The 113,308-nt window shown below is 41.6% G+C and overlaps 3 protein-coding genes across 4 annotated transcripts; 2 read left to right on the top strand and 1 right to left on the bottom strand.

The window, feature by feature from the left end:
• Positions 1 to 25,734: 25,734 nt before the first annotated feature.
• tbx3a (T-box transcription factor 3a) lies at positions 25,735 to 33,067 on the top strand. 2 transcript variants are annotated; one of them, XM_068574136.1, is made up of 7 exons: positions 25,735 to 26,431; positions 27,563 to 27,845; positions 28,355 to 28,501; positions 29,477 to 29,553; positions 30,105 to 30,262; positions 30,656 to 31,302; positions 32,359 to 33,067. In XM_068574136.1, the coding sequence occupies exons 1-7, from the start codon at positions 26,040 to 26,042 to the stop codon at positions 32,785 to 32,787; spliced, it is 2,133 nt and encodes a 710-aa protein (XP_068430237.1). In that variant the 5' UTR covers positions 25,735 to 26,039; the 3' UTR covers positions 32,788 to 33,067. The 2 variants fall into 2 exon arrangements, with proteins under 2 accessions (XP_068430237.1, XP_068430238.1); XM_068574137.1 differs by having other exon boundaries at positions 27,563 to 27,830.
• A 19,014-nt stretch (positions 33,068 to 52,081) lies between these two features.
• tbx5a (T-box transcription factor 5a) lies at positions 52,082 to 67,612 on the top strand. The gene is made up of 8 exons (XM_068574502.1): positions 52,082 to 52,225; positions 52,981 to 53,075; positions 54,383 to 54,502; positions 55,342 to 55,489; positions 61,417 to 61,569; positions 64,666 to 64,757; positions 66,186 to 66,418; positions 67,020 to 67,612. The coding sequence occupies exons 1-8, from the start codon at positions 52,082 to 52,084 to the stop codon at positions 67,610 to 67,612; spliced, it is 1,578 nt and encodes a 525-aa protein (XP_068430603.1).
• A 30,876-nt stretch (positions 67,613 to 98,488) lies between these two features.
• ddx54 (DEAD (Asp-Glu-Ala-Asp) box polypeptide 54) lies at positions 98,489 to 105,595 on the bottom strand. Its single transcript, XM_068574742.1, has 20 exons — positions 105,326 to 105,595; positions 104,689 to 104,803; positions 104,495 to 104,565; positions 104,216 to 104,404; positions 104,003 to 104,052; positions 103,853 to 103,894; positions 103,659 to 103,754; positions 103,440 to 103,561; positions 103,248 to 103,309; positions 102,928 to 103,059; positions 102,584 to 102,794; positions 102,366 to 102,497; positions 102,038 to 102,259; positions 101,872 to 101,945; positions 101,563 to 101,772; positions 101,066 to 101,223; positions 100,863 to 100,976; positions 100,643 to 100,753; positions 100,412 to 100,546; positions 98,489 to 99,914 (listed from the first exon to the last, which is right to left on the bottom strand). Exons 1-20 carry the CDS (start codon positions 105,434 to 105,436, stop codon positions 99,638 to 99,640), a joined length of 2,634 nt encoding a protein of 877 aa, XP_068430843.1. The 5' UTR covers positions 105,437 to 105,595; the 3' UTR covers positions 98,489 to 99,637.
• Positions 105,596 to 113,308: the final 7,713 nt, after the last annotated feature.

Here is a 113,308-nt window from a genome sequence, read left to right on the forward strand (position 1 = left end):
ACAAATGTTTTTAGAATTCCTCTCGACAACATGAGCAGTGCAGGATCAGAGGTCAGAAGTGATGCGATTCTAATTTCTAATTAAATCTCCGTGTGGAAAAGTGATCTGCCGGTGACCATATAGGCTACCATTGACAAGGGCTCAGCTACCACGGCTTCACACGTAAAACGATAATCCCCCCCACCTTAATACCACACCACCCCATGACTCCAGCCACCTTGGGTTCCCTGGCTGCACCCCAAGGGAAACACTATATAAATGTCAATGTACACCGAGGCGGCTACTGAAGGAGTCACAGACATCATGCGAGAGAGCAAGAAGCACATGTGGTTCAACAGGAGCTTTTTTTTCACTCTGGTGGTGGTTTCTGAAAATGCAACAGTGATTTAGAGTCAGATCTTCTTACATAGCAGTGGACCTGAGCTTCAGGGATATGTAACTGAAACTCTGTTGGGTTGGCAAAATGTGCACACCCAATCTCTGCTGGGTGCGCATGCACCCATACACATGTCGGGGAATGATTACAGAAGGCACAACAGAATACAAAGAAATCTTAACTCGAACCCGATGCTGTGTACTGTTCAGGTATCTACAACCCATTCCACATTAGCATTTGTGGCAATAAGCACAGCAACATATCCAATATGCATGTCAAATTTTCTCTCTCTAATCAAATAGAAAGCCTGTGAAGTAAATATCTATTTTCTTACAGCCTGGCTGTTTACAACATGAGGGAGCGGCTATATAAACAGTGTGTGGCGAATGAAGAATTTATTTTAACGTATCGGCCTGACCAGCATATGCTAGATATAGGAAACCCATAGCGTCAGTGGCTCCATATTGGCTGCAGAGGTCAAAGGCTAGGGAAGGTCAAAGTGTCATCCTCCTTTCTCATCATGAAGTGCATTAACATCTTCTCCCCGTCCCGTCTTATCCAGATGGCTGACCAGGCCACAGGACAGATGCCCCATTTTAAAATATCTAAGGGATCCAAAACGCACCATCGAGAATAAATATGGCTCCATCTTTAGGACATCATATTTCAAAGGAATATGGATATGGTTACGGGTGGATATAGGGTGCAGAAGTAAAGGCTGTTTTAAGCTTGCCTTAATTGATTCTTGGTCCAATTGTGACAGCTTGCTCCATTCAGTTTGTGTTTTAACCAATAAACTTTTAATTCACTGAAAGTATTCGGAAAAAAAGAGGCAACGGGTTTTCGTGTTGATTCGAGATTATCTGTCATCGTTAGATGATTACGTGGATACCTAGTCAAACATAATAAACATCTCACATTTTAGAAACAAGTCAAAATAAATGTGACGGGTTTTTTCAAAGAATAAACCAAGAACATAAAATTCAAGATCATTACAAAGCGAGCCCATGCTGATACTGCCCCCCTGTTGAAATCTGCAGACTAATTAGGCCATGTTGTTGCTATTGGCAGTAGACCATGATCCCTGTTCAGAAAAAGGCAGGACCTTACCTGGAGGAAGTGACCTCACTTGTGTGCCTAAGTAATTCAATGCAGGGTCTTGGAGTGCTGCATGCATGGCATTCTGCCAGTTTTTGCACATGTGTGTCCTACAACTTCCAAACCCTCATGATTATTGTTGTGGAGAAGTTGACCAATTGGTAGCTACAAACTGCAAGAAAATAAATGTAAAGATATCTAAAAGCAAGTCCATCATCCAAACTCATCACTCAGTGTACCTCTTCAACCAATGAGCACAGCTTATGAAGTGACGACCCCACCTCTCAGTGCTGTTATTCTAACGGCACCAAAACTCTTCCAGGCATGCTCGCTGTCAAATGAATGAAGCCTCTCCAAGCCAAATAGATCAAGGCACCCTGTCTGGAGCTTTGGGTTGGCCCCCATGCGGCTTCTTAGACATTCACACACGTTTATGTTTGCAGAGAGCAACAGTGACTCATACACACATCCAAGTGCACACACAAACATGGACTGCACACTAGCCTGCCCGGAGACCTCTGACTTGAACCTGCTGCTCTCACTCAGCGATACATAAATCACCGGGCTCTCAGCAGCACTGCTGGCCCTCAGTGCCATGCTGAACTTGACTCCACGGGAATAAAAGTCTGTAACTGGATACAAAACTAATCCAGGCAGAGACAATTGCTGGCATACAGAGGTCCTAGAGGTGCTGATACACCCCGCCCCCACACACACACCCGCCCCCCACCCTGTGACGATATGCCATCTCTGTTATGAGACCTCTGACCTTCTGCACTCCGGCTTGCTGGGTGCTACTGGTCAGAGAACAGAGAGGCAGTGAGAATGAGTGAAGACATGAGGGAATGGCGGTGATGAAAACGTAACCTGTCAAGTCAGCCTCATGTTTTCTCCACCATCTGTTTCTCTGAATATGCCTCCACCCAACCCTCCCTCTGTCAGGTATAATTGATAAGTTACAGAGCTAAAATTCACTCTTTGTAGCTTTCTTTCTCTCTCTCACTTTCATATCGTTGTGTTTTTATGCTACTTTGAACCTCTCCTCTGCTATATTTTAGAGACAGACATTCTACGTTTTATTACTATATATTTTCTATATATGATCATCTTCTAACATATGCAACATGTTCTCATTACAACCTGGCTGTCACATGTTGATACTGTCAGACCCCTTGATAACGCTTTCTAACGCACAGAGGAGCAGACTGCGCTCTTGTAAACTTCTGATTCACTTTGTGAATTTAAACAAAAACAAAACTGGTTAGTTAGGTTTTAGGAAACAGATCATAGTTGGATATAGAATAACTACGTAAAGTCAAACGTAGACAGTGTAAGTATGTAAAACATGTGCCGAACACTACAAACGAAATTTCAAAAAATGAAAAACAACGTCATCACACTCCTGGTGCCTTTTCTCTGAGCATCTAATAATGACGGACACAAAGCGCTGATATTTGAGCCTTGGGATTTAAAATGACACATAATAATTTAGTATATATTAAATGACCTAAATAGTCTATCAGTTATCACGATTATTAAAGGAAATCACATAGATAACTGCTGCAATATCTAAAGCATATGCACCTGAAACTAAAAAGGTCAACTTCAATGCACTTCAATGTTCATTCTAGTGAGATTTATAAAAGATAAGTGTGTTTCTGGTTTCTGGGACACTGAAATACAGAGTTGATCATTCTGGAAGGAGTTGCCTAATGTGTTCATCAAATGTGTCCATTTCATAAACACAGTTTCTTAGTATCCTATTGTTGCCGTGTTGGTCTAGTTAAGCTGTTAACAAGCCAGCACAGCAAAGTCCTAATAACGCCCTGCTGTAAATAATTCAACAGCATTTCCTGTAATGTGGCAACCTCCCGCACCACTCCCCAACCGTCTAAATGCGCTCCTGCAGCACACGCAGGCCTCCATCCAAGCCCCCAATCACAGCTACAGGCCTGCCACCAGCTCCTAGTAATACAGGAATGCCTCTGTACTCTTCTCTCCTGATAGAGTGGCCACTGTGATAACATCAGGCACCAGTGCCTGCACAGCCACAGGGCTCCGAGACACACTTTTACGACTTAAGTATCTGGGACTGATATCTGCAGCCATCAGCTCAGTACACCCTCATCAAATACTACCACAGACATTCTCCCTCTGTCTCACAAACACACACCAACACATGCCTGCGAACGTGCATGTGTACACACAACCTTACGCTACATACCTCCCGTCAGTCATTGCACACACACACACACACACACACACACACACACACACACACACACACACACACACACACACACACACACACACACACACACAACTTCTATATTCTGTGGACCAAATTTAGTCTTCGGTCAACTCGTAATCAATTAGCCACAAACTGCGAGTTTAGCGCATTAGCTAAAGTTAACCACTCAGACATAACTTAAATGTAATAATCAACTTGATGCTAACTAATGCCTGTCATGCTAAACCAAATGCTAAACAAACCCAGTAACCCTAACTCAAAGATAGCTTTATGAAAAAATAGAACTAAACACTTGGCCCTCACACAACGTATAAAAGCAGGCACAAGAGGATCAGTCTAAATCAAGCAGACTTCAAACGCAGTGCCGTATCACTGGGAGACAGAGGAAAACAGCAGGGTTCCTCCTGATAACGCCGACTTCTTAACAATGTCCACCTGATTGGGAGTCATGCTCACTGTGTTTAAACAACTTTTATCGTACGTAGCACAACCAGTACCATTGTGTTTGTATTTCATTGCAGTAAAAATTCATTCAGAGTTACCTGTATGGATCTATTCAACTTTAAGTTCAGGAAGAAGTATTCTGCTGTATTACAATGTACCTTTTGGGGGAGATCTTTGTGCTCAGACATTCTGAACTCCAGATTTTCTTACTATCTTTTTCAAGATCTTCAGTGTCATGGTCTTCAACAGCAAACACAAAGCAACAGCTCGGTGATGAGGAGATACATCAACAATGCATTATCCCGATGGCTGAGCCTTTTTTAGGTACACACACACTTGGTTGATGTTGCACGCAGGATGGGATTTCCAGATGCATTCAAAAGGGGCCAAAGATTTAGGTCCGAATCTGGAGATTGATGGTTTGATTTGGGGAAAACTGACTTCATACAAACATCTGCCGTTAGACAAGTCTCCGTTGTGAAAACTTCACCTCAAGTTCTGACAAGTTTTTTGCATTAAAACAAACTTTGCAGTTCGCAATTTGGATAAAAAAAACAACAAAAAGTTCTTTCTCATAAACTAAGCGTCAGCTACTACAACTTGTCTTGTAAAACTGATGCATCAAGTTAATGAAAAATAAAAGCACCACCTTCAATGCTGTCAGTATGGAGTGACACCGCAGATACCCTTTACTCCTCTTTGACCTAAAAAAAAAAAAAAGGCAGTGTGTGCCTATTTGACGGACAGCACCACTTCACTCTTTCACATTGATGGTCAGTCACACAAACAAAAAGACGGATGAGATGAGTTTCTCAGGGGAGTGAGGATAATAAAATCAGGGTGTCTGTGTGTCCTGAGTGGGGGCCATATTTGATGCTCTAACAGAATGAAGGTCTTTGCGGACCCGGCCTGGCAGTCTTTTAGCTAAAGCAAGCAGATTTCTTTGAAGCCTGGCCACCTTGGCTGAAGAGCCATTACTCCCGGGGTTTTCTATACATTAACCATGCTAGAGCAGCACAAGTGCATTACAGGCTGCCGCCCCAGAAGGGCCCAATTGTACTCCCTCTTGTTAAATATTACCCCAACAGAGCTTTTGATTTTATTGTCATTTTTTTTCTCCCCATAGCGCTTATCCTCCTCTCCTCCCCCGATCAGATTAGGATCGATTGCTTCATGGCAGAGCTGGCCCAGACATGAGGACCAGAACAACGCTACAGCGCGATTGTGCTCCTCAGGCCCCGCCTTGGAGACTATTCAGGCGACTAAATAGAATGATTTGCCCTTAGATGTCAAATTTCCTCCGAGACAAGGATGTCAATACCAATTAGATTGTCTGCAGTTGCCTTAGTTACGCCGGCCTGCCCCCCAGCGCCACCACCGCCACCGCCACCGCCACCCAAGCCTCTTTTCCTCTGAAGATACACTTGCTCTCTTTTAACATCTCACTCACATCTCTCTTTTTTTGTAGGCAGAGTGGTAGTCTCGGCACCAAGCCTTTAGCCTCAAATCAGTTTTATGGCTGGCGCTGTGCAGACATTAGGCTAACTCCATTAGCCTCTCTGAAGGAGATGGCCTGAGGGGATACTAAGGGGCCAAGATGTGACTGGGCAGGGGTGTGTGTGTGTCTGTGTGTGTGTGTGCATGCTGAAAGGGTGAAGGGGGTAACATTGTCTTACAGAGTCTTTTGGCATCTCCTTAAAGGTCACTGTCTGCTGGTCCGAGGAGGCAGAAGCCCACTGGAGCACGAACATAAACAAGAAAGAGAAGTGGGCAGAAAATGGATTAATGAACAAATGTAATTAGGAGAAAGGGAAGATGGAGAGAGTGGGAGAGAGGACTCTGTCTCCACTTAGTATCGTGGCTCCTGCAGGCGCTTAAGTGCTAACATGACAAACAGATGTGGCCACGGCTGGCCAGACATAGGGCTGCACACACAAACACACCTACACATACACAAATGCACATACTGTCGTTCCGTCGCTGTCTCTTTCTCAGCTTCCTTAAACTGGACAGTAAGATCACTGTGCACAAGATGCAAAACAAATGTGGCTTATATCCAAATATTGTAGACAAGCCCAAACGCAACATGACAACAATGTGTGCACAAGAAGCAGCAGCAGAGGAAAGGTTAATGAACTGCTGCAGAGGAGACAAGACAAATTCCTTAAAGATACCTTAGGAACTAACTTTCTGTTTTGGAAAAATAACACAGCCTCATCTCTGTGAGCTTATAACAGGAATAAGCAGTCAAAGCAACAAGTTGCTGTAAGTTTTCAAGGTAAAAAATAGCTGTCAGAATTTATGAACGGACAATCACCAATAGATTCAGAAACAGATGCTTTACGCTATAATATACGGCTATACACCTGAACCTGCGACCTCATATTTTTCAGCCTTTGATCCATCACGTCCCTCCAGTGATCAGAGCTGTGTGCTCTTTACTCAGCTGTCCACCACTTATAGCGTATGTGTCACCTTGTCTGGACTTCAACATTAAACTGCTGTCGGTGTGAAGAGCATAAAGGGCATATTGCTTCAACTGACATGCATTCAGAGCAAAGTTTTCTCACAGCGATACTTAGAATAAATATTTGTGTTAAGGACCACAATGTATAACTTCCTTCTGTCTATTTTACAGCATTGTTACAGGAACATGAAACCTTATACTTTCTCTGACAGGTTTCAATTACTATCTAAAAGACACCATTAACTACTGCAATTGGCGAAATCAATACCTTCCCAGAAAGCATCCAAATCAGCATAAGATGTAATCAGGTCGGTTTTCAGTTCTCTGCCGGTATGGTTAACCATAAACACAAGGGGAATTTCCTGAGAGCATCATATTTTACGATGATCTGAAAATGAAATTCTATTAACTTGAAGCACTAGTTGAAATGTTTGATATAAAGAAAGAAAAAAAAAGACCATTTGTAATGCAACCCAGTGCTACGCACATTCTTTCCCTCCGTTTCATGTCAAAGGCCCTCTGTGCACAACAGCAGACACTAATGTGAGCCATGACCAGGGCTGGGAAGCTCCTTCTCGGGCGCACAACTCTAAAAAATTTTGAAAAAAAAATCAATTCAGCAGTGCGGAATGGAAACAGGACTTGCATTTTGAAGTTGGTTTAACCTTGCAGTGACACCTATTGCAGATGCTTTGAAATGGTTGAGAGGAATAGTTTCCGCATGGTGGGATCTGTAATTAGGCGGTACATCTGCACCAGCAGCAGCACCCCAGCATCCCCTCAACCTCCAAACCTGGCATGCTCTGAGCTCGCCGCTGGTTGGCAGCCAACACAAACAGTTCCCACTGCATAAATGTGAATAATTTTGTCGGATGAATTTTAACCGAGCAATTAGATGGATTTCAACTGATGATTTCAAGAGCGCTGCGCATTTGACTTCCTGATTGATAAGAGAAAGGACAGATCAAGGGAGACGCAGATACAAGCGACAGGACATGTTGAGCGAAGAGCAGAGACAAAGAAGGATAAACAGAGAGAACGATGAAAGAAAGAAGGGGAGGAGAGATAGTGACAGCCATGAGACAGAAATTTACAACCAGATCATCAATTAACCACTCCAATCACAATGGATCAAGCCATTAAATGTGCATTTCTTCTAAACGACCTCCTGGCTGACAACGACGACAGATCACGAGCTAGTATTGATGGCCGTTGGAACACTATGCAGTCCCAAAGTCTGAGAAGTTCACTGTTTGTCAGTTAATTCGGCACATGCGGTCAGGAACAAAACAAATGTCTGCCCTCTCAACTTACGTCTCATTAAATGCAATCCAGTTATTTCAAGCTGCAAGACTAATGTCTTGCGCTCTCAGGTTGGCATGTTTACCTTGCCCTCGTTTTTCTTGTGCTGAATAAGCACAGAATGTGACCATTAAATATATTGCTGATGGAGAGACAAGGGGATGGAGACATCAATATTAAAGTGAACTGGGGTTACTGCCGGCTGTTCGGCTATCCCCGAGTGACGTCATCTCCAAGTCAGATAACGAATCTATCATGAATTTAAACACACGGTTTAAGTTATGACTGAACAATTTTTTCTCTGACTTAATGTTTCACTTGCATATCAGAAATCCACTACTGCTCTGTGAGATCAAATGTTGTGATTTTAATTGTTCAACATAATAAAAACCTCTTCCCCAGTATCATTGCAAACAGCCTCTGTCTCGTGAAAAAAAGCATGTTGAACAAAAAAGGGCCCGAGGACATGGCATACTCTATAAAATCCTACTTTCAGCACCTCTGAAATTAGACCTAAAGTCGCCCCAGAGGGGCTGTTGGACGCCATTGACCAGGTTCTGCCCTCCGCTTGCTCATGACTGACGTCCCCGCCGCTTTGAAGTCCCTCGCCACAACAACACCAGCACCACTTCCTATCCTAGAAAGACCAAGTGTGAGTTGCCTCTATTCGAGCGCCAGAAGAAAAACAGGTTTGAGGGAGGAAAGAGGACCCACAACACTCAAAATAATCCAGATGTTTGCATGCCATGTTAACATGTGGAGACATGCGCTTGCCGTGGCGCTGCATTAATGCCGGTAGAGATCCATCTGGGGGGGGCTGATAGGCAATGGGGAAGTTGTGACAGGCCGTGGCACATACACACACTCACCCGGTCACATGTGCTAGCAATAAGTTAGCCTCGCTGCCACTCTGGTTCTGGGCTGAAGGCTCCGCTGCCGAGACTGGAATATTTCTCATTATAGGAAGAAAAAGAAGAAAACGTCTGAGAGAGAAATCGCATGCTGCTGTTTGGGTTAAGTCGAGGAACTTCTGCTAAATCATTCGGCAACAGAGATTTCTTTTATTCTGCTGAAATAAACAGATGTTAAACTTGGAAAACATTTATAGTTTGCACATAAGATGTTGTAGCTGGATGTGTGACGTACCATGTTATATATATGAATATGTTTTACTTCACTTCATGACAATACACAATTCAGCATTGATCGTTTCAGAGGAGAAAAAAACTTGAACTGGAGGATTACACTAAGTATCATCTTAAAGTCTGTTGATTGTTTTGTTTTGTAATAATTTATGCTATTGTTTAATACATGTATTGTTTCATTCCAAGGACAACATTTGAATAAATAACATTAATTAAAATACAGTAGAACAAATAAAACACACTTGTTGTAGTATAGCTGGTATGAATTTGTACAGTATATGTATTCTAGTCTTATTCAGAGACATTTCGTTGGTACTGTGTGTTATCAAGTATTATTACCACGATGTTCATGATTGACAATCTTCTTTCATTTTTTTTTCTAATGAAGTACTTCCAGATAAATATGTAAGTTATTCATATATCTTTAAAATTGTCTGCCTATTAAATCCTAATGCAACATCTATGGACTGTAATTATGCTATTTAAAATGTATTATTCTATTTGGCCAAAAGGTGCAGAAAAAGTGAATTATTAAATATTTAGCCACCAATTAAAGACTTAGTTGTGCATTGTCAGCATTATTTGTCAACTAACAACTGACTTCCTCGGCGGCATGGATAAAGTCTACTTTCCTAGCTTCATGCTTGCCCGTCTGTCTGACTCACTCTTCTTTGTTAGACTTGTTATTTTAAGAAGAGGATTAGTCACTCTGGTTTTGCATTGGCTGAACGCGTTTGTGTGTTTTGATCACATTACAGTATAAACATCAGGACGTTTCAGAAACACTAAGGAGTGATCAGTAAGATACGTTGTTCTGTGACTCACAACACGTCTCCGTCATGGAAATATACTTCCTTGTCATTCAGTAAAGCATGCAGAACACATAAAGCCGTTTACAATTTCAACTGAAAAGTACATTTCGTCAACGGTGAAGTAGTAACACTTCAAAATATTAGCGTTTCAAAAGGAAAGAAGAAAGAAGCGTGCGATAAGCGGAGGAGCAAAGAGAGAGGCGGGGGGTGTAAATGTAAAGATTGCATGGAATGCTCTTGCATGACCTGTAAATGAACCCCTAAACCCCACTACCCACCTGACAAAATCTGTTCTTTGCACTGACACATAACCGCAGAGAGCTCGCAGCCCGCATGCAGGAATGCAATGTTAAGATCACAATTGCTTCTCTATAGTCTTGAGAAATTCATATTTCCATCCCTGGAGAGGCTGCGGAAATATTATACAATCCAATAATTGAGTATCTTTAAACACTCGAGATCCCATATCATCCTGCTGTCCATGATTGTTTTGGGGCACAGCGGGATTAGTTGCAACCATGATACTCAAAGCGTTCACGAAGGTCTCAGAGGGGACATGTTTCAGAAGAGGGGTTCTTATTTTAGAAAATGAAATATGACTCATTAGGGTGACCAAAATTACTCTTTTACGATATTGCTCGTTTTTCTGTTTCCCATTCCTCGTTAGTACTTAATGATCCGAACACACCGCCTGAAAATACGTTTTGGGAGAGTCTCACGACGTGAAGTGTAACACCTCTCTGGTATGCAACACTACTGGCTTTCGGATCTCTCCTCAGCTGTCATCAGTGACACGCTTCGCGTTGAAACTGTTACTGAACTGACGTAACGATAGCCACGGTTGCACGGTTGCACGGTTCGAATGCTATTTAAGCAGCCTAATGCCCTGTTTGTTTTCCAATGTTCTCTCCCAGTGGTGCTCTCAATCCACTGAGGGTGTGTTGAGTGCTGTGATTGGTGTGTTTTTGTCTGTGTGTGTGTGTTCAGAGACACTCCCTCTCCTAAGCTGGGCAGGTCTTTTTCTATGTGTGTGTGTGTGTGCGTGCGTGTGTGTCTCCCTCCTTCATTCAGTCACTCACTTTCCCTCACTCGTTCTTTTCTTTCCCGTTTTACTTCCCCTCATAATGTCTGCTTGTTTCCTCCTCCTTTCTTCTCCCTCTCTCCTCCCACAGGGGCTGTATGCATTCCTGCCAGGAGGGGCGGAGGTGTCTGTGATCCGGGCTCGATAAGGACCAGGCCTCCCCTCCCAATGCTATACCCTCCCTCGTGTTCACCCTCACCCTCACCCCCTCCCTGGGAAAATGGATGCACCCTCCTCCCTGGCAGGGCACCGGCTCCCCTTTGAGTGTGCTGCCAGCCGTGGCAGCGGAGACTTAACGCGATTTGTTTGTCTGCCGCTGCGTGTTTGCACCAAACTTCAGCGCCAACCCCCATTACTTCTTCCGTGGATCCAGGGGGCCCGGTTAGCTCGGTACGGATCTGGCGTGAGGCTCCTGGAGGCCGGGGGCGGAAGGTTAAAGGGGTGTTAAAGAGGGTGAGGTAGGAAGGTGGGGGGACGTAGGGAGAGATCAGGGTCAGAATGAGTTTGGAATATGATCCATGGGCTGGAAACATTCAACGTTTCTTCAAAATACGCCGCTGTGGGCTGAACGTAGCATATGTGAGAGATAACAGGAAAACATTCACACACACACACACACACACACACACACACACACACACACACACACACAGCTATTTCACTAATCACTCAGTTCCCATTCTTCCTTTTTTTCCTGGTATTTTGTAATTGGCTTGCTTCCTGGTGCAGTGGCGGACAGCAGGCACAGCAGCGGCTGCCCAGTCGGCCCATTGATCTTTCATCAGCCCATAGAGTTAAGGCTGAAGGCATGAGGGAGAGGCTGGAGAGGCAGCCCCTCTTTTTATGGCAGCCCGCTGGAGCCTGCCTAGGATTGTTCCCTGTTTCCTCAGATTGTTTTTCATTTAGGGTGCAGCGCTGTGCCGCTCGGAGGAGGTGAGGTTAAGTGTGGCACACGTTTAGGAGAGCACATACCGGCTACGAGCTAGATAGCGCGGATGCAGCACGGGCTAGTTTGATCAAAACATTTTAGTTTCTCTGTGTGAGTGTTTGGGTTTTTGGCTTTATGAGTTTATGGGGTGTATCTGGATATTTCTCCCTGTTCCAAAGCATGGATTAAATGACTTATAGGAAGGCAGCTGATCTGGAGCCTAATAAGTAATTAGGGTAAACACATATGAATGTGTATTTTAGAGTGGGAGGATTTCGTGCTTAAAACTCGGGCAGTGAACTCGGATAACAAACAGGAGCTGCGTTAATTTAGTGGAGGAGATACATTAAACTGTTGCACTTGATAATATTTCTCCATAGACTCCCAGACTATTAATCAAAACCATTTTACATTAAGAAGAAAGGAGCAAGAGCTCTTAACGCAAATCAAATTTCACTTAAGGGGCTAAAATTACCTTCATTAATTTGCATGAAAGCCAGGGCAGTGGTCAAGACATCCATGTGATATCCAATCAGAGGGTCTGATCAGTGTGTGGGTGTGGTCCCTTGTATCCCCGACAGTATTCCATTGATCTGAGCTCCGGCGCTGAGCTGAAGCAGTGAAGCAGCAGGCCCTGAACTTGGTCATCTAACTGATATATGATATTAGGATCCTTCTTCGAGGCAGCTCCAAGGGGATCTGGTCAGAGAGAGAGAGCGAGAGAGAGAGCAGAAACAGACTTCAGATCAGCAGATCAATTTTCACTGGACCTTGAATATTTCATGTGCGGAGCCTTGCAGCATATACACAGATGGGCTAAATAACTGGCTGACAACCATGTCCAGTCACACACACACACACACGATCATACACTTGATTGTGCTTGCTTACAAATACACACACACACACACACACAGCCTGATCACACTGGAAATTGCTTTACTAATTTGTACAAAAATAAAAGGTCATGTTTTCCCCCTGGCCTGAACATACCAAATGGAGTAGACAACGTTGGCTCTTTACCGCTCAAACGGAGCAATAAATAATGACCCTCATCGTGAGGCCTTAACATTATGGGTTATGCTACAAAAGAATGTTTGGAGTGTATGACAAGTACATTTACGTGAGAAGATGTTGCACACACACACACACACACACACACACGTTTCACCGTGAGGAACGGGTTAGGGGAATCATGTCTGGATCATGTTTCTAGTCCCAGCGAACATGTGGTCGATGTGAGGCTGTGATACTAACTCAGCTCTGGTCCGAGCAGTGGACACAGAGGACGACACGCTCAAACAGACCGTTCAGACGCACAGTTGAGTCATACTTTTGCTCCTAATGGAAATGTGATCATTTGCATATTTTTGGGCAGTCTGCTGATCTTTGATGTTTTGACATGCAATTCCCACTAAATGGTGAAAGATTGTAAAACGTCGGAACATAAATATCCGATGATTTCAAAGAAAAACTTCAATTATGCCGTGTGTAAAATGGACAGTAAATCTAAGCGGAGTATCAGCGGCAACAGTGCAACGGGACCACTCGCTCTGGCAGCTATAACCCACACCTGACCCCTAAACCTTCACCCACAGAAAGGATGTTGTTTCACCGACTGTCTTCAAATACTTTCCTCTCGGAAAGACATCGGTGAAACCAGAGCTTGTCAGGCCCTGTATTTGTTTATTAAGTACGCTCTTGGACTGGCTTACTCCCAAGATGGCTGTAACTGAGAGATTTGTTCATGTAGACATTAGGGCTGGCTATCAGTGGTGAATTATTTATTGAAAAAAATCTTCTCTTCCTTGACGGATGAGGGAATATGTAGGGCTGCTCACAGACTCCACAGTACATTAGAGGAACGGTGAAAACACTGGTAGGTGTCCACTGAATTCATGCGTTTAGAAAACAATTGACAAAATCTCTATTTCTGGAAAATGATTTTAAGAATACTAATAGTATTTCTATACTAAGCCGTGACCTTGAGCACAATGTAACCGCCAATACATCTGCCGCAGCACACCCGTTTAGCATTTGAATAGGGAAAATAATCGGATTTAAAACTATTTTCATGGCTAATATATTGAAATTAAGTTAACTCTATAGGTCCCGTGCTGTGCCTTCCCAAACAGCTCCTAATGCCTTAACTCTTACATGTGTCCTGCCTGTCAGTGCACCCTCAGATGCCTGAATGGTGTATTTGTATAAATGCTATCTTCTAGAAGAATTACGATCAACTTCAGTGAACATATTCCCACTTACAGGAACGGCAAGGACTCAAGCAGTGGTTGCAAAATATGTGCTGATACCACAGGACCCAGGTTTTGGGCAATGATAGAATAAAATACAACGAACAAAAGGACACAAGTCACACTAAATCAGACAACTATACAAATTCACTTACCATGGACAGTTTTCCTGCCAGATTTAAATCACAATGATTTGTTCTCATCATAATAAATCACATTCAGTCATTCCCTCTGCACGCTTTATTATGTTAGTTTTTGTAGTCTGCAGCAGTGAAAGAGAGAGAGACAGGCAGCGGGGCCTGGCTATTGTCATTCAATGGCCGGGCCATTTTGGAAATCACCGCTCTTGATTTGCTCCCTCTCTGTATTCCCTTATGGCTGCACTAGATGGAAGGCTTCCTTTTATAATTCTCCAAGTTGCACATTCGCCACAGAACCGCCTCCCCATCCTTCTCAGAATAACATACACATGTCAAAGACTGAGTCGAATGTTTGAATGAGCCGATGATAGAAGTAAAAAAAAAAAAAAAATGATGAGGGAGCGTTAACTTTCAGTAGAATCTGCAACAACAGGATGCAGCTATATTGATAAAACTATTCAACCCTCATTCAAAATTTCACAACAAAACACTAGTTGGGCTTTCTCTGTGTAATTTACCGCTAGAGATGTCTATATATTGGTTAAAGATAAAAGCTGCTCCATTACCAGAGGGGACTAATAATTGTGATCTATGCCTGCTCACTCAGCAAATAATCAATCATGCTTATTTAGTGTGTTTAAACTGGGATTTTGCTTTAAACAAACCAATGTCATACACATTGAAGAGAACCCTTTAAGCCAATATGATATAATATATAATGTGCGGGTGAGATCTGAAATAAACTATTTTGTGGGATTTAATGTTATTACAATGACATATGGGGGCTTTTAAACTTCAGACCTAATTTGAATGAACTCACTCTGGCCCCGTGAGCCAGGCTCATCTAAACACTCTCGCATTGTCCCACGAAGAGCCACTAAAACGGGGTCCATGACCCATTTTTTCTCGAGTCCCTGCAAATTTCCAGAATATATAGAATGAGAAAAACGTTTCTGCTGTCAGTGAGTCAGCATCCTCACTGACAAAAAGCTCAGAGATCAGAGAGAAGAAGAGTGCAGCGCACAGCAGACGAACAGATTAGCAACACAAGACAACAAGGAAAGCTAAACCCAGGAGACATTCATGGAGGAGCTCAGACGCTGACAGCCGGGTGACTTGAGTAATTGCAGCGTTGATTTAGAACAACGAGCATGTTCAGACTTTAATTTGCAGAAATTTGCAGGCAAGTTCTCCACACTGCTGCGATCACACCACGGGTGATTATTCTCATCAATATGGCATGAAATTTACTCACAGGGAGAGAGAGAAGGAGAGAGGGAGAGTTGTGTGCAGGTTAAGATGTTTTTCTCATTGGTGTCCTGCTGATTATTTATCCACATGTTTTTTTTTCTCCATTTCAACACTTGAATGAAAGCTTATTATCTGGCATCACACTGTTATACTTTAACTGTAATAATATGTAGAAAAAGAAGGAGGTCCTTGTGAACCCAAAGTGTAACCTGTGGAAACCTATAGCCTTCGATAACAGTTGTTACCTGCATGTGAACAACCAGCAGGTGACGTGACACGCGTGATAAAGGAGAAAGTAAAGACGTATCAATCTTGTGACCCAGCACAGAGAATGCTGGAAGACAGGGCTGAAAATTGAGTTCTTCAGGCTGATTACCAAAGGCCTAATGCACTCATGACACAGTGTGTGCTCTAATGTGATGAATGTGTTTCAAAAGGACTCAGAGGTTGGAGAGCAAAATTATACAAGCGCCTTACTTCAGGAAAGAGTATCTTAAGGTTATTTCAACATGTTGTAACACTCACATGAGCGTAGTCAGTTATGAGAAGGAACACTGCAACAGGTAAAACAGAGGTCAAAAGAAGTCGGTATAGTATATGAGTGTATTTATGATGTCGGTCATGAAGAGGGGTCACATTTATGTGACATGTTAGATATTTCCAATTAAATATCCGAGCTCAAGCTGCATCCCTAAATAGATTAAGATAGATTAAACAAGCTGTCATGTTGAGTCTTCTGAGGGGAGCTCTGTGGAGACTCTTCATCTCGGGACCAATGTCCCCTCAGCAGCCTCCCAAGAGGCTGCGACATCAAACGGTCGCCAGTATTTACCGGGAAGCGACCAGAGCAAGTGTGCGTATAAATGGCTGAAGGAAAAAAAAAAAAAAAAAAGGATGACCAAGCAGCGTCTCGCCCTCGCTTGCTGCAACACGTGGCGGCTGGACGCGTCTTGCCTTTAGTGTGCAGGGTTCGTGCGCCAGGCGCCGAGCAGAGTAATCTGTTTACAGTGTGCGCGTTGATGGTCATTTTTTATGATGTTGTTTAATCCACGGTGGAAGAGAGGGGGTGAGGGGGGGGGGGGGCAGCAGAGCTCCAGACAAGCTGGCTCCAGTGGCCATCTCTGTAGGCTATAGGCTTCTCTATTTGAGCAGAGAGACAGGTGTAAATCTTCGCTGCGATCTTTACTCTGCACTCTCTGCGACACTCACCTGGAGGTAAATAAATGGTTTATGGCCGAGTAAATGAACCACCACTCTGGTTGTGTGTGCTCGCGCACAGAAAGAGAGAAAACAAGCCCCAGGCCTGCGGATGTCATTGTCGTGCAGTGGGAGAAGACAATATACTTGTGAACGGAATAAGACATGATTTAGATGAGAAATTTGACTATTAAAGCAACATGTTTAATAATGATGGAATTGATTCGAAGGTTATGTTTAATGAAAATATTCATGTAAAAGCTTGTCTCCAGAATTAAAAAAAATAGAGACGCTTTCATTTAAAAACTTTTTTGTTGCACTCATATGCATATCTATAGCCAAGAGTTGTACACTTTAATTGAATGTTATTTATAATAATGTATAATAATAATAATGTGTTAATTAAATATATGGGGCATTTAGAATATAAATATTTGTCTGTGTCGGAGGTGTTTGAAACTGTGAAAACTTGCGCGTTCAATTAATGTAAATGTTTTTTTGACATTGTCATGCGGCAGCACACGTCACGCAAAGTGTGTGCATGTGAGTGCGCAAAGTGTGTGCGTGTGTTTGCAGAGAGAGAGAGAGAGTTGCGCGGCTATTATACCAAAGTTCTGCAAAGTAGGTCTGTGCCACTTTTGATTAGGGGCTGTTCCCCAAAGATGGTTGCAGACATGAGATAATGAGGTCCTGTGATAACGCGGGTCTCCTTTAAGTTTTTCCCATGAATCGAGACTGTCGCCAGTCCACAAAACGACACTGTGCATCGGCACCACGCTACTCACTTCTCATTTGTCGAGCACAAAAGCTGATCCACCCCAAATCCGGGGGCCGGGAGCAAATCATATAATGTTCAGCCGTATTCACTTCTCCACTAATTAACTGGAATCCCACCTTATTCTTAAATACAGTGACCAATTAAACCGCCATGTATGCCAAAGGTCTCAGGGGCCACCGCCGGTCGCCAGGAACATTTGTGAAGGTCTGCGGCTTCACTATAGGCAATGGATCTTATTAGGTGGGTGACCTCGGCGAGGAAAGGTTACAGACTTTTTCACTGCCCTCGGTTGGAAAACTAAGATGTTTCCTAATCGGATTTTAATTGGTTGGTTGGGTGGTTGGTGCTTGTGTCCTCACGGTGAGCGCAGTGGGGTGTTTGTATTTCTGAGCGGATCCACACACGTGAAAACATGCTGAAAGATTGAGTGATTCTATCTAAATACAATCTGGAGGTTTTTAATAAATGTTTGTATCAACATGTGTGGCTTCATGTCCGAAATCAAATCAACAGGTGTCGGCACCTATTGGAGTTTATTCTTCACTTTGCTAGATCAACATCATTTTTAGGCTACTTCACATGGCCAGAAACCCCTCTTATAGCCTCTTTGTTCTACTTCCCTTGTTACAACAGGCTAAAATAACTTCAGTTCAACACTCACATATTTCATATAGGTTACTTTTTTCTTCTTTTTTTTTTACAAACGTTGCACAGATTCCGCCTCTCCCGTGTTTAGTCGAGGTTTCTCTAGAATCCATACGTTGAGCCAACCAGGTTCAGCTTACGTTCAAATACTCCCCCTCATTACCCCAAAAAACGTCTTTATGCAAAACATATGTACGGACTTCAATAAATGAAAGCACAGCTCCTAACCGCATCCTACTTATTTTGATTTTCATGTGGTTTTCGTGTATTGTCCAACTTAGTAAATACGGCCAGTCTCATATTTCACATGTCACAAGTCTCTGGCGACTTGCAATTTGAACATGAAAAAGAAGCCGAGGCAAACAGCTAGTAAAAGAAAAAGACAAAAAGGTGGCTCCGAAACGGCCTGACTTGCTTCACATTAAACTCATAATAGATCAAAAGAAAGAAAGGGCTGTTTTACTCCACGTCGGCGGATATAGCTCCATGCACACTATACGACGGTAAACTAGTGTTTTAGACCATTAGGTGAACTTTATTTATTTAAAGCTTTTCAATTCTTATATCCCATACAAGCTGCTGTCAGTACACGCGCGCATTCATCCAGATAAAGCTGCTGACGCACAGCATCGTGCACCAAAAAGCAAAGCGACAACTTAACTTGTCTTCAGTAGGAACAAATATAGAAAAATCATGAAAAAAAATCTGTGGAGGAATTACATCTGAAAATGTTTTTTACAGAGTTTCAAATTAAAACGTAAATAGTTGGCATATAACAAAACGTATAAGAAACAGTTTTACGCAGGAGAAATACCGCATTTATTAACATTAATCTATAAGTAGGTCATGAATATATATATATATTTTAAATCATATATTAATGTTCGGATTGAGTAAACAATTATCTGATAAAGTAAAAGACAACATATCTGAGCAACTTAACACAAGGCTGCATAAGAGGAGTTGCATATACGCAAACATTTTACGAGGCGTCATGGCTTCAGCGGTGAACACAGGGAACAGAGGGATCCATCCATCGCACAGAAAAGCATGTGGGAGATTCAATCGACCGCACTCAACTTTGCCGCCGCTTGAGTCTGCCGCACAGACTTCAAATTGTTGTTCTCGCTCCTGACCAAACCGTTAATTCACCCAGAAACGGGAGGTCAAGTTTCAGCAGGAGCAGGGGGGGAAGTAGCCTGCAACTCAGGGAACGTTTGTGTCAGAGCGCAACGCTTTCTCCTCACAAAGAGCCCTGATCTCTCCAGCGAGACATCAGAAACATGTAACACCTGTTGCTTTATTTTATAAGTGTCCTCGAAATAGTTGCCGAGTCGAACGCAACAGGTAAGTGAGACATTTCCAAATGCAACAATTCCCTCAAAAGGTGTCTAACAAAAGTAGTTTAACTTCCAGAAATCTGACAACAAATACCACAATTGCCATTTTGGAATCAACCTATATTTTTGACTGGAATATAAAACATGCTTACTTATATTTAAGAGTGAACATCTACATTCCAAACTGGATTTCTCAGTAAATGAAACGTGACAACAGATTTACATGGGAAGTAGAATTTCAGGGTTCTCTAAAAATATTGACAACTGTCTGAAATTATTATTTACCTTTTACTAAACTTCTGTTGAAGTTTCAGCACTTAATTGCAAGGTGACAAAATATACTGGTTATGGTGTTAATTCTTCAGTTGCTGCTTCACCTGAACAGGGTAAAACAAACAAGTGGGCTCGAGCTGCAGCGAAATCCTCACTGAAAAGGCTGGATTATGGGCTCAGGCCTGCACACAGCACCTGTGGGGAGTGGCTGCAGAATCGTTCCCAAAATAACCCAGAAAACTCCTGCCAGCAGGTTTGCAACAAGGTTGAACAGGAAAAAAAAGAGGACAGACCACCTGAGGGCCGAATCCAGGAAGACTTGCCTTACCTTGAGGGGAACTGACACCTATGTGAGTTTTTACAAGGTCATTTAGAGATGGGGTACTGCAGTTTATGTAGCATAACTGTGCAGCAAAATTCCTTAACTGCTTTTAAGGAGCTCCCTTGAAGCCACAGTCCCAGCTTTGGTGCATGTGAGCACGAGTACGATGCCTAAAACCCTTCCCATTTCCTATTGAAGGTCTATCATAGTACTTACCAGGGATTTACTTTAAAGATCGCTATTGCACTTGATCCATTTACCTCAATCTCCATGCTCGTAACAAAATGTCTGATTGTGGGGCAGAAAGACATAAAAGACATGTACTCAACCGTCCCGTCGCTGGAAATCAGTGCTGGTTTCTTTTACCCAGCCTTTCAGACAGCATGGCACTTGCTTTTCCGCCTATGGTTTTCCATTTCAAAGCCCCATGTCTCCATGTAAATACCAAAACACAGTAATCCAATCTGACCCCATTGCAAATTTTCCAGAAACTATCGGGGGGTTGTGGGGTTGACATGAGCCACACACTTATCCCACTTAACCTCCAGAGGGAAGCCACCCTAACCCCTCACAGCACAAGATTCCCTTGGCGGAGGAATGCTCTGCTTTATACCACTCTCCTCTTAAAAGCACTGGGTCGTGAGGTTGGACTCGATGGTGAAACCTTAACAACTTCGTGAGACTGCAAAGCCAAAGCAGCTCAAAGCCGATGCCGATGGTGGGGAAGCTAAACGGACCGCAGATATCCACATCGGGGCACCTCCCTGCCCGCTGCACGGCACAGAATCAAATCCTTTTTGGATTCAAACCCCAAATTGTCTCGAACCGATGCCTCTCGCGAACATAGCGGGGACACACTTAACCCGCGCTGACTTGATGACAAATAACCTGAGAATGTGTCTGTTTCCCATCCGCCATTGTTTGCATCTAAGCATGTAAAACTGGTTTCGATATGGTTCTCAGAACATAAAGCGAACGATGCTTATCTCCCATGTTGCCGAGCGGCGGCGGGTAAGGCAAGCTAAGGATTTCTTGACACATGGTCCACATCTGAGGCATTTATACCGCGAGCGTCGTGATCACACAGCTTGTAGCTGCAGAGAAAGCCTGACGGCTGTTTATGGGGTTGAGCAGACAAATCTCCTGCATTATGCTCTACAGGTGGTGCATGCCACTGGACTGGTTTGCAGTAACAGAGCTGCATACAATGTACCTTGCAGCTGCTCAGTCCATACTCTATTCTACAGCTCCAGGTGATAATGAGCTCGTTTTACGTGAATACGAACCATTAAGCAAGCGTTTAGTGGGCTTCTGGTCAGACAATGTAATGCAAACTTCTTTATGAACAAAACACATATGCGACGTGATTTGTGACCCAAATATACCTCAATGCATGTAGCCTTCGTATTTACAACGAGCAGAAGCTTTTTAGTTATAATCCAGAAATAACTCATGATGATGTGTATAATTTCAAAATATCTTGTGAACTGTGGCACAGATTTGACTTGGTGTCAATCAATGTGTGACCAAGTTATTTAAACTCTGTGAGGTCTTTCAGTTGTTAAAAGAGATTAATATGGCCTTGTTACCATCCATAGTGCCGTATATAATGGATCCAACGAAAGCAAAACATGTATTTCTTCACTTTTCAGGTGCTTCTCTGGTAGTAATGGGAAAGTCACTTTTGATGAACAATCCAGCACATTGCCATTTCCCTTGTCAATCTGTGTTGCTAACAATAAGCACATCCCCTAATAAACTAAAATAGTTTTTCATCAATAAATGTGTGTGTAATTCTGGAAAGTGCGTTTTACAATCTGTGCCTTTTTCGGGCAATATGGATGGCCTCAATGGATCAATTTTAGCCCCACATAAATGTTAAATTTATAGGTAAATGGTTTGCATTCAGAAAGTCATTACTTTGTCAATTGAACGTCTCCCCCTCCACTTTGTGTCGGGATGTCTATAATGAAGTTTGGAGTCATTATAGTAGTTGAATATACTAATCTTGTGATGTTTCCTTTCCCTATCATGTTGTGTTAGGGCTGACGACTCTCACCGGACAATCTCCTCCATTCAGGAGCGGTGCCACCAAGTCTGTCCTTGCTTATCATTAACAATCTGCAAATAAACAGGACAGCATACATTACATCACTTGCAGCTCCATGATCAATTCCAAGAATGCCTTTGAAGCTTTGCTTAATGAACCTACACAGTGTAGCTGTTGTGTGAAGTGGGGGCAGCGAGGCTTCGTAACCCATGACCTTAATGCAGTTTTTCTTCATTGATAATATTGGGAGGTTAGCAAAGGGGGTAAATAGTAAGACTATTCAATAAAACCACAGCGGAGTTGAAATGAACTGCACAGAATCACGTGAAAAGGGGCTGCTTTTCCACTTAAACGCTGACATCTTAGAGCACATTCTTTGAGGATAACTAATAGTGAGGAGAGTACTGCGTGACGCTTTTATATCAGACAAAACACAAGCTGGAGTGCCAGAAATCACGACCCACGTGGAACGAGCCTGTCCAGTCAAATATAGTGCGCCTTTTGATTTTGATAAGCATAATTTCTGTATATGTATAAAAAGAGAAGCGCTGACAAAGTTGGCTTCATCAATCAGTAGTGTCAGCTCAGACCTTTTTATGGCCTCTTGGAGTCCCTGAGAGCCCTAACCCTGTAAAAGTTTATATAGTGTATTGACTATTCTCTACTTGCTTAGCTAATGAAGCCAGCTTGGCCACAGACACTGAAAGGCGGCCGCCGTGTCAACACTGCTTCCTATTTGATGACACCTGCCACTAAATTGAAATGTGCTGCTAATGGGGGTGAGTGTTTAAAGAAGAATAAGCCTCAGTAATTGACACAGGCCTGACCTCACGCACACAAAGAAAAGGTTGGAAGGTCCCACGTAGGCTGGTAAAAAAAAAAAAAGCAGTATATCTTCGCAGCATGTAAAGGTTTAGCCACCATGGCGTTCGCTCCACTGTTAGATGGCTATTCAGTGGGATGCTGCTGTGACTTATCAACAGCTATCGTATTTGTTTCCTCCAGCAAATCAATAACACGCAACACATAAGCCGAATATCCTTGTGCATCTCCCCTGGGCAATATGCATGCAGACCACTCCAATTTACACATGTGCACACACACACACACACACACACACACACACACACACACACACACACACACACATATATATATATATATATATATATATATATATATATATATATATATATATATATATATATATATATATATATACACGGACACACACACACACACACATAGGTGTTCTATAGACAACGCATTCTAGCTAAATCTATTATGGAGAGAGCTCTGTGACAGGTAAACATCTGCTCCAGTGACCAAAACAAGCATTAAGACTTGCATGCATGAGCAGTGCTGAATGGCGTTGATGCCGTCAGGGGGTCCCAGTATGAGGCATTTACTGACCATTACAAGCTCCGAACTTCAAAACAATATTAAGGCTTCCATTTTCCTAACAAGCAGGGTGCAACACGTATAGCCTTCATTGCAACCTTTTTAATGTTTAAAATATCTTCAGAATAAATACCACTTTACAGATGCATTGACATTTGTAGACAACTGGTGCAAAACATTAAACGGAGCACGACGTCAGGCCCGTGCAGCTTGTCGTGTGAGGATTCGCTCTGCATGGTCCCCCCTCAAGGACTTTGAGATCACCCACCGCTTTGGTCCCCGTCTGGATTCATGGAGACAGACAATTGACTGAGAATTGATGGTCAATGTTTGTCCAAAGCTGCTGACTGGCCACAGCATTCTAGTTTACTTGTGAATTTGTGGTTAAATGGTATTTTAGGGAGCACTAGAGCGTGGCTTGGCGCATCTCGTCGACGCCTTGCAATGAGCCACTTTCTGTTTATCCAATAGTGAGTCACAGCAGGTAATATTAATTCTAACATAATTATGCTATTTGCTTCATTGTTAGGGTGTGGGACAATAGAGCGCTGTATTATAATGCACAGAGCCAAAAGCCTTTGCTCAGATGTAATTGCGAATTGTATTACCCGATGACACGTGCAGCAGCCTGAGCAAGTGTCGAAACAGGAACTCAAATGGAATTGTTTCCGAGAGACAGTTGTGCTGGGAAAATGTGCTATATTTAACAACAGAATTGATTGGTATGACTCAAAACAGAGACGTTTTGATACCAGAAGGGACAAAACACCAGCACCAGTGAACGCATCGTTGTTGGCTCTGCTGCTCCGCTTGTGTGTGCGCAAGATGATGATGTGGAATTATGCTCTTCTTATAAATTATTATAAAACACCACTTCAAAGTCAAAATTTAAATATCAGCTAAAGGCAATTTGACACTCATCAAATAGGCTTCTTGAGCTCCCCGTGTTTCATCCATGTTGAGCTAAATACATTTTTGTTTTAAAACACGCAGACGCATAACTCTTCACTCACATGGACTCAAATACAAATTGAGAAAGAAAAGTTAAACGTTGAACTAATAACAATATACTAGAAAATAATAAATGAAATTTACATCTACATGAAGTTGAACAAAGACAAATAAACCAGGTTAAATATTTCAACGACTGGACGTGTTAGCGACAGCATAACCATCTTATAAACATTATCATCCCGTCACCCGCTCATATTTTCCTGAGCTGATTTCAAAGGAGGATGTTGCAGGAAATGTTGGCTGCTCGGCGGTTAAATCTCTGGAAACGCACCAAACCGCGAGTTAAATGATGTTAAACTTGAATAAATACATGTATAAATGAATACGATCGTGCTCGCGATATTCAAAGCGCAAGAATGCCGCCGTGTTGCGGGACGGAGGAGGAAGTCAACAGCCCGAGCGGAGCGTCACATCTCGCCGACACAGCGAGCCGGTGGCCCGGCTTGTCTCGGCGTCTCTCTCCCCCTCGCTGGGTCTCACCGACCGACCGATAGCGCAACTTCTGTAACGATGTTGACATATTCACACAACACTGACTGGGGCGGCAGGGTGGTGTTTCACGGCAAAGCCCTTTTGAGTTTCCAAACACCTTTTTATAAGTCCGAAGTCTGTCCCCTCCACCCGAGCTGTTAAAACCACGCCCACGCTGCCACACAATTGGTCCGAAAGCGTCAAAGAGCCAATCAAACGCCGCGCTGCTCCTCGTAACATGCAACACATCCATACAGTATGAAGCCCAATGGGCCACAGAGGCGCTAGGAAAATCACGGAGCTGGGACCTTACCACCTCTCTCTCTCTCTCTCTCTGGCCGTCAGCGGACTCCTTTCTCTGCACACGTCTTTCTCTGAAATGTGTGTGTGCGCGAAAGAGAGAGGAGGAATAAAGTGTGTGTGCGCGCGTGAGGGTGCATGTCCGGAGCAAGTAAAGGCAGGGGGATTATTCGGCGCTATCGAAATATTTCAACACGTCGCCCTCGCTGCAGGACTGAAGCCAATAAGAAGGAACGCATTTTAACAGGAATGCCGATATTGTAAACAGCAGCAGAAGAAGAAAGAATGCACTGCAGTCAATTAAGTGACTCACCCAAGTTGCTTTAATTCGCCTAATGTCCGCGAGCCAGCGAGACACAGAAAGGTGTCCGATGCGCCTCAACCTCTGAAGAAAATCGGTCTCGCAGCACTTTTTTTTCAGAATTATGGAGAACATTTTTACATTTCTCTCTCCAGACTTTTGATCACAACGCAACAAAAGACTATAGAGACTCCGCGACCATCTGCGAAAAAAAATAAGTGGGCGCTTATTTCTGCAGAGCTGAAGCAGGAGTTTCCAAGGCTTTCCAACTTCAGATTCATTTTTTCCTCTTTTTATTTTGTAATTGAACGCAGGCTTCACTGTTGGTGAAAAAAACAACAACAAAAAAACAAATTGCCTCACATCAAACCAGTCGTCTACCGTTGTTGCCTGCACTTGGATGAACTTCCTGATGAGAGATCCAGTCGTACAGGGATCAAGTATGGCATATCATCCGTTTTTATCTCACCGGGGTCCGGAATTTGCCATGAGTGCAATGCTGGGTCACCAGCCTCCTTTCTTCCCGGCTCTGGCTCTCCCTCACGGCGGCTCGCTGTCTCTGCCGGGCGGCCTGGGGAAGCCGATCATGGACCAGCTGATGGGAGCCACGGAGACCGGGCTCCACTTCTCCTCGCTGGGCCACCAGGCTGTGGCCGCCCACCTCAGGCCTATGAAGACTCTGGAGCCCGAGGAAGAGGTGGAAGACGACCCTAAAGTTCACCTGGAAGCCAAGGAGCTTTGGGAACTCTTCCACAAGAGAGGCACCGAGATGGTGATCACAAAATCCGGAAGGTGATACTGATTTTCTTGTTTGTGTGTGTGTGTGTGTGTGTGTGTGTGTGTGTGTGTGTGTGTGTGTGTGTGTGTGTGTGTGTGTGTGTGTTTATCCCCCAAGAAATAATACATTATCTGATATGCAGACACCTGTTGTGTTTATTGATAACTCACGATGGAGGGATTTGTTATTTTACATAGATACATTAATAAATGTATAGACATTTATACATATATCGCTCCAGTTCCTTTGCATATTTCATGAAAAGCTCTCAAGTCTTTGTCTAATGTGTATCAATCAAACTTGAAATGCAACATGACTGTTTCACAATATGTCTTATTACACGATCATGTGTTTGCTCTAATCTATAATAACATGACGCAAAAAATAAACCCTTGCGTACATATTCATTTTAGCTTGACAGAAATACGAAGGCAAATCTGCCTGATCCTGTGTGTGTGTCCACACACACACCAGGTAACTGATAAACCAAACGTGTGTACAAACACGTATGTAACGCTGGCAAATCAGAAGTTAGCTCTAAAATGATTTTGTAAAATAAAAAAGGCCTATTGCTGTATTATTAACATCAAGCCTTCAATTCGCTTAAAATGCACTGATCTTTACATATTCTCTTTTAAACATTTGGATTGCTTGTTATCCTATTGTTCATTTTAAAGGCCCGTTTGTCAAAACTTTGTAGTGACCGATTGTTGCACTGAAATGTGGAGCTCTGACTGAATTAGTATCGTCATCATCACAGTGGTAGTATACAAAGATGGCTGCTGTAGACGGTGTGTCTGAAGGCCTTTCGAGACATTAAAATGCGAGACAGCACTAAAACAGCGTTGACGTGATGTCCTCACCCTTATTAGAAATATAGCAGAAGAAGAAGACGTTTGTCTACTCGACTTCTTCCTCGCGGGACACTTTTTCGGCTGATTTCTCTCAAGCAGATAAATTAAAAACAGGCTGCATCACCAAACTTTTCAAACTTGATGCGACACCATTTTAAAGATTAAATCGTATATTATGTCAATACATATGTATATACATGTGTATATAATTTAAATTGTTGTATATTTTAAGCATATATTTCTATATTTGCCACGACACCAGTGCTTATCATGTGTTCTCCTTTGTCGCAGGCGGATGTTCCCCCCGTTCAAAGTGAGGTGCACTGGTCTGGACAAAAAGGCCAAATATATTCTCCTCATGGATATTGTTGCAGCTGACGACTGTAGATACAAATTTCATAACTCCCGTTGGATGGTGGCTGGGAAGGCCGACCCCGAAATGCCAAAGAGGATGTACATTCACCCGGACAGTCCGGCTACTGGGGAACAGTGGATGTCAAAAGTCGTCAATTTTCACAAACTCAAGTTGACAAATAACATCTCCGACAAGCACGGATTTGTAAGTTCAACTAATGTATGTCATTTTTTTCTATTTACCAACTTACCCTTTTAATAACAAAATGTATAATTGTTTGAATGTGTTATTATATTTGATGCAAGTCATACGTTTGAGGAGTATTATTCTGTGGAAGATATGACCAAGATAGCACGTCTTTACAAAAATACAACAATATTTAAAGAAAATTGCTACATCATTATCTTGACATAATATGATTCTTAATTATTATCAATACAATTATTGCTAAAGATAATTTAATATATATGCTGGGCATCCTTGCCTATTTTACCAGCTTGATTGCACTGATTCAATATTACACCATACATTATTTATATTGAGGTTGTTTTTTTTACGTATTTACAATTATTTAATAACAGTTTTATTTTCACAATTAAATTCCTCAAAAGGTACATGGCTTCTGATTTCAAATAAGAGCATTTTGACAAAGTGATGTAATGTAATGTGAACATATATTGTGCTCGAGTAACTCCAATAGTGCGATCTTTTGTGATTGTGTGTTGCAGACCATACTTAACTCGATGCACAAATATCAGCCTCGATTTCACATCGTGAGGGCCAACGACATCCTCAAACTCCCGTACAGTACCTTCAGGACTTACGTTTTTCCCGAAACGGATTTCATTGCCGTGACTGCTTATCAAAATGACAAGGTAAGCACAATTATTGCTCACAGGCTCATGGTTGTACCTGAATATTTGCTCAAATGCAGCGTGTGTGTGTGTGTGTGTGTGTGTGTGTCAGCCGCGCTTTCCTCCCATGTCTTTCATGCCATGCACCATTTTGTTGTCATGAAATATGAAAGACGTCATATCTGCTTGAGCCTGTGAGAGTGGAGTATCGCAGTGGGGGTCGGGGGGTGATGTTGCGGGTATAAGTGGCATATTCACCAGCCTGTGGTGGGAAGGTAATACTTCTGAGGAATGTTACAGTTCTTCCTTTTATTTAATCACGTGGAAGGGATTTGGCATAGACCCATGCATGCTCTCGCTCTCTCTCTCTCTCTCATTCTCTCGCTCTCTCTCTCTCTCTCTGCGTGCGTGCGAGCGTGCGCGCGTGTGTGTAAAACTAAAAGGGTTGGGGGTTGAGAAATGAGAAAAGAAGAGGGGCAACACTGTGCGGTTGATTGGAGAAAAAGAAAGCAAGGGGCGCGTTTGGTTGTGTCAGACTGTGCTGCATGGTGACATTTTATTCTCCGGGAGACATAAAAATAATGAAAATCATCTCCTCAACTCTTTGATATTGTTGGGAAACCATGGCACCCGTACCCTTCCCCCCCTTCCCTCCCTCCCTCCCATGTGCAGTGGTAACAGGGCCGGAAGTACTGTGGTTGTAAACTTTTTCAATACACAAAAAATCAGCATGTTTCACTCATGGAAAAACGTGCCAATGTGAGAACTCGTGTACATGCTTCTGTACATGCTGTATTAGCATTTTGGTTTTATGTGTGTTTTATGTGTAAAAATTAAAAAAATAATAATGTTACCAACTAGCAGGAACTATAAGCCTTCACCTGCAATTATAAAAAAAAGATTAAAAAATAAAATAAGACTCATTTAGTGAGTTAACCATAAGGAAAATAAATTCCAGTCGTTATTATTTACGCATATTTTGTTTTATTATTACAGATAACCCAGCTGAAAATTGACCATAATCCATTTGCTAAAGGATTTCGTGACACGGGCAATGGAAGACGTGAAAAGAGGTAAGAAAAGTGCATTGCAGAGGAAAAAAACACACACTTGTGATGTCTTTAGACATACACACGGAGACAGGCAGTGATCTCGGGGGATTAAGCTCGCGTCAAAGCTTCCTTATTAACCCTCAGGGAGTTGGTCTCTTCACACTTTCTACTGAAAAAGCTTAAGATGCTAGTGCACTATAATTCCTATACAATAGTTATTTATAATACACATTTTATAGAAACTTTACTAGGGCTGTGTTAGATGCAGTTGCTTTCATTACTTCACTTGACAATAATTAGTTTTGCAATTGTGAACGTGACCCAAAACGTTATATCTTGTATTCAGATTGTGCTCGCAGGGAAATTGGGAAGAGTGACGTGACGAGATCAATAGATATATTAGCTCAGTTACTATAGCAATCACACTGTAATGGATCTCATACACCTCCGCATAGGTGAGTCGCTCTCACAGTCAGAGGGTGTTCAGTTTGAACACGCTGCCACACCACTCACCGTGCTGCCGATGTGCTTTCTGACCCGAGAGATGGAATAACCCGGATACTTGTGCACAGGAAACAGCTGGCTCTGCAATCCATGCGTTCATACGAGGAGCAGCAGAAGAAGGAGAACGGGGCTTCAGACGACTCCTCTGGAGAGCAGGCTTCCTTTAAGTGCTTCGGCCAGGCCTCGTCCCCTGCCGTGTCTACCGCGGGCCCCCCACACATGAAAGGTGAGCTGACAGACCCCACAAGGCCATGCAGTCACAGCTCCGATCACAAGTGCTGCGTAAAGTCGTAAAAATTCTATTGTGGCGAGTATTTTTTTTTACAAGGTAATGTGTTGAAGAAGAGTCAACTTTAGGAAGTGAAACATGCAGCGACTGTCTCGTTGAGATTAACAGTAGAGCGTGAATATTCTCACTAATGGATGCGACCATTATCTGTCGAGCAAGATGTCAGAAACCAGATGGAAATAGTGTTGGAAACAATGGGGACTTTCCTACAGATGTGTTAAACAAATTCTACTATTGTGGGTCTATCACGTATTCCACCTGTGGGAGCCAGAAACAACATGGCTGATAACGAGAGACACAGGCAACTGATTCTTCCTCCTCCTTTGACAGATTTCTGCGACAGCGACGAGGACAGCGACGATGAGAGCAAAGATGGACACGTCAAAGATGGCCCGGACTCTAGCAAGATTTCCACGACTACCAAGGACGGGAAGGAGCACGAGGCCAGCCCGGCAAAGGGCCACCACCTCAATAACACTGACTCCACCAGCAGGACCCGCGACAGCGGTCCCAGGACGGAGAAGAGCCAGGCGGACTCCCGGCAGAGCCCCGTCACCGTCATCTCCAGCACCACCCGCTCTGGAGAAGACCTCCGGAGCCCAAGTCGGGACCAACCCAAAACGGACGAGTGCAGCAGGTCAATAAGCAAAGACAGTTTCATGCCTTTGACTGTTCAGACTGACAGCCCGCACATAGGCCACGGACACATGCCTAACTTTGGATTTCCAACGGGCCTAACAGGACAGCAGTTTTTCAATCACCTCGGGAATGCGCATCCGTTTCTCTTGCACCCGAGTCAGTTCAACATGGGCGGTGCGTTCTCAAACATGGCTGCGGGCATGGGGCCACTATTGGCAGCCGTGTCCTCGGGAGGGGTGAGCGCCATGGACACGAATGGTATGGCATCACCCTCGCAAAGTTTGACGGGAGCGCCAGGTCTGCCCTTTCATCTGCAGCAACATGTCTTGGCATCACAGGTAAAACCTGTTTTCTTGGGCCTCGGCCGATTCTGCACCTCTTGTGAACCACACGTAGTAATGCAGGACGGACTGCCACCGCACTATGCCAGATATTTAAATATCTCCATTGCCCTCGTCACCATGCCGATGCGGGCGTTTTTAATCACTGTGAGAGAGAACGAGAGAGTACAGACGTGCGTGCGTGTGTGTTTATTTTAGTTTTACTGCCAAAGGGGCTAATATTCAAAGCGAGGCAACTGCAATGGCTGACTAATCTATGAGAAACTCACCTTTCGGTGTTCTCTTGGCATTCTTGTTCTTGATATCAACCAGTAAAAAGTGGATTTGAAAGACAGAGAGCATATCGCATCAACTAGAAGTGTTAGGTAATCCTCAATGATCTCTTTAAAGCAACAATGCTGAGCATTACAACGAGAAATGTGATACCTTTTCAGACAGCATGTGTCATTTTATTGTCTACGTGTTATAGGTGCAACTCCTCGTGCTTGATTTCCGCAACAGACGATATGAGTCATTTTTATTTGCATAAAACATCCCTGAGCACCAAAGCTGTTTACTTGCTGAGCGTTGAAGCTTTGCTGCACATTTGTGTTGTTATGACTGAACGTGTGAAAGCCTGGGTGAATGAAATGCATTGAACACAGACGGATTTATAGAGTAACTCAAGTTATGCCGTCCATAAGCTAGGTGTCAGACAGCGTTATTAGCGGTGTAATAATCCAATACCAACACGAAAGCAAGCAGCAGGGCAGCGAAAGTAAAGCTGCTCACTTAGAATCACCATTTCATCCACGACATTAATCCAGATTAATACATTTCCTCTGGTGTATTTTTTTTTAATGTATGCTTATCTTTATGTGTGTTGTGGGAGCCTATACACGTTGTGCCGTTATGATGCACAGCATAGTGTGTGTGTGTGCGTGCGTGCGTGTGTGTGTGTGTGTGTGTGTGTGTGTGTGTGTGTGTGTGTGTGTGTGTGTGTGTGTGTGTGTGTGTGTGTGTGTGTGTGTGTGTCCCTGTCGCTCACACTCAGCCTCTCCCGTCTCTCCACAGGGCCTCGCCATGTCTCCGTTCGGCAGTCTCTTCCCTTACCCGTACACGTACATGGCGGCAGCAGCCGCGGCCTCCTCCGCAGCCGCCGCCTCCTCCTCGGTGCACCGGCACCCGTTCCTGAACGCGGTGCGGCCCCGGCTCCGGTACAGCCCGTACTCTCTGCCCATGACGGTGCCGGACAGCACCTTGCTCACCACCGCGATGCCCCCCATGGCCGGAGCGGAGCTGAAGGGGGACGGCGGGGTGCCGGCCAGCCCCGTGTCCGGCGGTGTCTCCCTGGATTCCACGTCGGAGGCGAACAGCCACTCGTCCGCCATGTCCCCAAAAACTTGCACGGAGAAAGACGCCGCCAGCGAGCTGCAGAGCATCCAGCGGCTGGTCAGCGGGCTCGACTCGAATCAGGACAGGCCACGGAGCGGGTCCCCCTAGGTTCACTCTGCTTTTTTTCCTCCTTTTTTTTTTTTTCCTCCTTTTTTTTTTTAAACACACCACCTGCTTCTCGTCCCTTTGTTGTCATGAAAAGTGAAAACGCGTTGACGGTGATGAAGACATTAACAGACACCCTCGTAGATTCGTGCAGGTTTTAAAAAACAAAAAGCTTAATAAAAAAAAAAACACGAACTGTTGGACGTTTTAGTTTCTGAAATGCACTTTGGTTAACACGCATCTGATATGTATATTTTTCTTCTTTTTTTCTTTTTTTTTTTTTGTTAAATTAAATAACACTTTTATCCTGTCAATTGAATACCGTCCAAGTATTGAAACTGAAAAGTTGGCATGGGTGTGACTTGCAGATTTAGGAGAAGTTGCTGCTGTGTCCTGTCTCTTAACTTTATTGTACACGAGGAGAAATGTGTTTTGATATGCACTCTGAATTGATTACTTATTTGAATTCACTACCGTTTAACCTACCTTATAAAGACTGCTGTATTTTGTTGTACACTATTAATTAATCGATTGGCCAAACGTTGCATGCCCCTTAGATCTCCCAAATGAATGTTATTTTTAACACTAAAAATTGAAAGGAAAACATGAAAAAATATTCTGTTTTGAATATAATTAACATTCAAATTAACACACTCCCTTTGCTTAATTTTTTTCATAATTGGGTGATCAATTTTAATACAATATATTTTTCTTCAAGCCTTTTTTTAAATTCAGAACTGGCCTATTGACATGACTGGTGCCCCGGGATAAGCTATGGCCCAAGCATGCAGAATTTACCCCAAAAGTCCAACAGGCAAAGGGAAGCAGAAATTTAAACATAAAAAATAACGGTAGTATTGATTAAAAAGGTGTACATAGGGATATATAAAATATTTATGTAATTATTTCATATTGTTATTGCGTGTAAATACAACGGAGTAGTTTGTTTCTAGGGATCTGTTCTTAATTTATTGTTGATATACCTGTGTAAAGATAGTTTGTGGGCTATTATCCCTTTGTTGCCATCTGCATTTATACCCCTCTTAAAATATGGACTTTACTCCTCCCAAATATCCATTAAGGTAGTTATTCACACTAATGTGCCATTGTATTTTCATTTGTTGTCCCCGTGTGTGAAGTGCTACTGTTTAAAAATGGATGAAAACGACAACGCACTGCACCAATGGCTTGGGAAAAAAAACTATTCTTAAAAAAAAGAAAAGCGTCGTTGAAGTGTGATAAAAGTGGACAATTTTTTTCTGTTATTAAAATACTTTGCGAACCTGATCGTACAAGTGCCGCATAATCGAAAATATGAAGGTTTCTTTTGTGTTTCTCAATGGGTTATGTTGTATTAGAGTTATGTCTAGTTTACAACATCGACATCGTGTTCTTGAAAGTTTCAATAAAATATTGAAATGCCCTTTCTTAGTGTGTGTCCCTCGCTTTAATTCGTCTCAGACGAGAATTACAGAAATGTTCACCTTTGCACATTTAAAAGCTCATTAACGAGAACAATGCACGAGACATCGTTGTAATATGTTTTCTCAAATGCTGTCACCGTGTTTCCACTCTGCTTTGGGAGGCCCGCTTCCTCCACTTCAGTGTACTCCATGTTCAAAAAGTCCAGATAAGAAGCAAAGACCCTCAGCTCCACGGTCATACCTGAGATTCCTACCTGGACAAGGGGCCGCGAACTATGATTTACTCGATTTTAATGGTCTCCTCGCAGAGCATTTCACTTACAGTACAAGTATCGTGGTGATTGAAAGGTATACATAAAAAAGATAAGCCTATTTGGAATGTGTTCCTGAAAATAAATTACATTAAAAAAGCAATTTGGCCAACGTGAGTAGTTTGCTGAGTGAGGTTTATCGTTAGTACCCCTCGTTCCCTGAACGCATCGCTTATGCTGCTTTAAATATTCTGTAGTGTGACGTCAGGAGAGGACTCAAATGGATCTGACATGTCTGATGGGCCTGCGTCGACGTGTTGCTGTGGGCCCGAGTGAAAGACTATGAAATCCCTTGATGACCCTCTATATTGCACCTCGTGTCATGAGTTTATCAACACCATATCTGTATTTGTATATCGTCTGGTTAATGTGTAGCGAGCCCGGCGCTAGTGAAATGGGTGCAAACGTGACACAAGCTGTCTCAATTGGTCTGTCTTATTGCTCACCTGGCGCCCTGGATGAGCGTATCTTCCATTTTATTGCACGGAAGGCGACAATGCGTCTGTAATCAAACCAAGACACGACGCCCCCAAGCGGCTCTAAGGTCTGCTGTGTTTACCCGCGCAGCACAGGACGGGTCCTGGGTGAGAACTATCCGAGAGGTCACTGATAAAGACTATCTGACCTGGTCACGCGACTATTGCAAATGCATTTAATTTATGTGCGGTGAAAACTAGAATGAAAAGGTGCGTAATTATCTGTTCCACACGACTTGAGGATAAACAACTCGAGAGATTTTAAACATGTAAACATCTAAACATAAAGTCCAGAAACATATTTTATGTGAAGTTAGTGGCTGGTTGACATGTCTGGGCCCAATAAGTTAGATATTAGTTTAAGGAGTTAAGTGAAAGAAGAAGAAACTGATTCAGTCATTCAAAACAAAATGAAGCGTTCAGACTCGTGTGTCTCAAACATGTTCATGTGTCTTTTTATTGTGGCATCATACTGGAAGGAAGTGTCTCCTGCGCCAGACTTCACTCAGGAGGCTCGACGTTTCATGTTGGACCAACAGGTTGCTTTCACTCACTTCACGGGTCATTAGCGCCATCTAGCGGCGCTGAGTCCAGTCAAGTTTATTTGTGTAGCACATTTCAACAACAAGGCGAAGGAGGCGAAGAGCTTCACATGAAACTATTACAAGCATCAAGACATAATGCAGAAGAAAACAAGGTTTAAACACAATTAAAAATATGCATTAAAACATTAAGGACAGTCAAAAAATGAGAAGTATACTGCTGCGTCTCTTTTCTAAACTTCTCTTTCCACAGTGTGACCGGTTTCAGTTATTTAAAATGAATTACATGTATTCATCATGAAATCAATTCTGCTGATTTACTGAATATCATTTTGAAATTGTTGTGGGTAAATAAAGGGAACTTCACACACAACAAATACTGTGCAGGTCACCGATTCTCCAAAAAGGTTCATTATCCCAAAAAAGGAAAACTGTCATATGCATATATTCAAAGCATTGGTTAAATCTATAAATAAATATAGTTCAACACATGAAGAAAAGAGAAAGAATGACAATAGAACCCCCCCCCCCCCAAAAAAAAATTGAGAATAAACCTCAAATTATAAACACCTGTTTAAATGTAAATGAAATTCAAAAAGAGTTTACACATTGTTGAACATGCAGACAACTTGTACTGACTTCACCCAGACGGATAGTCAATAACCCTGATTAAGTTATTAAGTCTAATCTCTGCCTTGATGGCAGGTACACGTACATCAGGTACACATACATCAGGTACACGTACATCAAGTACACGGACATCAGGTACATGTATCAGGTACACGTGGGCTGTTAGAGAGCACACATGACAATCTTTAGTCTATTCTGAAATAACTTTATGTAACGAACAAACAGAACAAAACAGAATGTAAGCGAGTGAAGTCGACTCGTGTTTCGTGGTAAATTGTGCATCTAGATGTTTTCTGCTTTATCAAGTTGCATTCCACAAATGTGTTTCAACATGATCTTTGATTTTTGATGCTGCTGAGTGGATCATAAATTACATACAGTGTTCTAGGTGTGTCTATACGTTGGAATGGGAGACGTTGGCTCTTTGCTTTTGATATTGGCTGTGAGTTGTAGATGAACATTTAGATTAGCTCTGCCTCATGTTGTTGGCCATGCATCACATCTGATATCTCTTTATTGTGTCTCCGCTTTGATAATTAATTAATGAATGAATTGAATGTTTAAGGTTTTCAAGACAAAGATTGTAAATCCTCTGAGACACTTTCAGATCAAAACCTTTAAAACATGGAGACAAAAGTCTGATTTGCTTTTGAACAAACAGGAATGTCTCAAGGTTCTTTATTAATATAGTGACTTTCACCAGACACACACAGTTATTGTAACAATTTGTAATATTCAGTACGATGAATGTGTAGCATAAATGTTTGTAACACATATTCATTTTTAAAAAAAAGCTGGTATACTAAGTGTAAGTCAATTCACCAAGGTTGTATTCAAAGCAGTTGAAGAGTGAATGAATCAATAACAAAAGGAACACACAGTGTAACTGCTGGCTAAGACGGTTGAGAGCCAAAACAGTTTATAGCTTTTGCATCTTTCCATTCTTTGATGCCAATTATGGCATTATGTATTTATATGTTGTGAATAATAACGTTGTACAGTCATGTGGTGTAAAGAGGAATCTGTTAGCAATGTATTGTTCTCAATATAATACATGTTGGCAAGATAGGGCATGTTTCTGATATTCCTGCTAGACACAACGGTAAAAACAACCTTACATGCGTTTATGAGCTCGTGATTGAAAGTGACTGAAAGCAGATATTTAAATTTTGAAAAATGGCCGACAGAATTTGATGTGCCGTCATTTCACAGAATATTTTCTGTCCGTTTCCCTGTGATATGACATAGTTTTCATTTATATGTAATCATTAATGGGTTTTCTATTTCAAAGTTGTTTGAGGCTAACGTGAATTCCTGTCATTGCCTCGGCAGCTCTCTCTTATCTGAAGCGACAGCGCCCTCTAGTGTTCAAAGAGTATTACTACAGAAACACGTTTTTTTCGGAGCTGGTAATTATTTGGAAACAAGGTCAGATGATTAATTGTCTGTCACTGTGTGACAGAAGCAGTGGGTGTGTTCTGGCTCATTTGTCTTTTTTTCACATAGTTTAAAGTTTAAAGTTCAAAGACGTGTTGAGGGGGTTTAGGTGCTCTGAAATGTAACTGAGAGACGCATTTTAACAGTTGATGTTATCCAAAATAATAATACAATTACTACATAACACTCACTAATGATTAATATATGCATGCAGGCCACTCTCAAGATATTCTTTATTAAACAGCAAGGGTTTGACTATTGTGAAAAATCTGTTTGAAAATGTGCAAACATATTTACTGACAACAAATTGAGTTCACATTTCTGCTACTGTTTTGACATCAACAAAATGTCACGTTACATATTTTTGTAAGTATATATATATATATATATATATATATATATATATATATATATATATATATATATATATATATATATATATATATATATATATACATAAAAGTTACAGAGTAAACATAAAACTATAAAGTATGGAAAATACAATACTATAAAACAGCAGAGCAGAACAAATTCAATTTAACAAAATTTTATAATAAAGAAAATGCAAAGTATACACAGTATATATAAATTGTATATACAGTTAAATATGAATACATATAGTGAAATATAAGTATGAAATAAGTAAAAGTCCAGTCCATAGTTTAACTAACATGTTATAAACATTTACAAAGAGTATATTATTTCTGGAATGCCCAAAACATGAAAAGTGGAAAAGTACAACCGAAGCATCAAAGATGTACAGGATGTGTCCGTGTTACGCAAGGTGTCGCCTGAAGAAAAGAGAAGAAGCCGGGTTGTCAGGACTGAAACATCAAACAGAAAGGTGATAATGAGGCTTAAGGGTTTCAAAGACGCTGTGGAATGAAACTATAATTTCTCCATGTGTGATTGTTTGTTTTACAGCAACAAGCCCAGGAGGAAGAAACAATACTTCTGTGGAGCGAGAAGGTGCAGTTTAGAATATCACTTCCGAGGATGAGGTTACATTGTTCAGAGGCGTTTGCAGCTCACCGACATGTCTACCTGTCAGTCAGTGAATTTCTCTCCATTACCGTTTGTGTCAGCTCTAATTCACAAAGCCCCGCCCCGGAGCTGTCGAGGTGTGTACTGGCTTGCTCCAGGACATGATAGTGCAAGAGCCTGTTGTTGAATCTGCTGTTCACATCACATTATAAAACGTAGTGGCAACATGTTCTTATCTTAGCTTATCTTTGATGTGACCCATCAAAAAAAAAAAAATCTAAATTGGAGTTAGATGCAATGTTATCTGTTTATAGTCTGTCCACAGATTCACTCAAATGCTTTCAGCCTTTCATGATGGCACCTCGCAGGTTTCAGCTCCCTCCGATTCACAAAAACACTTTCCAGTTTTCTGATGTTGCCTCTTACAGCAATCTAAGGATTAAACACATATATGAATTAGACAAAGAATTAAGAACACCTAATCCTTCAGTTTACGAAAACATATCAATAAAATATATAGAAATATTCAGTAAAAGCCTGAGAATAAAAACAGGCAGCTTGTCTTTGAAAAAGCAATATGGCCACTTACTGTGACTATACAAAGGGGCCATGTATTGTTTTGATGTGCAAGTTCTAAAATGTGAACATATAAACACAGACATGTGTCCAGACAAACAGACCAGACGGTAATGAAATCTGAACAAACTCATAGCTACAAAAAGCATGACTTTACATGGTGATTATGAGAAGATGCGTTTGATTATCATATCGGGAGTTTTCTAAACCTCAAACCGTTCTCTGATCACTTTAGTGGCTTCAGTGCAATCTGACATATTAGCAAATTGAGATGGTGAAACAAAATAGGCAATACCACAAGACAATAAGACATTAAATTAATGGATGTTTTTATATTTTTTGTTAATACTACATATGGTAGTTACCTCTGATAACGCCCTCCTAACACAGAGCGGCAGGACAGCATTATCCCTCAGGTTAACACTGTTAGCATGTTAGCTGCTAGCCAAAGGCCGAACCATCTATGTGGAGAGCTGTGTGACGATAATCAAAGGATAGGCTCTGAATGTCATATGTTTCAACTCTGAGAATAGCATATTCTCCTTATTCATTTCAATAACATTTTCAACAATGTAGCACATAGCGTACCTGACATTTGCAGACCCTAAAATATAACCAGATGTATAAGAAAAGCAGGCCACATGTGTGGTATATCGTGTGAGTCATGATGCATTGTTTGCACATGCGAACCCACTGCTTCTCCGTTGTCTTCTACTAAATGGGTTCTTTACATGCTCTTCACTCATTCAAGTTTCTTAAATAGCAGCCCAAGTCTAGCCGCAGAATCCCTCCTTCTAAGAGAGCACGTTTAATCTCTACCATCAGCTGGAAGTTTAAATGAGCTGTGGGGAATAGGAGAAGACAGCCATCTTTCTCTTCACAGACCTAATAGTCTCCACCATCAGCAGCACTTCATACACAACCACGGGCTGGCAGATTAGAAGGACAGCTCACCACAAACACAGACAGACGCACGCACCAGCACACTGGTGAATTCAAGTCACATGCATGTGCTTTTATTTAAAGTATATTTGTGGAAATGCAAAAATTGTTATATATACAAATGCATTCACACATGATGACCTTCCTGGGGCAATGCAGCAACCCACCCACACGCACGCAAACACACTTCTTTTCAGTCGGGATGTATGACAGCAGCTTTGGTCGCACCACAGCCACTCTGTTTGGAACTTGATATCACTTTTCCAGGTTCTCCTTTTTCCTCAAAGAGCTTTCTGGTTGCTTTATCCACATCCGTCATCCATGAACAGCTCCAAGTGGAGGACATGGTAAAGGTCCACATCCTCTGCAGGCAGCAAAATCAAAACTTACGCAGAGTATCTCTTTGTTAGAACACAGGTGGAGCCCTCTATGGGAACTCTTCTGTCAGTGCAGCAGTGCAGTGAATCTGGAGAGACAATCCTGGACTCACACACACTCACTGGTTGTGTGTGTGTACCAAGCAACAAATCAAACAACCATTGGAGGCAGAGAGGCTCACTAGTCATGCAACCAGGCCAGGAAGACCCAGGACACACTGGAGGGATTATATCTCCCAGCTGGCCGGGGAACGCCTCGGGATCCCCCAGAATGAGCTGGAAAATGTTGCGGGTGAGAGGGAAGCCTGGGTCGGGGCCCGCTTGGCCTGCTGCCACCGCGACCCGACCCCGGATAAGAGGCTGATAATGGATGGATGGATGACCAGGAAGAGGTTTCTGATCGTTCCACTGGAGAGAAAAAATCATCCTGACACCTACTGAGACTATTACCGCAAACTATTATGCAAAATGACCACAGAGGGACACAAAATGACAGACGCAGTATGACCACAAGATGCAAAACATCTACAACAAGACGCAAAATGAACACAAAGAGATACAGAACCTCAAAGAGATGCACATCAACACAAAGAGGCAAACAACTCAGACATCTGGTTGTCTTGCTCCTATGCAGCAGGCGTGGTGGGGGCTTTTGCACATCTGTACCCAGGGGCCCATTGTCTCGTGATCTGCCCGTGAGCACTTTGGTGGGTTTGAGAACCAGCAGTCTCACCCCATGACATGTAGAGATGAAGTGTAAACCACTGTAACCTCACACTCTGCGAGTACTGTTTCACCAAGGATGGCTGCAGGGCGTAACAACACTGGAAGCTACATCACAGGGAAATATATAATTCATATAACTGTATATAACTTAACACCATGCAGGAGCAAAACATAGTTTATTGCATATTTTGTAGAAACAGTATGCAGGTGCATACTGTTTATACAAAACTTGTGAAACCCTTTTAAACTTCTTAAAAGACCAAAAGCAGAAAAAGATAATCCCAATTGTACCCATATTCAAACCACAGTATCTGTCTAATGTCCAAGAAGGTGCACTGAAGATTTGCAAATATTGCAAAATGCTGCATATTTACTGAATAATTCATCCACGCTCACGGTTTTTCTCAAGATATTCTAAGTAAAACACCAATGAATGAGTAAACTGTTCATTTGTCAAAGCAGATCAGACAGCACTGGTTGGCAGCAAGTGGCTCTTTTGTTGAGTCTGTGACGGACAACAAAACCCTTCAAGTTCTTTTGAATGGCCACTGTGTGTGTTTACATGTTAACCAAAATGAGCTGAAGCCAAGCTGTGAGCCATCAGTGCAAATAGGGAGACGCTGATTGGACATACCGGAGGACACGTGGTCCAGCTCCCCACCCAGCTCAAGTAAAGCAGCGAGCCCCCAATCAATGGTACACAGTATATGTTGCAGCCTGAGTTCCCGATGCCACAACACCATCAAAACACAATCCTCCTCATGTCCAATTCAAGCCAGCTGCTGCCCCGAAAATCAGACCATTGTTTGTATTGTATGTGATGCAGGTTTGTTAACCAGAGCAGTGTCTTCACTTAGAAGCAGAATTACTGCATCTAAGTGAAGACATTGTTCGGCATCCTAAAGTGCACACAACAACTATGAAGGAATGTAATGAAGGAAGACAATGAGCAAAGCTTGTCGTGAAACATGCAACAACAGCCTTCAGGAAGAAGACTGTGTCCCAAAGTTCAAAACCAACCGCTTGAAGCTTGTGTTTGTTCTAACCTCCATCAAGCTGCTGCACTCTGATACATCTGAGAGCGATGTGCAATAAATACACAAGCACTTTAGCACTTTACTCCGCCGTGTTGTCAATGTCAAATGTCTCTTGCTGTATGTGTGACCCTTGACTGCGTGTCTAGCACATGCCTTTGTGTCTCTGCACAACAGTCTCTCTGTGCAGACCGGCTTCCTTACAGCTTCCTTGGTTTGGTCTTCTGCGAAAAACATGTTGGCTGTTTTCCAGGAGAAAATGTGCTAGTGGTTTCCATTCAGCATTCAAAAAGAATATCTGGCTTGCATGTTGAACATATTGAGAGAACTCTCCTCAAAGTGGGAAGTAATAGCTATTATCTTGTAGAAACATTCATTCACTATTGTCTCTTCTTGGTCCACAATCAGTCACATGCATCCACTGCCAACGCTGACTGAGCTTTTTAGTAAAAGAAAATATAGTTCCTCCATACTTTGACATTTTATAAATAGAAACTGCAGTGTCAATCAAATGCACATGGGTTTTAACATTACAGACACAGCATAATTGTGTATTTTATATGTATTTAAACATCTTAAGCTCATCCAATGCTGCTAATATCAAAATCCTCTTCTTGCGGTCCAACACGGGTTTGTCCCAAAGTAAAGCAGATCTGAGCAGCAAGATATTTTTCTGTGACTACTACATTATTTTGACATTTAATATGTGTGCATAAACAATTTGATTTTGAACTTAATCAGCCCAACTCTGTCTCAGGCTTTATACTTATACACGCCAGTTATTCTGACCAGAGGATGCCCCACGTCAACACTCGGCCTCAGAAAGTTAACCCATTGTAAACTTTTATAACCCAAAGCTCCTCCTCCGACAGGAAAAATCACGTGCTAAATCAAATAAGGCACAAAAGTTCCTTTCAACATAAACATCGTAATTTCACAGCAAACAAATCTCAGTGAACAACTTGTCAAACAGGTTAAACAGGTTTTGAGCTTCTTCTTTGAGGTTTAAGGCTTCATTCTAGCTGCATTACTGCCATCTTGTGGCGATATTCCCCTCCAGTATTCTGCTCGGCCCTCGAGCCGCTCATTCCAGAACAACACTATGAAGGTAGAGTTGTGTCTTTAGTAAAAAAACAAATATCTTGTTTGTATTTATGTTTGTATTTCTTGCACAATGGATCCGTCCAATTCATTTGTCCATTTTCCGGTAGTGAAATCTTTATATTGTTGTGTTCCATGTTTACCTGGTTCTGAATATAAATGTCTTCCCCTCCTGTCTTGCTACTCTCGATTAGTTTTCTCTTGTATCTTTAAATGTAATGTTCACGTCGACATTGTTTCTGAGCTTTCTCATTCTCCAGCATGCCTCCAGGATTATATCATTGTCTCGCCTGTTAATTGTGGAAGGCATCAAGCTTCAGGTATGAGGTCAAGAACTAGTTGCAATACTTCAAAATATATTGAGAAATGCATCACAAGAAACTGACTTTCTCAGTTTTCAGAAAAGTTTCTCAAGGTTTATGATTGAGATGCTTAACCCATTCAGAAAGAAGTTTCTCTCCCGTTAAGTTACATGTATAATGTTGTACAATACTATTAAATTGCTTACTTGGATTGTTCATTTGTATTTTATAACCTCCTACTAATTCATTAATAAGTTCTACATCTCACTGTAGAAGAGACTGGATCATTAATTTAAATCAAATACATACATATAAATAGACTAAATTGTTATTTATTAATGAGTATCAAACCAGTAAAGACACATTAAACTAGTACAGTATGTTTTTAAATGTAATACAAGACAGTATTGTATTTTATAGGACCAGGTTTAACACAGTTTCCCCCGAGGCGTAAGATAAACAGATGCAGTTTCTTCTCCGCTTCAGATCTTCACAGAGTTTATAAGCGCTTGGCTTTTATCTTCAGTGTGTTTCATCACTTTTATAAACTTGTATGGATTCAGGGCTGTTCCTGGACATACTAAAGACTCCAATGAGGTAAAGGAAATACCTAATTCATAATTTCTGGACTTGACAGAGTCATAATTTCTGCATTGGAACATGTCAGAGTTGAAGGTGCTTTGACCTCACCGAAGTGAGACATGATGGCCCGCAGGCCCCCGGGGTCTGTGAACGTGGCCATCGCTGGAGCAGACCACACCACATGATTCCCATGGTCATTACCTCAGCTGCGTAGGTGGCTACATGGCCGTCTGCGTCTGTGAGTCAGTGTCAATGTGTCCGTGTATGTTTGTGCTCTGAGAGATTATGATGTTCCTTCTCTTTTATGGATATACCATCCAACAAGGTGTCTTTTTTGATTGCATGGTATGATTAATACAGTATATATTACACATCATGTTTGAGGATTTAGTTACACCTACACAACCACGGCACAGCATCTGCCCTTGAACTTTTTTATTTGTTTATTTGGATTGATATTAGATGTTAAAAGCCTATATTCCTGCACAAGGAAAAAAATACAATGTGACGTGATTATGTAAATTAAACAAAAGAGAAAATAATATGACATACATTATGCACATTAACACACATAAAAGCCCATAAAACATGTGAATAATTACAATAAAAGATGCAATGCTAGTCTGTAATATAATTAGCACTCCTGCAGCATAAAGATAACTTTAGTGCACAAATACAACACCGTATATCAGCACGCTTCAACATTTCAAACCATTTTTGCCAGGTGGTTTGCAACTCTAAACTCACTAAACAGCTGAAGTAAAATATGCACATGACATATTAAGTAAACTTTAATTAATGCTCATGCAATTCCAATCATTTGTTAATTGTTTGGTACTTAAAGCGAACCTCTCTGACGGGACACATTTCATTAAAAGTGTCACTAGAGGGCAGCAGAGGACATGCTATACAGTATCATACACAACCTCATATACATGAGCTGCACCTAACTGAATCACCAATATGTCAAGATGAACTAGATCCAGATGTGCTCCAAGTGTATTAATTTGAACAGCATTAATCAACAATATTCAAAAAATATGAACCTCTTATATCACTGTCATTTTCATGAATAATGAATCCAGATACCTCTGTTCCTCATGCCTGCACAGCTCCACCAAGACCTGTTGGGGGAGGAGGAGGACTGTGAGGTAGGAAACCGGGTGGGGGTGTGTGAGTGTGTGTGTGTGTGTGTGTAGGGGGGGGGGGCGTTCATCAGGAAGTTGGAATGTGGGTCCCTGTGTGTGATGTGATTGTTAGCAGAAACGTGTCAGAGCCGAGCCCACCGCCACCAACCCACCACCACCACCACCACCAAGCCTGAGCCCGCAGCCCTGCTCCGGTTGTGAAAGTAGAGCTCCCTACGGCTACATGCATGTGTGTGTGTGCATGTGTGTGTGTGCGTGTGTGTGTGTGTGTGTGTGTGCACGCGATAGACCTCTTAGCCCTGCACTGCTATGGAGGCCCAGATACCTTATCGTTGCCTTTTCTAGTGGAACAAGGGTAAACTCACTCACGAGGTCGAGGGTGAGGAGGGAGGGGTAAAAAGACTCAGGGGGCAGACCACAGGCCCATGTGTGGCCATGCAGGGCGAAACTCGACGGGATTAGGAGCCAGTTTATAACTCTCCATCTTTTATGAATATGGTGGTGCGGAGTGGGAGTGTTCATGCTCCTCACCAACAAGTGACGCATCAATCAGTAGACATATGAAGTTCCAGTCATCACAACCTGCCGTTGCACTATTGTTTCTCTGCTTTTTGACACAATGCTCACTTGTGTGCCTCTGGTCGTTGAGGCTAAACTGTGTTTCCAATACAAAACTATATGCCAATTTGGGATTTTGTGGAAATTGGCTGGTAGTTTGGATACATTTTAGATGGAGGGGGTTGGACTTTAAAGATGCAGTCTCAAGCTGAGAATTCATGAGCTGCACAAGACTGGCTCACAATATTCCTTTGCTTATGTTTGAGAAATTGGTCATAAAATCCCCTCTGTTTAAACCTTTAATACGGTAGGGTGTGAATGCAATTACTGTAAGCAGGAATTAATGTATTTAGAAGAAGAGATATCAAATTCATACTTATTCTGTCAAACTGGGTGACTCCTTAGTGCCACCTGGAAGAGATCGAGAGCCTGAAAAATGCAGTCTCTGCAGCTTTTGTTTTCCTCTTCTCTCTCCCTCTCTCGTCTTCTCTGGTTCAGCTCCTGAGAGCCAAACTGTGGATGGGTTTTTAGCCACAAACCTCACAGCTGGTCTTTGGTGCAGAGCATCTGGGCAAGCTCCCCACCCTGATCCAGGATCCTGGCTGGACTGGTGGTTAGCCACACCAGCGCTTTCACCTGCCTGTCTGCTGAAGCCTCACCAGACTTTAAGCCGCTCTAAACAAGCGGTAACATCAGACCACACACTCAATAGTACTGGACAGCCAGGAGGTAGGGAGTATTATGTATTTAACCCCTACGTGTGTGCGTGTGTGTGTGTGTGTGTGTGTGTGTGTGTGTGTGTGTGTGTGTGTGTGTGTGTGTGTGTGTGTGTGTGCATAAAATTCATTAGAAAGCTGCTCCCATGGTTGTTTTCTTGTAATCCTGCGTTCGGCTTTTTATTCATATTCACTTTTCACCTGATGCTTCAACCGAATACAGCACACCATTCCACACTATTTTCTGGCACCTTGACATTTGCACCTGGATGAGTGGGATTTGTAGTTCTTCGGGAGGAACGCTTCGTGCCACACAGTGTGCTTTTATTAAGATATGACTTTCAATGGGCTTCACACACTGTTTGCATTGTGGTTTGATTTGGATTGCTGCAGACTTACTGCAAGAGCAGCGGTGAGCAGAGTTAAGATGCACCGGTCAGCATATGTTGCTTTCTGACTTCTGTGGTTGATGCATTGTATGTCTTCCAGGCTACAATTAGATTTTATGTTTCTGAGTAAATACTAATTAGAAAGCATGGTCACGCAACCTTATTTTTTTTTGAGTGAGGACAGGTTTTATGTACTTTACAGTGTGCATAAAAAGGTTCTTTCAGAGGCTGAGTACATTATATGAAGGATTTCATTTAGCTGTTTTAAGTAGGGATAAAGTTATCTACAGATAGGGGTTTCTCTGTCCTTCGGTTTTAGCACTTTCATCATTTTGCTGTCCAATGGCAGGTCAACTTATTTTCACTTTTGTTTTTTTACTGAACTGAAGCTGCAAAAGATGTTTGCCCCACTAAGCTGCAGATTTAGTGATAACACTAATACAATTACATTAACTGCAAATGCATGTTTTTATTTTTTTGAAATCTCAGTCAGTGTGATTCACTGGAATGTTTAAATGTGTGCATTGTGTGCAGTATTTAAAAAGTGTATGTCGATACAATTTTATTTTCCATGTGACGCATGGACCTCTTTGTGCAGCAGTTGTTTATTCTTCCTTTGTAATTGTATTTTATGTCGCTGTAATTACATTCACACATATTGTTTTAGTTAGCATTACAGCTAATTTGTTTACTTATTTACAAAGTATCAAATTGTCTCTGGCTTTTCTCCTTTTTTCAATTAATTTCGATTGTTTAATTGATAATCAATGTTTTTATGTGCTTTAAAGAGAATGATATCAAAAGGCTATTTAGTTTAAAACTAGTTTGGGATTTTTTTAAACATTTTAATTGCACAGCCTATAGATTTGTATTATGTTAATAATGTGCCTTTCTTTTGAAATAAAGTTGGCATGTCGTTACTGGCGCAGCTGAACTTTAACCCATGAGGCCGAACGTTTTCAAACCGATTGTGTAATTTAGGTTTTCATCTTTTTTATTATTGTTATTATTATTATTATTATTATTATTATTATTATTATTATTATTATTATTATTATTATTATTGTGTCGCCCGACGATGCAACTCAGTGTGCTATTACACTTTTAAAGAAATACATTTTACAGTTGTGTTTGTTCATGCAATCTACACAACACAACATCGGCTCATGGCCAGAAATAGTTTTCACCAAACGTTTCATCCATGGCCGCACGTGTCTTTGGTGAGACACGATTAAACTCTCGAAATGTGTTGGTTTTAGTGGACAAAATTATTATATAAATGTACTTGTTTTGCTTCACTGTTTTTTGCTCTGTTTTGTGTGTGTGTTTTATTTAGATTCCATTTGTGTGACGCATCATTAACGCGTCTCTTGCTCAGGCTGTTAGTTCATCACACTGTGACGCTTTCAAGCTGCACCTCGAGTCCACGTCATCTGTTTGTGAGGGAGAATGATCAAAACGTTGCGTTTAGAGTTGTTAAACCATTGTTTTTTCCCCTTTAACTTCCTCATTAGGCCTTCAATCAATTCCCACGTGGTTCTTTCCTCTTAAATGAAGAGTTTCACATTTAAGTCTCTTCACAGTTTTTTTTATAAAAGCCAGTGAGCATGACTTTTTTTTGTTGTATTTGGCGCTTCCAACTAAACCTCGTGTTTATATCTCTGATCCATCAGTGTGCATGGCAGTGAGGCGACATGGCTCAAACGGGACCATGAACACATCTGTTTACGTATCGATGTGCAGCCTCTGGGCTATTTTATGAAGACGTGTTATTGAAAATCAATTTGGATTCATAGTAAGGTGTTATGAACTTTTTAGAAAAGGTTTCGACTATTATATTGACTTTTCAACACCTGACACGTGATCCTAGTATCTCGTTTACATTTAAATATTGACAAAAACTGTGTGCCTGTTTTTAATTGTTGGTGTGCCAGCTATGTTTTTTCTTTCGCCCCTCTGTTTTTATATTTCATATAAATGCATGTATTTCATTTGGAAATAAATTACCAAAACGTGTTTTTTTTTCTTGGCAATTTGCATGAAATGACGCTGAAATGTAAAATAAATTGAAGCAACAATCTTGAGCCAATTTGTTGGCATTTTCTTTGTCGTATTTGCACTGTAAAGCAATCAGTGCAATAGCAGCATTCTGCAAAGCCTTCGGTAATTGTGTTGATACAGTAATGGAGAAGCATGCATTCACAAGTGCTGCAGGGCTCTGTGTGGAGCTGTGAGTGTGTGTGTGTGTAATGGAGAAAAGAAAAGTACTTACAAACTCGGCAAAACATTTAAAACGTTGTAAAATGTTACGTGAGAAAGATTTCAGGGCCTCTAACTTCTTCTTTCAGCCCCTTCACTTAATGTGTTTTTGACAAGAGGTTTCAACATTTGTCAGAGATTTAAACTTCAGAAGGAATTGCCCAGATATCCACATTTTGAGGAACTGTATCTGCAGTATTTCTATTTGTTGTGTTAAGTTTTTCTCGCTTTTCCAGGAGCATGTTGTTGGATAATACGACACGTTAACAGCTTACATCCTCGTTGCAAGATACTCAGTCATAGTTTTAAATGTTTTCAAATATTTTTTAGTCGAAAAATAAATATTCGAACTTGTACCCCTTGCTTTCAACACCAGGCTCACTCCAGCGACATCATTAATCCGCGTTTCAGTCCGAACCGTCTCCAGAAGTGTGTTACTATTGACAGCTCGCTGATGGACAAACTTCCCCCTCGTGCTGCGTCTCTATATCACACACAATGATCGGGAAATGGACTCTAATGGACACGTGCGTAATGAGATAACAACCTAAAATGCAAATGAGACATTTTACGCGCATGCACACTGCAAGAAATGTCCACTTTAGCCGTGTTGTCACTGTGCTCCTGTCTTTCTCTAAACGCACATGCCGCGTATTGGCTGTGGTGTTGTTTCCAGAGAAACACAATTAAGCCCCATAGATTGAAGTTACAGTTCAATAACACCACATATATAAATTAATAAATTAAATAACTACCAAGGCGGAAGTCTTATTCTACTTTTTGTTGAAATGTGACTGTGTGTTTCAGTATTTCTGCACTGTCTCTATAACTTAAAGTAAATACGATGCAAACGCAGCTCCGCACGTTTTGTTTTGTGAACTTTGCATGTCAGAACTCCTGTGTGCAGACTAAACCTGTGTGAAGCCACAGGCCCAAATATAACCTACACGGACTGACCCATGCGCGGGTGTGTGTATTTTTTTTCTTCCTGTAGAGACAAATATATCCAATTCCAATCTATTTGTGTCTTTACTCTCTCGTGGAAGCTTTTCTGTGCGGGGAAAATGACATTCATTGTATTTCTCCTACATTCAGACTTATTCATACCATTCAGAAACAAACTACTTGAGCACACGTTGCTTATAGTGTTAATTACACACACCGACATCATTAGATGGAAAACGTATGGCTGATTAATCAATGCATCGTTAATGATTCATGACCGGCCATAAACGGAGACAACTTGTTGTCCTCCAATATCTGATGATGCATCTGTCAAATTTAGATATGCTTAATAAAGCACATCGTCTGGAGGCGGTGACAGAAGAAGAGGAGGCTGCGCGTAATGGCGCATGAGGAGTAAATATCAAATGGATTCCTTCTCCCAGACTGGGATTATGAGGAGGTTTAGAAGAGAGACTGGGGTGAGGGCCCGGGAGGAATTATAATTTGGTGTATAAACCAATGCTATTGCTGCGCAGCCGGCTCCCCCATCACCCTCCACCCCCCCTTGAACTACGTCGCGGACTGCGCTTCCGCTTCGCACGGTTGGTCAGTGATGCGCAGTGGAGGGTTGGAGAGGGAGCGCGCACGAGAGAGAAAGAGAGCGAGAAGGGAGGGGGGGAGGCGTAGAATTGACAAGGCAGAGGCTGAGAGAGAGAGAGAGAAGGGGAGAAGGAGGGGACGGACCTGCTCCTCTGGGACTCGGCTACAGCGTACTGCTAGGTGCTACCACCGGGCTCGGCTCACTAAACGGTCCTCAGCTGTAAAATGCACAATTAGGCGCCGAGCAGCCGCCGTGTAGCTGTCAGCGGAGGACGTCCACGGCCACCGCTACCACTTGAAGCAAATCTGGACTAACTGGAGGAGGAGGGGGAGAAAAAAAAAGAAGGATTCATGGAGATTCTGTGCAGCTTTATCGAGAAAAACGCCCGGATTATCTGATTTGGGACGCAGCGTTGAAGATAGCGAAGACGCAGACGGTTTCTCTGTCGTGCCTCCGCCGTGTCCGACTGTAGCCCGCGACGTGTTTGGTTTTAGGTAAGCTGATCCCGCTCTGATCCGGCTCCGTGTTCATTGTTGTTGCGGATAGGATAGACTACTCTATTCTCTTTGCAGAGGCGACACCGTCTGAGTGTTTTTATCGGCTAGGATGTGTTCCGGACACCACTGTGCCGATACAACAAGAAGGTGCAGGTCTTTTGTTTGAGGAACATGAATAGGAAATAGTGCTTCCTAAAGGAGAAGAGGTCCTGGGGATACTTCAATGTGCAACCTTATTCTTCCCTAAAATAAGTCAGGCATCACAGGTTTAATATAAGGAATAATATATATATCGTGGACTTCCAAAGTGTTCTTGATTGTGAATAATATCTTCACTTGCCCAAATTATTTGTGACAAGCATCTTAATTTAGAAAATTCAAACCTTCAGCCTATGTAAAAAAAAATGCAATAAAGGTTCAATTAACTTGATTTTACTCTGAGTAAACTTTAGTTCAGTTTGAAATCAAGTTTGTATGTTAATGAGTTGTGTTCTCCTTCCTTTTAACTCGGTGCTGGTGTTTAATGCTGTACAGTTATTAGCTGTGTTGCACACGGCGCTTTCGAAAATTACTAACTTTTATAGTCACATACAGAGACATATAAAAGTTTATCCTTGTCTGTCTGTGAATATAAACGTATCTGAATCACTTTAACAATGTTAAGGATGAGATCCAGTCCCACACACTGACAGCTCTGTTTGGGTCTTACAGCTGGGACAGCAGTTTTCGGAGCTCCGGTCATGGCGGACCAAGAGGAGACTTTTGCCCTTGAAAACTCTCCTGGTGGTTCGGATTCAAGGGAATTACAGTCCGATAATAAATCAGAGAAACCGAACGGGACCTCAAGCAAATCCCCATCATCTCAGACAACTTACATCCAGCAGGTCAGTGTCCGTCAGTCTGAAGGCCTCACAGCTCACTGCTTCAGGCTGCTGCACTCACGTTCACTGTGGAATAACACATTGTTAGAATAATGGAGACATAGCCGTTGGAACTAGTATTATGTGGGTAGTTGTGGGTGTTGAAATATACATGAAATGTTAAAGAGGACTGTCTGTTGTTGGGAATGTTTTTTTTCTAAGATAATTTATATCGACAAATGCAACTTTTATTTAGTCTGACTTATACTCGTTACCTCACTGTTGCTCAGAGAAACTGATTGTAGAACATTTATTTGAGGAGTGAAACATCAAACAAATTTCAAAGCAATTTTGCTTTGTTTTCAGACAATATTTACTGATTCAAATGAGACTCTGCTGATTCATTCTGCAGGAGAAAGCGTTAATCGTCAGGCTCTATAACTCTGGCCTTATTATACTGTGTAGTTTAGTTGTGTATGCTAAAGGCCCAACAGCTTTAAGACACAGCATGCAAGAATCTCAAACTACTACACAAGGGTTACATTGTCAGTACTGCATTATATATGTTGTTTTTGCATGCTCCTTGAATTGTAAAATGTATATTTTACAGACATTAAGAATTTAGCCATAAGCAACTGAAAACAGATGTTTTTGAAAACATGCTATTTGACCAACTCAGAAGGCCTCAAACCATGTTAGACACATCTGTGTGAAATGGAAGTGGGCCTGTGATAGAAATGCCGTGAGCACGTTGGACACTAACGTGCTTTATTTTGAAGGGAATGGAGGGAATTAAAGTCTACCTGCACGAGAGGGAACTCTGGGTAAAGTTTGACGAGGTGGGGACGGAGATGATCATCACCAAAGCTGGACGGTAAGAGAACAATGTCAAAATATGTATCATTATCATGGCACACTAAACCACGACAAGGGAGACTGCATCACTATTTGATGATAATTCTACCCACGTAATTAGATTGCTGTATGAATATAGGCCCGGAATTTACCTCCTCCTTTCGCCGGCTTCCGGCATGGCTGGAATTTTTCTTGCGTGGGGAGATTGGAAATATACACTGTGAGGAACCACAGAGAAAACACCGAGCATCTGGTGGACGCTTTAGCGCTCTGCGACACCGCCATACAGTTTAGTCTGGGTGGCCCTGCTGGGGAATTGCAATATATCGAGCAATCCGACTGAGAGCGCAACCGGACAAAAGTGTCCACGGAATAAATTCCTGCTGAGTCTGATGTCTTTAATTGCAGACAAATAAACTAATGCAATGCCACATTCTTGCAACACTGTCCCTGTGTTTGTGTGCGTGTGATTGCACGCAGACCATTCGTGCGTGACAACAGCATGTCCCGCGGATTGTACATGTGTCTCGCAGTTGCCCTCAGACAGCATCCAGTGGAAACGTGCATATATGTATGATGGCCGCTGGTGTCTGCTCCTGTCAACGTGCCCGCTGGCTCACATGGGTGTAGCTATTATAAATGATGAATATTTATAGTGAAACACGGCTACGTTTCATTGTGCTGTCCGGGTCGAGCAGAAGAGAGTTGTTTTCGCAGAGCTGCATAAAGTCTCCATTATATTCCCGTCAGTCATTTCTCTCGTGTTTTTGGCGTGAAATGATATTACGCAGCAGCTGCCCTTCGTCCCCAGCCCTTCCCTTTGACTCACGTTATGTGTGTTTTCTACAATATGACAGCTACCAAATATCCAGATGATTTACTAAACGGATCTAACCAGAAAAAAACGTGAAATCTGGCCCACAGTGAAAAGGTTTTTTTTTATTTTTATAACGGGCAGGTCCCTCTCAGACCCAACGCCCTGCCCTGAGAGGAGCTGTTACCTCTCCAAAACCAAATGTAGCCATTTAATTGACTTTTCAAACCATCTCGCGTGAGCTGACTGTATGTATTATAATTTACTTTGCAAATTGTAATAATAAAAAAATGTCATAACCTTTATTCTGAAAAACACATTTTCATTCACAAGTTTGTGATGAATGCCTGTCTGCGCCAAATGTTTGAAAATGTCGCAACTTTTTTCCTCTAGAAATCTTGAAAACACAGCACACAGCAGTTTATTTCTGACTGCATGTTGCCTTCTTTTTTTCACGGTTTGGCAGAGTTTCCTTCCATATCTCGACATAAACCGTGCGTTGTCCTTTACAGGCGAATGTTCCCCAGCTTCAAAGTGAAGGTCACAGGATTAAACCCCAAAACTAAATATATTCTCCTGATGGATGTTGTTCCTGCGGACGACCATCGGTACAAATTCGCCGACAACAAATGGTATGTCAAGTAGAACTTCATTTTAAATGTACTTCAGAGTTGTAGTTGTTGGGTGGTTGCAGCTTCTCTGGAGTTTATTCCAACAGGAAATGTTATATCGCTGTCCTGATGAAAGAGAATCGGAAGTGAACATAATAATTTCCTTGAATTATGAATTGTGTATTTTCTAATGCTTGCCAAAAAAAAGTCAGCAGAGAGAAATGTTGAATGAATGTTAATGACTTTGTGTCTTTGCTGTACCTGTGCGCTGCAGCACGGCTGTATCCACAGGGTTATTTGTTTCGATCTCTCAGGAATGCCTTGTTTGGGTCAGCGCCTTTTTAACGAGGGGATCCTTCTAATCACGTGCCAATACTGCCGATAATGACCTGTCCAAACCGAGCCCCGGGTCTTGATCTGACGATGTTTTAAAACATTGTGTGCCAGCTTTAATTTGACCTCTGGCCATCCAGCACTAACTTCCCAAAGTACCATACTTATCATTTTGGTTATTTAACTTAAATGAGTCATTGGCTATAAATGCGATGTTTCGACCAGGAGGTAAACGGCCTCGTGCCCTCGGCGTTTCAGGCAAGCGAGAGAGCGGACGTGAAGCAACTTTCTGCTTAGCGACTACGTCCTAATTGGTCGTTTTATTTTCTTATTTTTATTTGTGAGTCTATTTCAAATACAATTTGGATATCCTCCGGCATAATTTCAACATGTTGATAGTGAAATAATGTCAGATTACAATGTTACGCTGAAGACTACTGGCACTGCCTCCGCGCCTGCAGGCTTGTTGCGGCTGCACGTGCTGCCAGTCCGAGGTGTGACGGTGTGACTGTGTTGCTTTGGTTCAGGTCTGTGACCGGGAAGGCAGAGCCCGCCATGCCCGGCAGGCTCTACGTCCACCCGGACTCTCCCGCCACGGGGGCGCACTGGATGAGGCAGCTCGTCTCCTTCCAGAAGCTGAAGCTCACCAACAACCACCTGGACCCGTTCGGACACGTAGGTGCCTATCATGCATACTATTTAACCGCAGGGATGTGAACTATCATCACCTGCTGCTGCTGCTGGTCAAAGGGCTGTGTTGCCCAGTGGCACTTCAGCAGGAAGGAGTGTCACTAAAACGTTTACTCATCTTTATTGTTAGGACTGGTTTCCACTGATGAGTTTCAAGTTATTGTTGTTTTACGTGTTTAATATGCATTTGTATGAAGAGCTGAGTGTCTGAAATAGGACAACATGTACAGTGTGCAACTGTTTCTGAAGAATTAATTTAGTATCATTACTACAAATAGTATCAATATATTTATATTATAATAATCATTATTATTATTACCAGTAATTTATATATCAATGTTAATATTTATATTATATTAATAGTATATGTTAGATCATTATCTGGAGGTTGTACGCTTTAGTTTTAGTTTTAAAGTGTTCAGGTGTTTTGGTTGAGCCTATATTTTAATTATAATCTATGTTCACAACATTAGTAGATTAAATGTAATTTTCATTGCACAGAGTACAACAAAATGAAATTCAATTAGTGGGCCTTGGAGTTTAAAGGTTATGATTTGATAGTGATTAAAGATACATGGCCCCCTCTACTTGCTTGTAAAACAGTGATTTTCAGGCTCCACTGCAAGGCTGAGTTTAGATCTGTGTAAATCGAACAGACCGAAGTCCCTCCAGCACCATGCAGCTCTATGACGTCACTGACGGGGATTTTGGGGTTTTTCCTTTCTTGTACATTTTTCTCTTTTTGCTCTTTCAAATGTTCATTTTTCAAACCTCCTCTATCCTTAAAATAATTCTGTCTTTGAGATGCACATGGCCAAAGATAGAAGGTAGACGTTTGCTCACAATGTAACCACAGAGGAATTTGTTTGTGGAAGTTCTTCGAAACTATAGCTTTGCAAAGTAAAAATGAAAAACAGCTAAACAACTAAAAGAGTCAGGGAAAAAGAATAACAAAAAAAAGACTGACTATCTATATATTCCATAAGTGTATTCTTGCGCTTATTTATTCATTGAAAACTAAATTAAGTTGAGTTAAAAGAACAATACAAGAGATCAGCTGCAAGAACAACTAAAACAAATGTTTTATTACATTTCAAAAACTATAAATATATACAATTGTATCCTTTCAAAATAATTCACTGTTATAATGATTGAGTCTCTGATGTTGAGAGAAAACAGACATTTCTGATCTCGGTTCTGGGCCCATGCTGCCAATGCAGAACATCATTTCACTTCAGACTATTTGTTGATAACATATTTGGTTCCAGACTCCTTTTTGGTAATTTTCATTGCATATCTATTACAGCACATCCTCCAAGCATTAAAGTTATAGACCTCCTGGCAGTCATCTTAAGTAAAGGGGAACAGTTTGGCATTTTTTTTAGGGAAAAGGAAAGAGGCATGGCACCCCCACCCACCCTCCGCCTCCCCCACCCCCACCAGTTAGGGACTGTATGGTACCCATTTCCTAACTTAAACTCCTCATTATTCTGCACTCGCTATCTCGCCCCAGGCTTTTGAGATTCTGTCTTGAACAAACATCACTTACTTAATCAACAAATGGGCCGGTTGGCGTCAGGTTTTCATAAAATGTTCAGTTGACGGGCACACTGAGGCCAATTTAGATGTCTTGTTGTAGAAACAGAACAGTCACACAATTAGCTCTGTTGCTAATAGGCCCAGTCCTTAAGGGAAAAAACACTTATGAGGTTTGAGAAATGAACATCAATAGCTATTCTGGTTTTTAGGAGGTTGGTTAAATGATGTGGAAAAATACGAGAAATGCAATCAAGTTAAAAAATGATTAGCAGTCAATCTTGATAAGAGTTGTTAAACAGAATATGTTTTAAACCTAAAGAGGCAGCGGTGTATTCATGTTGCTTTTCTTAAATATGATGTTAAGAAGCAACACTGTGCAGTCTGATGTTAGTGATGATGTTTAATTTATTCCAATCACCAGTCCTGAGATTGACAGTTACATCGCTGCAGGTATCAGGTTGATGATTCATCTAAAAGGAGACTGCATATGTATTCCTACACACACACACACACACACACACATGGGCCACTATCTATCCACATGGCCCCTAAAGTGGGCGCTGCCTTGCCAAAGCCCAGCTGGTGAAGTGAAATCGGAGCTGAGTTGGAATGTAAGCAGTGTTGTGCGTTTTGGGTTAAAGTACATTTTTGATTGGCTGCAGTGGTTCCTGGCTCACCTTCTTTCGTGGTGGGAGACAGCACCCTGGGATTCATAAATGAAACGCTGGTGGCTGGCCAGAAATCTATATTCCACTGGCTTGTTGGTGCAGCTGCTTGAAATAACTTGTAGATGATTTATAATTACTAGCAGTGAGGCATACGAGCAAAACATCGCTGAAGTAGAAAGGACTAATTTAGGATGGGCCAGAAGCTTTTTTTTTTCTCCTGTCTGGTAATTAGAAGCACCTCAGCTGACTGAGCCTCATAGTCTCATAGGAAACAAGGGAAACCTGCGTGTTTGTACAGTTCATGGTGTCGCTTTATTTCTCACTCAAATGTTCCATAATGTCAACTTGTCCACAGAGTTCTTTCAACTCAGCGGCAACAGCACATCTTTTTTGTAAGAAAGGATTATTGAATAACATAATCATAGTTTTGAACAGAAGGGTGTGTGTTTTGTAGCTTTGTATGTGTTGTCATGTTGAGGCAGAACAGTCTGTGAATCAATGGTTATCAGTTGTTCAATGGCATGTGTCACAAATTGCCAATTGTCTTTTTTATTACATATTTTAGATATTGATCCTTCAAGTCATAAATTAAAGGCACATTTCTATATACAGTTTATTTAATTGACAATTGAAGTCTAGTTTAAGAAAATGCATTTTGAATATGGTGTGAAAAATGTACCATTGTAACATCCATGGTAATAAAACACTACTGCAATTTTAAAGAGTAATAATACAATTTAGAGCTATTTGTACTCGAGTGTTTAGGGTTCAAGCCACTTTATTACACCATTACATTTCCTAAGGAAATGTGTTTTTATGCACTACATTTATTTGACAGCTACAGCGTATTAAGAACTTCAGCCGCGCAAAAAGTAGTTAAATGAGCTTCACCTTGACCATCTGCAACATAATAATCCATCTATTCAAGAAGTTCATTAGCTTAAACAGTAACAAGTTAAAACTTGAAATGCAGTACTTATATATTTTTAAGTTAAGTATGTTGTGTATAGGTCTTAAACCATTGCATACAGTGCTTCCATTTTTCTGTATTTTAATTCCTAAAAATCATTTGTTTTTGTCTCAGATTTCATACCAAGCTGCACTTTTTGCTTTGATCTCCCTGTCAACTCCTGGAATATTCCTCAGTGTTATTTATCTCCCCCTTCAATTTGCTCCTGCTCTCGTCTCCCTGTCTTCCCACACATGTTTTGGCCAGGAGGGTGGAGTGTGAGGATCGCACTGTTTATATTTGAATGGCAGTGTGCGATGAGCAATAGATGATGGTGTACAAAGCCGGCTGATCCCGAGGCTCGGGGAAACTCTCTGATGTGGTGGAACTTGAAAGCAAAGGGCAGCGGCTCGAGACCCGAAGTGATCCCTCACGATCATTAAATACTATCATCCAGAGGCGGGGGAGGGGGGAGGGACAGAGATACGGGGACTCAGGCAGGGCAGCGGCTGGGCCCAGGAGACGGGCGTGCGCTGAGGTCCCAGTGGGTGGTCCTCTGCTACCCCCCCGACCACCCCCCCCCTCCCTACTAACACACATACTGGACTTTGGGAACCCACATTCAGTGGACCACGCAATGTCCCGGGGTTAAATGTGCATTGAGATATTTCCATGCAACTTTCTGGTGTGTCTCACTGGCAGACAGTTTAGCTCCAAAAACCCAGCCGTGTGGTGAATGGCATGTTTGCATTGATTGTTGTGGTTTGGTCTAATCTCGGACTCATCTCTGCAGACCTCAAGTAAGCGCTTAATGAATGCATGCATGGGAACATGTTTTGTTTAACCTACTTTTCCTCGTTGGGAAAAACTCTTTTCACTGAATGTTATGGCCTCATTTACAAATCCAATAGTGCGGCTTGATAGCTGGACGTGTAATGTTTTCATTTGCACAGTGCCAGGGCTTCACAATGCAGGAATCAATACAATCCCTCACTTCAATATGGAAACCAAAGCAGGGCTACAAATACAGCAGGGAGATTTCCTGTCTCTCAGCCTGAGACTCAGTTCTGGTAAAACTATTCTCACCTCAGAGCAGAGCAGGCGGCCCTAAAACCCCTTTGCTGCAAATAGTTGTATTTATGGTAGATTGTAAAATTTGCAAACGCTGAGTTTCCATCTGCAAGTCATCTGTCCACTGTTCAACAGCCTGCTTATCCAACCAGAGTGCTACAATCAGCTGATGTTGTCTGCAAAGGGTCAGTAACTTCCATTAAAACCAGTGTGCTTCTACAAGGTGCATTGCGGGCAGTTTCTGCCCATTACAAAAACCTATTGCACCATGAAATAAGATCAGGTTCAGCTGGAAATTGATAATGGATGACGTCTATATGTTTTTTATGGTTCACTTGGCTCTGAGAAAGGACTTGGGGCTTATGTCTGTTTAATGCTATAGGATGCCCCCACAGGTACTGGAGACCAGGGCGATGCCTTGTCTCCTCTTGTTGGCAGTGAAAGGCAGGTACAAAAACAACCTTTAAGATAACAGATAGGAGGAATGCCTATGGGACAGAAAGGTGGAGGAGGAGGGGGAGTTAAGAGGTGGGGAAGGAAAAAAAGGGCCTTTTTTTATGATCTCAAATTGTAAAGTGGATCTGATGAAAATAAAAGCCATTAGATTTCCTTGAGGCTGAAGACCATGACTCCCTGGTCTGTCAAAACAATTAGACTTAAGACCCACGGATGAGAGGGCCTCAAAAGAGAAGTTCAAGGCTCAAGTTCAGCTGTGCGGACCGCGTCTTAATGTCGCCAAGCGAGCCACGGGTAGTAGTCATCACTTAGCATAAACTAGGTTAGTCAGGTCAAAGGGCAACCAGAGAGCAGACATCACTGTCTCTAACTCTTCTGAACTGATCATCTACTGACAGTATACTGTACAAATTGTAATATGGTGGATTTTATCCATAGACATAGTCTTGATTTGGAGTTAGAACTTTTTGTTGGAGTTGTGGCCGCATGGGATACTTGGCAGAAGAAAAGTGTGCATCTAAAAAAACAAAATTAGAGTGCACACGGCCCAGTTTAGTTTGACACATTTATGAAAATATTACAACTTGCATTACAAACGTTTGATGTTTCAGTCAAACAAGTAATTTGTCCCAAAAAACTAAGTTATGCAGTTTTTAAATAAGGAACTTCATCCTAATGTAATCCATTGGGCCTCTGTGAGATTGATAAAGTGTGTTGCCTTGACGGACTGTCAAGCTGTTCTTGTTTTTTTCCCTCTAATGTCTCAATTCATGCACAAATTATGCCAATAAACGTTCGCACTTTTCTGCATTGAATGACTCCCTTTTGCTATTAAACTCACCCATATCTGTTCATGCTATGTTTGCATTTCATTTTGGGACATGTTATAATGATACTGTGGTGAAACTGAGCCCTGAAATGTTGCAACACGGTTATAATTCTTACCCTGACTTTGTATCAAATGTAGAAAAAGAGGGAACACGAGCAGAAAAAAAAACCTTCACCTCAAGAAGTAACAAAAATAAAGTTTGGATGCATGCAGAATAAAAAAAAAAGAGGATGTAAGAGGAAACTGCTCTGAAACGTCGCCACAAGAAAGTCTAATGTTAGACTCTGTCTCTTTTTCTGTCTTTTCTGTGAGGTTTATTTTTAGAAAGGGCGTCTCGCTGTGATGACACGTAATCAATAATCTAACGCTGGGCTCCGCTCTTTCTTTCCTTTTTTCCTAGATCATCCTGAATTCGATGCACAAGTATCAGCCGAGGATCCACATCGTGAAGGCGGATGAAAACAACGGCTTTGGCTCCAAAAACACGGCCTTCTGCACGCACGTCTTCCCCGAGACGGCCTTCATCGCCGTGACGTCCTACCAGAACCACAAGGTGAGTCCTCACGGGCAGACTGCTGGCTTCAGTTTGGTGCCCGCATTGCAGTCTGGGACGGATGATAGCAACTTTAAATCCACGGTGTGTTTCATGAGGGGATTTAACTGTAACGATGTTTTAAACATGGAAAATAAGCAAATACGAACAGAACAATATATTGTTTATTAAAAAATATGGGCCGAACTGAACTGACCTATGTAAAGTCCTTTCCAATGCAAACTACTGCGACTTATAATAATGCAAATATTATTAGTATCGTGATCATCATCGTCATTGTTATCAGTAGTATGAATAATATTATTTGTGTTATTATTTATTTCACACATGCAAGAGTTCAATTCAGTTTTGCACATTTTTGCGGAGTTTTGACGCATCTGGATCTGCTGAGTGCTGCAGAGGAAAAGAAAGTTAAAGTAAGATGTCTGTGTCCGCTGAGTCTCTGCTATCACACCGAGTCAGTGACAGACGAGAGGAAACTTCAGATACCCGACGAGACGACGTCTGACCTCAAGAGGCAGATAAACAGGAGAAAGCTCAGGAACAAAGAAACGGCAGCGACGCATCATAATGATATTAATATTAACATAGTATAGTAATACAATGAATTAATACAAATGCATTTAGCTCGTTATTTGTGATCCATGATGAATTATTTGTTATAATTGCAATTAATTGCAAACCTCTTTAGGAAGAGTTTAAAATAGTTTGTGGCAATTAATATTGTATATGTTTGCTTTGAGTCAGCGGGTATTAATTTGTTCTATATTATCTTTGCGTCAATAGCTATATATATATATATATATATATATATATATATATATATATATATATATATATATATATAATTTGCGTGTTACAGTTGGTCAACACAAAGTTGACAAAAAACGGATTTGTTGGTTTGAAAATTATTTAAAATAATATTATAATTTTGAATATAATGAACACACTGTTTCAACGTCTACATCTACGTCTATATATATATATATATATATATATATATATATATATATATATATATATATATATATATATATATATATATATATATATATATATATATGTTCTCTCAGTGAGTTGACGGTGCAAAAACGTTAATAAAGAGTAAATTAAAATTGTAACGCTGTTATTACCAAGACTGCATGTGAAAGCTGATCATTTGGGGATATTTCCTCTTCACACATCCACTTATGAAATACTTTTAATAACGTTGAATTAGAGTACGATTTCTTGAGGCCAGGCCGCCTCAATGAGTCGTTCAGACTTGCGGGAAAGAAGCAGAAATAAAAACTCAATATTTACCCTGCAGACATTTCTTGCAGGGTAACTCCTGGGAACACAGATATGTGTAAACAGCGTCTGTTTAACATCATTTAGCCATGTCGTCCTATATGTTCTTAGTTTGGGGAATATGGGAGTGAGGGGCGAAAGCTGCGCGCAGCCAATCGGACGTCTCCGCGCTTCTGGGAACAGGAAGCGCAAATGAATGACACGCTGGAGAAACCATTCATTATTTTCAGACCTGTTATTGGGGGGGGCTGAGATCGTAACCCCGAGCTAATTATTGGGGCTTTCCAGACCAGCGGAAAAACAAGCATTTCTGATTTGCAGGCACTTTGCCACAACTGTCTAATCAAACAGTCTCACATCTGCCAAAGCAATATGTGCTGCAGGCCTGTGTCCAATTCACCTGTTAGACTCTCAGCTAATGAAAACGGCCAACGTCTCTTGTGTCAAGTATTTCCTGTCACTGCTGTAATTAAAACATTTTTCCAAACTGCGTTTTCTGAAATACTATGTTTTCTATGGAATCAAAAGGCCAGTAACTCCATATATTTAAGTTGTGTGTATTCTATTTTATTTCAAGTACTTAAAAGTTCTTCTATATAGGCTAAAATAGCCAAAAGCATCTGGGAATATGTTTATAGGCCTCCATTATTTTAATGAGCATCTTTGGACACAGTCAGTAAAACTGTTTTTTTTTGTTTTTTTTGAAGCTCTGAATGAATTGTGCCCGATTGTCTCGAGTCCTCCCACATTATTTTGGACAGTATATCATATTCTTCTCTCCCTGCTCGGAGTCCAGGCAGGAGAAGGCACATGTGTCTTGCAACCTACATTATTTTCTTTTTTCTGTAAACTGAACTCTGGCTATCACTTTGGAAGGAGTAATTATTTGTCTAGCTGTATTTTCTCCTCGGAACGCCCACTGAGGGTAAAAAGAGTGCAACAGGACTCTGAACTTTTTTTGTTTTTTTTAATTTCTAACTTTCAAAAAAAGATGAAACGAATGTAAATGCTCTACCAGGCTGCATGCATTAACAAGAAGCTTGCAGAGTGTCACACAACAGATTTTACAGGGTTTGGTGAGAGTGTCAGCCAGCGTGCAGACAAACCTCCAGTCTTGTCAGAGAGCTGGAAGCGCACACACACACACACACACACACACACACACACACACACACACACACACACACACACACACACACACACACACCCTGCCAACTAATTACCTGCCAGAAAACACTGCTCACGAGAAGGATATCCCTGGATTGTGTTTAACCTCTTTGGGATTAACTCGCTATTTTGGGTGGTTTCTCTGCACATTTGATATTTTTCAAAGACATTTATACAAAAACAAGTTGTATGATAAATCACAGTATTTGCATCTTTCAAGCATGCGCCAACTATCTGTTAAACCGGAGGCAGTTACTGTGTAAGGTTATAAATTATGCAATGCAAATATGTCTTATTGATGAATGATTTATTCAATTGTTTAGTTTAGGATCCCTAAAAGCATCTTGGGTTTCTAGAAATGTGATATATAGCAGTTAGATTCATCCAAGAACACTTCAAAACTCAGCTCTCCAAAATCACATAATACTGTCATCATATGAGCCTCCAGCATCGGATCCTGAAATGTTGCATTTTATTGATTCAAATAGCTCCTAATTTTAGATTTTTGATGGCTTTGTTTTTATTTTGGCCAACCACACTTTAAGATCTTGTAAGTGACACAAACACAACACATGACTCTTCCATTGTCCACAACTATGTAATAGAACAAAGTGTCAATGCTTTTTTTTTTTTTTTTAGATAACCCAGCTGAAGATTGAGAACAATCCGTTTGCAAAAGGCTTTCGTGGAAGCGATGACATGGAGTTACACCGGATGTCCAGAATGCAAAGGTAACTAAGAAGTGATAAAGTGTGTTATGTATAATCTATTTATTTAATTAATCCTGGACTCTGATACATGGAAACACACAAAAAAAATAAAATAATTCCTAATGAGATACATGTTTCAAGGATTACTGACATCCTGGTCACACTGTCGCTTAACAAGCCCAACTTTACAGTAATCCTTCAATCACCCAAATGCAAGCCAGTTATGAGTGTTATTTTCAGTGAGTGTTATTTTCGGTGACGTAAGTGTAGTTCTTGATCCTCGGCCAGTTTCATGCTGAAGACTTTTATGGCTGATCTGGCAGAACCTCTGAAACACAACTGCAACATCTCCCTTCCAGACAACTCTTTTTACCAGGATGTTCCAACTGCTGCTGCTGCTGCGTGTGTGTGTGTGTGTGTGTGTGTGTGTGTGTGTTGAATTGGTTGTATGGCTTGGTCCTGCAGCCAAGGCAATACACGACCACATCGCTCTCTCGATGTGATTCAGTCCAGATGAGGGATGGAGCATGCGTCCGTACTGCGTGGAAAACACATTTTCAAAGGAGAATATCTGGTTTTGAACCCCCCCCCCCCCCCCACGCACACACACACACACACACACACACACACTCTCTTTCTCCTTTTGGGCAGCCGATACAAATGTGTGGATTCAAATGTAGAAATCCCAAATCATTGGGGAGAAAAAAAATACTGGAAAAGCTGTTTGGCTTTCCACAAGGTGCTAAAATCCAGCCCCCTTCCCACAACCTTTATTCTGAGCCCCAGAATCAAGGTCTTCAAACATTTCAGATTAATGTCATGGTCTATGCTGTGGAGAAAAATCCCTGGGAATCCAGGAAGAGATTTCTGTACTTTCAAGTGCTTTAAAAAAAAAAATAACTTGCTTGATTGTGTCAGACACACGTTAAGTTACTTTAAGTAGGCTCATGCCACAATCTAATACGATGCATTTCACCTATCAAAACCTGCAAATATATAGAGCATGGTGAGAGTCCAAACCACCCTATCAATCTCGCATGCCATTGTCCAATCCCGCCGAGTACAGTAAGCTACACACGTCTGCTCTTGGTTACACTGTTGAAGGGAGAGCTTATTGCAAAACCAGGTCACTGTTTCAACTGAGCAGATCCCTGAAATCAAAGAACCCAAAGCAGCAAAAATGATCAATTGACGGATCCTGTGGATTAATAGGAGTGAAATACATGCTGGCGTTTTCACTGGGACGTGTTTCCCTCTGTGTGTGTGTCCTAAGTGGGTGTGATCCACTGATTGATGATTGTTTTTTTCAAACACGATGCAGCGAACTGCATAGAAATAAACTCTTGATATTGTTGGTTCACAACAATGTTTCAGAGAGCCAACAGATAATTACTAACAAATGTATTTGTGCGGTTGTGTGTGTGTGTGTGTGTGTGTGTTTGCACACAGTACCAAGGAGTATCCGGTAGTGCCTCGCAGTACAGTGCGCCAGAGAGTGGGCTCCAGTCACAGCCCGTTCAGCGGGGAGGTCCAGGGCATCGCCACCCCGAGCGCACTGAGCTCCCAGTACTCCCAGTGTGAGAACGGGGTCACGAGCACCTCACAGGACTTGCTGCCTCAGTCGGGCTCCTACCCCGTGCCACATGAGCACGGCCAGGAGTACCACTGCATCAAGAGGAAAGGTAGGAGACAGATGTGGGAGGTTCTAGTTTTATTGCAGCATTAGTTACCTTTTTAATACGCTCATGCCATAAACCGGTAACATTGATGAGGAAAGGTCACAGATTTTGGATCGGAGCTGTGTGAACACAATTTAAGGCCACTGTCACACAGATTTTTTACGTAATTACGCAAAAAGTGTAACTGTGTATTTCTTCAGGAGCAGCACATTAATCAAAACAAACAACATTTTTTAATATATTTTACCAAAAGTGATACTTTTTCATATGCGGCCCCTGAACCACAAGTTTTGGTTTAAAAGGGACAACAGTCATACAAAAAGATCTATACTCAAACATCCGGTGTCTATTTACAAAGCAAATGTGTATTATATATATTTATTTGCCTGTTATTTTGTTTATATTTGTTTTTTGTTTAGCATTAAATTACGAGCAAAATTGTGGATATTTCGTTTGAAAATGTAATTGAAGACAATACTTCATCATTCCATAAAGATTTGTGACATGATAGTGACATGGAGTGACTGCAGAATCGTGTACTTTATACGACTTAAAGACAACACTTGGGTAACACTGTTCTGTAACTCTGTAATTCTGCCTGTAGTGGAGGAGGACGGTCACTCAGGTGAGCAGAGCTATAAGAAAGCTTATCTGGAGAGCTCGTCCAGTGAGGAGGACCATTACTACCGTCCTGTCGGCTACGCCCAGAGCCTCGGCCTGGCCGGCGGGCCCTACCGCAGCGAATCCAGCCAGCGGCAGGCGTGCATGTACGCCAGCGCCTCGCAGGGAGCCGAGCCGGTTCCTAGCTTGGAGGACATCAGCTGCAACACTTGGGCCAGCGTTTCACCCTACGGGAGTTGCTCCGTCACCACCATGCAGCCGATGGACCGGCTGCCCTACCAGCACTTCTCCGCTCACTTCACTTCAGGGTCCCTGGTGTCCAGACTGGGCGGGGTCGGAGGCCACGCCTCTCCGCAGCTGGCCGATGGCCACCACGCCGCCATGTACCAAAGCTCCATGACCCACCAGACTCTGGGCCGCCAGTGCAGTCCTGGAGCTGGGATCCAGTCGCCGGCAGCCGGCCTACAGGGAAACGAGTACCTCTATACACACGGCATACCACGTACACTGTCGCCACACCAGTACCACACAGTACATAGCGTCAGCATCATGCCAGAGTGGAACGAGAACAGCTAAAGCCTTTTTTTCACACTCAATAGATACAAATATTAAAATCAAAATCAAAAAAAGGACCAAAACAAGGCAGGGTTTAGATGAATTTATATTTATATTTTTAGAGGATGTGCTGCTGATCATCTTAATGACAGTAGTGGATATTGGTAAGATTTTGTTAAGTTAGGAAAGCAAGCATCTTATCACTTAACTTGTGACAGCATCTGCACTTATAAGCAAATGACACAAACGTGAACAACGAGGAGCCGGACCAGAGCAGAAGAAGTGCAGAGACGGTGAACGGTGGAAATTCAGACACTGAACCGAAGAACACAAGAACACTTCAGTTGCTTCGCCAGCGATCCCCAAGTTCATGCTGTTCCTGCGTGGTGATGGTTTTTTTGGATGTCAAAGTACAAAACTCTTATTTTGTATTCATGTGCAGAGTTTGTGTAAAAAAAAAAAAAAAGAAGAAAAAAAAGTTTGTCTTCTGTCACATTATCCAGAGTTCTCATTTCCTTTTCTTTTTGTTTGTAGTTAACTTACTTTATAGTCAAATTTCACTAACTTAAGAATGAATAAGCAGATGGGAGCTTTTGTGGCTCGTGGGTGAATTTGCTTGCTCTAAAATCGGTCCTGAAGCTGGGTACGTTTACATTAATGTCAAGAATCTTAATGACAGTATGAGAAACATGCCAGCAAAGATCACAAGTAGCACAGCACTTCAATCGAATAGTTTATTCATGCACAGACATTTTGAGCAGACACCCTTTCTCAGAGTTCAAGCTGGCAACAGTGTTACAACAAAGCAGTGATGAGCTAAATAAAGTACAACAATGTAGCCGAGGACATTACGGTGACACTAAAGAACAACCATTATTTTCCCTGTTTTTGTCATCACATCCAACATTCAATCAGTTTGCAGGATGCAATGCATTAAAACGTAATCCACTCAAACCCCGAAGACCTGATACGAGTTACTTGACCAGCTCAGAAAGTTTGGGATATTAATACAATGACACCCATTGACAGAGTTTTGGTTGATTTGAGATTGATATATACAGATTTCCAACAAGCAACAACTAAATATATAATACAATACAGAATATATTGTCTTGATGGTCTGGTATGGACGAGTAGTAGAAAACTAAATGAATGTAAAGGTTTTCTCTGTGTCTACTGTGTGTAGTTGGGCAATGGGTTGCCCGTTGCTACTTCATAAAGGTGATCATATGCCAGGGCTGTGCGGTTGTTGCCTCGTGGTGTTCTTCTGCTTTGAATTGGCCAAAAATTGGTTTCACAGGAGAGTATTGAAAACAGCTTTTGTTACAAATCGTAGTACAGTACAGGAAGAATGGAGCAACAACTGACATTAGTTATAATCCACAATGCAGTGCAGAGGGCTTATGATTGACAGCGTGCCAGCAAAAAAAAAACCAACGTGCAAAATTAGAGAACTGCTATTCTATTTTTTTGTTCCAATTCTCCAAAAAAAAAAAGCTTAATTACGCTTTACGAATCATAAGAGAAGGCAATCATATAAAGTGTAACTGTTCCAGTTGACACCCCGCCAATATTTTAAGCTTTTCAAGAAAATCTGGTCTGAAAACGGGTTTAATAAAAGAGCCATAAAGTGTTTGAAATGTTCACGCTGCGGCCCATTCTGGCCCCATCCCGCCTTGTGATGTTAGAAGTCTGTTCAGAGACTGACACACGGTAAATTGGTTGGCAAGTATACAGTAATGGATGCTTGAAAGCATTGTATGATGTAACAGACTCTCCATTGTGGAACTAGTTGTGCCAAACAGCAGTGTAGTATTCATTATAATTTCAGAGGTTTTTTGCTTTAAAAACACAGGAAATATGTTTGCCCTCTTTTCTTGACACACGGTAACAACCCTGCAATGTTTGAAAGAGATTTCCTATCTTTTTGTATAAGCTAGTTGTGTGTTTCATGCAGTCTCATGCTTTCCTCAGTGAACGTGTATGCGCTCAAATATTTTGTATTAATCCCCAAAATGGCACTTCAACATGTACCACACAGATTGCAAATTTTAAAATGCAAACAAGTTTTACTCGATAGAGTTTCACCTGACAAATGAGTGTATGTTAGAAGTATGTTTTACATTTGGATGAAGGCAACTTTTATGTTTCAACTATGTCAATTAGCTCGCTCCTGCATGTGTCAAAGATAGATGGTCCCATTTCTTTTTTATAGCCTGTTTTTTTATAATTGTTTATAGGATTTTCTTATCTTACTTATATAGAAATCAAGAGATTACTATACAGCTGTCAAAAAGTATCAAAATAAGATTGAAACACATGGATTACTTTGTAAATACACATGTACATAACAGAATACCTGCAATAAATTTAAAAAAAAATTAAATGGCATTCTTTTGTCTGTTTGTGCTAAATTTGTTTTCCTATTTTTCCGGATTACTTGTGACATCTGAAGGTAAACCCCACAAGGGAATTTAAGTACTTTGGCTGACTTTACCTCCCCTCCTATGTTGGATTTTACTGCTGAGATTGACTGACACCTGTCAGGGCGGGACAAAGCGTATCTTTATCATTGTTATTCTGATCTTATCTGGATCTCACAACCGAAGCAGAGGTCTACTCAGAATGTCTAAAAACACCTGGAGTGGGATTAAACTGTACTGTAAGTTGCGTCTGTAAAGCAAACATTAGTTGCCTGCATGGGACCGGGCATGACTCGAGTTAGCGTGTCAGATACATGCAGTACTTGGTGGCAAATAATTACATTTCATTACTCATCCCTCAACGCTGTAGATAAAAGCACATGTCTGGTGTCTGGATGAAGTCGGTTGCTAGTTCAAGCTTTTTCATTCTAAAAACTAGGCCTATACAAGCTCTGTTTATAAGGTTAATAGCTCTGTAGCCAACTATTTGTGACAGTTATCACATCATGGCTGTGGCTTTCGTGGTCTTTTAATAAGCTTTTAACAAGGAAGTAACATACTGTGTATCACGGCTGAGTGGACAAGGGCGGTCTCAGCCACCAGTGAGGGGAACACTTCTGCTGAAAGCTACTGATTAGGTCAGTGACAATTCAGTAGCGGGAGTTTAGTTTAAAGACTCTGAATGAAGATTGTTTTTCTTCATACATTTACTGAACACCTCCAGTGGCCACAAGGGCAACAAGCTAAAATAGTCAACCCACAAAGAGCAGCAGATTTCTGCCTGAAGGTGCGGCCGCACCAGATTTTGCCAGCCGAACTCTACTTGTGGCATGTGGCAAAAACCGAGCAGGACAGGAAATTAGCGTTGATAGTGCTGTACGCATAAAACAGCAGGGGCCACTATGGTGGACTAGCAACTGCAGCCTACAAAGTTAGAAATGTAACACATTATCAAATTCTTAATTGCCATTTACCTCTATCAGTGTCCCTGAAGCCAAGCTGGAGCCCTCCTCTCCAGCTGCTTGTGTTATTTTGATGTGCATTTACAAAAAGTGAAGAAGGAGAAGCTTCTATTATCTGCCCCCTGTTCTATTTTTTCATGGTATCATACACCGTTTCATTCAATGAAGAGTATTATTGAAGCGGGGAAAGAAAGCTCTGAGAGCTACAAGTGAGCGAACGGGACAAAAAGTCATTTGAAAAGTATGTACGAACAACTCGGGTCTCATAATAGTCTCATTGTTGCGAAACTTTTGCAAAGATTGAATTCCCCCTAGTGAGCAAATCTAGAAATTCTATTGCAATTTTACCACAAAGTTGACCAGGCCTTAACAATACTATTATGTACATCATCATAAATCAAAACTGCACGTAATGTTTCAGAGTATTGTTTCTGTCAATTCCAATTTTCATTGTCTGAAAGACTTAAAACAGATCATAAAAGCAGGTCACATAGAAAGGGACAAACCCTGCACCCCCACCCCTTGACCCTCGCAGTCTCTTGGTTTCTCTCCTATTTATCTTACACTGTCTCTACCCATCCTTCTACCTCTTCATCTCTTTTACTCCCTATGATCCTGTTCCCAATCCTTCCAACTACCCCTCAACTCTCCCCACCACCCAATGGCCAAACACAGTGACCTAGACTCCCAGCCTCCTTTGATGTGAGTGATGTGACCCCTGCGCTCCAGATGCCCCAACACCGCCAGTCTTATCCTCTCTCCGAGAGCCGGCACAGCCCACAGAGAGGGCCAGTCATTAACCCTGCACAACCTGAGCCTCCCCTCCACTGCTTAAACACATGATGTATCACAACACCCACCCCCATGCATCCCCCAGATTCACCCAAACATGCATGTGTGGGCGAGGACCGATGATGCAATAGGCTCTTTAAACATTTAAAGAACGGGTCAGCTTTTCAAAGCGGGGAGCTGGAACCTTTGGCCACTGCTTCAGTTATCATGGTCAGTGGTTGAAAGTCTGGTGATATGTCAGAAGGAAAACAAATGAATGTCTAATGAATGGAAAGCCTGGATGATGAATGAAACTTCACACTGAGACATTGCTAGTTTATTTGGATTATGAGTGTATATCTTTGACATACCTATGCTGATAGGATAAAAGAGACAATGCTTTTATCCACTAGTTGATTGAATATGAGGAAAAGTAGGAACAATATTTGGAGAACTGTTTATTATATTATTTTGAAGCTTAAGTAAGTACAAGCTCGTTGGAACAGCATTGAATTCCTTTCAACTACATTAAGTATCTTTCAGTAAACCTAATTCAATCTTTTTGTTACTTCAGCAGAGAGAAAATTAAAACAAGTCATTTCTGAGTAATGATGAGTCATGGCCTCAGTCAACCTTAAATCTGAAACCTAAACAAATCATAGTCTGGGTGCCCCGGATGACAAAGGAGAAGAGCGCAAGAACAAGAGCATTCCAAAGAGTAGAAAAACGAGGGAGGGGATTACTTTATTAAGATGTACTGAAACACAGATCACCACAGATGGATGAGCGGCTTGCACAAAGAGGGTTTTCAGAGAATCAAATCCATCTCATGCAGGAGTCGCAAACATCTGTTTGAAAAGTCAAACTCTTTCATTAGAAACTTGTTTTTAAATTGTTGGACAACAAGCTAAGATGTCAATGTTGAAGGGCTCTCTCGAAGCTTAAAAAGAGAAAGAGAGAACTGGACAAAGAGGTGAGATCTGCTCATAACCGAAGGTGTCTGCTTGTGCATACGGTTCTAACAAAGAGGCTCCAACCCGGGCCTCCATCAACAGAGCATGCACGTAAGGAGGCAAATGCTAATATTGCTCTTGATGGCAGATAAAATAAAGTCCAGCACGCTTTTCCTGGCACATTTCCAGGACAGATGTTTGATGCCTGGCCTTGAGGCTTCTGGTGAGATGGCAGTCGGGGTCAGTCTGGAATTAGGCGAGCCCTCCATCAGATAACACATTTTCTGGTTCATGTAAAGACGTCCAGCATATCAACGGAGACATGCATCACCGTGATGTGAAATCTGCATCTGTGCACGGCGGCCGTTTTTTTTTTTTTTTGCCTCCGCAGCAAGTCCTGGGATGGGAGCGCTGAAATGAGAGCACGGACCCTTCCAGTCCGTCTTTCAGCACCACTCCTGGCCAGAGTCCTGGGGCGAGAGTGGGAGGGGAAGGGGGGAGGCAGGGAGCGTCCTCTGAGAAAGGCAGACGGCGATGGTGTAGTGTTGATAGGGTGACGACCAGAGAGTATCTCAGAGCTGGAGAGCAAGGTGAAAGCCGTTTAGCCGTGCCCATTCGGTAGCAGGGGATTGCTGGCTGTGCGATTTTGCTTATAAGTACAAAGACCATCTACTTATATATCTGAGATGACTTGTCAGTGTAAAATCCTAGAATTACTGGTGAACTCACAACTAAATGCTTCTTTGGAGGATAATATTACACATCAGTCAAGCTTTATACTAAATAATAGCACAATAACTGCTGGAGCTGCTTCTGTGGAGGAGATTGTTCACTCGTCTGCAATGTTTTGTAGATTTCACTGGAGGTGTAGATGCTGCTGATTTTGGTAAATAAACTGCTGTGCAGTTCTAAAGGGTTGAAGTAAGGTGTTCAGACTGATTTTACCAATGAATTGAAATTCAACCCTCAGATTGGGCAATAAAGGTGTCCCACAGGGATCAATACCAGGCCCCGTTTACTTGCTAAAAATATATATTCATCATGTTGTATTGAGTAGAAATATATACATGTAGTTATATTTATTTTGTTTAATGATATCTAAACACATTTTTTCAACAGAACAATGCAACGCCATCTTTATGCTGAGCGTCTTTATATCATATTGTTCATCTTTTTCGAACTTACAGTTTGCTTTTGATGACCGCCCCACACCCCTCTTATAATGCAAAGACAGTTTAAACCATGAAACAGACTAAATATATAACGTTTACAAGAGCAGAATCACTTATGTTCCTACTCCGATCCATGCTCTCATGGAGATCTCGTTAATACATGTTATAAATGTTAAGTATCCTGTATGCTCATGTTCCTGTCTCCTGTCATTACTCTTAAACCACTGGAAACCATCTATTGCATTTGATTAAATATAACTCAAGATAACCCTGTGAGTTATATGATAAGGTTGGATGGTCAGCACTGAGGCGTCAGCATTCCTGTGTTTCTATTGCTAAATATATTACATCTTTAGTGAATCAACACAACATCATATCAAAGGCTGGTGTTCAAAGTTCCCCGCATCAACTCTGACCTGGGAGGACTGGTACTATGCACTTTGCTAGATTGAACTGCGAAATCAGAGACATGTTTTCATCTGAGGTACAGTTATTAACTTGACTCTTGCCTTATTTATACTACTTGCATTGTTTTAAAAAGTCATCATGATCCTATTGATCAAGATCCCTGAATAAAAAAAGCAGAAAGGAAGAAGAGAGGAAAGAGTCTCAATGTACTTTTGTCTGACAGATTATGGTACTGGTGAGAAAAATGTTTTTTTATCACGTTAAAGAATCTTGAGAATTTTTGAATCTGGGCCAAATCAATTTATAGTAACTAATGAGAGGTCTTTCTATGACAGGTAAATTATATATTTCCTATCTCAAAAGCCAGTTCAGTTGGGTGAAAAATGGTGCTTTACCAACCATGCAAAGAACACACATCTACTCAATCAATAACACAATGACATCTTGGTGGAGACTCTTTTTAATCACAGACCGCATTCATCAGGATTTATCATTGTTGTTACCAAAAAAAAGCAGGGTTCACTGTCTCGCAATGACAGACCATTTTTAACCAAAGGCTGCGCTCAACTTCAGCTCTCCATGGAAGATAACCAAGAGCGAGTGAAATTATAGCATTTGCTCAGTAAAGCCATCATATCAGATTTGAATGATTAGTTAACATTACAGAAGTCTCATCCATCCTTGTCGTGGGGAAACCGGGCAGGGTAGACCATAAGTGTTTCAATGTCAAAGCCGGGCCCAACTGGAAAATGGCCTCCAGCTGTCTCATCATTAGAGCTGATAAGGCACCTTGGCCGGGCTCTCTCCATTCCTCACTCAGTGTGTGGGAATTACAGGTACAGACGAGTGGAAAACAAGCCTTTCTCTCGTCCACCTGGGTAGTCGTTTCCCCATAAGTATATCGTTAGAAGTGTTTCAATCCTTCGAGATCTTCGGCCTGCTTGTTTGTTTCAATCAAAGATGCTTTATCTTGTTCTTTGAAAATGTGTTCACACAAACAACACATGCACATTTAGCAGTAATGGGAATAACCATAAACTGATGAAGTAGTCTTCTTAGAGATGGTAGTTTTTTGTTTTATTTGTTTAACACCATATTAATTGCTTTCATGGATCATTGTGGTTTATTACAACATAAAACATATTCGTAGGTTCCACCATCATTTCTATTTGTGATAACAACACTACTGAAGTCAGACTTCAAAGAAACCTTCAGATGAGCCAAACTAGAAAAAACAAAGACAAAGAATAAAATGATGGCTGAAACTACCCATTGTACATACTATGTTGTTTCAACGTAATGTAAGTGTTTCTTTGCAATGGATTATTTGTATATTTTGGTATTAAATAATCCAACTAAACTCTAACTTTATTTACAATCTGTCTAATCACCTCATTGCTTTCTTCCTTCATCAGACAGAGTTTGCAGTGAAAAACCTTTTTGTTTCCATATCTCAGACATTATTTTAGTGAGTACAATGTTGTCATAGCCAAAACTGCCAAAAATAACATTCAAGGTTCACTAAAATTTGAATTATCTATTTTTTTAATTGACCTTAACTGATTGTCCAAATCTGCTCTCACTCCTGTTTTGTTTGGTTATACATGGTCTGTCCAATGTTTTATATGCTGTCTAACGTCTATTCACAAGAAGAGTAACAGCTGCAAAGTAGAAATGAAGATAAACAATTAAACAAAGGTTTGCCAAAAACTGTGCACTGCTGTATCCTGCACTGCTGTATCCCTGTTACTTTGGCAATTCATTTGTTGATTTGGAAACGAAAGTTGGAAATGGTCACATTATAGATTGTTCAAATTGATTGGAAATCTTGATTAAACAAGGTTGCATGAACACTGATCACACCTAATCTAATACCAGCATGACACAGAGAGCGTAAATAATATGGTCATGCAAAGCTGTTGATTGAGCAGCATTGTGACAAGAGCGTACTACGCCCTCGTGCAACAACTCTGCTGCACATTATGACCCAGCCATGGGATACCTCAGCTGTGAGCACAGCCATGTCTCTGCAGGAACACTCAATAGGGAGCCCTGTAGCTGCTGGGGGATCAATACCGTGCCGACCGAGTAACTGAACCCGAGAGAAGTGAGGCAACACGCCTGACCCCTCTGTGCCTTTAGAGACAGTGTGCCAACACAGCAGGTCAATACGTCTAGAAGCAACAGTATGGGGCCATCACATTTTGGGACAGTAAGTTGACTTATCATGCGTGTCACAGCCAGACTTGTGAAAATGGCTCATTGAAATGAGGTTAAATCTGTTACAAGGTAAATGTTTTCTCAACATTTTCAAATTGCTGCATTTATTGCATCCGATGGCAATACAGTGAATCTATTTTTAGAACTACATTTTTACAATAAATACAATAAAAAATGTATATCGTCTTTCATACTGTTAACAGTGTAACCATTACATTACAAGGTGAGTTAAATGGATGAGCCTCTACTGGGATCACTGCAATTTTGCTTTAGAAACAAAAGAGCAAATTTGAGCGCATATCAGAGATATCGGCTCCTTCTATAAACACCAGTCCCGGATCAATAAATCCTATTCTCCAGAGGCACTCTGAGTTGTTTGTGGCAAGGTATTGATTTCCTAAATGCAGGTGTCTGCATGTTGCTCTTGCAGAGACACTGTGGCCTCTCTGTGTGCCAGTTTACCCCCAAAACCCTCCACCACCCCCTTTGCCCTTTCCTTCCATTCCCCAGCTCTCTCTCCCGCCATCCGGGCCGAGCAGCCAGTGTAGCACCTCCGCAGAGGCCGATGTGTGACTTGATGCCATCAATAAAACCATCATCTGAGATGGACTTCCATCACGCCCCGCACAGTTAGTCAAGCCCACCGCGATGAATCACCTTGATAGAGCCAGGCCCTCCAGGAGACAAACACTCAATATCTCACCAGTAGGTTTTCTCAGATCCATACCAGTTCATGTTTCGGCTTTTTCTGTTTTTCTTTGGGATATGTGCTCTCGGTCTTCAGCGTTCTGGGTTCGTCAGCAGCAGTTCTCAACAGATCAAAGCATAGTGGGTTTGAAAAGTATTAAGTTGTGAGCGGTGTATGAATGATAACGAGTCAGGCAGAGAGGACAGCTAGGACTGAAATCTGTATTTAGAGACTGCTTTAGAGATGCCGATCAAGGCTGTTCCTTTTGTGTGTTGATGAGTTTCTGTAAAGCTGAGGGAAAAGGTGTCTGGGAATCAGCTGTTCTGGTTTTATCTTATCCCTGACAGGTTGTTTGGTTTTTGTAACGGCTTAGTATCTACGCATGTGAAAAAGGTCACACTTTTCTGCGTGCGTGTGCGTGTGTGCGTGTGTGTGTGTGTGTGTGTGTGTGTGTGTGTGGCTGTGATATCATGCTGGTGGTCTTTTTCTTTCTCACACTTGAAAAACAAACTGGCCATTTGGGAAGATAAATCCTTTATCTGTGGAAGACTAATTTCCACAAGATCAAGACTCCTCACAGGGAGATTCTGTGACCTATTTTCTTCTGTGAAATGATGTAGTATTTGTTGCACAAGCCTAAAAAAAGATGTTCAGTACATGGCATGTAAGGTTGAAAGCCTATACGGTACGTCAGTGTGAAGCTAACACTTGACAGCTGACAGTAACAGTATGGAAGACACCCCATGGTCCCATATCTTAACTGAGCACCCTATCAGGATGGATGGGTCTGCAAGGACACTGAATGGCGAAACTGACTGATAGGACAACAGACAGACACCAGTCATGATAGCCGAGTCTTTAAATGCCTCACACAAACATAACTACAACGTGTCATTTAGATTACACTAGTCTACTGTTGGTGAGCCACTAGTTTTTGCATCGCAAGTGAGTCACTTTGAAAAATGTGACGCCGCATGTTTAGAATCCGGTGATTTATGAAGTCAGTTACTGCCATTAAAGTCTGTAAGAAAGGTGTAACGTTACAGAAATTCCCATCATGGTCACTGCTATGTCTATGTATACCCTTTCTGGTGTAGTTTAAACAATCTTTTTTCTCTCTCTTTCAAAGATTCAGACGGTAGGTAATCTACTTCTGCAGAGTCTCAGGGAGAGAGCCTCTTCGCCCGGCGTTGGTCCAGAATGTAGCAGAGATGGATGAGTGTATGACAGCACTCTCCCTTTGCTCTTTCTCGCACTGAGCCAAGCTGTGTGTGTGTGTGTGTGTGTGTGTGTGTGTGTGTGTGTGTGTGTGTGTGTGTGTGTGTGTGTGTGTGTGTGTGTGTGTGTGTGTGTGTGTACTGGCTGTATAAACTCACCCAGAGAGACCCCAGGCCTGTGGGAGATAAAGACCTCTCCTAAAATGTAAACACTCTCTGAAGTGGCGAGCGGGGCAGCTGTAGTTGCACACACACACATTTAGAGAAATGCAATCCCAAGGTCAAGGTTAAGCGGTACACTCTTTAAAAGGCTCACTTTCCCTCTTGACCCTCCGTCTTTGCTGCTCTGGAGTTTGGGTGCTGAAACATGGACCATCTTGACGTAGAAAAAACAGTGAAAATGTACCGAGGGCTTGTGCTTCAGAACGTTGGTACTTCTGGTTCATATTTTACCCCAAAAACTATTTATTATAGGGCAACAAGCACTTTTAGTTGTAGTTAAATAATATGTATTTGTCATGCTTTGGGTGAACTAGAAAAAAAAAACAAGCAGAGGAATTGTTGGGAGGAGAAGAAGCTGAAGATGTAAATCATTTCTAAGATTCATTAAGTTTCATCTGAAGAATGTTTTTAATAATATTAAGATAAACAATATTCATCCACAGGAAATCTTCAGCAGTTGGTATCAGAATACAAACTTGAATGCACTTTACAATAAACTGCCTCAGCATTTGCACTGTAGACTATTAAGTGGGCAAAAATGTCAGCAACCACAGTTTGGGGCTTTAAGTACAAAGGAACAATTGAGCAGTTATGGACATAATCATTCTTCTAAGCCTTGCTTATACACCGCTAACCAAACATTAGTCAGTGGCTTTGCACTCAAAGATGGAGGGGAGTAGTTCCTGAGAACATAAGAAAATAAACAGATCAGGATTTGAATAAATGACCACAGATTACAGGCATACATTTTCAAAAGCATATGGAAGAGAAAAAAAACAACACTGTGGTATGAATAATAGACAATATCTATTTCCTTTACTCCCATTTGTGATCAAATAAAAAATTGGGCAGAAGTTTGTACTTTTCCCTTGAAGTCATGTTTTGTTACCATGAACACATCTAACATACACTAATCCATCCTGTACTACTACTGTGTTCATTTTAGGCCCCAAATTTGACATTCAAGAACATGTAATCGTACAAAATCAAGGATTTAAACGTTATGAAATCATTATGTTGCATTAAAGCCCAAATGGATTTAGTAAAATGTATAAAAGTAAACCAAAGCATTGTGTCTTCCCCCAGCTTTCCTCTGAAATAATGTAACACTTCAATCTTATATAGTGCTTTTCTAAATACCCAAAGAGGCTTTACATAGGGCAGAGACAAACAGAACAAAACAAAAAACACAAATGGGGCGTAGTAACACTTAGTACAATGTCTGCATACAAACGCCATGTACTAATATACACAATAACTCACTCAAGTGCTGTGTAGGCGCACTATTACCAGGGTGATGTTTGTGTACAAAGAATAACACACTTAACAAGTACTTAACAAAGTACCTTCTGCTCAGTGAGAGTGCCGTGAAAATGAAAGGGGGTGGCAGGAATTGCTGGTAATCAGTGCTCGAGTCCATCTTTATTATCTTGGTGAATGGACAGAAGTGGATCCTGAAGTAAAAATACCCAAGCCTGCTTCTCATCAATGTGATGCTCTTATCTGACATTTTAAATACAGTCAGCAGGATGAGCGAGTGGATGATGGATGGAGCCATGGCGGAGTTCTTTTTTTTCTTTCTTCATTTATACATGGTGCATATAAATATATTTAAAAACCTTTTGCGGTTACATTTTCCTAATAATGTCAATAATATGTCCTGTGAACGTTTGGACCTCAAGCTGCCGTTATGTTGTTGATAGACCAACAACGGATAAAATCTTGACACAACTTAGAAAAACAGAAGAGAGAAATGTGAACGCAATGCTGTGCTTTATTCGTACTAATCTGCTTGAAGGCCTAAACGTTGGGTTTTAAAACATTATTGATATTTATATTGATATTTATATATATGTATATGTTTTTGTATTCTATGAATTTTATATTTCCTAAAAATGCTTTCTATACACATCCGTCTGAAGGTTAGCTTTTTAAAGGCAGAAAAGCAAATATGTTGAAAGAGCTTCAACGTTTACGTATAAAATACATTTCTGTTCTCTGTTGTAAAGGAATTTCTGAGTCTTAATCTGTAAATCAACTGATAAAAACACACATTTGGTTGGTGTGTTTGACTTTCATGTACAATAAGAACTATGACAGAAACAGATGTGGCCCATGCATACTTCAAGTTTGTTTTAGTGACAGCGAGATAAAGGGAGAACCATCTCCAACTTTGAAGCAACAGATATCAATCCAGGCCTGGGAGGAGGCAAAGGGAAACATTAGCTGTGTTTCAGAACAACAAGGTGAGAAATTGCAGCTTACAGTCTCCAATAGTTCCACTCTAGTGAGCTATTGATTTGTCCCCAGTTTTCTTCTTGCTCTGGACACTCAGAAGCCTTTTGGTGGCACTCTTCCACTCTCCTCTGGGATGTGGGATGAAAGGATGCCGCCACTGAACAAGTAACTCAAATGTGTTGCGAATCATTCAGGGAAACACCTCCAGAGACGGCTGTCCTTTTTTTAAACTGAGACAATAGTCCTCTTTGTTTGCTGCTGCGTCCCTAAGCTGCTCAGGGATGCAAACACTTGCTCTGAGTCGGTCAAGTGCAAAGAGAAAGAGACAAGAACCAGAGAACAAATAGGACTGGGACGGGGAAAATGTAAAAATGCAATAAGTGCACCTTGTATATCCACACACACACACACACACACACACACACACACATCTGGAGGAGTCTGTCAGTGGTACGCAAAGAGAAGTAAGCGTGAAGCACAGAGGACAAAGATCAGCTACCACACACAGAGAAGCAACCGACTTGTCACAACAAACACAACAGCCGGCCACTCGCCTGAATGTTAAAGTACAAAGTTTTAAAAACGTATAGAAGTTAGCCGTCTAGTGGTAAAATAGTTTTTACATAGCCATGCAGTTGGTGAAGAGCTACAATCACATATTGATCTTACATATTGTACTTTACTCCTTCACCTTCCATCACATTAGAATAGACGTCAAGGTGCAGCTCCATTATTAATATTTGTCATATTGACATCTCTGTTGGTTTCAATGTGTGCCCACTGTTCTCCAACTTGGTTTGTCTTCGTTTGGCATATGTCATCACAATTTTAAAGAACAATCCCTTTAAAATTGTAAATGATCTGTTGGCTGTCTCATCTAAATTCATTCCCATTCTCATTTAATAGCTCATAACTGTGATGTAGTTTCCTCAGTGATAAATTAATTCCCCCCTGAGGTGTTTATTCTATTGAGCCTCTGTACATTAAGTTGTCAGGAATAGCTTACATGCAAAGAGGGCCTAATAAATCTCAAGTAACCGATCGGATCGTCATGTTTTCAGTGCTCCACAGATACAAGCAGTAGATTGGCGGTAAGGGCATTAAGGCAGCAGGCCGGCAGACGGGCGGGCGGCAGATAAAGAGAACTCTATTAGTCTTGGCTCATTGTGCCACTCTGATTTCTGTCTACTTCCTAATTGGCTGGCTTCTGTAAGCTTGGTGGCCATATTTCAGTTTAAAGGGGAAGGCTCCATGGGTCACGGGAATAAAGGGGCCCATTTGACAGGTCAGCAGGCTGATGTCTACAGCGTAGTCTTGGGTCAAAGGTCAAACTAACATCAAGATAGGCCGTGGCAGTGTGGGTCAGCTCCTACACCGGAGAGCCCAATAAGTAAGTCGGCAGACTGACTGGAATGTTGCATCTTAGGAAGAATATCTTTGCAGAGACAATAAGGTGATTAATTTCATCAAAGACATTTTTTTTTCTTCTACTATTTGACTCATGGTATTTGATTTTTGTAGAAAGATCGTGGTCGTACTCAGTAGTGGAGGCGGGGCAGATTAAAAACTTTTTCTCAATTATTGAATTAATGTAATTGTACAAATGAAATCATCATTATTTTTTTAATACTGGAAATAAGATCATTTCAACAGCAGCCTCACTAGACAATATGAACTCTCCTGTTGGTCTAAACCATACAAAACATGGAGTTTAACAAGTTGGCCTTCAGTCTTCTTCAGTTTTAATATTAATCTGGTTGGCAAAGATTCCATTTTTTTTTACTGCTGCTGCATGCAGGAAGCAGATAAATTGTGTACTCATCCATCCGATTAATCAAATAACAAAAAGCTCCTCTGGAGACACATTTAAGTTGATAAAAAAGCAGTGAGTCAAGTTAGAGATGAAATAAATTTTACTCATTATTTTATACATTACAGGAGTGAAGTAAGACAAAAAATATCCAAAGTAATCCAATTATGAGTAATCCATGAATTGCAGTAGTCAGAGGGCTTAAGTAACTGACAACAGTCTTTAGGAGGGATTTGGTTTGTACAACAGATCACATTGGAATCAGCACCCTCCTAACTCGATTAGCATTAACGTTCACCTCTAGGAAATGAGTAGCCCGAAAACATGAATTTGCCATGCACATTTGCACACACTCATACACACGAATACGTGTGCACACACACACACGAGCGCAGGACAGTCTGCCTGGCACCAGACAGCAGTGCACGGCCAAATGAGATGTGTGAGAGCCCCCTGCTGCCAAGAGGCGGACAGGAAGAAGAAACAAACCCTCTCTAATGGAGACATGACATGCTCGCTGGGGCGGAAACTCAAACAAACGATTAATGGGCCATGGAGCCTTCGGTACAGCAGCAAAATACCCACCGCTGCTCCCCCTCTGTGTCCTCCCTCACTCTCGTCCTGTCCCATGTTGGCCGAGGGGGTTCGACATTTCAAGACCCGGGCCTCTGCCCCGAGGTGACTTATTTCTGCCACCCCATCACCCCAGTTCTACCAAGAGACCTGAACTGAATCAAGTGGACAACACAGCATCCACATTATCCCCGTCTCAGAAGAACCCTCGTGCCCTACAGGAGATGTTTATTAACTGTCCTCCATATATTGCTGGATCTATATTTTAAGCTCGACGCGAGAGGATTTTTGAGGTTTTGGAAAATATTCAACTCATCTGATCTTGGATGCAAGGCTGTTTCTAGGAGCAAGACGTTCTGTCACTATCTGACGAGACAAGTACAGAGGAGCTCGGCCTGTAGAGGTGGTGACCTACCGAACCCACCGCGGCACCAATTTAAGACAACAGGCCCTGGGAAAAGAAAGAAATTCACACACAAGTATTCTCCTGCCACAAGCACGGTGCAAGATATTGATAATAGTGGTGGAGACTTTTGTTTAAACGTATAGCAACATTTAAGACAGACGTTAGTTTGTGGCTGGTGATGGCTGCAGGAAGAGCTGAGGCGCCTGAATGAGTCCAGGAAGTAACGGGGTGGGGGTCCTCCATTCTCATGGGGCCATGGAGGTCCATCCAGCCCAGTAGCTGGTGCAGTCTCCTCCTTTGTCTTCCCTTCTTTCTCCTCCAAAGCCTCGTCTCAGAAAAGAGTATAGCGAAAGAGAGAGAGTAGAAGAAGGGAAGCCCCTTACGTTTATGTGTTTTGATTAGCAGGTAATGATCTTTGATCTAATGCGCTGACTGGGAAAGTGCGGCTCCCATTGAAATCCGGTGGATGCTTGGCCGACCTGGAGCCAGTGTCACTTCTCGTTAGGGCCTGCAGCTCCATGACCTCCGCATTGCCAGTCACAGCCCCCTCCTCGCAGCATGTGCACCCCGCGTAATGATATCAATAGCAGCAGGGGTGCAATGAATACAAATCCGCGTGCAGAATGTTTGGACAAGAATCCGCTCCCAGCCCTCCCTCCTCCTGCCGCCCCGCTCACCACCGCTCAGCCTCTATCCCCCACACTAAGGGCTCGGTTAGGCTGTAATCTGGATGGTTGATTTCACACAAAATAGTTGGCTACTGCAAAGAACAAATGCCCCCTGCTGGTAAGCTACAACTGTATATGTTTCATAAAGTACGAGGGAGTTTGTTTGTAAATCCCCTCCGTCACGGTGAGTCCTACTGGGTTTAAAATTCAGCGTGTGAAAATGTGTGTGATTGCACCGGATTGCTTGAATGTATTCATGCATGCAACTCAAATCATTCAAGCTGCAAAGTATATCATAATGCCCGCGACATGCTTAATTGAAAGGATACGAAACTCAGTTTAATAGGGCAGCTCACAAAAATCTTCAATTTTGACATATTGTTTGTTTCATATTGTCTCAAATAAGGCAGATTTTCACTATAATACCAGAGTGAAATATTTGTTATCTATACGCCAGAGGACTTGCATGTTGTTCTTATGGCCTCACTGCAGCAAAACTAGCTGTTGGAAAAGGAAACTACTCTACAGGTCTTTGGCCAGGCACACAACCATCCCTATCGAACACTCTGTCCACTGTTGAACCTGACATGGCGACAACCTGACTTCCGTCTCTGGTATTGACACAGCCGCTTAAAGCTGCCTGGCCTCCAGTGCCCATAACAAAGGTATGTTCATGGAACCAGCCAAAAAAATACGGAAGGAAAGAACCAATGCATTTCTTTTCTGAATTAACAAGACTGGAAAAGCTATAAAATCCCAGCAATGAGACCTGTTTATCATCATTACTGCAGCTGAATGCAGCCACACTGTGAACATACATACATGTGCTGCAGCCATGTGCCTCTCTGCAAGGATTGCATGCCATTATGTGCACATGCCCGGTGCACACACACTTCGCTCGTCTTCACTCGCCTGCTCATTGCCGTCGTTTTAATCATCAGTTTGGAAAAAGTGATGCTAAAACTTTAGTGGCAGAATTATAAAAGGTGCTAATATTATTCCATCAAATTAAGGTGGCTTGGATTTGGTGTGAATTATAAGTGAAGGTGCATGTCTGAAAAATTTAACTTACTTGATTTGACAATATTTTTGGGATCTATTTTGTCATGTAAGTAACTGCAATACATGTGCAGTTATTTTAATGCCAAAATAGGTTTTAAAAAAACAAAAACAGTATGCAATCAATACTGTAGCAGCATAACGACAGCGACTGTCACTAGTTAGTTAGTTGATCAGCCTTAAAGAAGATTGTGTGATACAAGACTGTTGTATGTCTGAGATGGGTCACTTCAATAAATTAGCGTCCTCCCTTCCGACCAGCCAGTAGGAGCAGAGAGGGAACCACATGGTAAGAGACGACGCAGCTCACTCTGGACACTCCTTCAACACTCTTGAATCAAAGAGCGGTTTATATCATCTTGTAACACAGAAACTGCAGGCGTGAGCCATATGTACATCCGAGACGTGATCCTCCCCACAGACACAAGTGGTGTGCATGTGGTCTGTCGTCACTGAGGATGACATTGTTAAACTCTATTAATTGTAAACACATATTGTCGATTTGTGGGCCGAAAGGCAAATTTACGACTTTGTGCAGGAAGTGTCTGTCTTTTGGTTCTTTTCATGCCCTCCGTGAAAATACTGGATGCTTCATCTAAATGTACTATTCCCTTTTTACTTATTAACAGAAATACATACATTTTTTATGAGGTTTGTCGGATGTATCAAAACGTTCAGATTTGAGATGTACTGAAGGAGGAGAAGCTCACAGATCAGTCCAACGAGGACGGCGTTGAATATTTCATTGTGTAATGTATAGTCACTTAAAAAAAACCTGCATGACATTTACACTGGTGTGAGGAATCCCATCTCCTCTGACTCAACACTCGCTCATGTCTTTGTCTCTAAAGCTTTTTATTCCAGTACATCTCCAATGCATTAGCATTAATATGACAACAGGAAATGAAATCTTTATGTGTACATGAAGAAGCTTCCTCGGGTCTTCTTCATGTCATACATACTTGTCATACAGTTATTAGAGCCCCAATTGTTTTATTATCTTTGTTATTTTATACGCGGTGGTGACAATATAGTCAACACATCCAGATTATTTTCTCATAACAAGATGTTCTTCTAATGTCGATAACATAATGAAAAGTGAAACGGCCTCCAACTCCATGCAGACTAAATGAGAGGAAAGATTAAGATAAATAGCTACATCTGGCTCTCACTTGAAACTCTAAAGGAAGTCAAGATAACCAAGGAGGGTCTGGTTATTCATCACCATCCAGACATGTGCCCGTACACAACTGTAACGGCTTAGAAAAACAGACATGGACAGACGGAAACTAGGCAGCCATGCATACTCCAAAACAGCACCTGACTTGCTTGAAAAAATGTTGTTTTTTTTAAAAAAAAACATTCAGAGTTTGACTGTGGAGCAGCAGAAAGGAAAGCGACGGATTGACAGCTGGGCCAAGAGGGAACCTGGTTAATTTCACCTATCATCCAGACCCTTAGTGCCCCACACATCCCCTTGCATCTCGCTCGCTGTTTCTCTCCACTCTTTTTCTCAAGGGAGCAACTTTTCCCCCAGATCCTGACTGACATAAACCTCAGAGCCTCAGACCCCAAACAGAATTTGCTGCAGACCCCGGGCTGCTTGTCTTCTGTCTGCTCCATCTATCTCCTTCTTCCACGATTTCCATCCCCTTAACCGTCGCTCCCTTTGTTCTCGCAGTCGATCGATGCAACATAACTCAACTGGCCTCCCGTGTTTGATGTCTGAGCTCTGGATATCATTTCAACCCTTTTTCGTTGAACCAGTGAACCACACTGATAATACCATGTCTCACGAACGCAGGCGTGCAAATCAGGTGTACACACACACACACACACACACACACACAATATACTATATACGCTGAGTAATAATAAAAAATATATACTGAGACAGTGAATAAAATGGGGGAAAGGGACGGCAGTAGGACGCAGTGAGCCTAAAAATAAGTATTATGTCGTAAAACTCACCATTCTATAGCCGAACAGTTAAAATATGTATTAAGTGACCCATGGGATAAACCGCTTGATGATAATGTGCTAATAGCAGAGAGCATTGCATCAACAACAAAGAAAAGAAGATAATCAATTGCTTATGGTTCAACTCAGTAAATGACATATGAACATAATTTGCCAGTTACCGAGTCCAAGTTTGAATCCGACATGGAAAACAGATTAAGACAAGTCTTTATTCTCACTTGAATCAAATTGTATTTTTATTTTTTATTTGAGCATGATCTCACAAAAAGGGGTTTTGAATTAGCATAGCCCTGCGCTTCTTAAAACTGTGTTGACATATGATTAGTTTGCTGAGTGACGACGCTTCATTCTCATGGAGAATATAATGCAGCTCATACACACCTTCAGCTGTTGGTCAATTGTGCGTTTACGTGCTTTGCTCAAGAGCACCTCAGCAGCTAACAACGATAAAAGAGTCAATACTGCCAATTTACCTCCCAACAAGATTTAACCTGAAACCTTTTGCTTTCTCAAACATAACCTCTGTGGCCGTTTGCCGAAATATGAACAATAGTTACCTGCCTCAGGAGGAGTTGATCAAACGGTGGGTCGAATTCATGCTGATGGAGGACATGTTCACAAATGGTCACAAAAACTTTAATGCTAATTTAGATGCGACTGAAGAGTGACAACAGCATGCAACATATTCAATCTAGGATTTTATCTCCTCATGATAACAATAACTAAACTATTTATGATTTTCTAATAAACTTGTTTAACTGCCACTTATCAGTGACCAAAAAATGACATCAGCTTTCTTGTGCCTTTATTTAACATGTTGTTCTGTTTGCACAATAGAAATAAAGAGAAATCTAGCTGACTGACACAAGTATTTAGTTAAGAAGTACAACGTATATTTAATTTGTCATCTTGCGTGTTCCCAACACTCTGCATCTACTATAAATCTTCTTTTTTTAAAGTAATATCTATTTTTAATATAGTGTTGAAATAACTTTTAAAGTGTTTTTATTCATGGTATGTGGATCATAATTCATCTTTTTTTTCAAAATGCAGTATTTAGCATTTAGCCAATACCATCATGTGACGGTGGTTTGAGACATTGTTGCTTCTTTAGAAATACAGCCACAAATAATAATGAATGCAAAACTCTGGATGTGATGTGTACACTTTAGTAAAATACTGACATTTTTTTCAGTTAATGGGGAAGTAAAGCCATCAAGTTGCCCTTTGGTGCGGGTACAATTTCATCCATTGTGTTTATATTTTTAGGGTGTCAAATCAAATTGGAAGTGTTGCAACATTATACAACTTCACAGCCTCATGCTATATGCATGTGCTGCTGACATTAAAATATAAAACTACTCTTTATTGATTGATTTATATTCAAAACTATTTACAACGCAGAGCACAACCAGCGGGTGTGTGTCCGGTTCGCTTGTATCAACGGTTACAAATCACATTTGTTCTTTGTGGAAAACTATGAAACCAAACATAGCAAAGAGAGAGAGATCCAAGTCGGTTCATACACAATTATATATAAGGTGTAATTTGATATAATAATCTATACTGCTACCTCAGCCCCCATGAAGCAGGCTGACTTCCCAAACCGTATGTGAGAGATCTGATTTGACCTATCATGTCATGAGATGGAGGAGTGCGTTCAGGTGCAGTGAGCTGGGAGGGAGTGCAGTTGTCATGTTCCCTAACGTGTAGCAGGATGTATTGTTGGCAGAAGCAGCAGGGGAGATCCACAGTCTCTCCTGCACACTCACGGCCTCATGAATGAATGATGGTTGATTACCTGCAGGAGATGAGCTACGCAGGCCTTCCACAGTCACAGGGTAGCACTTTAGTGCTGCAGAGCTCCACTGCGAAAGATGACTGAAAGAGAGAGAAACCCTATGAAAATCCAGTTTTTTTTATTTTTTTATTTTTTTAGAAAGACCCCACGCATTAAATGATTTAAAAGCACATCTCAGAATTGCTTATTCATTTGTGCACCTTTCAGTCCACACGCGTTTGTTTTTTCAGGCAATTTCTCAAACAAATACGTTACAAGAAACAGATTTGACCCAAAAATGTTTTGGTTTGGATGTAAAACAGCAAATAAAAAGGACACAAAAATGTGAAGCTGGTTCTGATGTCGACGTTCCAAAACAGATCTTTTTGTTGCGAGCGAATTCTGGTGGTTTTTCATGAATCGTGAAACTTTTTAATGCCACCAAATGTTTACTTAACCAAGCATTATGACCTGTGTACCTCCAAGACCTGTCAGCACTTGTAACCTGACACTTGTTTTTATTGTTTTGAAAACCAAATCAGGTGATATTTTCTGCATATTTTACTGTTGATAGGCGTTTTGTGCCACAGCCCCGCTCTCTGGGAGAACAAGGTCCAGATGGCTTGGGGCCTCATCAGTTTGCCTCCACCAGCCACTCTGCTTATCGGCAAGTTCACTTCACTTCAAGGAACCACTGACAGCTCTGTTAATTAGCACCTTTAGCACTTTTTTCCCCAGACACGGAAAACACTGAGATATCCATATGTCTCTTAACTCCTGTCCTCTTCCCCCATATTTAGCCTGTTGGAGCTTTTTACTGATATTCTCTTGTGCAAAAATACCAAATGAGTTGAGATGAAGAGCGTTTTTTCCCCAGAATATAACAGCTATACTTCTCTGTTTCAAGACAGAACTAAATGGGCGGGTAGTTGAAAGAGGTCAGGCTATAAATACAATCATCATACGTGCAACAAAAGTGTAATTACAATAAGTAAACTGGTTATTTGCTCCACTTTAGGATACTTTTTTTTCTTCCACAGCAACACGTGCAAATTAGCGTTGTAGCAAACTCGGAATGAACTTTCCATTACCTCCAGATGTTTGTTGTTATCGCCACAATAGAGGGAAAACTGACCCACCCATGGCAACCTTTTGCAGCATAGTCTTGATGTTGACCCTGTTATTGTCGCATTTAACAGTGATATGATTATCACGGCATTGGCTACGAACAGTGCAGACAATAAAAAGTTGAGTCATTATAAATCCCTCGTCTCATCATTACCGCCACCACCAAAGCAACCATCTCTGCACCGCCACGGAACAAAAGATGCACTTTGTCTGAAACTGAAAGACACAGTTCACAGTGGCATCGGTGTCGGGTCAGTCCTGGGCTCTTGGCCTCTACCCTCAGCGGAACTGAGTTCCTGACCTGCCGGCTATTTGTCCGAAGTGCATGTTCGACCCCGGACAGCCTGCAGAGGAGGACAATCAACCTGGAGCTTTGATCTGCCGTTACCATGGATCGGGAGTAATGAAAGTGGCCCTGCTAAATTACAGTGGGGTCCAAAAGACTAATAAATAATCATTTCCAGCAACTGCAGGTGACTGGTACAGATCCAGGTCACATTCTGTAATTACACAGTAAAGGTGACCGCTGGGGGATCCATAGATATAACTAAATGTATCACAGCAATCCAGCAAAATAGTCATTTTCTGCAGCAAATCAAACATATTTTATTCAACGGAGAAAAACTAACTTTCACACTTTTCTAAAAGCGAAAGAAAAATTAAAATAGCTATTTGCTGAACGGTACACTTCTTTTCTTATCGAGGAATGGCTTCGTTCATTCATTCTTGATCAGTCTCCTTGAGTATTGCAATTATAATCTGCTCATTTATATAAAAGATCAATAAAAAGAGCTGGCCATTGGTCTAATCCTCCTGCGCGTTTGAAGTGGTCAGTTGGGGGCGGGACAAAGGGTGTTGATTGATAGCCACTTGGCCTATAGGGCTGGCTGAGCTTCCTCCAGGAGGTCACATCCTGTCTGGCCCCTGTCCACTGCACACTTCCACAACATATCCGGGGTCTCGGCCCTCCAAAAGGGGCTGAGGCACACAACACACACACACACACACACACACACACACACACACACACCCAAACTCTGTACCCCCTCGGCGCCATGCTGCGGCGGTGGTCAGGGCCTTGCGTGCCATCCAGGGTCTGGTGGGAGGGGGTGGGGAGGAAGTATGAGTGAGGACGAGAGATGGGAAAATAATCGTCAACCAATCACAACCCTCAGATCTCCTTATGGAAAAGGTTACAGCACTCCTCCTCCCATTTTCCCAAGTCAATGCAAGTATATATATATATATATATATATATATATATATATATATATATATATATATATATATATCTATATATATATATATATATATATATATATATATATATATATATATATGACTTCAAGAGACTCCTCTATTCCTCCCTCCAATATTACTGAAATACTGCTGCATAGTGTTATCTTTGACTGACAACTGATGAATGGCTCCCAACACAAACTTTTCTACACTGTCCAGTTTGACGACCCTGACGCTGCGATCCCTTCAGGCCCGCTCACAAACATCCAGAACTCAAACCATGCTGGGAGGCCCAGAAAAGCCCACTGGTTTCCAGTCCTCGCTGTCTGAATTTGGACAATGGCTTTAGCGCCATCTTTTGGTCGGCGAGTTAAGTGCAGCGTGAAATGTCTTTTCTCTGGCAAGAAAAGTCTTTTCAAGAATAATGATATAATATAAGAATGTTAAAAGAACATACATGAAACCTGACATGAAAGGAAAGGAAAGCAATAGTTCAATTCAATATTACAAATATAATATTGGATTATGTGGCCACAGTTTTATCAGCTGGAGGGAATAAGATGATTAAAGCTATTTTCATATATGGGCTTATATAATGGAACATATAGACTCTCTGTGTTTTACCTTCTTAATACCCTTGACAAGTTGATTATAATATGCAATATCAAAGTGATGGAAAATGTTCATGAATAATGCATTTTACATAATGTATCACTGTCAATAAAATAAAAATGACCACACACATTGTTTTAGCCACCAAATGAATACTTAAAACTTTCCAAAGCTTTACTATGTCAAAGAAAAATATTGATATTAAAGAAGTAATAAAATGGGCATTAGTTTTTTTAAGCATCTGAAATAATGGTTAAATATGACTAATGACGAATACAATAATTTGTTGGAGTGGCCAGCTTCTCAAGAGCTCTGTCTTAACAAGTTGTGTCATCTTGTTATCCAGGGTTTGTCTTAAGCTCTCTGCTACTTCAATGTCCAGTGATTATTTAGATTTTTGGTGTTCCTCTGATCCCGGGGAAGACAGATGAAGTGCGTAACCACAGAGAGACAGAGCGTTCACAGAGGGTGAAAAGAGAGTCTGGGAAAACATTCCTTAGACAAGGAAAGGAGAAGGAAGAACGGAAAAAATGTGGTAATAACATTTTCCAATATGCTAGTCTTGTATAATATCAGAAACATTTTAACACAGATTAAGATGCACCGGTATTGCTTAAATTAATCCAACTATAAGAAGGATAAATACATAGAGGAGTTTTTAGTGTGACACTATCCCTGCTGTAGAGTGCAAATGTATGAACTAACACTGATTACCGTTGTATTTTATTAGAGGTTTGACAACCTACATACTCACACTTGCACTGAATGTGCATGTCTTTCTAAGTACAGTGATTTTAGCTCAGCTTTACACTGAAAACCCATTAACCCCGAGGTACAGTCATGACATGGTCAAAGCAGAACACACCTCCGCTCTTTGCGTTCATCAATAATGTAAAACAGATAAGGAGCGATAGATGGGGCTTGGAAGGGGTTGGAAATAAATAAATGCATTTAGTGTGAACTATAATTGATTGGTTTAGGAAGTGGTAGAGTGTAAGAGGAAGAAGGAGATGCATTCAAAGTGCTCTGTCAGGTCAGGGGTCGCTTTAGGATCTGAGCCAGAGAGGGGCGGAAGGTGTTGACTAGATGCAAACGAGTCGGCCCCATCGAGTAGCGACACTGAAGCTGATAACCCACTTTCCACCCACCCAGACAGGACCTCTTTATATGGGCTTTCTGACGGGGCCCCAGGCACCTGAGCATCCCACCAAAATAACCCTCTCTGAGTCCTGATCCAATGTGGCTCCACGCCAACATGTTTCACCCTAACGGCACCGCACACACAGGAGTCTCTCTTGTAATGTCAATCATACAAACGCATCCATTAATTCAATGTTAGCTCTCTTAATTGTGGATTAATTGTGTTGATTAAGGAAAGGATGTCAATATTTTTTGGGAGACCTGCAGGATCTAAATGTTACATTTCATGAGGCATTTCTCTGCCCTTTGGTTGTACAGTTAACCAACTTCACCACATATACATTCATGTGCCATAATTCCACTTTACAATACACGCACCAAACCCAGCAACCGCTATTTTCAGCGTTTGCGGTCCAAATGACACAAAATATGGAAAATGTGGGAAGATGCTGAGGGCAATAAAAAAGAAAAAGAGGTGCAAAACTGAAAAAAAGAGGCCTTTGCGTGCTGACTCTATTTCATTTTCATGGCACAAAGGCAAGCAGCGGAAACACTGTCTCGCAGCTTGCTTTAGACGTAATAGTCCCCGCTGAAAAGCCTTTCCTTTCTCAGAGGGTGCATCCAGATTTACAGCTTGACAGCAGTAACAGATCATAACAGAGACACAGCTCTCTGGCAATGAAAGATGTTCTTTACATTTAAAATTGGCAGGTGGTGGCGCTTTCAGGCGGCACGGTTCATTCCGGTTTAATCAGAAAGATTGGATACTTGAAAATGTAGGAAGGGGATTATAATGAGGCAGCTGAATATTTATGTGGTGCATCTGTAAATCTTAAATAATTGTCCCTGCCACTTTCAAACCCACAGGAAGTCACCGATATATTAAAAGTATTGTTACTTAACATCCCCAAATAATGATTACAAATGAGAAGGCCACCAAAGGTCACGCACATGTGGCTTGTTTTTAGCCGGGTTAGATGAAAGCGGCAGGTCAGGAGGTTCCCGGTTACCATTGAGAAGTACCAGGAACGTTTTTAAAAGAGAGGTTCAGTATATACAGTTTGGTGTACTGCAAGAGTAACTAAATATTAGAATTTAACTCGTATATCATGTCTCAAAAAGTGTATTTTCATTCACTGCGTTAACTGCTTGTGCCGTTGCTGAACTTCGGCTTGTCACACTTCATCATAGAAATTTTTCGGGTTTTCAAAGGGATTCGGATCTGTGTGATCATTTTCCCAATGTGGTTCTTATTCAACTTACTGTAAATGGCCCGAAGCCAACTCAACCCCAACAGACGTTTCTATCTCTAATTAGGACGTTTCTGGCCCAGAGAAAAAAGTCCTGGTGACAAAGCTTTTCCCCTTACGATCAAGCTAATTTAAGGTTTCCTTGAAGCGTCTGCATGTTCGGTTGTTCCAAACATCTTCATGAGTTGCCTGTTGTCCATAACAAAGCCACAGCGTTGTAATTATGATATCACAGGAAACCGAGTCAACCGGCAGTTGAAACTATCTCAGCTGCGCCCCGTCTGAGAGGGCAGCAATGGATGCCCTTCTTAAAAAATCAAAAAAATCAAATAGTCCCTTTAAGACATGAGTTAACGAGTCATTAGGAGAATTAAATTGCGCGAGGAAAGAGCGGCTAATGTCAGTCATGTTGGCCCGGTCATTCCTCAAGTGGCCTTTTGCCTCGTAAGCGATAGCCTGAGAAAGGGCAGCAATCTTATCATCGGAAGAGAGAGCCAGACTGCAGGGACGGCTGCTCGGGAAGAATAAAACAGACACAACACACTCACATATCTGTAAACAGATAATTGCTTTGATAGTGGATTAAGATTAACGAGATAATTATGGGAAAAGAATTCTCAACACATTGTTCAAATATCTAGAGGGCAACACAAAGTTACTGGGTAAGGAGGGTTTGTTGTATTCCAAAGCATTTAAAAAGGACCACACCACTTCTTAATGATTCAACCCATTCAAATCAGGACGTGTATGTATACGTTTTTACATGAGTACATTAAAACGTTTAGTTTTGTCCCTTATGTTGGAGTATCAGACAGTGTTATCCAACTCCTAGTCAGAGTGATGATCTTTGTTTGAAACATTCTTCCATTATATGTAATTTACTGAAAGCTCTCAGTGCAGTTTGCAGATCCTTTGTCTGACTTTCTGCCTTTAGTGTTATTTATTTTTCAATGCAGCACCTGCTAAATGATTTTGGATGTCTACGCTTTTAACTTATACATTATGTATTTTATGTTCCAGGCAGCTGCAAGAAACCTGATCGTTATTGATGCCGTTGCGAGCAGAGACTGCTTCTTGTTAGTGCACTTAAAGACGAGCAGCCACGCTTCAAGAGTCAGCTCATGAGCCATGTTGTCAGAAAATCAAACATGGACAATTAAGGAGCGTAATAAAAGCTGAGCCATGTGAGGATACTTTGATGACAGAGGGTCCTTTAATGCACAAACAAGTAGAGAAGTGCTTTTCTATAAGACACGGGGCTGAACTGAAACCAATAAGTCAATCAGTGTGACATAGTACGAGTTGATTGACTAAACCATGAACCAGCAGGCATGCAAAGTTTACACAAATGTACTAAAAAACTAGTTTACATATATCTAAACAAAGCTTGGTCAAACATTTCCTTTTCAGTGCTCTCATACTGTCGCTAATGGTCAGACAAAGTCCTCTATAGCTGTAACTATTGCCTAGCATTTATATCCCACTGTTCTGAGAGCTGCAGTACTCTGAAGCTCCGGCTCTTCGGCATATCTCAAGTGGATGCTGTGTCAGTCCTGGGAAGCCTAAACAAAGATAAAGCTGCTGTTCCTGATGACTGGAGAGCTGCTGTAGCACTATAGAGCGCCTGGGACGGGGAGAGGGGCCATCAGATACCTGAGGAGGGCTGAGGGATGGTTTCACAGAGGACGGGTATGAGGTACAGGCCGGCTGCGGCTCAGTATCTCCGCGTGAGGATTAACTGATATCGTAGGCTACATGATCTCCTTCAATCCAGTTCCTTCTGGTCGCAGATAGTTAGAGGACAGCCCGATCTGGATGCCGCTCTCCACAAATAACCTTTCATAGCCAGCACATGGTTTGTTCAGGTGCAAGTTGAAACTGGTGCAGCGTCCGTGCAAAGCACGCCGGTTCAGACCGCTCGGCCTGTGGCGTTGCTCTTTGAAGCTTTTCCTCAAGAACTGCTCAGACAACGAGCTTCTTTGTGTCCTCAGCAGTACACCTGTCTCATAAGCATCAGTGAAATGCTTACTCTGCTTCACGGGATAAAAAAACAGCCAGACCAGACTCCTCTGGTGGGCAAGGTATGCAACTGCATGAGACCCCAATGAAAAGCGCCCCAGACTGATGTTTAATTATTGCTGGAATTATACCCCAAAATAACATTTAACTTAACTGTATACTACACACTGTGTACTTCGACTTCAGAGGAAAACATTCTCCTAATTGTTTTAACTGACAGACATTTTAAATGTTACGAAGCAGATTCTGAACAATTAAAATGTGAAGTATTCATTTATTATCCATTAAACTATCCAGTATTATTTAGAATTCAAAGCTCTGCCTTGAAGAAATTGTTAGTATTGATATTTCAGAAACAAAGCCTAGACTACTTCTAATTTAATATTATATTAATATTAGTGATTACATTGCAAACTTAGCTTTTCACAAAATACAACAATGGGCGAAATAATTATGGATTCACTAAACTAACCAACATTATATTATAATTTAAATCCATCTTGAACAGACGGGTAATGGCGCTTTAAAAAAAAAAGGATTTAATGAACTATAAACTGAATTCAGAGCATATCTGAGTTAGTCTTATGTCGGGACATTTTAGCTTTACATACTAAATAGTAAGGCTTGACGAATCCCACAGTAATATGTATAAAATCTGAATTTGGAGATTATTTCAACACATACAGAACATATTTTATTGACATCTATTTTGTGTGTGAATGCTCCATCACACATGAAACATACAGTTTGCTCATTAAATGTGATGTCAAAATGTAAGCGAATATGAATAATAAATACTGGGACTATTTCAATGGTTCAATGTATTCTTGTTAATTTCTCCGTATAAAATTATAGTGCAAAGTTTTATTCTATAAATGTATTTTGCATGTATTATATTAATTTCATCCATTATTTATAGCTGTATTTTCTCAATACTTATAACTGTATAAAATTACTATTAGTCTCAAAAGGATGTGCAAATAATTGACATATTTAGTGTTATATTCAGTCACACAATATTGATGGTTGTGGCTGGTCATAAACTGCATAGCAACCCAATACTTAACTTGCTTTATCCCCCCGACAGAGCAACTGGTGTTTAATGAACGTGTTATGAAAGATGACTGTTCAGTGTGTCCTGTGACATTCTCCATGACAACACCGCTGTGTTTGGACCAAATACATCATCCACCTACCACCCATTTTCCTTCCATCTTTAGCAGCATTCACAGACGACTGCAAGGCAGAAATCTCAGCCCTTGAGTCAGCGCAGCCATGAATAACCTATGATGGCATGTACGCAGAGCATCCAAGACGCAGCGAGCGCAGTAACCACATCCAGATGGAGGGAGCGCTCGCTCTCTCTCTTTCTCTCTTGGTGTAGCGCTGCTCCTTCCTCTCAGGCGGCTGTGCATGTGGTCATGTTTTGCACCTCCCCAGCAGCCGAGGAGAGGAGAGGATACTCCTTTTGTCGAGGATCGACTTCTGTATCTTCTGCAGGAAATAAATGACGTGATCATTTGACATGTGGTCGGATGGGACGCTTCTCAGATGTGAAGAGAAAAAAAGAATATTGTCGTAAATATAGTTAAACTATGACTTGTGTTTGCAAATTAAACAGCTGTTTCATTTGGATAGAACTCTAAACACATCAAGCCTTGATATTAAATATGGAAAAAACCTAAAACATAACTAAAGTATGATGTCAAAAGCAAAATAAGTCACTTGTCATTTGTACTAAAAGTAATCCATTAGTCATTTTATAACATTTTAATTAAAATACTTAAATATTACAATATAAATGTTCGATTTATCTAAATATTATGTCTTTGAAATTATATTTCAGAGAAATACGGATATATTTCTATTAAATGCGAGTTAAAATTGAAAAGTCAGACTTATGTTTGTATTCTACCGATTAAGCATCCAAACTCAATCTGAACACTAATATTTAAGGCAGATCTTCTCGTCGCACCGTGAGCGGTGGCGAGTCAGTGGACCAGAGGGCTCTGAGACACTTGCAGTGATAGTTTGCCACCAAAAGAGTGCAGCACCGTACCGTATAAAGAAGCTGAAGTATTCAACTATTCATTAGTAGGAAACTAAACGTAGAAAATAACACAACCAGTGGTTTCAGCTTCACTGAACACATCATTTGGTGGATTACAACGTCACAAAAAGGGGGAAAATAATGAGAAGCTAAAGGTTTTTGGAGCGTTCAGTCTTCCAGAAGTAGTAGTCGTACGTTTTGAGGTTCACAGTAAAAACCCACTCACACGAACCAGTGCCTCATTTTTTTTCATTCACCTCAGGCACTGGGGAACAAACTGGGAGAGATCCAGACTTTACACCAGCAGGAAGAAACGACATACCAACAAATACGAAGGCTGACGACAGGGAATAAAGTCACATCAAACATCCTTTAAAGGCCTGCGGTTCCCCCGACTGGGCTTTCATTCAAACAGAAACTAAATGTACAAAAGAACACCAGATAGAGAAAGTCACACCACGGTTCCCCCGATACCAGAACCCTGTTTAATGGCTCTATATTGTCATACCATATGGAGCCAGAGTCTCACTTCTTAAAGATTTTCTTCCAGACATATTCCAGCTTTTTGTCAAGTTAAGGACCAGAACCAGTATTTAATGCAGATATATGTACATTAGGGACACTTAACAGTCTCCGCTTCAAGAATATAAATGGATATATTTTGGAAAGTCACATTAGAAACACACTTTTGTTTGTTGTATCAACATGCAACAGACTGCAATTGAAGACACAGAATATTATCATAATCACGTCTGTATTGCTGCCATCGGTTAATTATGTGTATAGAAATATCTTGGTACTCAAAAACAATCTGCCAACAAGCAGAAAAGAGGAAATTGCCGTTCACTGGATTATTCTAATACATACTCTGCCAAATTTAGAGTTCAGCCGTTCATCTCTAGAGTGTAGAAATGCTTTCCTCAACTCATCTTCACCTTTAATCCATAATCATGAAGATACCGTAAAAATATTGAAGGTGGTGTAGAAAAATGGTATTCTTTATCCAGTCCCTCACGACGCCTCCATCGATCTCACGCCATCGTCCCTCTGTGTCCTCCTCAGAGTTTCTTCCTCATCTTACCCTTCTTTTGACCACCCCGTCCAAAACCTGACTTCTTAACTTCTCCGAGCCACTTTTTGTTTTTGGATCGGTTCTTCAGGGATCCAGTCTGCAGGAACCGGTGCTTCTCGTCTTTCTTGCGCTGCTTCAGGATTTGATCCTTCGTCTTCAGCTCAGAGCGAACTCTGAGGCCACCGGGCGTCTGCTGCGATCCTCCTGGGCTCTGGAAGTTGGGATTACTGCCACGACCACGACCACGGCCTCGACCACGACCTGGGAGAAGAATGGTAAAGAAACAAGGATTTTAAATAAATTAAACAAACTAACAGTACATACGAGTACATATTTGTTGCCAAACTATAAACTTGTAATGTACAAAGAGATTTATCTTTCTTGTTGGAAATTAAAGCAGACACACTTTGCAGGTTGGATAATTCAGACTGAAAAGGCTGGAAGGAATAATTTGTAATTTTGAGGGAAATCATTATTAAACTTTGAGTTAGACAATAACATCAGTACCGCTCAGATCAATTCAGTATAACAGCAGCTAGCTTAGCACAACAACTGGAAACCATGAACCTAGCTGTGTTAAACAACAGCTGAATCCACCAACTCACACCTCTGAAGCTTACACTCTGTATCTTGTTTGGTTATTTAATGTCACTATTGAGTAAACCTTTTACTTAGTCAGTAAATTTGAACAATTATATATTTGTTGTTCCCTTTGATGTAAAGGATTAGTTCTAAAATGTTCAAGTTAAGATCTCTCCTACCTCCTCCTGCTGCTGGTCCTCCTGGCCTCCTCCCTCCACGCCTGCCTCTTCCTCCTCTTCCTCCTGCTCCTCCTTCTCCATCTGAGCCAGAGTCTCCATCGTCGACCTTGTATTTTTTCTTCCACTCATCGTAACTGCCGTGTGGTTAAGTGAAACAACATCTCAACAATGCAGGTAAACACGGTCAGAGCGAGAGAGAACCAGAATAGTATAGTACACAAAGAGGATACAAGTTCTTCTTGTTCTTCTTGTTATCGATGACCTGTCCTCCATCGAGTCGGATCTTCTTCTTCTGGTCCTCCTTTCCTGCGTCGCTCACAAAGCGCTTCTTCTTACGATCCCTACACATGACAGAGAGACACTGAATTGTGGAACTAAATGGCAGAATCGAAAGCATGCGTTGTCAGAAAGAGGAGGAGAAAGAAAGATGAATTGACTTTTGATTTTCACCATTTCATTATGCTCTTGTGCTGGTTAAACTTGTTTCTGTCATCTCCCATCAGGTCCAGGACCGCGGAGGAGGCCTGCTGTTCAAAGGCAGAGCCCTCTGTGCCGAGACTTAAGCTAAAGCCACACAGAACACGCGTCATCACACACAGCAAATACGCGGTAGTGATGTTTTATGAAAAGAAGCTCAATGTTTATCGTCTCACCCTCTCTCAGAGTCAAAGTCTTTGGGTCTGTAGGGGATGTAATACTCATCATCTTTTCCTGACTGTCTGCTTCTCTTGTTCTGTTGTCTTTCTTCCCCATCGTCCTGATAGTCATACAGGCGTTTCTTTTTTCCACCTACAACAGCCGAGAACACCCCCTGGTGGAAACATGTGGAATTACATGTTAGACATTGACATTGAGGCTAGCATTTTAAGTGTCATGTACAAAATGAGGATATGCAACAAATATTAACGTATTAACGCATAGTAGAGAAGCTGCTCAATCTCATTAAATGGTTTTAAAATATATATATTTTAGAGCTGTATTGATTACTCAATTTAATGACGAGTTTATCAACAGCAAATGAACCGTTTTGAATGACCAGTGTACTTGCTGCTTTTCTTTATATCAATAGATAATAAACAGAATATCTTCAGGCTCAAGAGACAGGCTTGGCTTCAAATATTTATACTACAGAAGAATAAGAGTTTCTTGCCTTCATATCGTCCTCATTTTCGCCCGTGCTGTTTGTGAAATCCTCATCGGCTGCGGTGGAGGGTTTGACGGACTGGTGCAGGCGGCTTTCTGCAGCCATGGTCGCTTTCTGTTTGCTGAATTTGTCCACGAGCCGCTTGTCCTTGGAGCGCTTGGCCTGCATGACCTTACCTGCCTCTGTCTTATTGCTAGAGTTGATTTCAAAGATTGTCTACATGAAGACAAAAAAGAACATTTTAATGTGCAATCACAGGTTAGAAGAAATTTTCTGCACTATGAGATATCTACATTATTATCTACTGGAACTCACCGATTTGGATTTGTAGCCTTTGATGGCATCGACTATGTGAAGGCGCTCCAGTTCCATTTTCTCCAAACAAGACCCTGAAACAAGGTCAATCAAAAGGTTACTAACAACTACTGCCTGAGCACCATCATCACCGTTTTCTTCATCGGACATCTTCCTCCAAACATACCTAGTAGTGGATGGACGGCTATAATGGACAGATCTGTGTTTTTGACCCGTCTGAAGGACTCGGGTGAGGGACTTGGTCGAGACTTAATGTACTGCTTGTAGGCGTTCTCGGAGACATGGAGCATGCTCTGCAGGTCCAGGGAGTTCTCGTGGGTCGTCGTTAAATGAGAACTTTCGTCATCCAGGATACTCTGAGGGACCCGACCGAACACGCCCTCTGAATCTGAAGGAGGGGACGAGCAGCAGAGAGCCAAAGATTATGAAAACTAAATCAATCCAGGGGTAGCCTCATCAGTTGAAGTCCTGGCAAGGCAATCAGCAACGTCTACCTGGTGTGTGTTCAGGTGTGGCAAACTGAACAGGCCTCCCAAGGAAGAGGTGAAGGTCATAGACGAAAGGCATCTCATCTGGACAAATCAGACTGTATGCTATGCCGCTGCGTCCAGCACGTCCCACACGGCCTGATGGGAAAAGACAGGCGATGACGAGGGACATTTTTTTATTTATTTTTAAATCGAGGTCATGATTCAATGTACAAGCCGCTTACCAACTCTGTGTAGGAATAGCTTGGGCTTGGAGGGGAAGTTGTAGTTGATGACATTGTCCAGCATGGGGATGTCGATACCACGAGCAGCAACATCCGTCACAATTAGCACCATGGCTTTCCGATGCACAAATTTCCCGATGTTGATCTTTCTGGAAGTCTGATCGAGGGCGCTGTAGATGTAGGCACACTCCACTCCTTCTGAAGTCAGCAGCTGGAGATCAAAACAAAATAAATCAAAGCTCATAAATATGTGCAAACTTTCACATGGACTCAGGGAGAATATGTGTGAGAAGAAATACACACAAAGAGAGCCACAATGAGTGAATCTGCCGTTTGTCTCTTACCTCCTTGATGTACTCCACGTGGTGTCTAGTGGCTACAAAAACCACCGTCTGCTCCTGAGGCTTCACTACGTTCCTCAGCAGATGAAGCAGGAGCGCCTGCTTGTCATCCATGCGCAAATGGAAAAATGACAGCTGAGGGAAGACGGGAGAAATTAAAATCTTGTACAGGGTGGACAGATATTACAGCGGCCTCAGGTGGAGGTTATGACGTTCCATTTCAGCAGTAATTACTACAAATTTTTATTGAGCACATCATCAATCATGTCTCAAATAAAGTCTACCTACCCTTTAATGTTTAATAAACTCTGTTCTTTCTTTACCTTAATCTGGTCGCTGAGTTTAGAATCCACATCTAAACGAATCAACACTGGTTCGGTCAGCCCTGGAAATATAAAAGAAAAAGCATATTTAGTTTGCTTGAGCATGCACTTATTATATGGATGATAAGAAGATAGTTACAGTGGTGATGTATTATGATGTATGCATGCAAACCGGAAATTTAGTGATCTCACCAGCTCTGGCAAACTCCACCAGCAGTTTGGGCAGAGTGGCAGAGAACAGCAGAGTCTGTCTGCTGTCTGGAAGCCTCCGGATGATCTCCGAGAGCTGCTCGGCAAAACCCATTTCAAATAACCTGGAAGGAGGACGAAAACAGACACGTTCACCCATTAACACGTGTGAATCCAAGCCGTGAATTGAAAATGACACCTTTAAACAATACCATTTCTCACCTGTCAGCCTCATCAAACACCACGTACTCCACATTCTGCAGCTTCAGGTTCATCTCTTTGACAACATGCATGAGGCGACCGGGGGTACCGATGATTCTGAGTGGGAAGAGCAGAGATACGGATTACAATTCACAGTGAGTGCATGGATGGCGAGACTCAACATTACGAGTCAACGCTACAACTAAAACACTCACATGTCGGGGTTTTCATGAAGAGCGGCAAACTGATCATCCATTCTGAAAAAAAAAAGAAATGTAAATCCATTGTAGAGTTAAAGGACAATTGCACACATCTCAGCGCACAAGAGGCAACAAACAATACACACATATTGAGAGATCACCCACCTGTCTCCACCAAGGATCAAAGCAAACCTGAGGCCAGTGAATCTCCCCAACTATAATACCAAAATAAAGTGACAGAGAAGTTAAGCACAGTTATTAAATCACAGGGATGATTTTGCAGAGGAACTTAACTATAATTTAAAAAGATTTACACAATTTAGCAATGGACACCTTGAACCTCTAAATAAACAGTAAACATCCGTCTGTTCATTTGACCTCTTTTGTGAACTTCATGGTCTGCAGAGCCAACTCTCTGGTGGGGGTCAGGATTAGGGCCCTGGCTCCGGTTTGGGCTTGAGGCGCTTTCAACTTCTCAAACATGGGCACCAGGAAAGCAGCAGTCTTACCACTGCCAGTCCTCGCCATAGCAACTATGTCCTTGCCATCCAAAATCACTGGGATCGTCTGAAGTAGTGAAGAGAAGGATTTTGCATGAAATATTGTTAGAAGTCCTAAATGTTTGATTATGGGATTCTTTAAGTGGCACTGACTTACCTTTCTTTGGATCGGTGTAGGGACTTTGTAACCCTTCATCATGACACCTTTATACACAGGATAACTGAGACCTGCAATCATAAACATTGTAGTTACATTACATTGCCTCTGGAACTTCACTTAAAGTAGACATGTCAGCTCAAATGATACACACATAAAGCAGGGAAATATACACACTGTTCACTTGGTCTTACCCATGGACTGAAAGCCTCCAGACTTCTTTTTCTTCTTGTTCTGGGCTCGGACGAGCTGCCGGGTGTCCGGCTCCGCATCCGTGTTGGTCGCGATCCGCAAGAGTTTCGTCCCGATCTGTGGAAAACAACAAAACACATCAAAAGCTTCTCAACAACATGACAGAGGTACCAACAAACATAATGTATTGAAACACGTTTCTTCAAATGCAAGTAGTACACATTTCCCCTGGATAATTCTGGTAATATATGATAACTTATCTAAACTGCTTTGATTGTAATATGCAAACATTGTTCACATGACAAGGTGTGCCTTCTGGACACATGACGTCTCTTTCACTAAACTGTTTATGCACAGATGGTAAACAATTAGTAATCAGTGGCTTTAAGAATGTACAGATAACTATGTCAACATTTCATATTTTACTATTTAAGGGTGACGAGTTGCTCAAAACAACGTACAGGAGGCACCGGAAACTGAACCTACGACCTCTTGACACCACTGTACCCCAACTCCATCCACACCTGAGCGAGGACCCGACCCTCGCGTGCGCAACACAACCTAAAGGTCATCACGCGCTACGATGAACTCTTCAGCGGGCAGTTGCCTTGTTATTTGTGTTAAAATATTGCTCCTTACAGAATTATCATCGTCCTTAGTTTCAACGGCCAGTTCAACGTCTCCGTCGTCGGGCTCTCTGTTGCCTGTGTGTCGCCTCTTCTTCGTCATTTTCTTCTTCCTCTGCGCCATCGTGAGGCTCCGCTGCTCTCTTTAACGGCCGCCGGTAACGTTACTGTACGGTTTGTGAAATAAAACTGCGTCACACGAGGAAAAACTAGTCAACACGGCTCACGGAAGCTCGACGTGCAACAACACGGCAAGCGGACATGTTGTACACACGTGCGAGTTTCTTCTTCTTCGGTTTCGCCTGTGTCTTCTTCTTCTTCTTCTTTCATTTTGTGCGGCTGGTACGTCGCTTGAAACTCAACATCGCCACCTGCTGCTCCGGAGCGTGTGAATCCGGATCGAGGGCCAATCAGTAGCCAAAGTCACATCTATATTCATGCACGTTTTATTTCATCTCCACGTTCTCTGATGCCATCATATTGGAAGTTGTGTAGTTGATATTATCTTTGGTTTTTCGCCTCACAAGATAATGTTTGATGTAACAATATGTAATATACTGTAGCCTACTTTAAAGCCAACAATCCAGCAATTAATCACATATTACGCAATTTTTCAGTCTATGCTTTTTCAATCTCCCTCATCTTAACTTTCATTAATTCAGAAGAGGAGCCTGCTATTTTCTTGAATCCTGATATGCAGATATATAAGACTATACTATCCCATATATAGTCTTTAATTAGGATATGGCGTATACTATTTATATTTCAAGTTGAGTGACCATCTCTAAATTCTGTATCCGTTGTTCATCTATTTATCACACACATCTCAGAGATAAATGGTTTGTTTGCATGACAATTAAAGAAATAGTTCAGTCCAGTTCAGAAGGCAGTTTTTGGGCCTTTCACCTGATTTATGAGAGAAAACCTGCACACACCATCCTCAGCCAGCAGCCTCTCATTATGTGTTGGACATGTTGTGAGTGCACTTGAAGATGTCATAGATGTCTCTAAATCTGAATCTCGATTACACCTTAATTTCCGCAGTAACATCCCTGCTGCTGAGATGTATTGCACAATGCTGATTTAATCACAGGATATGTTTTGTCTCTCCTTCTCAGTCAGTGTACATACATTCAAAATATTTGCCAAAATAATTGTCTCTTTGTTTCCTGAACCAACTGAACTGAGGAAAACACAAACAAGTCATCGACAAGCAAATAAGACAATAAGCACAATGTTTACATGTATGTAGTGCATGATTTGATAGGAGCTGGCACTTATATCTTGCAGCATCACTATCAGGCAAACTCATATGAAGGTCATTCATCGGGTTGAGCATTTAGAAAACATATTTTTTTTACCTCTAGTCAGATATATTTTATGTATATTTTCCATTGGTATGTATAGGCTAAATAAGAGGAAAGGAAAAAGAAAAATGAGAGCATTTCCCCAATATGACTCTACTGTGATGACTATACATTTATATAACTCAAAACTCATGGGAAATCTGAGCTTTTCTTTTTGTTGCATAACTTTTTATAAAGTGACTGTATAAGACATTTTCTCAGGCGAAGCTACCCATCCGTGCAACAACTCACATTTATGCTGCAGGAAACCTGAAATATGCTCCAAGATTTCAAAAGAAAAAAATGTTTTATTCCACTGCACAAAAGCTTAGAGACAGAATCTCTAGGTTTCAAAAAGCCCACGCACTGTTCTTATTTTAGGATTATGTCCCTAAATTCCATATTTATTAGAAATCTGCTGTCGTAAAGCATTGTTTGAAATAGTGTGTGTATTTATACAAAGCCATAAGTTGTCTTTCCTTTTCAAATATGTTGTTGCTCGTGATATAACTAAACAAAGCTCTCCCTCCATTCATGAATTTTGCTCTGCCAAAGCTTATGTGCAATATCCTCGTTCAACAACCTTGAGTCTGAGTACATCTTACACAACCATTGAAGTGTAAGACTTGGCTTTAAGTGGTTTAGGGTCAGTATTTCTTCTCAAAATATGTACTTTGAAGCCTTTAACAATCAAGGCCTTTACTTCTTTAACACTTTGATTATTCGGTAAATGTCAGTGGCATTCCTGCTTGTGGTTTCATTATAATTTGAGGCCAGCTGTTGGCCGAGAAAACAGCTGGCCAAGACATCAAAAATTCCAAATGGACACAGAGCTATTGTGTTATTCATTAGGAGCCCGAATTAGAAAATGATCTCAATTGTGTTTTTCATCCCATTATTAATAAACATTGTTTCTGGTGTGATGTCAATGGAAGTTTCTTCTTTTTTTTTTTAAATTGTATGTGTTATTAACAAAACCGGTTCAAAATGTGTAGATTTGATTTATTATATTATAATAACACACATTTTCTATTGGTCAATATGTCTTAAGCTTACAGGACTTTTTGCATCGGCTCATAACTTTTTGGTTGTGTTTAAGCAGCCACAGTTTAAATTTTTAAATCACCCAGTGGAAATGTGTCCTTTGGATGATAACACTGACACTAATATGGCAGCCGAAATGTGTACTGTGCCGTTTGAAGTCAATGGGCTGATGTACAGTAAATAAGTCAACACCATGGCAACAGCCCAAAGCTAATTCATATTCTCTCACAGAGCCCGGCTGCTGCGGCCGGGAGCCAAATCTGTGCAGAGAGCAGACCAGAGAGGGCTGGCACACAGGCAATAAGTGCAGCAAGCCACCTATAGGATCCGCTTTTATTTCTGAATGGTGATTTAGGTGACAAAGCCCGAGGAGGATGAAGGTAAAGCTGGCAGAGATGGGAACATTGTGCTGTTTTTCAATTAGCCATTCAAATGCAGGGGTGTTGGCATCAGAGTGCCATCAGGTCAGCATCCAACGCTCCTGGCGGTCTCCAATCTTCACTATGTCGAGCCCTCCTGTTGAAACATGCTCTGGAATCACGCTTCATGTCCATGAGATCATTTTTCTGATTATTCATGAGGCAGGGCTTGTAATGTTTCTCGCTATGAAAGAAAACATAGAGAAGCATGTTTGGATTTTTCTCTTGGGAGCACGGCTACATAACACCGCGCCTTTTTTACAAATCCCCTGAGAGCCCGTGCCATCGATTTTACAAAGTGTAATGATCTATAAGATGTATAAATGACAAACAAACATAGATTTATGAGGACTTAATGTGGGCCAAGCTAAGCTGAATCCGGAGCTACATGCGACTTACGGCGGAGTAGCCGACCTTTCAAAAAACCTGTGTTGTAAACTGTGTCAGCGATAATATGGATTTAAATAGAACACAAATACGCTGGTTCACTATGAAGTCAGTGACTGAATGGGCACTGAATGAAAGTCATGAGGAAAACAGATGCCAGCATGTTTCAGGTTGTATTTTTATAAAGATGTTCTCCAGCAGGGTGTGTAGCAGATGCTGCGTCTCTGATTTGGAGATTGGGGAGAGGGATGTTTAAATTAAGAGATTATAAAGTTGATGGTTTGTAAAGCTAAGCCTTTAAATGGGGGTAGCAGTTAAATATTCTTCTGCTCTATCTGTGTCAATTTAATTATTTATCCAGCGCTCTCTAAAAGGCTGGCCGTGGGTTCAGTGGACCTTTTAAAAATAGTCCAAACATCCAATTAGCATTGCGAGTGATGTGCTGCAGCATATCAGGCATGTCCCTCCAGCAAGCCTTCAAATGCTGGTTTGATTTTTCATGCCAGACGCTGTACATCCGAGGGGCAAATTAATCTGGAAAATCTGATAACAGCTCTTCAAAAAGTTTGAAATAAGAAGAATCATCAGCTTTGGAGTTTTGCGCATCCCATTAAATGATTGTATCCTAATTGTGAAATAGGAGATTTAGTGACTGTTGAAACGGTGAAAACTGCTGTTATAGTCTAAACTCAGATCCGTCTATGGATTCAAAGCATTTTGTGCAGTGAATTGCAGTTAATGCTAGCCGGTAAAGAACGTGCTTCTGGGTCGTCAACCAGTGTGCATCATGCAGATGTGATTAACCTGTGGGAGATGTCTCAGGGCAGCTGAAGAGAGGGTCAAAGCCTGGTCCTGGGCTCCTTGGGCTGGCATTGCACACATGATAGTGCCACCCCTAGTGACAGCAGCAGATGGGGAGTGACCCCTGGGCGCCACCCTCAGGAGTGCTGGGCAGGCAGACAGAGCAGCCATGCACAAAAATGCGAGGCCACTGATTGGACCGAGCGTCTGAAGATGCCACAGGCTGAGAAGATGCTGAGAGGAGCAGCGCTTACATGCTTGAGAAGATGTATAATTATGTGAACCTGGTGGTTTCTCTGGACCCTCCACTCACCCAACACAGGAGATTGTCGCTTGTTAGGTCAGTAAAATGACGTTGACTGGATTGCAATCCAGATCAAATAAACTGTAGGTGTCGGCGAGAAGAGACGTAGAAGATCCAAAAGATATAGAGTATACTGGAATAATCTAAATTGTTAAATATATTTAATTCATATCAAAATGCTGGACACCATGATTTAAAGGGTAGTAAAGCAAAAATTCAGAAGTGCTTACATTTCCACAACTGGAGCTTAGCCTTTTGCTGAGACCTCTTCTCTGCTTTATAAGGAGAATCCGGCTTTGCACTCCCTTTGGTGTAAAACTGCAGAGGCACATACATCCGGTCAAACTTTCAATAACCTGATATTCTGGGTGCAAAAAGGCAGTTTCCCTTCAAGGCTTCAGCAGTTAATCTCACTGAAAGTGCCAGCATTTAAGGCTATAATCACGAGACATGTGACAAAAGCGCAAGAAGTGTCCCGAAAGGGCAGTGAAAGAGACCGTTGAGGATTTCTCCAACCAGCCAAACGTGTTGGACATCAAAGCCCCTGAAAGTAAAGTCTCAAACCTCCATGCAGTTTCCAGGCTTTTGTTTTGATTTAGCTGCATACGGCCCGCAGAATATCTTTCCACGTTGTGGCGTATTGTAGCTAAACACTAGTGGATTACTGCTCATTAAAGCTGCGGAGAACCCGCTGGGCTGTGGTTAATACACAAGACTTAATGGCTATTTTCAGTTTCATCTCCTCTCCACTTTTAGGAGAGAGTTATATATATGATGACAGACGACCAGAATTAAAGCCCACAGAGCAGAATTAACTTTTCATGTATTTCCTCCTCACATCCTTGTTGTTTCTTTTGGTCGTTGCTCGCACAGCCTCGGGCTCAGTTCTTGTTCTGGTGTCTTAATTGCAATTTCATCAAGAATTTAAAGCCATGTAGCCCTTCCTTGTTCTTGTCACTGTCACTCCACGCTAGCCACCGCAGGGGACTTCAAGGGTATTTAAAGCAGCTATTGTGTCATAAGATAAGTCAGGAGCAGCTCGGGGAAGACTCACTTTCATCATTGTAGTACCGCCGGACCTCCTCTTCCCTCTCCTCTTCCATCCTTCTCTCAGTCTCTCTTTTATGGCTTTATCACTCAAAGGCTCTAGCAGCTCAGCAGAATATAAATGAACAAGGGCTGTAAGATGGGGAAAGAGGGAAAAGGTCATGCACAAAAATTGCATGTGCACATCAGCATTGGAACTTTTACAAGGAGGGCTCTTTTTTTCACACCACTCAGTTTGGTTGTGTTGATGCAATATGAAAATGTCCTATTATAGATTCATCACCCATGTCCACGACGAATGGGAGTCTTGAGATGTTGAGCTGTGCGGGTGCGTGGGTGTGTGTTTTCCTGAGTGTGCATTCCAAATGTGTCTACTTTTTAGAATAAGTATGGCTTTCATTCTGGAAAGAGTTCATGTTCAAGCAAAAGTTTGACATTTTGGAAATTATGATCATTTTTGCAGAGAGTTAGAAGAAAAGATTCATATTGTGCTCAAACATGAGCACGATATCTTCTCATTTAACGCTCGGCGAGAAAGCAAATTTGCGCATTTCCCAAATTGTAAGACACACACACACACACACACCGGCATATTGATTAAAGCCGAGCTTAAAACAGCACATTTTCCTCCCTCACCTCCTCATGCACACAAGTAACTGTCCACATGACCACTTCTACCATATGCTTCACCCAGATTGTACACACTGCTGACATTTCTCTTCTCTCGCAGTATTTTTCTTTACACACACTCACACACAAACAATGACTCATGAATAAAAGCACAGCGAGAAGAGACAACTCACACACAGCTGCACACACTTACAAATAAAAGGAGGCACTGCATTTGTCTGCAAAAACATAACAAAAAGATGATGTTCTGCAGAACGTGATTAGGCGTTGTTTTATTTTGTGAATGAGCACTAATGGAAAATAGCTTGTCTGCATTCCACTGTGATCAAAACTTCTGCAGAAAAATCTGCTCTTGCCACTATGAATATGCCTTAATATGAATGACAGCGATCATTGGCAGCCATCTATCAGGCATGACCATATGTTGCTTTGGGTGGGGAGGGAAAGAGAGCTTACAGCAAAGCCTGCCTTATCCTCTGGCATTACAGTCTCTAAGAAAGGATTTACTCTTTAATTCTTGATTAGATAGAATTTTCTCCCCTGTGTGCAAGCGCAGGGATGCACAAAGCAGAGATAACCTGCCCTATTGGGAGTGTGTGTGTGTGTTTTCCTAAGAGACACACACGCAAACACTCACACACACACCAACCTGGCCCCCCTTGGTGTGCCATCCCATTTAGCGCCTGGGCTTTTAACACATTGTCATCGGGCTATTATTAGAAACGATGAATTATCAATCAGGAATTAATCCTGATTGATGGGTTTTCCCCCAACTGGAAAAAAAGGACCACATTTGTTTGTTTTGAACTCTGTGATTAGACGAGGAGGTTCTTTAAGTCATTTTTTCTTCAGGAGGTTGACATGAGAGAAGGCAGGCTTTTTCTTTTTCCTTTCCAACAAGATCAACCAGCTTCTCTGCTGAGGAATACATTATTTTATTTAGTTCCCTCACTCATTTATCTTCCTCCCCCCGTCTCTTTGCCTGACTGGCTGCTGAGCTGACTGACTGCCTGGATGGTTGGCTCCCCCTCTCACTGGACACAAACCGGCAGTTAACTCGCGCACCGCGTGAGCTTCGCTGAGGCTGGAGAGAGACACTCGGGCTGCTCGGCTTTGGAAAGTGGGATCTCCGCTGGGTTTCTGTCTCTGTCTGTTTTGGTGGACTATTAGATGAGAGCAGAGGAAATCTCTGTCTCTGTGTCCTCCAGCACTGACCACCCATCATCACTATTGTGCTGCATCCATGACTTTACATACCTGGCTGGTGTATGGGCTTGGATTTATCTTGGTTTGGGCACTGCACTTGAAACAGGGTGAGTAGTATTTTAGTTCTGAAATGTGTTGTGCAACAGTGATGTGTGTGTGTGTGTGTGTGTGTGTGTGTGTGTGTGTGTGTGTGTGTGGGTGTGTGTGTGTGTCTGTGTGTGTGTGTCTGAGTTTGATTAGTTTTTAAATGTGCTGTGCAGCAGAGATGTGTGTGTGTGTGTGTGTGCTTATGTGCATGTGTGCGTGCATGCGGTGTCATATGTGTTTGATGTCTGTGTGTGTGTGTGAGTCTCTGTGTGTGTGTGCATGTGGCGTGCGTGTGTGTGTGCGTCAGTGTTTGATGTCTGTGTGCGTGTGGCGTGTGCGCGGTGTCGTGTATGTGTGTGATCTGTGATATACATAATCTTCACTTAAAATAGCCTTTTACAGGCACATTGATCAATAGTATATTGTACAGCCGTGCAGGTAATATGTGGTTTATATTGAGGTATACAAATATACATAATGATGAATAATAAGTAATATATGAATACAGTGAAAGTACTGTGAAAATCAACTTTTAACATTTGCAAAATGACACAACACAGCAGTGGAAATTAAAAAAATTAGGCTGGAGCTGTTCCAGACCAAAAGCAACTGAAACGACCATGAAAATATAATGAACGTTGAAAAAGGATCCCAATACATATGCCTCTGGTCTATCTGTAATTGACCTGGGAGTTCAGATCTATGGCTGCAAACAATAGATGATA

This window comes from Clinocottus analis, unplaced genomic scaffold (assembly GCF_023055335.1).
Source record: "Clinocottus analis isolate CAN_PGR_092001 unplaced genomic scaffold, fCliAna1.0.p SCAF_13, whole genome shotgun sequence".
Taxonomy (NCBI): Eukaryota; Metazoa; Chordata; class Actinopteri; order Perciformes; family Cottidae; genus Clinocottus; species Clinocottus analis.

What these genes read in the sequence shown, in the direction of transcription:
- tbx3a (XM_068574136.1), top strand. Translation starts at nt 26,040, where the DNA reads ATGAACTTCCTGATGAGAGATCCAGTCGTACAGGGATCAAGTATGGCA. An exon ending in AATGGAAGACGTGAAAAGAG is followed by an intron (nt 29,554 to 30,104) that starts GTAAGAAAAGTG and finishes ACTTGTGCACAG; the next exon opens with GAAACAGCTGGCTCTGCAAT. An exon ending in GGGCCCCCCACACATGAAAG is followed by an intron (nt 30,263 to 30,655) that starts GTGAGCTGACAG and finishes CTCCTTTGACAG; the next exon opens with ATTTCTGCGACAGCGACGAG.
- tbx5a (XM_068574502.1), top strand. Translation starts at nt 52,082, where the DNA reads ATGGCGGACCAAGAGGAGACTTTTGCCCTTGAAAACTCTCCTGGTGGT. An exon ending in ATCATCACCAAAGCTGGACG is followed by an intron (nt 53,076 to 54,382) that starts GTAAGAGAACAA and finishes TGTCCTTTACAG; the next exon opens with GCGAATGTTCCCCAGCTTCA. An exon ending in CGTCCTACCAGAACCACAAG is followed by an intron (nt 61,570 to 64,665) that starts GTGAGTCCTCAC and finishes TTTTTTTTTTAG; the next exon opens with ATAACCCAGCTGAAGATTGA.
- ddx54 (XM_068574742.1), bottom strand. Translation starts at nt 105,436, where the DNA reads ATGGCGCAGAGGAAGAAGAAAATGACGAAGAAGAGGCGACACACAGGC. An exon ending in TGGAGGCTTTCAGTCCATGG is followed by an intron (nt 104,566 to 104,688) that starts GTAAGACCAAGT and finishes TTATGATTGCAG; the next exon opens with GTCTCAGTTATCCTGTGTAT. An exon ending in AAAATGAGGACGATATGAAG is followed by an intron (nt 101,224 to 101,562) that starts GCAAGAAACTCT and finishes TGTTTCCACCAG; the next exon opens with GGGGTGTTCTCGGCTGTTGT.